General features: G+C 39.9%; 1 protein-coding gene across 1 annotated transcript; it reads right to left on the bottom strand.

Annotated features, from left to right (window-relative positions):
* Positions 1-61,352: 61,352 nt before the first annotated feature.
* On the bottom strand, positions 61,353-116,946 carry TFAP2D (transcription factor AP-2 delta). The gene is made up of 8 exons (XM_003404442.3): positions 116,635-116,946; positions 115,098-115,595; positions 111,584-111,644; positions 101,281-101,446; positions 100,997-101,115; positions 89,592-89,733; positions 82,377-82,490; positions 61,353-61,732 (listed from the first exon to the last, which is right to left on the bottom strand). Exons 1-8 carry the CDS (start codon positions 116,671-116,673, stop codon positions 61,513-61,515), a joined length of 1,359 nt encoding a protein of 452 aa, XP_003404490.1. The 5' UTR covers positions 116,674-116,946; the 3' UTR covers positions 61,353-61,512.
* Between the last annotated feature and the right edge of the window lie 8,887 nt (positions 116,947-125,833).

Raw genomic sequence — 125,833 nt, 5'->3', positions numbered from 1 at the left:
TCTAAGGAACATGTTTCTTTCAGATGTTATTGTTTAGTTTGTGGGGCTGTCTATGGTTTGGCTGAAAGGTGGTCTCCTGGAATGGCTTCAGTTCCTATTCAGAAGGGTGTCTTAGGGCGATAGTCTCTGGGTTCCTCCAGTCTGTCAGGCCGATAAGTCTGATCTTTTGTGTGAATTTGATTTTTTGTTTTACAATTTTTATCCCGCTCTGTCTGGGACCCTCTGCTGTGATCTTAGTTAGGGTGGTCAGTAGCAGTAGCTGGGCACATTTATAGTTTTTCTGCTCTCAGGGTCCTGTAGGCTGTGGTTCATGTGGTCCACCGGACTGAGTGCTTCCTTGAGTCTTCTGTTTTTTTCATTCTCCTTTACTCTGGCAGTAAGAGACCACTGGCCTTTTCTTCTGAAGAGCCTTTGGGTGGGTTCAAACCACCAACATTTGGTTAGTAGCTCAGGGTTTAACTATTTGCACCATGTTTGCACAAAAGTGTTTTTAAAAAAATTAAATGAGATTGGAAATATCTCTAGATTGACTCTTCGTAATTACATAGATTAAGGCAAACACTAAAAAGGAAACAGCATTTCTTACTTTACCCATAAGATTTAATCAGTGGTACATTTGTGAATATGTAAAGCAGTATTTACTTGAAATCATTGTGAGAATAAAAATAACCAGTTGTGAAAACTCCTATCTTTTCTTGGACTTTTGAAGACCAGTAGGAATTTTGGCTGCTAACTGAAAGGTCAGAAGTTCAAGTCTACCCACAAGCACCTGAGAAGAAAGGTCTGGCTATCTACTTCTAAAAAATCAACTACCGAAAACCCTCTGGAGCACAATTCTGCCCTGACTCACGTAGGTCACCATGAGTTGGAAACAACCTGATGGCAACTGGTAACTGGTAAGGAATTCCGTTAGGTATCTTAGATGTTCTGAAGGTCTTAACCTCTTTTGTTTAATTGTGGGGGTATGGAGTGGACAAGAGGACATAACGGTAAAATGGTTTTTCAAATTTTTATCTCCTGAACGTAAAGAGGATTAGGAATGGAAGGTGGGGAGGGGTTGCAGTAAGTGATGCACACAGCTACAGAACAATTGTTTCCAATACAATGGATATTTCTCATACGAAATGTGAGAGGTGTGTGTCTTCCCTGCCATGAGTAATGTGTGTGGGGCAGGGAGGGGGACAGGTATTTCCATCATTGTAGACATTTTCCATGCTATTGCTTTAAGAAGGAGCAATCTCAAAGAGGGAGAATACTAAACAATTTGGTTTCAAAATGTAGCCAACAGACCAATACATATCTGTGAGGAAAAATTTGCAAATAAAGAATTGGAAAGGTATAGAGCAGAAATATAACCTTTAAAGCATGAATAAACATGTACAATGTATAACATCAGAGCTGAAGTTTCTCTTAAGTACAAGGGACATTTGGGAGAAATTAGCATTACAATAGAACTATTTTCTAAAATTCATGTTTATACCTCTTAATAAAAATAGAGAATGATATTCATTTTATGGCTTTTTTTATTTCTTTAACATAGGACCATTTTTTCCTTTAGCAGCTATGTCACCATGAGCAAGTCCTTTAACTTTCCAGGTCTCAGTTTTCTCATTTATAAACAGAGGAGACTTTCCCGGGTGGTTCAAATCTGTCCCTTAAAAATGGACTTTCTGACATTTATGAAAGCATCAAATAATAATTCATGAAAAGTTTAAAATGCAAGTGTTCCTTTCTGAACAGGTTGCAGCCAAATCTCAGCTCTCTGGGGTAAGTTTTAGAGAATTGACCTCAATCCTTTGAGAGATGCTAACAATAACAACAACAACAAAAAGTTTTTAGGAATATGATCTTGGAAGAAAGCAAACGAAGAAAGGATAAGAATACAGCTTGGGGGAAGAGGATATCATATTAATTGTTAGTACCTAGTTAGTCACTTTGAAAGAGTTCAAGCATCTAAGTCTAGAAGAATTACAACCTAATATAATTATAAGTGTTTCCAGTTGTGATCTTGAAACTATGGACAGTAATCTTTGATAAAATATGCAGAATGGAATAGGGATCACAGTAGAGGGTACTGGACAGAGCTGGAGAAAAATGTAGAACAAAATTCTAACTCACAAAAAAACAACAAAAAAACAGACTTACAGGCCTGACAGAGGCTGGAGAAGAACTGAGAGTGTGGCCCCCAGATGCCCTTTTAACTCAGTAATGAAGTCACTCCTGAGGTTCACCTTTCAGCTAAAGATTAGACAGGCCCGTAAAACAAGATGGGACTAAATGAGCACGCCAGCCCAGGGACAAGGACAAGAAGGCAGGAGAGGACAGGAAAGCTGGTAATAGGGAACCCGAGGTCGAGAAGGGGAGAGTGTTGACATGTCGTGGGGTTGGTAAACAATGTCACAAAACAATGTGCATATTGACTGTTTAACGAGAAGCTTGTTTGTTCCATAAACCTTCATCTAAAGTACGATTAAAAAAAAAAAAATTCAGAATGGAAGCAATGCCTCATAGTGGAGTCTGGAAAACACTCCATTTTTCAGAAAAGGGGGAAAGATGAGTATATATATATAAACCAAGCCAAACCTGTTGTTGTGGAGTCGATGGCAACTCATTGTGACCCTATAGAATAGAGTAGCAATGTCCCTTAGGGTTTCAAAGAGTGGCTGATGGATTCCAGCTGCTGGCCTTTTGGTTTGAAGCCATAGCTCTTAAGCACTGTGCCACCAGAAGAAATCATACTATTATTTCCCCAGAAAAATGATACTTTAGGTTGTCAATGTGCAGCTTGTATTGAACTCTGGAAGGGAAAGAGAAGATCTGAGTATGAATTCAGGAAGAATGAATCTTATCAAGTGTTCTCATTTTCTTTTGCTACACATTTACTGGACCAAGTACTAGAGACATACTGTGAAGCTCATGAAGACATTTCAAAAGTTTTTCATTGGCTCTCCAGACTGGGTTGAGTAATGCCATGGTAATTGGAAGCAGTCTTTCTTTTTGATGAGGACCATGGACTTTGGAATGGGACAGACATGTGTGAATCTCAGCTTAGCCACTTACACTCTTGGGCATTGGGAAAATTACCTAACATCTCTGAGTTTCGATTTCTTCATATGTAACATTTAATGGCAATAACTATTACATACCGACAGTCACGATGATTAAATTAATATATGTAAAATGCTTAGCAAGGCTTCTAGCATAAGGAAACCACTCACTATGTTACCATCTCAGTATTGCAGTTATTTGAACAATTCTCTCCCAAAGGGGTTGATTAATTACTGAAAACCAATTTGAGTCAATAGCTTCAACGGTTTGTCACAGGACTTCTTCCTTAGTCTTAGTCTTTCTAATATTAAAAAAAAAAAAATGGTGTCTTAGATGAAGAATTAGAAGACATACTCATTATTTTTGGCTACTGAACATTGGAGAGAATGGTCAATACACTGGGTTATAGGCTGAAGATTCAAAAATATTTCTACAGGCTGGTACTCTGGAACAAATTCCAAAAGCTGTAATTTAACAAGGATGAAAGTAACAAAAACGTGAGTATGGAGGAGAAATCATAGAGTGACAGAGGAACACATGGAAAGACCTACAGTTTTCTGCCACTCATGTCATTATGGTTCCTTGGAATATGGTGAACGCATCAGGACCATTCCCCAACAACTTGTTAAAACTTATAAACCCATTTAGTGAGTGGAACCCCAGGTTGCATTAGTAAATGATACGAGTTCAGGTCCAGAGAATTGGGGTGGCCTGCTTTAAGACTGTCACTGATAAACCAAACGATCTCTACAAGACAGCCAACCAGATTAAAGAAAATCCTGGAATTCAGGTCAAGGGAGAATGAGTTGAGCCAACTGAAATGTCGCACTAGAGCAGAAAAAACTTTGGGATGTAACTGTCTTCCAATGTTTGGGGAAGAGGGAGAAGTGTAGGAAAAAGTAGACACTTGCCTTGTTTTCACTGCTGTATCACCAGCATAAAGCAAAGTGAATGGCCCAAATGTGTTCAAAACATTTTAGGTGAAATAATTCTTTTTTGCTCTACAGACATAGGATGAAGATCAATAGGGAAATGTTAGCAGGATGGTGATTGTAATTCAGTGTGAGAAAAAAATTTCTAAAAATCTAAACTATTGGACAAGGCATCTTTGATGATGATGGTCTCCCAGTCGCTGCAGGATGCAAGCAGAGCTGGATGACCTCTTTCATAGGTGGGATACCGCTGGGTCTGCCTGTGCAGCACTGGGCAGGGAGACCTTGACAATGCCATGATTCTGTGATTCTACTCCGGGTGCTCAACTTGATATTGCATTGTGAGTTTAGCAGATTAATCATCACAAAGGACTGCCATTGAGAAATTTATGTGGAAGTTCCCATTATTTCTGTATCTAAGTATGTTCTGATTGGGGAATAGAGCCTTGGTGGCACAATGGTTAAGAGCTGGGCTGCTAAACAAAAGGTCAGCAGTCTAAATCCACCAGCCACTCCTTGGAAACCCTATGGGCAGTTCTCTGTCCTCTAGGGTCGCTATGAGTCAGAATGGACACGATGGCAACGAGTTTTGTTTTTATTTTTTCAAGATTGGGAAATTGTACACATTTACTGAGCCCATGTTTCCATGCAGTGCATAAGTTATCTGTTTCTGTGAGTAGATGCAATATCACAGTAATTACACTCTATAAGAAAAGGAACTTTATTTATTGAAGGATATTTGTTTAATCCCTAAAGAAATTCTTTGCAGAAGATTTATTCAGTGATCACACCCAAAGTTAGACTTCCTTTGAGGAGTTTCAGAATTTTTTCAATGGTTAAATAATCACACAACAAATAAAGAAACAATCCTTTCCAGATCTTTCTTGAACTGCAAAGGAATGTGAAGATTCTCTGTAAAACTTTCACGAGTATTACGAAGAAAGCACAAAGTATGTTCTTTCCCTGCTGTACTGTGAAATGTTTTTATTAACCCTGGAAGCACAACGTAAACAAAGGCTGAATATATTTTAAGACCCAAGTTAGTATTGGCTGTCAATTCTTAATCCTCTCACTGGATTTCCTTGAGAACTTTGGTCAATACATAAAATTTGGCGTTTTCAACAGGAAAACTATCTGCAAACTTCTGGGGAGTTAAAATTGGAACTTGAGTTAGATGATATTTGCAGCTTCTGAAGTCACCTAATGCTTGTGAGACCCATTCTTTCAGTAAATATTTATCAAGTGCCTAATTTTTGTAATGCATCAGGCAGATACAAAGATAAAGTAGGAAATTGCTCAGAAGGAGTTGCCTGTCTTACTAAAGGGAGTGGAACACCACAGGATAAGAAGAGTTCATAGCCTTTACTATTGAATTAGATAAAATAGTATTTTAGTTCCTAAGCTAAACCTTAAGTAGCATACCACATTCTACCTTGTACTTAGATGCCCCAGTTCTAAAAAATTTTGCTTAGGAGTTTTTTTTTTTTTTTAATAAAAATTATTAATGATTAGTAAATTAAATGCATATATGTGTGGGAGAGGGGCATATTTGGTCCATATGAGGTCCTGAGATTCCAAATTCTAAGTTTCTTAATAGAGAAACTGTTCCATATTCTGCCAGTAGTGACTTTCTCCCATAAAGTCTCACCCTGCAACAGCCCCCGGAAACAAAGAATTAGCTGGTCCATTGTGTCGTGTCTTGATTTATGTACTCACTAGTGGAAGCTTTTTTTTTTTTTTTTTAGTGGAAGCTTATCTCCAGGGTCACAGTTCCTACCAACTTTTTAGCTTTTTGTCCTTGAACCAAGGAAAGCAAAACACGTTGGACTGTGAACCGATGAGGGAGCTAGTTTGGGCCTGGTCACCAGTGCCGCTTATCTGCCCTTGGCTGGTCTTTTCACCTCCCTGGGTCTCAGAACTCCAGAGCTGGATTTTGTGATTGGGTATGACTGAGTGTTTAAAGTCAGCTCTTCTAAGCCCTGCTGTGAAAATATAGCTCAGAGAGAGAGCTAGGCAGGCAGCAACTGGGCAGTTACTTCGTAATGCCAGAAGGGTTCAGTCCCAGGACTTACAGCTTTACTTGGCAGGAACTTTTCCAGTTATCACAAACCTGTAATGAAAGTGTGACTATGGCATATGCTTAACCTGCTGTCTTGGGGCAACAACTCTTTCTTATTAATCACCATGATGTTATTTGTACAAATACTTTTCATTTCAGCTCTAATTATGAGAACAGTGTTAGAAAATGAGAAACTTAATTTTAGAGAATGTGATGAAGTTGACTCCAAAGTGACCTTTTGCCCAAGCAACTCCAAAGAAAAAATAACTTTGGCTAAAAAGGCAGACTAGAGATCCAGAACGTTTTAAGTCATATTAGGTCTGACGAGAAGCAACATACCAGCTCTAGCCTTTTGAAATCAGAGTGTTATAAAAATTTTATCTAAATACTATTTGGTGAATTAAATTATTGTTTCCAACCAACATTTTATTCTTCAACAGAGGAAAGGAACTATTTTTTTTTTTCCTGGAACGATTATTACATAAAAATCTCTAGTCCCACAACTTATATTTGAGAATAAATACAACTGTTCTTACATGAATTGGTTACATTACAGACACCTCCATTAAATTAGCAGTTTGTGGGTTTAACTGGGAAGAAAGACTCACTAACTCTGCCCTTCACTCCCATGTTTATTTGGCTTAAATTGATTAGATTCCGTTTTGACAACTAACCACAATAATCCTTTAATTTTTATTATGGGCTCTTCTACTCTTAAAATCTCTTCACTGTGATTAACTGTAGCTTCTTTCTCTAGTAACCTAATATTATTAAATAATAGTTCCCTGTATGAGACTTCACCATGTATCACGTCCTGTGCTAAGCACATTAAGTAGTTTATCTCAGTTTAATCTTCACAAGGTCTTTGTGAAAGAGGCATTATTACTCTAGTTTGGTTCCAGATGCGGAAACCAAAGCACAACGACATTAAACGACTTTCCCAAATTGTCACGGACCTGGTAAATTACAGAAACAGGATTTGAGCTCAACTTTGACTCTAAAGCTGTTCGCTTAGCTCAAAAGCCACACAATGAGTGTTCATGAGTTCACAATGGCCCAGAGTACCGCTTTTCTCTGACTTGTAATGGTCAGTGGTTTGGACAGTGGCAAAACGAAATCACATGTAGTAGAGACAGAAAAAGTCAGGGAGAAGAATAAGAGGAAGAGAAAAAAAGAGATCAAATGGAGGAAAGAGATGAAGAAAGAGAGAAAGTGAGAAAATGGACAGAAAGGGAAGGAAACAAATACAATGTGTGGTGGGCAGTGGTCCTTGACAGGGAGTGATCTTGACCCGTGGAGGACATTTGGAAATGTCTGGAGACCTTTTTCAGTTGTTACAACTAGTGGAACAGGAGTTCAGGTGCTACTGGCACCTGGTAGGAAGAGGCCAGCAATGCTGCTAAATAATCAACAACACATAGGACAGCTTCCATAACAAAGACTCATCCAGTTCAAAATGTTAGTAGTACTGAGGTTGAGAAACCCTGATCTGGGGTTTGCTGCAACCTTCTCTAGCCAAGGCCAACCATCAAGATAGGACATTTTGGAATAATTTTGTAATTTCCTAAGGAACCTTAAGTCATAATCCTTAAACAAGTACACAAGAGCTTGAGAGATGCTGAGTGCTGCCAATCTCCCCACCCCCTGCCAAGGTCTGAGAGAAAAAAAAAATCTATAATGTAGTTTTAGAGTGATACATTCTATATTTTCAAAATGCAATTTATCTAAAGTCATCAACTTTAAGGAGGAAGAACTGGGTTCAACAATCAGTTCTGTCTCTTCTGTATGAGGACTTTAGAAGCTTAAGCCCCGTATTAGAACTGGGCGGACATAAGACACCATGTGCTGGGCCTCTCATTCTACAGATGGAGTTAGGGCTCAGATAGAAGTGACTTGCCTAAGGCTGGGTTAGGGCAAAAGCCAAGTAAGCTCTTCTGTGTTCTAATTTTGAGTTCTTCTCTTCCACCACTTCACTTCTGCGTTTACTGCTAGCCCCCATCATCAGAAATGACTTAGGCATCATCTTTTTCATTGATTCCTCAGGTTTACTGGTAAAAATCACACAAGGACATAGGCCCATACCCTGACTCATGTCCAGACATTAAAAATTATAGATGCTTTTAAAAGTTTTATGATAATTGAAAAAAAAATTTGCTTTTTTCTGAGGAAAGAAATACATAAAAATAATGAAGTATTGCATTTGATTGAGCCAGGTTATGATTTTGCTGTGATGACAACTTGTGAACTTTTAGAACTCACAGTAACTGATGAAAATGTGAATATTTGCTATGTCTCTTTATTTAACCTGGTTTTTAAATGTGTATAACTTCCTCATGTGTGCAGCTTAATCATAGGAGAGTGGAGCTCTACAATCAGAATCAAATATGTGGATGAATTATGCATTAATATACAAACTTTTTCTAGGTACATATTGCTTATATTTGGAGCCCTGGTGACCCAGTGGTTTAGCTCTTGGCTGCTAATCAAAAGGTTGGCAGTTCAAATCCACCAGCCACTCCTTGGAAGCCCTATAGGGCAGTTCTACTGTGTCCTGTGGGGGCTCTATGAGTTGGAATTAACAGCAACAGGTATTGCTTATATTCAACACTATAAGCTCAAAATCAAAATCCGCCAGGCGCTCTTTGGAAACTCTATGGGGCAGTTCTACTCCGTCCTATAGGGTCGCTATGAGACTTGACGGCACTGGGTTTTCGTGGTATAAGCTCAAAAACCAAACTCATTGCCATGGAGTTGATTCCAACTCACAGTGACCCTATAAGGACAGAGTAGGTCTGCCCCATAGGGTTTCCAAGGAACAGCTGGTGGATTCGAACTGCCAACCTTTCGGTGAGCAGCCATAGCTCTTAACCACTAAGCCACCAGGGCTGGCACATTGAGCACTACCGGAAATCATAATGATAAATAGCTAACATATATTAAGGGCTTCTCTGGGCCACGCAGTATTCTAAGTGTGTGTGTTACCTGTATAAACTCATATATTGTACTAGCCACTGTGGGACTTACTGATGTGATGAAATTGAAGTCAAATTCCTTTGCCATTTGGCAATATGTATTTAATTAGGGAAGCAGTGCACACAGGGCTGAAACTCACTTATACTGGAAATGCTTGAAACAGTCTAAAAGGGAAGTGGGTAGAAAGGGAAAGCCAGTACTAGTCAGAGCATGATTTTAGTCAGAGAGGTTTTCTAGGATGAGGGAAATTTATAGCTAACACCTAAAGGAAGCAGGGGAGTGGGAAAAACATAAGAAGAGAGAGGGCAGGAATGGGTGCCAAGCATTGTGAAAGCATAAATAAAACCTCTCCCAGCTGCTATTGAGAAAACATGTTAACAATTTTGGAATATGTATTTGATTGATTGATATTTTTCCATAGTTATATTAGAAGCTTGAGTTCTGAAAATAATAAAATGACTCAACCTGTTACTGTCCAGTCAATTTCAACTCATGGTGACCCCATGTGTTACAGAGTAGAACTGCTCTGTAGGGGTTTGTTGCTGCTGTGGTTGTTAGGTGCCATTGAGTCGGTTCTGACTCATAGAGACCCTGTATACAACAGAGCGCAACACTGCTGGATCCTGTGCCATCCTCACACTCATTATGCTTGAGCCTATTATTGCAGCCACTGTGTCAACCCATCTCATTGAGGGTCTTCCTTTTTTTTTTTTGGTGACCCTCTACTTTACCAAGCATTATGTCCTTCTCCAGGGACTGGCCCCTCCTGATAACATGCCCAAAATTTGTGAGATATAGTCTTGCCATCCTTGCTTCTAAGGAACATTCTGGTTTTACTTCTTCCGAGACAGATATGTTCATTCTTCTGGCAGTCCCTGGTATATTTAATATCCTTCACCAACACCACAATTCAAAGGTGTCAATTCTTCGTTGGTCTTCCTTATTCATTGTCCAGCTTTCGCATGCATGTGAGGCATTTGAAAACACCTCGGCTTGGGTCAGGCGCTCCTTAGTCTTCAAGGTGAAATCTTTGTTTTTTAACACTTTGAAGAGGTCTTTTGCAGCAGATTTCCTCGAAGCAATGTGTCTTTTGATTTCTTGATTTCTGCTTCCATGGCTGTTGATTGTGGATCCAAGTAGAATGTAATCCTTGACAACTTCAACCTTTTCTCCATTTATCATGATGTTGCTTTTTCATCTAGTTGTGAGGATTTTTGTTTTCTTTGTTTTGAGGTGTAATCCATACTGAAGGCTGTGGTCTTTGATCTTCATCAGTAAGTGCTTCCAGTCCTCTTCACTTTCAGCAAGTAAGGTTGTGTCATTTGCATAATACAGGTTGTTAATGAGTCTTCCTCCAATCCTGTTGCCTCGTTCTTCTTCATATAGTCCAGCTTCTTACATTACTTGCTCAGTGTATGGACTGAATAAGTATGATGAAAGAATACAGCCCTGACGCACACCTTTGGTGGCTTTAAACCATGCAGTATCCCCTTGTTCTGTTCAAACAACTGCCTTTTGATCTACGTGCAGGTTCCTTAGGAGCATAATGAAGTGTTCTGGAATTCTCATTCTTTTCAATGTTATCTGTAATTTGTCGTGGTCCACACAGTTGAATGCCTTTGCATAGTCAATTAAATACAGGTAAACTGTCAGCCAGGTTCCATCTGATATTAGCAGTGATATCCCTTGTTCCACATCCTCTTCAAAATCTCGCTTGAATTTCTGGCAGTTTCCTTTCGATGTACTGCTGCAACCACTTTCGAATGATCTTCAGCAAAATCCGTAGGGGTTTATTGGTTGTAATCTTTATGGAAGCAGATCACCAGGCCTTTCTTTTGAGCACTGCTGTGTGTGTTTAAGCCGCCAACCTTTAGGTTAGTAGTAGAGCTCGAACTATTTGCACTGTCCAGAAACCTTAAAATGACTCCAGGAGAATCATGTTCAGTTTGATTCACCTGAATGTAGAACCGGAAGCATTTGTGTACAAGCCTGAGGGGAAGCTAGCCAGAGCTAGAAGAGGCTTCCAGCAGAGGGGATGCAGATATTCCGGGATGTGAAAATGAATGTTTCTTTTCCTTCCCTGGTGGTGCCAAGGAATCAGTCTAAACCTTCACAGTGTACCTAATAGTTTGTTTCTTCATCCAGGCAATAACCTCATTTAGTGAGAGGAAATACTCAGTTTCCTGGGTGATCAGAAATGTGCGTAGGATGATGAGGTAATTGGCTCATAAACTCATAGTGGCCCTATAGGACAGTAGGACTGCCCCATAGGGCTTCCAACAAGCAGCTGGCGAATTCAAACTACCAACCTTTTGACTAGCACCCAAACACTTAACCACTGTGCCACCAGGGCCCCTGGAGGTAGTCAAACTTTTTTTTTCTTCAGAGGTGTAACTCACCCAAATATTATGTACAGAGTGAGGCAATGAAAAAAGCAGGAACGATACCACCTTTGTTTTTGTAATACTGTCTAATTACCTTAAAAACAATATTTTAGAGGATTTGTAACAAGATCTCAAAGCCTAGGTATGAAATTTCATTATGCAGTTTTTTTTTCAAATGTATTAAAAGTATATTTTACTGATTTGCCTGAATAATTTTTGGGGGACAGCATCAAGGTGAATTAATACAGGAAAGTCCTGGTGATGATGATCTTTTTTATGTCGGGAAATGGGAAGAGTGGCAGGGTTAAGGAACTGTCCCAGGTTCACACATTGCTCACGTGTCATTAGGCGGTAGACAAGGCGCTTTTGAAGGTAAGTCTGGCTCTGTTTTTACTTACTGATTCAAGTTTGCTTTTACCATTTTGATTTTGTTTTCCAGTGGGTCTCCTCTGTCCCCATCACTGGGTCATTACTCTCTAATCTTTAAAAGGAATTTAGTAGCAGATGTCGATGCTCCCTTTCCACAGAATTTGAAATTAGGGATAAATTATTTTTAAAAATCATATTTTAAAAGTTCCGTATACAGGGGATTTGTAATCAAAATCAGACATTTCTGATTAATCCCTGATACAAAATGAAACCAATAAAATGAATGAAATATGGTGAAGGAAGATAAAGAATAAAAGCTGGTAAAGACAGCACGTTTCTCTTCATTAACATGTAGCTTGGGTTTCATGAGAATTAAGACTTCTTATGGCTCTGAAAATTTGGATTTTGGCACAGGTTGCTATTAGTCCATGGGAGTGAAATACGGATTTCATTCTCTATGCAAATGGTAGAAATATTATACTTTCAGCATTCATGGGAAAAGAGAGGAAATTAATTTTTTTAAATACTTTAAAATCTCTGTCTCTTTTTTTTTGTTGTTGTTTTTTGAACTGAGTGAAGCATAAGCCAACTTTAGGAATTGGTTCAAAAATAACACAATGAGCATTATTATTTTTTTCAAAGGCCTAATGGGTAAGTGGTCTGACTTTGAATCAGAAGACTAAGGGTTTGAATCCCTTGGTGGTTGCTGAAAAGTTAGAACACTGGATGGGAGCTAAATTTCCCTTTTCGTTTTTTAGATTCTGATTCTACACATTTATATACAAAGAACTAGTGAGAATATAATTGGTTAAGTACAAAGGATTGAAGAAATTATGAAAGTTTAGAAACCCAGTTATGATAATGAATGGAAAAGGAGTACTTGGCATTCTCTTTCTAGTACTTACTCTTCTCTGGAAAATAAACTAGATCTTGAAGTAAATAAAGTGGGTGAACTCAGGACTTGCGATACAATCACAGATGGTTCATCATTCAATTACAACATATCGACAAAGGAAGCATGGAAAAAGTCATTTTGTTTGAATGGTTTAAGCATGTTACAAGAAATAAAAGTGTCAAATTAGATTCAGGCTATGCGTTTTTGGCAAGAAAAGCACAGAAATTATGTGGCCCGGTTGCATCATATCAGGGGCAAATGATGTCAGTTTGTGCCACTGCTTGATATTAACATTGACCACTTGGTTAAAATGGTGTTTTCCAGGTATTTCCACTGTAAAGTTACTCCTTTTCCACTACGGGGTGGAAACATTGGACATACGCAATTTGAGAGATATACTAAAAGACATAGGTTTACTAAAAAGACAACTGTCAACATCATGAAGGAAAGACTGAGAAACACTTCTGTATTAGAAGAAACTAAAGAGATGTGAAGGAGTCCCTGGGTATGCAAACAGTTAAGAGCTAGGTGGTTTGAACCCACCCAGTGATGCCCCAGAAAAAAGGCCTGGTGACCTACTTCTGAAAGGTCACAGCCTTGAAAACCCCATGGAGTGCAGTTCAACTCTGAAACACATGGGGTTGCCATGAGTCAGAGTCTACTCAACAGCAAGAGGTTGGTTAAAGAGATATGAGAGTTGAATACAATGCATGATCTCGAATTTTCTTTTACTATAAAATGTTATTGAGGTAATAGATGAAATCTAAATAAAGTTTGTAGATTATACATAGTCTTCTATCAATATGAAATTCCTAACTTTGAAAATTGTACTGTAGCTGTTTAATAGAATGTCTTTGCATTTAGGAAACACACACTGAAGTATCTGGGGGTAAAGCAAAGTTATATCTCTAATTTATTTTCAACTGGATATATAAACAAAGGAGGTAGACTGTTAACATTTGGAGAATCTGGGTAAAATGTATATTAAGACACACTTCAGCAATCTATAAGGCAGAAGGAAAGGCCTGCATCTGATACCTGGCCCTTATTTTAATTTCTTGTGTAATCTTGGGAAAAATTCTTAGACCTCCTGTTCTTAAACTGCCTCGACTATCACTTCCACCATTTTTCACCTCCTCTGTTCCCATTTGTCAAGATTATATATTCAGATTTTCATGTTCAGATGCTTTATAACCCTGGTGAACTCAGTTTTACAAGAAACACCTTGCTAAAATTTCCCAGCCTCCAATGGTTATACGGTCATATGTGATGTGTGGTGCGTGGTGTGAGACTTTAGGAAGAATGTTCAAAGGGAGAAAACTCAGCTGGGAGAGGTATTTATTAAATGAGCGAGGTGGGTAAAGAGTATTAAAAATTAATTTAGTAGGGAGTAAAGCTGTGAGGTCTAAGAGATATGGAATGGTTAATAGGGAATAAGTTAGGAAATGAGGCTTAGAACCCAAATCTTGTTTCTTAAAATTTCTTCTTCCTATTAGGTAACACCAGTTAGAATATAAGCTCCACGAGGGCAGGAACATTAGTTTGTTTTATTGGCCAATGTATTTCCAGGGATGAGAAGAGTTCCTAACACATAGTAGGTCCTCAGTAAATATTTATTGAATAACTGAATGGAGGCTTTTGACCCTATACGATAATTTGGATCTTTATTAAAATGGACCATGGACATATAAGCTAGTTTTTCCATATTAAGGAGTCAGAAAAAATTTAGTTCTATTTGACTACAATGAATGGAAATAAAAATATAATGGGTTTTCAAGACAATGAAAAACATTCATAAATATGCATAAAACACTTACCTTTTCCATGGTTTTATTTAGCCAATAAAATGAATCTTCAATAAACACGTTAGTAAAATTGCTCTGTTTGTGAAATGAAGCATGGTTTTAAAACATTAAAAGAGCTAATTTAAAAAAAAGAAAAACTCAAATTATTTTGCGAAGTGCAGAATTCTCTGTAGTGTGACTTTATCTGCCTTATAAATTTGTATATTCACATGACAAGTTCGCTTAAAGTAGGGGAAGCCGATAATGCGGGAAAGGGGACTAACTTCTTTTACTTATCAACCTTCCACAAATATTTCACAGATGTTAATAATACATGCTTATTGATGTATGGTGGGACTGTTAAACGGAAATATTTACAGGAGTAAGAATTTAGGGTTAGTTTTTTGTTTTTAATTAGCGATATCATACACAGCTGGAATATCTTGATTAGTACCAATGGAAACCCCCTCAAATTTTTCAACTTAGAGTTGGAAAAGCCTATTTCATCAGAGGGTTTATGACTACACCGTATAATTTTGTGGCTTACCAGTTATGTGTAGTAATGATGCCTTCCCATTTGTTATTTACTTATACAGGTTGGAGCAGCAGATACATGAGGAAACATCTGAAGAATAACATTTTGATCCTTTGGACGAACAACATCAAATGGTAGAGGCAACTGAGTGGTGTAAGCATTCTATACAGAAGAAGACATTACAGAGTGGTTAATGGAGTAATAGGTGTTGGAGACGTGCTGGAAGGAAATAAAAGACATTTCTCTTAAGACCATTGAATCTGCAGGGAGAACACTTGTGTTATTCAAGAATGTTCTATGAGTCAGTAATGACAACTATAATAGATATTTGCTGTGGGCTCCAGATCTTACATTTCTTCTCAATAATGACTCATGAGAATAAACTGATTTTCACCTGTTCTACCTCTTTGAAGCATGTAGATTTTTATAATATATAACACTTCAAACAGAGTAGGCGGGGCCGAAATCTAGGTAATCAGGGGATTGCCCGTTAGATAAGACGTGCTGAAGGTAGAAAAACCTTAGCATCATAACCACTTGGGTTGCATACACAATTTCACTTAGGTAGGGGAAGGGGAAGCCATCTTAAGGTTAACCAGCCTAGTCATGGAGAGGTGAGGAGAAAAGAAGAGTTGGGTAAGCCGTGGCACGTTGGAAGAGAAGGATAGTTTTCTTTTCCCTTCCCATGTTCCTTAGGGACTCCATTTTCTCCCATCTGGCCACATTCTTATGGGCCTTCACCACCCTCTCCATTAGCCTTCCCATTTCCGCTCATCCATCCTTCTACCCGTCCTTCCTGATTTATGATTTACTTCAGTAAATCAGGAGTAAGGCTTGTGGGCCTTCCTTTTAACAGTAGTTTGAGCTACTTGAGGAAGATAGGTGTGCTCTTCTGTGCCTCTTCTGTTCTCCTGAGCCCTTTTCTCATTAGGCTAGCCAGAGATAAGTCCCTGAAATTCACAAAGTCCTGAAATGACCTAACTGTGTGATTAACTCACCCCAAATGAGATATTCTTTTAGGGAGAAACTGGCTAATGATTTCCAGAGATTTTACCAGAGTCAGAAAGGAATTTTGATTCAGAATCTTAATATGCAGCACTAAATTAAGTGACTGAAACGAATGATCCTTAGAGAGCACATTTATACATATCCATAAATACTGATCTGAAACTCATAAGCATCTTTGGCCTACATAGATCTCTTTTTACCATAAAGAGAAAAGGCTAAAAGAATCCGGGGAGATGGACTATGGGGCAGGAGACAATGTGGGGTGGAGAATGGAAGCACAGAAGAAAGTCAGAGAATAAAAACAAATTCAGTCCTGAGAATTCAGGCTTCAGAGATGTACTTTGCTGCCTTCTATAGGGTCGCTTTGAGTCGGAATCGACTGCATGGCAATGGGTTTGGTTTGATTTTTTTTGTATGCTTGACCTTAGATGGCAACCTAAAGTTGGCAGTTCAAATCCACCCAGTGGCACCATGAAAAATATCATAAAGATCACAGCAAAAACACCCTATAGAGCAGTTCCGCTCGGTAACACGTGGGGTCACCACACATCAGAATCAATGCCATGGGTATGTTTATTTTTATTTTTTTATGTTTAACCTTAGTTCTCTGCCATAAGGCAGTAGTTTTCAAACTTTAAGGTGCTTTAATGGGGAGCGTAAGTTTAATACAGACTCTCAGGTTCTACCCTGAGAAACACTGATTTCATAAATCAGGAGTAGGGACTATGGATCTTCCTTTTAACAAAAACCTCAGAAAATTTGGATTCAAGTGGTCTTTTGGAACTTTGCAGGGGATGATGATGATGATGATGATGATGATGTGTGTGTGTGCGTGTGTGAAACTTTCACCAGAAAAAATGTGAGGATGCTGGAATTTCAGAGTTGATTATTTTGATAAAGCAGGAAGAAAGGATGTCTGAATCAAAAAAGGGGTTAGGAAACCTTCCTCACCTGTCAGCTCCATTAGGTCTAATAATCTAAGAGTGGAGATATACTGTAATTATTTTTCTGTAGTGATTTTTCGCTTGACATGTGTGAATTTGACTATGTTTAGGACCATCTGAGCTCACAAAAAAGAGAGTCTACAATTCCTCACAAAACCTTGAGGAGGTAGGTCTGTTCAATCTGCAAGCTATATGAGGAGAAAACAGCCTGATGGAAAAAAAAAAAAAAAAAAGATCTGACAGTGAGGAGTTCTGGGGTCCAGTGGTGGTATGAGTGTGGGCAAACCCATCAAGTTCTTTGGGTGTCATTATTCTCACCTCTAAAATGAAGGATCTAGGCAAATGGCCTTTTGGTTATCTTCTAGCTCTGAATTTTGCAGAATTTTATGAGACCTTGTTGAGGGACTCATTGCTGTTAGAAACTGAATGAATGGGAGGTAGTCCATAAGCACCAAGTGGTTAAGGGACAAAATTCTAGCAAACATATTGTTCAGCACCTACTAGGTATCAGGATCTGCACTTCACGCTTTGTATATTTTTCCCCCAATCCTCCCCCAAATCCAGCAGGCAAGGGTTCATTACCCTCATTTTATAACTGAGGAAAATATGATTCAGAGAAGAGAGACAGCATAGTGTAGGGATTAAGAGCAAGGATTCTAGAGCCTCAAACCCTGGGCTTGAAATACTTATTCTACTATTTATTAACTCCATGGCCCTAGGCAAGTTACTCAACACTCTCTGTGCTTTAGTTCCCTCATTTGTAACATAAAGATTATGATAGTCCCTCCCTCAATGGAGCTGTTATGCACGGTACATGTTATGTAAGTGCCCTAACAGTTTAAAGTGTTTTGCTAGGGCTGAAATTTGATCCAATGTGCTTGACTCCAAAGCCCATGCTAGTTCCTTGCCCAGTAACTGAAATAACATTGCTAAGCCAGCGTTCCAGCCCCAACATAGAGCTGGTGAGTCAAAGTGCATCACTGAGACTTAAAAGTGAGTGTCAACAATAACTGGCACAGAAAGTGACGACAAGCTCCCAAGCGAGGACCAATTAAGTCTTTAAGCGATTATATTTCACATCAACCTTCTGTAAACTTTGAGTTAAATCCGTGATTCAGATAAAAAGTTGAGATCAAATATAACACCCATATTGTAAGAAAAATCACACACACAATCACACACACTGCTTATACGTCACCCTCAGTGTGTTTGCAAAGGTGGTGTAAGAACTTGTACTTTATAGATGGATGAACAAGGCACAGAGCAGTGAAATTATTTACTGAATGTTGCATTAAGTAAGGGATTATAAACTACACACTAATTCACCTGTACTCTGACTTAGATCTCTTCCCTCTCCTGAGCAGCTTCAGTTTATCAATGCTCTTCACGTTGGTTAGTGTCACTCGGTCTATATTTCCTACTCCTTAAATGCTTATCACTTTTTTAACTGTTATCCTGGTTTTATTTTGCAAGTTTGTAGGAGTTTGACTTAGTTCTGTAAACAGATACAGTTGTATGGATGTCTACCCTTGTCTCTCCAAGTATCTATATCTATATATAGTTATACACACACACATACATATTCGGTGGCACATCGATAGGCTGGCAGGTGACAAATAACTAGCTGTTAAATAATCACATAGAGAACAGCATTTCCTCCCCTTGCTCCAGCAGTCTTGTTGATGAATGGTGACGGACACAATGTTCCAGCAGAGGGCAGTAGAATACGCTGTGTTGCTTACCAAGGTCTTGGGAGGGGCTGTTGATATTTTGGAAGGAAGTACTCTATCTGGTACGTTTGAAGAAAGAGCAATATGAGAGGTCCTGGCCAAAAAAAAAAAAAAAAAAAATTGTGAAGGGGGAAGGTTTTCATTAATTCCTGTTATAAACCAGAATAAAAATGTATTTCTCATTCTAACTTTTTCTTCTTCTGTTATTGATACATGACAAAAAAGCATTCCTCACCACATAATTGTATACTTCAAATTATCTTCTATATTTAAATGAATCTCTTCTATATGGCGTTTCCCTTTGAAAGGGGTTATAGGGACTGTAAACCTGCCCCCGTGGTTACTAGTTTATTTAGTAAGATAAATCTATGCCTTATATATATAAAAAAAGCCTTATATATAAAAAAAAGCCTTATAGCTACTAAATATTTGATAGATAAATCTGTGCCTTATAATTATTAGTTTACGTAGTAGTTATTCAACAAATTTTTTTAATAACTTAAAAAAATTAGTATGTGTATCCTTTCCCAGGGAACCCTGGTGGTGCAGTGGTTAATTGCTCAGCTGCTAACCAAAAGGTCGGCAGTTTGAATCCACCAGCTGCTCCTTGGAAGCCCTATGGGGCAGCTCTATTCTGTCCTGTAGGGTTGCTATGAGTTAGAATCAACCCCACAGCAACAGGTTTGGTTTATTATTATTATTATTTTCCAGAACTCAACTTCCATAGGTATTTTTTTCCAAAATTTGTTTGTTCGTGCCACACCTGTAAACGTGTTAGGATATGCAGAGTTTCCCAGTCCTCACCCTTTGATTTCACTACCTGTATGATCATGTCTCATGTTCAGCCACTCATATGTACACATCTCTATCACTCACATACATCACACCGCCCTTTCCTTCTCCCACTGTGGTTATTGTCTGTGTCATTTTTTCAACTAGGAAAATGGAAGGTAAAGGGAGGTAAGAATATCCAAATGTTCCCCAGATCACGACTCCTTGACGCACGGTATGTTAGAGACTGACATCTGGTTCAGTCTATTTGTAACTCAGCTGCTTCTTAACCATACAAAAGGCGACAGTGGAATTTGGGGAAATAGAGTGGGTGGGGAAGAAGGGTGGGCCACCATAGAAGAGGGAGGAAAGGTTTGGTGAGCAATGCCACACATACAGCAGTTTTTATTAGCTGTCCCCAGTAAGATTTAGAGGTTGTATCATCTCAGATATTGTAAATTCTTATATTTTAAATAGAACTTAGAGTCTAGATTTTATTACATCTGTAGTTTATTCCAACTTCAAATCTACAATTATCTAGATATTACCACTTCTCTGAGTGTTGATCTGAGTGATTTAATGTAATAATTTTCATCATCACTTTTTTTTTTTTTTGCTTCTCCAGGCACTGTAGGATAAGACAGACTAGGTCCCTGCTCTCATGGAACTCACAGTTTCTGGGTGGTGCAAACTGTTAAGAGCTTGGCAGCTAACAGAAAAGTTGGGGGTTTGAGTTCACTAAAAGGTGCATCCAAAGAAAGGACTAGAAATCTTATTCTGAAAGGTCATAGCTTGGAAAACCCTATAGAGCACAGTTCCACTCTTGACACACGTGGGGCACCATGAGTTGGAATAGACTTGACAGAAACTAGTGAAGCATAAGTGTGACTGTCTCCTGGTCTGAAGGAGGTATCATTTCTACCTTCCAAGGCTGTAAGCAAACCTGCTATTTGTTCCTGAAGGAGACACTATCTCTATCTTCCACAACTCTTCATGATACCAACATCCTTGGAAAGATAGTTCAAAACAGAGGTAATCGGTGCAGAAGATGAGCAGAAACATGAAAGACCTATAGAGACTTATCTCCCAACAGGTTTTGGGTTTTATTTCAGTCAGCCTAAAGAAAGCATAGGCCACAAAATTGCTGTATGACTGGATGTTCATCTGCTTATTATTTTAGAAACAGTATGCTTGTGTATATCCTCTAGTGGATTTGCATAGGTGAGCTTTTTTTAATCAGCTGGCCTCAATGCACTAAATCTCTGCAGTTTGGTCCTGTCTACAGGCATGTTCTCAAAGAGGCTGGGAGTTTTGAGGGTTTTATATACTCACTTTTGTTGCTGCCTGAGGTTTGTTAAACCTTTCAGCACACTTCAAGGCTACCTTTTCTGTTTATATCAAACTTTTATGTTTATTAAAAAAGAAAAAAAAAGGAACTAGGTAAGATAAAATAAACTCAGAAATAAATTTCTCCTCAAAAATTAATTTTTGAGATTGTCAAGGTAAGTAAAAATAGAAATTGTCATGGAGGGTTTTCTGGCCAAATTTTTAACAGATATTTAAGATTGAGGATTCTTTTCGATGGGTACCTACCAGTGCATTTAAGTGGTGTTCAACTATATACATAATATTTTCATCATTAAATTTATTCTGGAAGTCTAGGTAATTTGAAATTTAATGTTATAATATTTTTGTACAACATTTATTTAGTTCCTTAAGTAATAAGTGTGATAAATTAAAAAAAGGAAAAATGCTTTACTTGTAAAACATACAAAAACATTCAATTTTGGGGGTTGAATATATACAAGTATTTTCAAAATACTATAGCAGATAAGACGGATGGCTTATGTTTTAGAATAAAAATTTTTTAGGATAAAATCATACTTGAAAAATTCATTTTGTTTTAAACCATCAAACAATGAAAAGTAACAGTCAACTTCACATGCTAATTTTACCCAATTTCCATACACTACCTTGACTTAAATCTAAGAACAAAAGCTAAGTCCCTGGTCTTTCTTTTTTCTTTTTGGCAAATGATCCTATGGTGAACCAAGATAGTGTCAAGGATTTAAATGGGTGTAGCTTTTGCATTTTTTTTTTTTTCATTTAAGGAAGGCAAGGTTGGCATTTTGATGTGAATGTCACCAATGGTTTATATTTCTTGGTGTCCTGGGAATATTCATAGTTTCAAAAACTAACACAGCATGGGCTGGGGCTCCTTAAGCCAGCCTCAGAGTTTTCCAGCTTATTTTGTACATCAATTTTGGAAACAATCTTATTCATGTGGCAATGTTTTCGGAAAATACAGTGGTTAAGAAATTACCCCTTACTCTTTTGTGTTGGGGAAATGGCTTACTGCAAAGAATTACCCTTTCCTATTTGGAAACCCTGGTGGCGAAGTGGTTAAGTGCTACGGCTGCTAAACAAAGGGTCGGCAGTTCAAATCCTCCAGTGCTCCTTGGAAACTCTGTGGGGCAGCTCTACTCTGTCCTGTAGGGTCTCTGTGAGTCGGAATCCACTTGACGGCACTAGGTTTTTTTTTTTTTTTTTTGGTTATTTGATTTAGAGGAAACCCTGGTGGCAAATCCTCCAGTGCTCTTTGGAAACTTTATGGGGCAGTTCTACTCCATTCTGTAGGGTCACTATGAGTCAGAATTGACTTGACAGCAATGGGTTTTTATTTTACTTAGGTAAGATTTGCGATTCTTACCTTGTTTACCTCTGGCAATGCCAGACACACACCCCATTCTTTGCCTCATAAATGATTAGCTGTTTGTATTTACTAACCAATCTGTATAAAATACCTTAACCTGACCAAACATTAGTTAAGCTTCCCTCCTACTCCCAGGTCCCTCAGCCTGAGCCAACAGGCAACTCATTCTTAACAAGCCCTCCAGAGAAATGACTGACTAAAAGGAAAGAAATTCCCTGATACACTGATCACATTCCCCGCTCATCACACATGATTCTTTCTAGACTTATTTATTTCTCATTCTAAAAGAAAAAACATTTTCCTTCTGACCTTTGAGAAGCCCCAGATCTTATGTTTGGAATGCTCCCCTTATTGTAGTATATCCCTTCCCCTGTTACAATAATTCCCCTTCCCTTATTGCAATGATCCTTTCAAATAGAGTTTCTCTTTACCTAAGTCCAGAATATTTTTTATTTAACACATATTTAGCTCCAACGCCATTCTTCTTTTCACCCTGCTGCAAAGAAATTATGAGTCTTGTCTACATGGGAAATTAAGTCCTGATATTAGACATTTTCAAAACATTTGACTGTTTCCACAAATACTTGGAAAACATCTAAAATGCTAAGTTTATTTTCCAAGGAGTCTATAAACCTGTTTCATTGAGTTGATTCTGACTCATAGCGACCATATAGGTCCACTTCCAAGGAGCCGCTGGTGGATTCAAACAGCTGACCTGTAGCTCTTAACTGCTATGCCCCCATGGCTTCATATTGAAGATAAAACACAATGTAGCTGACGCCTGTAGAAAATTGGCTGTCAGATCCACTATCATCAAGCTCCTTTCCAGGGAATTCAAAACCTTGTGAAACAGGTCTGGGGTCCTGACGTAAAATTAACCCTCTTGTGAACAGAGGCTGTGGAAAATTCCAAAACAAATAAGATATGGTGTAGGCTGGGCATGAGGAAACCAGTATCTCAACCTGTGACTAAATTTTAAATGGTAAGCAACCAGGTGCAGAAACAATTTGGTTGTCCCCACCCCATAATGAGTCCTGCCTAGGAACCAAGAAACTCATGTCAGGGAACTAAAAATGCAGTAGCTGGACCCAGTTCAGAAACAAGAAGTCTGACAGGACTTCTGTGCCAAGTTTCAGCACAGCCCTTTCTAAAAAATGCACATGCTAACTCCCAGAAGTTTAATGAATATGTATGACTTCCCTTTTATTGCATAGTATAAGACTTCTCCCACCCATTTGTTCTGAGGGACAGTGCTTTCAGAGTGATCTCCCTGTCTCCTTACTAGTCACAAATAATAAACTACTACGCCTTGCTCTAAATCCACTTGACTTTTATTCTTAACAAGAGTACAGGCTGTGAACCCATTGCATTTGGTAATGCTTGGACACCAAAAGGAGAGGCTCCCTGGTGATCTGTGGTTGGGTATCTTCACTGAGGGCCCAGCTCCCTTGGATTTTGAACATGAGGATCATCTTTTTCATCTCTGTCCATGTGTCTGAGGGTAGTGATGGGTGAAGTGGGGCTTGGCAAACGCTAGAGTCTCCCTTCAGGATCTTGCCAATGCTCCTTCCTGACCCACTCCCAACAATATGCATGAGCTTTGCTAATAAGATTTTTTAAAAATTTATTTGCAAACTGCCAAAATCTTCCACTTGCTTGCTTTCCAACTGGGGGTGGGGGGGTGGTGGGAGAAAGAAGAAGAAATGGGTCAGGAAGTCTATATGGCAGGTATAGAAAGACTTCAAGCAGTGAAAGATAAATTGGATTTCATCACTTTTTGAATTAAAAGCCCTCGCAGGCTCCTGTTGACCCTATGATAAAATGCAGGATCTTCAGTGAGGTCATATAACCCTGAACACGTCTCTGGTCTCATCTCCACTCCACCTTGGCTCACCTGCTTCTGGCTTTTTATGTGGCAGACTCACTGAAATCTGATAGTTCCTACAAACCCCAAGGTCTTCTCCTCAGAAGCTTAGCACATGCTGTCCCTCCACCAGGAATGCTCTTCCCTTCCCCTTGGACTACTAAATTCCACTCATCCTTCAGGTCATTGTGTCTTTCTTTAAATAGGTCTGCCTTGCCCCTCTTTGTCTAAATTAAATTCCTGTTGTTTGTTTTTATTCATAATAGAACTTAACACAATTTGTAATTACATATTTGTGTAGTTGTTAATGAATTTTAATAGAAATAATAGCTAAATCAGTGAATATTTACTGAGAGTCAGATTTATTCTAGATTTTTTCCATGGATTATCTCCTTTAATTCTCACCATATTATTTATCCCCCTTTACGCACAATTTGGAGCGGTTACAGAACTTGCCCAGGGCACACAGCTAGGAAAACAATTGAGCTCAGCCTGACTTTAGAACTCTCCTCACTTTTAACTCTGCCTCCAAAATGGCTTACTCTGTGCTAGGCTCTCTGGTAAGCAATTTGTATGCTTTCATTGACACTCATTCAAACAGTTTTAGAAGGTAGTACTGTTATTATTATCATACTAGTTTTATAGAAGAAGTCCCTGGGTGGAACAAATGGTTAAGTGCTCCATTATTAGCTGAAAAGTTGGCAGTCCAAACTCACCCAGAAGATAGGCCTGGTGATCTGCTTCTGAAAGGTAATAGCCTTGAAAACCCTATGAGCAGTACTACTTTGTATACATGGGGTGATTATGAATCAGAATTGACTGCAGGGCAACTAACAACAACAACAATTTTACAGATAAGAAAAACAAGGCATAGAGAGTAATTTGTCTAGTGGAAACACTGGACCAACATCAGATAGAAATAAAAATAAAAATTTTATTGAAGGAATAATTTTATTCCATGGGAATGGAGAACATGTGGCCTTCAAAGAGGCTTGAGTGCATATCATGCTTTGCAGCTAGAAGAGCAAAATATTTAATAGGCAGAGTAAACAAATGCAAACAAGTTCACATCAAAGTGATTTTAGGAAGTAAAATTTACAAGTGGTGGTTAAACTTTCTTAACATCAATTTCTAGCCCAACACAAATCTGTTATTCTTGATACAATTTGACTAACGCAATATTTCTAAAGTGAAACATATAAACATTCTTGGTGTGGGGGTTTAGTGATAGTTTGCAAGCTGAGTCAAGTTTAATTGGAGCCTTTGAAATGTAAAGAGTGAAGACTGAAATGTAAAGAGTGAAGACTGAAATGTAAACATTGCTCATCCCTCTAAGGGGAAGTGAGAAAGGGCTCAGGAATTCACAGTTAAGGTAGCAAGTTTATTTACGTAAGTTAAAGCCTGAATCTCTTCACACTTTGCGATACAGTCAGGACTTTTACAGCCGTAATCTGCCTCTTTATTTTGACAAACTTTAGTTTCTACCTAGTTATCAATTTACAAAGAACTAGCAGATTGCTGTCTTCCAAATTTCTTGGCATAAATGAGTGAGCACCTCCAGTGCTACATCTGTTTGTTGAAACATCATCAATTCCTGGAGCCTTGTTTTTCACAAATGCCTTCAGGGCAGTTTGGAGCTCTTCCTTCAGTACCACTGATTCTTGATCATATGCTACCTCCTGAAATGGTTGAATGTTGAACAATTGTTTTTGGTACAGTAACCCCGTGTATTCCTTCCATCTTCTTTTGATGCTTCCTGTATCATTTAGTATTTTTCCTGTAGAATCCTTCAATATTGAAACTCTAGGCTTAATTTTTTTTTTCTTCAGTTCTTTCAGCTTGAGAAATGCCAAGCATGTTCTTCCCTTTTGATTTTCTATCTCCAGTTTTTTGCACATTTTATTATAATATTTTGTTTTCTTGAGCCACCCTTTGAAATTTCCTGTTCAGTGCTTTTACTTCATCTTTTCTTCCTTTCGCTTTAGCTGCTTTATGTTCAAAAGCAACATTCAGAGACTCTTCCAACATCCATTTTGGTCTTTTCTTTCTTTGCTGTCTTTTTTAATGACCTCTTGCTTTCTTCATGTATGAAGTTTTTGATATCATTCCACAACTCGTCTGGTCTTTGGTCATCAGTGTTCGGTGCACCAAATCTATTCTTGAGATGGTCTCTAAATTCAGGTGGGATATATTCAAGGCCATACTTTGGCTCTCTTGGATTTGTTCTAATATTTTTTCAACTTCAACTTGAGCTTGCATATGAGTAATTGATGGTTTGTTCCCCAGTAGGCCCCTGGACTTGTTCTGACTGATGATATTGAGCTTTTCCATTGTCTCTTTCCACAGATGTAGTTGATTTGATTCCTGCATATTCCATCTGGCAAGATCCATGTATATAGGTGCCATTTATGTTGTTGAAAAAAAATGTATTTGCATAGAAGTCATTGGTCTTGCAAAATTCTATCATGTGATCTCCACTGTCATTTCCAGCACCAAGGCCATATTTTCCAACTACCAATTCTTCTTTGTTTCCAACTTTTGCATTCCAATCACCAGTATTTACCAATGCACCTTGATTGCAAATCTGATCAATTTCAGACTGCAGAAGTTGGTAGAAATCTTCAATTTCTTCATCTTTGACCGTAGTAATTGGTACATAAATTTGACTAATAGTCATTTTAACTGGTCTTTCTTGTAGGCTTATGGGTATTATCCTATTACTGACAGTGTTGCACTTCAAGATAGAACTTGAAATGTTCTTTTTAACAATGAACAGTATACTATTCCTCTTCATTTTGTCATTCCTGGTACAGTAGATAGTACAATTTTCTGATTCAAAATGGCTGATACGTCCATTTTCAACTCACTTAATGCCTAGGATATCGATGTTTATGTGTTCCATTTCATTTTTGACAATTTCTAATTTTCCTAGATTCATACTTTGTACATTCCACATTCCTACTATTAATGGATGTTTGCAGCTGTTTCTCCTCATTTTGAGTCATGCCACATAAGCAGATGAAGGTTCTGAAAGCTTGACTCTAATCATGTCACTAAGGTTGACTCTATACTGAGAAGGCAGCTCTTCCCCAGTCGTATTTTGAGTGCCTTCCAATCTGAGGGGCTCATTTTCTGGCACTACATCATACAGTGTTCTGTTACTATTAATAAGGTTTTCGCTGGCTGCCTTTTTCAAAAGTAGACTGATAGGTCCTTCTTCCTAGTCTGTCTTAGTATGGAAGTTCAGCTGAAACCTGTCCACCATGGGTGACCCTGCTGGTATTTGAATACCAGTAGCATAGCTTCCAGTATCACAGCAACACTTAAGCCCTCACAGTCCAACAAATTGACAGATGCATGGGGTGGGGGGGGGGTGGGAAGAACAAAGAACAATCAATGACTTTGAATTATGGTGTTGGTGAAGGATACTGAATATACTATGGACTGCCAGAAGAATGAAAAAATCTGTCTTGGAAGAAGTACAGCCAGAATGTTTATTAGAAGCAAGGATGGCTAGACTTCATCTCACATACTTTGGACATTTGATCAGGAGGGACCAGTCCCTGGAGAAGGACATTATGCTTGGTAAAGTAGAAGGTCAGTAAAAAAGAGGAAGGCACTCAGTGAGATGGATCGACACAGTGACTGCAACAATGGGCTCAAGCATAACAAGTGTGAGGATGGTGCGGGACCGAGCAATGTTTCATTCTGTTGTACGTAGGCTCGCTATGAGTCAGAACCTACTCAACTGCACCTAACAACAACAGCAGATTATAGTGGAAAAATCATGATCAGTGAAAATTAATTTGGGAGCAGAACGGGGATAAGGCTTGATATATACCTATCCTGGTTATAAAGCTATTTATAGGTTCTAACTTCATTTAACATTATCAGTGGGGTGCCTTTTCTGAGGTCAGCTGCATAAACATTATTAACAGGCACTGGGCTTTTGTTTTTCAAGCAATAAAACTTTGACAAAAGGTTATTTGATCTGATTTCTTAGAAGAGTAGAAATGAAAATCTTAGTTTAATTCAGAATGGAATTTTTAATTGAAATCTGAAGTCACCTAATTCAGATATGCCAGCATCTCAGATTCTAAAATTCACATACACATCCCCCCTTTGATCAAGCCTCCATTAGGGAGCAACAGATCATCCATGAAGGAATTACCTGTCTTCTGCAAGGATTTGGAGTCTCTGAGACGGCTGCTCTGTGTGAGCCTTTAAATTGCTGTTTCAGGTGGCTGTTCTCTGCACAGTACTGGATTTCACCATGGTTCTCTCTGAATTCCAGACATGAGATCTTATGCTACAGATGTGCTGCTGTTCTGGCAGTTTTAAAGATCTTGGATGCTGCCTTTTAGCAGCTAGAGACCATTTGACTTTTAGCAGCTGGCTAGGTACCATCCAACTTCACCTTGCCATACATAGTTTTGGTTTGCATCTTCAGGGTGGATAAACTCTGATCAGGGTGAGTGTTGTGAACAGGGCTGAATTCGAGGAACAACTGCCATTGCAAAGATGGTTTAATTTCACAACTTAACCTCATCCTCCTTAGAAAAATCAGTTTCTTTTAAATACATAATTCATTGTGTGGCCATATGTCTTGAAGGTTGGCTGTGGCAATGAGAAACACAATGCATTTGCAAGTCCTGTATTAATAATTACAGTGATTAGAAGAAGGAGGCAGGCTAGTAGAAAGGAGCATAAGCCAGATCTGATGGTTAGGGGCAACCAGTTAAAAATTTCAAGGAAGGAAGGAACTGTCATAGAAGGAATAGAATTCAATCAAGAGGACTTTTGTTGAATTTAGAGATGTCTTCTTCTACTTCTCCAGAGGTATTTATCCATGAACAGCAAGAAGTGTTGATGATAGCACAAACCCCTCCTGACTGAGCTAAAAAAAATCCAAAGTAATTTGGTTACCCAATACAACCTTTGCCAATGTTTCTAAAGAGTCTCATTGTGAGGCCATTAGAGCAGCAACACTATCAGCAATTTAGGGCATAGTCATAGATAGATTACGAATGGACATTTCTAATTGCACAATCCCAAACCACAGTATTGTAGCACCCTGAGTATTCAGCTATGGGTTTGCCCAAAAGAATGAGGTCTCTCTTCTCTATGAATATTAATTTTAAATCACTATTTTATAGTAAACTGTCATCGTATGAATGGATACTCATGGAAACTCCTAATACTCATGAAGTACATTGGCCTATTATATCCCAACCATCTAAACATGGCAAAGCCTGAGTATAAGGTGAATCATTGGACTTTTTTGTTGCATAAGTTGATCCTTTACATAAAAAAAAAAAAAAATCCAGATGGGGCACATAACATGCCTTTTTTGGTTTGGGTATTGAGAAATGGAATGGTCTGATCTGCTCTCTTAAGCCGGGTTGCAGTTAATGAGTTATCACAAATGGACAATTCTCCAAAATGTAGGGTATCCCAGAGGCAAGCACAAACAGAGAGATTTGGATCAAATCTGATACAGTTACCTATTATTAAGTGATTATATGGAGCATTATTATCAAAAACTGCATAGCATGGACAGAGTAGAACATTCTATCTGTGTACTGGAAAAACTGAAACAGGGAGCTGATGAATAAGTGGACAATTCTGAGGGTAGCCATAGTTCGACAAGGATGGCTTGCTTAAATGGTTTTTTCAAAATCAGTAGTAATATTAGGTGTGAATTTATAATCTAAAACTGGCACAGCAAAAGAATCTGTGTGGTCTTGTGTGAATCGCAGGACAGAGTGACATACCAAACATTCTGTAAAATTGGTGGTGCAGGCAATTGATTGAGCTAACCTAATAAAAGCTTTTTTTTTTTTTCCAGGCATCAGTGGTGGTTATAACAAATGGGAAAAGAAGAGTTATTATAAAGTTCAAAATAAAAAAGGTAATTAAAACAGTATAGTAAAGAAAAAGGAAATCAAGTGTAGAACACATTTTTTTTTTTCTAGTAATTCACTAAGAGATGGATACAAGTAGGTAAAATAAAGCTATTTCAAAAGGTTATGGCAATAAACTATTTCAACTATTGGTATAACGAATAAAAAGGTTAAAATTCTGGGTTTAAAAATACTCAGTGAGTACTAGAGTTACTAAGAAGTAATTCCACAGGAGAGTAAAAATAGTCAACACTATTAAAATACCAACAGTTAAGAACTAGAATTCATAGATTTCAACAGTTTTCACATAATCTCACTCTGTGGCTTTGGACTCAGTCGCTTGGTTTTGAAGCAGCTCGCTTCCAATCATCAAGGCACTGCTTTAGTTTTAAGTTTGAAACTCAGGCTGGCTGGCAAGTCTAAATGGGCCCTTTAGCCTTCTTCAACTGTGATAAATGAATCCAAGGGTTGATTCCTTCTAGTTTAGCTGTACTAAGGTTAGTCAAAAGGACAAACTAAGACCCCTTCCAGTGGGGTTCCAAAGAATCTTTTAGTTGGTGTCTTTTCCAATAAACATAATCTCCTGAGGTAATATTAACTGATGGAGAAGTGTCAGTTTTCTGCTCCTCAAATGCCTCTTTAACTTGTGAAAAACATTTCTTAGAGTACTGCATTAAAGATTGACAATATATTAATAATTCAGGTTGTACCAAGTTAGAATCATTAGAGGCAATATAGGGAAGAATCATAGGCCTTCCAGTGACAACTTCATAAGGAGAGAGTTTGTGAGGGCCAAAACAGATGCTTCTTAAATTTAGAAGGACTAGAGGGAGAACTTTAGCCCAGGGCAAACCCAAGGATTCAGAAAATTTAGCAAATTGAGTTATTATTATACAATTAGTCCTTTCTACAAGCCCAGAGGATTGCGAGTGGTAATGGCCATGTAATCTTTGGTACACGGAGAAAAATTTGCACGATTCTTGAATAGCTTGTCCAGTAAAATGAGTTCCCTGATCATTGCAAAGAAATTGGGTGTTCCCCTAGTAGGTGTTATGTTTTCAAGGGGCTCCTTTGCCACAAAAAAAGCAGTGGCCTGTTGACAGATAAAAGATTCTACCCAGTATGAAAATCTACAAATCATTAAAAAAAAAAAAAATCCCACTTCCATTCTAGCACAGGCCCAGAAGGCAAAGAATACTGTCCAGGGGAGGTCTTAAGATGTTTCCCAGGATTACAATGAGGGCAAATAGAGTAGTGAGTGGTCACATGCTCAGCTGCTTCAGAAAATTTTCCCCACCAGTATTTCTTTAAAACTTCAATTGTTTTATCTCTTCCTAGATGAGTATTCTCATGTAGAGTCCTCATCATAGGGACGTGTAGAAATTTAAGAAGAACAGCTTTGGCATTAGGTTCTAACCATAGCTTAGTGTCAGAGTCTTGGTAACAGACTGACTTTTATGCTTCAATTTCATTACATTGAGCCAACTGATAATGTTTTAAAAATTTCACTTTGGTGGGTGCAAATGTACTAGTGGTTTCATGAGAATAGCTTTCTAGAAGTTATTGAAAAAGCCCATTGACTCATTCTTTTGCAATTACAGGGCAATAATAATTTGAGAAGCTGCTTTCTTCGGCAGCTGCATCATCAAGATTATTTCCTCTAATTTCCTCAGTTTGGGTCACTCCTTTTGGCTGGTGTACTTGTATTTAAACAGCAGTTTTAGAAGGCATCTGTAAGGCAACCAATGGTCTGCTACTAAAGCCCTGTTTTTAATAGTGTTATCAGAGAAAGTTATAAAACCTCTTTATTTCCACAATATTCCAAAATCATGTACAATCCCAAGTACATATTTTGAATCTGTAAAAACATTTACAGACTTCTCTTTAGCAAGTTTACATGCTCTGGTAAGAGCAATATGTTCAGCTTGCTGAGCCAACGTAGCTTTGGAGAGTGGTTGGCTTTCAAGTACTTTGGTAGAAGTTGTAACAGTGTAGCCAGCCTGATAACCAGAGGTAGGAGTTGATTTCAAGTTAGATCCATCTACAATTAATATCATCTCAGGATTTGTCAAAGGAGTTCCCATTAAATAACTCTGAGAATTCAGAAGCTGCTTTATTAACTCTGAACAATCATGCGAAGGATAGTCATCCTTATAAGCTGTAGGGAGGACAGCCAGGTTTAAAGTACCTATCATATATAACCTAATATTAGTGGCTGCCTGAAGAAGCACTGCATAAGAAGTGAGTCTACTGGCAGATAAATGTTGAGTTAAAGCAGGATTAAGCAATGTAGATACAGCATGGAATACACATACATTTAAAAGGTTTCCCAAAACTTTATCTGCTGTGTTTTCTTCCAATTTTGCTGTAGTGGCCAACTCCTTAAGGCATGGGGCAGGGAAGATGAGCCCTGGCCACAGGGTTCAATGGCAGGCTATAGTAACCCATAGGCCTATTTTGTCCCCCATGTTTCTGTGTAAGAACACCTAATGCATTACCAGAAACTTCATGCACAAAAAGTGCAAAGTCCAAATGACAGTTAGGAAATCCTTTTTAATTAAAGCTTATTTTAACTTAGTTATTGCCTCCTTGATCATCTGGGGCAAGATATAATAGATCAGGCTCAGAGGCTTTCAAATATTTATGTAAAGGTGTTCCATAAGAGAATAATTAGGAATCCAGGCTCAATAATAAACTCAAAGAGCCAGAAATACCCTTAATTGTTTCAGGCAGGGGAAAAGCTGTAATAGCCTCTTTTCTCCTAGGGTCAATAGAAATGCATTCTGTAGAGATTAAAAGACCTAGGTATTTCACAGAAAGATAAGCTAATTGCAAATTTTCTTTTGAAACTTGATGTACACCAGGGGGTGTTTGAGCAAGCCTGTTGAGAAGTTGAACACACTACCAAATGTAGTAACAATGTAGATTCATTTGGAAATTGCAAATCTGCAAGCAAAATTTGAGAAAAATAACTGAGATCCTCTGTAAAAACCCTGGGGCATGACATTCCAAGTAAGTCGTCGACTTTCCCAAGCAAAGTAAACAAATATCTACTTTTGGTTTTGACAGTAATGCTGAAAAATGAGCTACAAAGGTCTAAAACAGTGAAGTGTACTGCTTTGGGGGGAGCACTGGAAATTAACAGGTGTGGGTTAGGGACAATGGGGTAGTTAGGAATAATGATGCAGTATATTGCATGTAAGTCCTGAACAAAACACCAAACTCTACCATGAGGTTTAGTAACTGGGAAGATAGGTGACTACAAGAACTAGTACAGGGGACAACTAATCCTTTAGAAGAAAATCTTGAGTAATAGGAGTTTTTCTTCTTTTGCTTCTTGTTTAAGTAGATATTGTGGAATCTTTGGCAAAGGCTTAGACATGTCCATTTAAGTTTTAATTGGCTCAGCAGACAGAACCTTGCCAATGTCTATAGAAGTTGTGGACCAAAAGTTTCAGGGACCTGAGAAATAACTTCCAGGGAGAGTGAATCTATGGGAACAGAATTTGAAGAGGCTTAGTAAGAGCTTGCATGTGGAAGATACCCTCTTCCTTTTGAATGTTGTCTATTCATAAGTTTTGATTATCAAGCAAAATTAATATTTTTCTTCTTTCATTAAATTATAAATGGCAATTTCATTTAGATAAAATGTCTCTTCCTATTAAATTAACAGGTGTTTTGGGACTCAGTAGAAAAGGATTAAATCGTCTATGGAGCCAAGAGAAATTCACACGGTTTGAGAATTAAATAATGTTTGCTCCTTGTTTATAAATCCCACTATAATTGAAATCTTTTTACTCCAGGGCAGGGATTTTCAGGCACATGGCATTAATTGCAGATAAGGTAACCCCTGAATCAATTAAAAATTTATAAGGTTCTCCATTAATATACATAGTTACATCTCCTTGAGAGTTTACAGCTACCATAGGAAAAGTCCCTGTTTTGTTCCCAAAGCCCCTTCATTCTGAATCAGGGGGAGGAGGAGCAGCTGAGGTGGATCCCTTTGGTTTATTCTTTAATTTAAGGCATTCATTTATTCAATGGCAAGGCGTTTTACAATAGTTGCAAGGACAGGTTTTAGATCCACTGGAGGGTTTAAAACCCTTTTTTCTGAGTAGGCCCTTATAACAGTTGAAATTGAAGGGCAATTAATTTATTAGTTTGAGCAGTCTGCTTTGTTTCTAAAGTTTGGGCAAACTCATAAGTGAAAGTAGTTAATTCCTCAATGGAAGCTGCCTTCCAATGTAAACGATGCCTCTTAGCTAATGCTGAAATTTCAGGCTTGAGGCCAGAAATAAATACTGCATTAAAAAAAGGTCTCCTTTATTCCCTCATCTCAACGGTTCAGCCAAGAATGTCCCAAAAGTGTCTGGAATAATTGGGGTTGATAATCATACATGATTTCATCTAAGTTTTGTGTACAAGAATGGACTTTTGTCCAATCAATTTTGGGGGGAAAGGCCTTAAGGGTTGTGTCATGTAGCTTATTGGCTTTGTCTTTAGCCTCTTTGAGAGGAACCTCAGTCGTTTTGTCTGTATCTAAAGCTAAATTATCTTGGGGATTTTTCCATTCAGCACATTCTAACAATAATCATACCTCTCCAGGGCCAACTAACTTATGGGTTAATTGATATAAATCAGTCAATCCAGGCTGGTAAACATCAATAAGGACCTGGAGCTCTTTAGCAAATCTATGAGGATCCTCATGTAAATCTCGAAAAACTTTAGCAATGCTATGTAATTGTGTATGAGTCCAGGGAATGTAAGTAATAACAGTGCTCTTTGGGTTTTTTCTAGTGCCTACTCCCGGTTCTGCAGTACAAATTTTAAAAGGCATTTTAACAATAGGCTTTGGCTTTGAATTTTCTACTTTTGTGCTCCCTGCTTCTGAACTCTCTTTTGGATTCTTTAGTTTTGGTCTTTATAATTTTGGGCTTTTTGGCTTTGAATCTTTAGTAGCTTTTTCTCTTAAAACAGGCTTGAGTGCATGTTATGCTTTGCAGGCAGAACAGTGGGGTATTAACAGGAAGAGTAAACAAAGGCAAATGAGTTCACATCAAAGCAATTTTAGGGAAAGGAAGGAAAATTTATAAACCAAACCTGTTAAGTCGATTCTGACTCATAATGACTCTATAGAACAGAGTAGAACTGCCCCATAGGGTTTTCAAGGAGCAGCTGGTTGATTCAAACTGCTAAACTTTTGGTTAGCAACTGAGCTCTTAACCACTGCACCACCAGGACTCCAGGAGTGGTTAAACTACAAACTTTCTTAACATCAATTTCTAACCTAACACAAATCTCTGATTCTTGATACAGTTTGACTAAGGCAATATTTCTAAATTGAAACATATAAACATTCTTGGTGTGGGAGATTAGGGATATTGTGCAAGCTGAGTCAAGCTTAATTGGAGTCTTTGAAATGTAAAGGATGAAGATTAAATCAGCTCTAAATCTAAAGTCTTTTGAAATGTAAACATTGCCCATCTATCTAAGGGGAAGTGAGAAAGGGCCTAGGAATTCACAGTTAAGATAGCAAGTTTATTTACATAAGTTAAAACCCAATTCGCTTCATGCTGGGCGTTACCAACAGTCAGTACTTTTATAGCTGCAATTTTTCTCCTTATTTTAACAAACTTTAGTTTCTACCTAGTTATCAATTTACAAAGAACTACCAGATTACAGTGGAAAAATCCCAGCGAGTCAAAACTAATTGGAGAGACAGAATGGGGATAAGGCTTGATATATACTTATCCTGGCTGTAAAGTTATTTATAGGTTCTAACTTCATTTAATATTATCAGTAAGGTTCCTTCTCTGAGACCAGCTACATAAACATTCTTAACAGGCACTGAGCTTTGAGTTTTCAAGCAATAAATTTGGGCAAAAGTTTGAATGGTTTCTTAGAAGAGTAGAAATGAAAATCTTAGTTTAATTCAGATTAGAGTTTTTAATTTTAATTCCTTTTTGACTAGCAGAGGTTTGTTGCTGATTGTTAGAATTTTAGCTTGGCCAATTTGTGAAGAAATGTGGAATATCCAAAGTTATTGTGATGTATTCTAGAAGTTATATGTTCCTGTAACAATAAATTTATGTATGGGTAAATTTAGTCAGACAATAAGAAGAAAACTTATAAGCAATATGCTCTAAACACTACTTTTTCTTCATGTTCTAAGGAAGCTTTTTGCAATCTTCTTCAGAACCCTTCCAATAAAACCATTACAACAGTTTTCTGTCTCCAAGTCATTACGATAATTTTTAAGACCATAATTTCCAGTGGAATTCTCACACTCATGAAGAAAAAAAAAGTATTCACTATAAAATTGAAGTGACTAATTACGGAAAACATTTATGAAGCCAGAAGGAAAAGCAGCTTTTCTGTACCTTTTATACTACCTCCGGGGGAAAAAATTTAAAAACCGCCAAAAACATCTCCACTGTGCTAGTAAATAGGGTTCTAATAGTGGAACAATAAGCATATTTACACCCATTTTAGAGCTTTTGGAGGTTATAGTCCTTTGTACAAAGAAGGCTTTGCTGTAGGTAAGACAATAAGCTGTCCGTTTTATTTTCTATTATGATTTTATCTAAAATCTTGGTTTTAACAATTTTCTTACAGAATTTATACATTAGAGATTGAGATGGATAATTACCTTTTGAGTCAATTCATGAGTTAGTTTACCTACCACTTCTCAATCTGGTACTGTGAACCTGAAAACACTTCTAGGACTTCCAGCGATTTGTGCTTGTTCCTATCTCTTCCAGAGAATATTACATGTTTTCTTTATAGACCTTGGATTAGCCTTTGAGTTAACTATCCATCATTTGCCCATCATTTATGTCCTGCCAACTATGTGCCAGGTAGGCACTGGGGTAGTTGTTGGGGGTACAATAATAGGTAAGATATTTGGATTTCCTCTTCAAAACCTCAGGATATTTAATATAAAAATATCAATATTTGCAATAATATTAACAGCTAACATCAACTGAGCCCTCACTATATGTTATGCAGTGCTTTATTGTTTGACATGTAATATCTCATTTGATCTTTTCAACAATGCAATAATGGAAATATTATTATCCTTATTTTATGGTTGTAGAGACTCAGGATTGTCTGTCTAATAGGAGAGATAATTAAGCAAATGATTCTTAAAAGGCCTTTGATAAATGATATGACAGGTTGGCTCTGACTTGATGCAACCTTACATATAACAGAATGAAACATTGCTTGGTCTTTTGTCATCTTCATGATCATTGGTATATTGTGGCTACCCTTCAGGTAAAATAAGAGAAAACCACAGAGATTTGAAGCATGAAAAGGATTTGATGCACCATTTCTAGATTTCAACATGAAAGGTGCTATGTGACAAGGACCTAAGAGCACCCCCTAGAAGCTGAGAGCAATCCCTCACTGACAGCTAGCGAGTAAATAGGGACCTCAGCCCTACAACCACAAGAAATTGCATTTTGCCAACCACCTGAATGAGCTTGGAAGATCAGAGCTTCCAGATAAGATCCAGCCCAACTGATATCTTGATTTAAGGTATGATTATGTAAGGTAACATAATCATGGGTGTGGTATCATATTACAGTCTTCGGAGTCTTCTTTAGAATTATGCCTACTGTGGATGCTTTGTGAGACTCTAAGCAGAGAAAACAGTTGAGCACACCTGGACTTCTGACCTACAGAACTGTGCAATAATAAATGGATGCTGTTTTAAGCCACTAAGTTTGTGATAATTTTTTATGCAGCAATAGAAAACTAATATAGACTTTTAAACTGAGAACTGAAAGATATATAGGAGCTGGCTTGGTGAAGGGGGGTTTGGTGGAACAGAATATTTCAAAATGAGAGGACAATATAGGCAAAGCCTTGGATTTTGAAGTTTCAGGAACTCAGAGAAATGTAGTGTGGCTAGACCATGGAGCATGTCTATGGGTGGGTGATGGGGGTGGGGGGAGGAGGGAGAGGATGATGTGGTAGAAGCAGACATACAAGATAATGCTGGAGAAGGGTAGGGAAGGGAGCAGAGGGCAGGTCAGAAGAATCTTGTAAATCATGCAGAGGAGTCTAATTTTACTGTAAAGGTAACAGCAAGCTATGAAGAATTTTTTGGGGAAGTGCAAATTAGAGTTGCTGTTTAGATTGATTCTCTACAGTGTGGCAAATGGAATGAAGAAGAGCACAACTGGGGGCTAGATCAGTCAGGAGGCTATTTCAGTAATTCAGTATTGAATTTATGATGCCCTGGATGAGGGGAATGGCTACTTCCTACAGTCAACCACTAGCTCCTGACAGATTAATTCACTATAATCTTATGATATTAACTTGTCAGGAGCTAGTGAGTGACTCTATGGGGGGGTAGAACAGGAAAACATTTAAAATGACTCAGAGGTTTCAGTCTTGGAAAACTGTATGGAGGCACAATTAACAGAGAAAATTAAAGAGGAAGAGGATTTGGTTGAGGAATGCAAATTTTGATACTTGTTGAGTTTGAAGATTCTGTTTTTCATAAGGAAATAACCCTTTGGAAATTAATTACACAGTTCTGGAGTGCAGGAAAATAGCCTGGGATGAAGATGTAGATCTGGAATTCATCAGTCAGCACTGTGTTATGTTAGGCAAAGCTATGGTAACAAATAGACTCTCATTGTCTATTTATGTGGTCTAACACAATAGAGGTTTAGGTCAAGGTGGTGCTTACTATTCTTCCAAGTGACCATTCAGGGATCCAGACACCTTCTCACATCTCTTAAGACAGTGGTTCTCAACTAGGAGTGATTTAGCCCCCAGGGGACATTTGGCAATGTCTGGAGACATTTTTGGTTGTCACAACTGGAGTGGATGTTACTAGCAACTAGTGGGTAGAAGCCAAGTATACTGCTAAATATCCTATAGCACACAGGACAGCTCCCTGTATCAAATATTTATACAGTCCAAAATTTGCTTATCAATAATGCTAAGGTTGAGAAAATTTATACTGGGGCCTCATTCTCATCTCATGAAGCTGGTAGAATAGGAAAGAACATGGAGGAAAGTGTTTTTTCATTGCTAGTTTTTATGGGTAAAAGTTGGAAGCTACAAAATTCACTTCTACTTTTATCCCATTGGAAAGGACTTAATCACATGGCTATCAGCAGCAAGAAATGCTTGGAAATGTGGTCAAGTCAGGGGTCAGTGGGCTATAGCCCTCAGGATAAATCCATCCCACTGCCAACTTTCAGTTTTTTTTTTTTTTTAACCAAATAATCGCCATTTGTTTATGTATTATGTATGGCTTCTTTCACACTACAGTGGCAGCGTTGTTGAGCAGTTGCAGCAAGACTCTCTTAGGCTGGGTTAGCTAGAGAAGCAAAACCTATGAGGCCCAGTGAAGGGTATATATATACATGAGAGAGAGAGAGTTATCTCAAGGATTTATCTCGTGTGGTTGTAGAGGCTGCCAAGTTCCAAGTCTGTGGGTCAGGCATCAGGCTGGAGGCTCCTCCTGACTCGCCTAGCTGCAGGGGTTGATGAACCCAAGATCGGCAGATCAGACAGCAGACTCCTGGCTCACGGGCTGCAGAGGCTGATGAATTTCAAGATTGTCAGAGAATACAGCAGCCTGCTGGCTCAATTCTCAAAAACTGGAGGTCTAATGAACTGGATGCAGGATTCAGAGTGAGCAAAAGCCACAAGATATGTCAGAAAGTCCATGTACATTGAATGCAGGCCACTTCCCTGAAGAAAGTCCTCTTACAACTGATTGGCTGATAACATCAGATCATATCCTGGAGGAGATTACATTATGTCACAAAGTGGAGGATAACTACACCGTTACATAACTGCCAAATTGCATCATGATGTAAGTGCTAAACTATATTACATAACTGCCAAACTACTGAGAATGATGGTCCAGCCAAGTCGACACAGCCTCAACCATCACAGTCTACCCTTTGTAAACTTGGCCCCCATCCACATCTCCTTAAACATACACAATCTCCAAGTAAAGACAATTACAAAGTCATACTTGTGCCTAACATGATACAGCTAACAAGCTTACAGCTGAAAATGCACTAGCCCCGTTTACATCTTATATTTTACAAGTGAAGAAAACAAAAACATTTGATGCACACATACAAGGAAGGAATACTCATAACAATCATAATCCTAATTCCTGCAACTTGTCACATGGTCATAACTGGCATTCAAAACGGCCTTCTTCCACCATGCATTCTGTATTCCCTTTGCCCTCAGCAAGCACCTCAGGTGGTCGTGGTTCTTTGCCTGGTGGGACAAACTAAATATTCTTGAAGGGCCTAGGCCATCAGTAGTCATGTCAGAATTGGGTTGCGGTAGTTTTCCATTGACTTTAAATGCAGAGCATAGTAGCACTAAGAGATGCCCTAAGGGATCTCCTGTATTCCAGGCACTCTTCTTTACATCCATTATGTAATATCAATCCGATTTCCCCTTAGTAATAAGGATCAATCACACCCGCCAATACAGTGACTCCTTTCTTTGTTGATTCAGAGACAGAAGATCCCAAAGTGGGAGCCCAAAGAATCTGAGTGGCATTCTTAATTTCCAGTTTAATGGAATCAGTGTCTCCTGGTGGGAGCATTCCTTTCTTTGGAACTAAGACCTCTAGACCTGCAGAGCATAAAGTTGCAGGGACAGGAAGCAAAAATTTTGTGAGTGGGCCACTAGGGGTAATAGTGAGTGGTGCCACTCTCATTTCTACCCCTTGATTCCTGGACACATGGGAAAAAAGTCACTATATATTAGACGCTGGTTTAGAGTATATACAGCCTCGTGGAGAACATTGCCCCAACCCTGCAAGGTATTGCCACTTAGATGGCACTGTAATTGTGTCTTTAGAAGGCCATTCTATCGGTTCTATCTAGCCAGGTGCTTTAGGATAAGGGGGAACATGGTAATACCAGTAAATTTCATGATCACGTGCCCATTGCTACATTTCATTTGCTGTGAAGTGAGTTCCTTGATCCAAGGCGATGGTGTGTGGAATACCACGATTGTGGATAAGGCTTTCTGTAAATCTGTGGGTGATAGTTTTGGGAGAAGCACTGCATGCAGGAAAGGCAACTCCATAGCCAGAGTAAGTGTCTATCCCAGTAAGAACAAAACGCTGCTTTTTCCAAAATGCAAGTGGTCCAATGTAATTAACCTGCCCCCAGGTTGCTGGCTGCACCTCTAGGAATGGTACTATATCGGGGACTCCGCGTTGGTCTCTGCTGCTGGCAGATTGGGCACTCAGCAGTGGCTGTAGCCAAGTTGGCCTTGGTGAATGGAAGTCCATGTTGCTGAGCCCAGGCATAACCTTCATTCCTGGCACCACGACCACTTTGTTCATGAGCACATTGGGCAATTACAAGAGTGGCTGGAGAAAGAGGATGAGTAGTTTCCACAAAATGCATCATCCTATCCTCTTGATCGTTCAAATCCTCCTCTGCCAAGGTCACCTGTTTTTTTTTTTTTTTTAGTTTTTATTGAGCTTCAAGTGAACGTTTACAAATCAAGTCAGTCTGTCACATATAAGTTTATATACACCTTACTCCATACTCCCACTTGCTCTCCCCCTAATGAGTCAGCCCTTCCAGTCTCTCCTTTCGTGACAATTTTGTCAGCTTCCAACCCTCTCTACCCTCCCATCCCCCCTCCAGACAGGAGATGTCAACACAGTCTCAAATGTCCACCTGATACAAATAGCTCACTCTTCATCAGCATCTCTCTCCTACCCACTGTCCAGTCCCTTCCATGTCTGATGAGTTGTCTTCAGGAATGGTTTCTGTCCTGGGCCAACAGAAGGTTTGGGGGCCATGACCGCTGGGATTCCTCTAGTCTCAGTCAGACCGTTAAGTCTGGTCTTTTTGTGAGAATTTGGGGTCTGCATCCCACTGATCTCCTGCTCCCTCAGGGGTTCTCTGCTGTGCTCCCTGTCAGGGCAGTCATCAATTGTGGCCAGGCACCAACTAGTTCTTCTGGTCTCAGGATGATGTAAGTCTCTGGTTCATGTGGCCCTTTCTGTCTCTTGGGCTCATAGTTATCGTGTGACCTTGGTGTTCTTCATTCTCCTTTGATCCAGGTGAGTTGAGACCAATTGATGCATCTCAGATGGCCGCTTGTTAGCATTTAAGACCCCAGATGCCACATTTCAAAGTGGGATGCAGAATGTTTTCATAATAGAATTATTTTGCCAATTGACTTAGAAGTCCCCTTAAACCATGGTCCCCAAACCGCCCCCCCCCCTTACTCTGCTGACCTTTAAAGCATTCAGTTTATCCTGGAAATTTCTTTGCTTTTGGTCCAGTCCAGTTGAGCTGAAACCTTCCATGTATTGAGTATTGTCCTTCCCTTCACCTAAAGTAGTTCTTATCTACTACCTAATCAGTAAAAAACCCTCCCCCACCCTCCCTCCCTCCCCCCCTCGTAACCACAAAAGTATGTGTTCTTCTCAGTTTATACTATTTTTCAAGATCTTATAATAGTGGTGTTATACAATATTTGTCCTTTAGCCTCTGACTAATTTCGCTCAGCATAATGCCTTCCAGGTTCCTCCATGTTATGAAATGTTTCACAGATTCGTCACTGTTCTTTATCGATGCGTAGTATTCCGTTGCGTGAATATACCACAATTTATTTAACCATTCATCCGTTGATGGACACCTTGGTTGCTTCCAGCTTTTTGGTATTGTAACCAGAGCTGCAATAAACATGGGTGTGCATATATCTGTTTGTGTGAAGGCTCTTATTTCTCTAGGGTATTTCCGAGGAGTGGGATTTCTGGGTTGTATGGTAGTTCTATTTCTAACGGTTTAAGATAATGCCAGATAGATTTCCAAAGTGTTTGTACCATTTTACATTCCCACCAGCAGTGTATAAGAGTTCCAATCTCTCCACAGCCTCGCCAACATTTATTCTTTTGTGTTTTTTGGATTAATGCCAGCCTTGCTGGTGTGAGATGGAATCTCATCGTCGTTTTAATTTGCATTTCTCTAATGGCTAATGATCGAGAGCATTTTCTCATGTATCTGTTAGCTGCCTGAATATCTTCTTTAGTGAAGTGCGTGTTCATATCCTTTGCCCACTTCTTGATTGGGTTGTTTGTCTTTTTGTAGTTGAGTTTTGACAGAATCATATAGATTTTAGAGATCAGGCACTAGTTGGAGATGTCATAGCTGAAAATTTTTTCCCAGTCTGTAGGTGGTCTTTTTACTCTTTTGGTGAAGTCTTTAGATGAGCATAGGTGTTTGATTTTTAGGAGCTCCCAGTTATCTGGTTTCTCTTTGTCATTTTTGGTAATGTTTTGTATTCTGTTTATGCCTTGTATTAGGGCTCCTAACGTTGTCCCTATTTTTTCTTCCATGATCTTTATTGTTTTAGTCTTTATGTTTAGGTCTTTGATCCACTTGGAGTTAGTTTTTGTGCATGGTGTGAGGTATGGGTCCTGCTTCATTTTTTTTGCAAATGGATATCCAGTTATGCCAGCACCATTTGTAAAAAGACTATCTTTTCCCCAATTAACTGACACTGGGCCTTTGTCAAATATCAGCTGCTCATATGTGGATGGATTTATATCTGGGTTCTCAATTCTGTTCCATTGGTCTATGTGCCTGTTGTTGTACCAGTACCAGGCTGTTTTGACTACTGTGGCTGTATAATAGGTTCTGAAATCAGGTAGAGTGAGGCCTCCCACTTTCTTCTTCTTTTTCAGTAATGCTTTACTTATCCGGGGCTTCTTTCCCTTCCATATGAAGTTGGTGATTTGTTTCTCCATCACATTAAAAAATGACATTGGAATTTGGATCGGAAGTGCATTGTATGTATAGATGGCTTTTGGCAGAATGGACATTTTTACTATGTTAAGTCTTCCTATCCATGAGCAAGGTATGTTTTTCCACTTAAGTAGGTCCTTTTTAGTTTCTTGTAGTAGTACTTTGTAGTTTTCTTTGTATAGGTCTTTTACATCTTTGGTGAGATTTATTCCTGAGTATTTTATCTTCTTGGGGGTTACTGTGAAGGGTATTGATTTGGTGATTTCCTCTTCGATGTTCTTTTTGTTGATGTAGAGGAATCCAAGTGATTTTTGTATGTTTATCTTATAACCTGAGACTCTGCCAAACTCTTCTATTAGTTTCAGTAGTTTTCTGGAGGATTCCTTAGGGTCTTCTGTGTATAAGATCATGTCATCTGCAAATAGAGATAATTTTACTTCCTCCTTGCCAATCCAGATGCCCTTTATTTCTTTGTCTAACCTAATTGCTCTGGCTAGGACCTCTAGCACAATGTTGAATAAGAGTGGTGATAAAGGGCATCCTTGTCTGGTTCCGTTCTCGAGGGAAATGCTTTCAGGCTCCCTCCATTTAGAGTGATGTTGGCTGTTGGCTTTGTATAGATGCCCTTTATTATGTTGAGGAATTTTCCTTCAATTCCTATTTTGGTGAGAGTTTTTATCATAAATGGGTGTTGGACTTTGTCAAATGCCTTTTCTGCATCAATTGATAAGATCATGTGCTTTTTGTCTTTTGTTTTATTTATATGGTGGATTATGTTAATGGTTTTTCTAATATTAAACCAGCCTTGCATACCTGGTATAAATCCCACTTGGTCGTGGTGAATTATTTTTTTGATATGTTGTTGAATTCTATTGGCTAGAATTTTGTTGAGGATTTTTGCGTCTATGTTCATGAGGTATATAGGTCTGTAATTTTCTTTTTTTGTGCTGTCTTTACCTGGTTTTGGTATCAGGGAGATGGTGGCTTCATAGAATGAGTTAGGTAGTATTCTGTCATTTTCTATGCTTTGAAATGCCTTTAGTAGTGGTGGTGTTAACTCTTCTCTGAAAGTTTGGTAGAGCTCTGCAGTAAAGCCATCCGGGCCAGGGCTTTTTTTTTGTGGGGAGTTTTTTGATTACCGTTTCAATCTCTTTTTTTCTTATGGGTCTATTTAGTTGTTCTACTTCTGATCGTGTTAGTTTAGGTAGGTAGTGTTTTTCCAGGAATTTATCTATTTCTTCTAGGTTTGCAAATTTGTTAGAGTACAATTTTTCGTAATAATCTGATATGATTCTTTTAATTTCGGTTGGGTCTGTTGTGATGTGGCCCTTCTCGTTTCTTATTTGGGTTATTTGTTTCCTTTCCTATATTTCTTTAGTCAGTCTAGACAATGGTTTATCAATTTTTTCAAAGAACCAGCTTTTGGCTTGGTTAATTCTTTCAATTGTTTTTCTGTTCTCTAATTCATTTAGTTCAGCTCTAATTTTTATTGTTTGTTTTCTTCTGGTGCCTGATGGATTCTTTTGTTGCTCACTTTCTATTTGTTGAAGTTGTAGGGACAGTTCTCTGATTTTGGCTCTTTCTTCTTTTTGTACGTGTGCATTTATCGATATAAATTGGCCTCTGAGCACTGCTTTTGCTGTCCCAGAGGTTTTGATAGGAAGTATTTTCATTCTCGTTGCATTCTATGAATTTCTTTATTCCCTCCTTAATGTCTTCTATAACCCAGTCTTTTTTCTGCAGGGTATTGTTCAGTTTCCAAGTATTTGATTTCTTTTCCCTAATTTTTTTGTATTGATTTCCACTTTTATGGCCTTGTGGTCTGAGAACATGCTTTGTAATATTTCGATGTTTTGGATTCTGCAAAGGTTTGTTTTATGACCTAATATGTGGTCTATTCTAGAGAATGTTCCATGTGCACTAGAAAAAGAAGTATACTTTGCAGCAGTTGGGTGGAGAGTTCTGTATAAGTCAATGAGGTCAAGTTGGTTGATTGTAGTAATTAGGTCTTCTGTGTCTCTATTGAGCTTCTTACTTGATGTCCTGTCCTTCTCTGAAAGTGGTGTGCTGAAATCTCCTACTATAATTGTGGAGGTGTCTATCTCACTTTTTAGTTCTGTTAAAATTTTTTTTATGTATCTTGCAGCCCTGTCATTGGGTGCATAAATATTTAATATGGTTATATCTTCCTGGTGAATTGTCCCTTTTATCATTATGTTTAGCGTCCTTCTTTATCCTTTGTGGTGGATTTAACTTTAAAGTCTATTTTGTCAGAAATTAATATTGCTACTCCTGCTCTTTTTTGCTTATTTTTTGCTTGATATATTTTTTTCCATCCTTTGAGCTTTAGTTTGTTTGTGTCTCTAAGTCTAAGGTGTGTCTCTTGTAGGCAGCATATAGACGGATCGTTTTTCTTTATCCAGTCTGAGACTCTCTGTCTCTTTATTGGTGCATTTAGTCCACTTACATTCAGCGTAATTATACATAAGTATGTGTTTAGTGGTTGTCATTTTGATGCATTTTTATGTGTGTTGTTGACTATTTCATTTTTCCACTTACTTTTTTGTGCTGAGACGTTTTTCTTTGTAAATTGTGTTTTCCTCATTTTTATAGTATTTGACTTTATGTTTGCTAAGTCGTTACGTTTTTCTTGGTTTTTATTTTGAGTTATGGAGTTGTTATACCTCTTTGTAGTTACCTTAATATTTACCCCTATTTTTCTAAGTAGAAACCTAGCTTGTATTGTCCTATATCGCCTTGTATCCCTCTCCACATGGCAGTTCTATGCCGCCTGTATTTAGTCTCTCTTTTTGATTATTGTGATCTTTTACATATTGACTTCAATGATTCCCCATTTTGAGCGTTTTTTTTTTTTTTTTTAATTAATCTTAATTTGTTTTTGTGATTTCCCTATCTGAGTTGATATCAGGATGTTCTGTTCTGTGACCTTGTGTTGTGCTGGTACCTGATATTATTGGTTTTCTGACCAATTTCCTTTAGTAATTCTTGCAGCTTTGGTTTGGTTTTTGCAAATTCTCTAAGCTTGTGTTTATCTGTAAATATCTTAATTTCGCCTTCATATTTGAGAGAGAGTTTTGCTGGATATATGATCCTTGGCTGGCAGTTTTTCTCCTTCAGTGCTCCGTATATGTCATCCCATTGCCTTCTTGCCTGCATGGTTTCTGCTGAGTAGTCTGAACTTATTCTTATTGATTCTCCCTTGTAGGAGACCTTTCTTTTATCCCTGGCTGCTTTTAAAATTTTCTCTGTATCTTTGGTTTTGGCAAGTTTGATGGTAATATGTCTTGGTGTTTTTCTTTTTAGATCAATCTTAAATGGGGTTCAATGAGCATCTTGGATAGATATCCTTTCGTCTTTCATGATGTCAGGGAAGTTTTCTGTCAGCAGATCTTCAACTATTCTCTCTGTGTTTTCTGTTATCCCTCCCTGTTCTGGGACTCCAATCACATGCAAGTTATCCTTCTTCATAGAGTCCCACATGATTCTTAGAGTTTCTTCATTTTTTTAAATTCTTTTATCTGATTTTTTTTCAGCTGTATTGGTGTTAATTCCCTGGTCCTCCAGATTTCCCACTCTGCATTCTAATTGCTTGAGTCTGCTCCTCTGACTTCCTATTGCGTTGTCTAATTCTGTAATTTTATTGTTAATCTTTTGAATTTCTGAATGCTGTCTCTCTATGGATTCTTGCAACTTACTAATTTTTCCACTATGTTCTTGAATAATCTTTTTTAGTTCTTCAACTGCTTTATCAGTGTGTTCCTTGGCTTTTTCTGTAGCTTGCCTTATTTCATTTCTGAGGTCATCCCCGATGTCTTGAAGCATTCTGTAAATTAGTTTTTTATATTCTGTATCTGGTAATTCCAGAATTGTATCTTCATTTGGGAAAGATTTTGATTCCTTAGTTTGGGGGGGTTGTAGAAGCAGTCATAGTCTGCTTCTTAATGTGGTTTGATATCAGCTGCTGTCTCCAAGCCATCACTAAGATATTGTAGTGATTTTTTTCTATATTTGCTCACTGAGTCTTATCTTGTTTTGTTTTCTTTCAATTTATGTAGATGGGCTACTAGATTGCGCTGTCTTGATTGTTGTAGCCCTTGACTCACTTATGACCTATTACCAGCTGATTTGGGCTCTTACCAGATATATATGCCTGAGTCCATTCAGTATTCTTGAGTAGAATATGATTTTGGGTCATCAAGTGTGTGATGCACACTGTCACCTATCCACCTTGAGAAGTAGTGGTGATAGTTGTGTGCACCAGATTCTAGTAGCAGCTGGGGTTCACCCTCCATGGGGGGCAGGATGCTGACTGGTTTCCCCAAGTGTCAGTGAGGTAGGTGTGTCTCTACTCCTAAAGCACCTTGGTGGGTGGGCTCTGCAGCTGTACCTTAGGCCCCCAATGCAAGTACCTCTACAGATTGGTAGGTGTCACCCTCCTTAGACCCCTAAGGCAGGAGGTTAGGTGGTCTGGGGGAGCTTCAGCCCTCAGTTCCCTGTTGTGGGTCAGTGAGGGCTCTGTTGAATACGCAGAGATATCAGACCTGGGAAACTTGTCTTTCCAGTAAATCTGCTAAAACAAATGCAGTCAGATCCCTATCAGAAATACCTTTGCATTATAATAGCCACCTTGTTTTCTGTAGGGATGAAAGCCCAAGACTGTGGATCACATATGCTTGGCTGGAGCTGGTTCTGTGTTTTTAGTCCAATTAGGGAAGGATTTTTGGTCCCTGGGTTTTTTGTGGTTGCTTCTCTCAGGCCAGAAGAATGGGTTAGGAAAAGACCAAAAAAAAAAAAAAAAAAAACGAAAAGAAAAACCATGGAGCAGTTCTCCCTCTGGCTCAGGAAATTCCAATGTTAATGAAGCCACCTGGGAAGGGGAAGGGAGGGTTCAGAAAAACAGGAGAGAGTAGCACCCCGGAATATAGACAGTTACTTATCTTGCTTGGGATGGCTGTTTTATCTGAGAATGCCAAGGGACATGTCGCCTGTGTGCGCTGGCTGGGTAGAGATTGCCCCCGAGGGTCAGGCCCGCAGTCCCGCGCTTGTGCTGTCTCAGAAGCCGCGGTTAGTTCCTCCGCTCCCAGTCCAAAGCCCAGCGTCAAGGTTCCCCGGCTGGGATGCTGCGCTCCAGGCTCCAAAACCAGTCGCTGCCTCCCGGCGACTTCTCCTTCCGCCAGCTGCGTCACTGCCGCCAGCGCGGACCGGCTGGGTCCCTTCCCAAGGTCAGTTCAGGGGAGTAGCACTGTGCCCCGTGTTTGCGCCATCACAGGATGCTGTGCTCAGCTCCCCTGGACCCAGTCCAAAGTCCAGCGCCAAGGTTTCCTGACTGGGACGCTGGCTCCAGGCTCCAAAAACAGTCGCTGCTTCCCCGTAGTTGTTCGTTCTCGGTCTCTGTCACTCAGGTCAACTCTTTAAATGTGTGTTTGTTGGTCACGGTTCGTAGATTGTCATGTCTGTGATTGATTCACTTGTTTTTCCGAGTCTTTGTTGCAAGAGGGATTCGAGGTAGCGTCTATCTAGTCAGCCATCTTGGCCCCCTCCCAAGGTCACCCTTTTTTGAGCATTCACATGAGACACAAATGCCTTCAATTCTTTGGCCCATCCAGAGATGTCTATCCACATACCTCGTCCCCATAAATCCTTGTCTCCAGTTTTCCAATCGTGTTACTTCCAAGTCCTTGACTGTCCACCCAAACCATTGGCCACAGCCCATGAATCAGTATATCATCGCAGACCTGGCCATTTCTCCTTCCAAACAAAGTGAACAATCAGGTGCCGTGCTTGCGAATTGGGAGGATTTTCCTGCACCACTGCCCTTCAATAAGGTCCCAGAAAGGGGCTGTAGTGCTGCTGCTGCCCACTTTCAGTTGGTACCTCATTGTGCAAAACCATTTGTAAACCAGGCATGAGTTTTCTCTTCTTCAGTCGAATGATCATAAGCAACTCCCAACGATGCCATTGGTACAGACTGAGAGAGGGCAGGAAATGTGACAGGCATGGAGATCATGGGCATTTGGGCCACTTCCTCATGCAACTTGTGCCTTCAGGTCCTGGTTGGGCCTGATCTTGTACATACCACTTCCATTTAATGATGAAGTGCTGCTGTGCACGTTTGACTTTATGGCTCTGTGGTCAGACAACACCTAGCTCATGATGGGCAGCTCAAGCTGCATGGTGACTTGGTGGCCCATAGTTAAGTGGTCAACTTGTATTAAGGCTTGGTAAAAAGCCAAAAGTTGTTTCTCAAAAGGAGGGACATTATGTGGAGGGGATGAAAGGGTTTTGCTCCGAAATCCTAAGGGTCTGCACTGTGATTCTCCAATAGATGTCTGCCAAAGACTCCAAATAGCATCTCGTACTACCACTGATACTTCAACCACCATCAGACCAGCCGAATCATAAGGATCAAGTGGCAGAGCAGTTTGCATGGCAGCCTGAATCTATTGCAGTGCCTTCTATTGTTCTGGGCCCCACTCCAAACTAGCAGATCTTCTAGTCACTTGATAAATAGGCCAGAGTAGCACACCCAAATGAGGGATGTGTTGCCTCCAAAATCCTAAGAGGTCCACCAGTCATTGTGCCTCCTTTTCTGTTGTGGGGGTGCCCAGATGCAAAAACTCATCCTTCACTTTAGAAGAGATATCTCAACATGCCCCACACCATTGGACCACTAGAAATTTCACTGAGATAGAAGATGCTTAAATTTTTGTTGGATTAATTTTCTACCCTCTAGCACACAAGCATTTTACCAATAAGTTCAGAGTCATTGATACCTCTTCCTTACTAGGTCCGGTCAGCATAATGTCATCAATACAGTGGTTCAGTGTGACATTTTGAGGAAGGGAAGGGTGATCAAGGTCCCTGTGGACTAAATTATGACATAGGGCTGGAGAGTCGATATACGCCTGAGGTAGGATAGTGAAGGTATATTGCTGGCATTGCCAGCTGAAGGCAAACTACTTCTGGTCTTCCTTCAAAACTCTAATTGAGAAAAAGGCATTGGCTAGATCAGTAGCTGTGTACCAGGTACAAGAAAATGTATTAATTTGCTCAAGCAATGAAAACACATCTGTAACTCCCCCCCCCAAAAAAAAAACTCCCAGTGCCATCGGGTCGATTCCGAAGCATAGTGACCCTATAGGACAGAGTAGAACTGCCCCATAGAGTTTCCAAGGAGCCCCTGGCGGATTTGAACTGCTGACCCTTTGGTTAGCAGCCGTAGCACTTAATCACTATGCTACCAGGGTTTCCTACATCTGTAACAGCAGCTGCATTTATAGTCACCATCTATTAAGTTTACAATAATCCACTGTCATTCTCCAAGATCCATCTGTTTTTTGCACAGGCCAAATAGGTGAGGTGAATGGTGATGTGGTGGGAATCACCTTTTCTGCATTCTTCAAGTCCCTGATGGTGGCATTAACCTCTGCAATCCCTCTAGAAATCCAGTATTGCTTTTGGTTTACTATTTTCCTAGATATGTGTGGTCCCAATGACTTCCACTTGGCTTTTCCTACCATTATGGCCCTTACTCTACTTGTCTGGGATCCAATACGGGGGTTCTGCCAGTAGTTGATTATATCTATTCCAATTATGCATTCTGGAAAGGGAGAAATCACTACAGGATGGGTCCAGGGACCACTGGACCCACTATGAGATGAACCTGAGCCAGACTTTAATAACCTGACCTCCATATGCCTCCACTCTGACTGGTGGGCCACAGTGACATTTTTAGTCACCTGGAATTAGTGTCAGTTCAGAACCAGTATCCAGTAATCCCTGAAAAGTCTGATTATTTCCTTTTCCCCAGTAAACAGTTACTCTCCTCAAAGGCCATAGATCTTTTGGGGAAGGGTGGGAGAAAGAATTACAGTATATATTTTTGGCAGTGTAGTGGGGTCCTTCTTCAGGGGACCTGGCCTCCCCTTAAATCAAGGGGCTGTGGATCTATAAACTCACTCAAGTCTGGGAATTGATTTAGGGGCCCTGACTCTCTATTCTGGTGATTTGAGTTAGACTGCCATTCACTTGACATAAAATTCTTCTGCTTGTTCAGATACAGTAAATATTTAGCAGATTTCCCATCTATTTCACTCTTAGAGACACCATGACTAAGTAGCCAACACCATACATCCATTCTAGTCAGACTATTCTGATTATCACTTTGACTTCGCTGTCCATTAGGGTAACCACGCCACCTTGTCTTTGTCGACTGAGTGCCGACACTTGGCCCCTACCACTATAGGGGCATATCAGTTCCTTTGCAGTTAAGTGTCTTAACTCAGATAGGGCAGTTTCCACTGTCAAATCTGACTTACAGAAAATAGCAATCAAAGCAGTCTTCAAGGATGCTGGGGCTCCCTTCACAAACTTGTTCCTCACTGTTGTGGTAAAAGGTGTGTCTTCTGTGCACTTCATGTGTGAGTTTGTGGGTTGTCTTAGGCTGGCTTCTCTAGAGAAGCAATACCAGTAAAGCATACAAATATATATAAAGAGAGATTTGAGGCTGGAACATCCCAAGTCTGTGAATCAGGATAGTGGCTTCTCCTGATTCACGTAGCCACAGGGCTGATGAACTCAACATCAGCAGGTCAAAGAGCAGAGCTCTTGTCCACTGGCTGTGAAGGTCAATGAATCCCAAGATCAGCAGGTAAGCTGCTAGCTCAAGTCCCAAGAACCGGAGGTCAGATGAATAGGAGGCAGCTGCAGGATCCAGAGTGAGCAAAAAAGTCAGAATGGCTGATTATATTCAGATGCAGGCCACATGCCCAAGAAATTACTTTTCGACTGATTGCCTACTTGAAGCAGATCCCATCATGGGAGTGATCACATATGAACGCTGAGAATCATGGCCCAGCCAAGAGGACACACAGTCTTAACCATCTCATCTGTCTAACCTAATACATCCACTCTAACATGCCAATTTTCCTAAGCCTTTGGATACCTTCTTCTACAGTACACCAACGCAGGTCAGGTATTTCAGCTTGAATTAATGTGGGCCACTGCACAACCCATGCTTCAGCAATCCAACCAAATAAGCTATTAGATCCTTTGCTAACCTCTCAAGCTGAAATATTGAATGAAGAATATGTGCTTAGCAGGCCGTATCCATAAACACAGACCGATCCAATTTTATGTTCCTTGTGCCATTATCCCACACCCTTAATAGCCATTCCCACACATGTTGTCTGATTTCTGTTTGCATATATTAAAAAGTTAAGCAGTTCTTTTGGAGTGCAGTGTACCTCCTCTTGGATCATACTTTGTATGTCACCTTTTGTGGCTCACCGGGGTTAAGTCTAGTTATAGGTCTAGAAGCAAAAATGGATGTGGGGATGTGTTCTGAGATGATTCAACAATGTCTTGTAAGGCATTTATCTCAGGTGATGCTCCAGGAAATGACTCAGATGTTGCCCGTAGGCAATGGTTCTACTGGTGAGGTGGCTTAGCAGATGAAGATGGAGTAATCTCTTCAGAAGGAAGTGAGAGAGCTGGTTCCATTGGTAGGAGTGATTCAACGAAATTTAGGGGCTCAGCGTACCCAGCTTCCTGATTATCTGCTGTATGTCCCCTTCCCAATATTCAGGATCCTTTTTTAACTCAATCAATACCCTCACTTTAACTTCAAACACCATTTGAGGTTGGGAATTCAGTTGGTGTTGTAATTCAGCCACTCTTACAATAACACCCTGGATTAGTGGTGATTTTTCCATATTTCTATTGCCACCTCACACAATGGATTAGCCTTCCCCTATTGATTACTGGAAGCAGAGTCATCAACACCTTCAAGAGTAACCAGACTTGAGGACCAATTTAGATAACTCATTCTTACAAGTTTGTTTCTCAATATCCACTCTTGATACCAAATATCTTAGGCTGAGTTCTTTAGAGAAGAAAACCAATGAACCAGGTATGTATGTATATATAGATAGGTAGGTAGATAGATGATAGATAGATGATGATGATGATAGATACATAGATAGATAGATACATAGATAGATAGATGATAGACAGACAGATAGAAATTTATCTCAAGGAAATGAAGGAAATGGCTTGCCTGGTTGTAAAGGCTGGCAAAGTCCCAAGTTCATGGTTCAGGCGTCAAGCTGGAGGTTTCTTCTGACTCATGTACCTTCAATGGCTGACAAACCCAAAATCAGCAGATTGGAGAGCAGTACTGTTGCACGCTGTAGAGATTGATGAATCTCAAGATCATCAGGCAAAACCACAGGTAAGCTGCTAGCTCAAGTCCCAAGAACCAGAGGTCAGACAAACAGAAGCCAGCTGCAGGATCTAGAACAAACAAAAAGCCCCAGCAAGGAGAGCAGGAAGGACTAGGTGGCATAGGGCAGACATGAAATCTGAGGCAGTTGTGAGCCACCACAGGCCCCACTTCCTGCTGGCACCACTCACAGCAGATCCCATCAAGGGGGTGATGACATATCAAATCTCAACAGAGAAGTGATCACAACATTATACGACTGCCAAAACACCAAGAATCATGGCCTAGCCAAGTTGCCACACAATCTAAACCATTACACCAAGGGACTGAGGAACAGAAGCTGCAAAGAAACAAGGACCCCTAGAGCTGGTGCCCTAAATTCAGACTTCTAGCCTTATTGAATACATCACGGATTGCCAGAAGAACGAACAAATCTGTCTTGGAAGAAGTACAGCCAGAATGCTCCTTAGGAGTGAGGATGGTGAGACTTCTTTTCATGTACTTTAGGCGTGTTATAAGGAGGGACCAGTCCCTGGGGAAGAACTTCATGATTGATAAAGTAGAGGGTCAGTGAAAGAGAGGAAAACCCTCAACGGTGGCTGCAACGATGGGCTCAAGCATAGCAATGATTGTGAAGCTGTTACAGGGTGGTGTGGTATTTTGTTCTGTTGTACATAGGGTCACTAAGCCACCTAAAAACAACATAACAGCCTCCTAAGTTGTGAGAAAATAAATTTCTCTTCATTAAAGCCACCCACTTGAGGTGTTTCTATTATAGCAGCACTAGATAACTGGACAAGGGGTTATTGTTATTGGGTCACTGGGTAGTACAAGCAGTTAAGCACTTGGCTGCTAACCAAAAAGTTGGTGGTTTGAGTCCACCCAGAGGTGCCTGGGAAGAAAAGCTAACAACTTACTTCTGAAAAATCAGTCATTAAAAATTTTATGGAGCACAGTTCTACTCTGACACACATGGGGTTGCCATGAGTTGGAACTGACTCAGTGGGAACTGGTTTGGTTTTGGTTTTAGAGTTATTTTAGATTTTATTAAGTATCTTGGTCTTTTTGAACATTCCATGATGCAGATGGAAAATAGTCAAAATATAGTTGTACAGCATAGTAGGTATGAATGCCTGTCCGCCAATTTCAGTATATAAGAAATGTCACCTTCTTTTTCTATAACAACATAATTTGTGTTTTTGAGCCTCCATTTTGCAAGATTCCAGAGCTTTTATCTCAGTCCATTCAATTTCTCTTGTGTTGCATCTATGTCCCAGGGCTAAGGGGGGTGGGCTTACGTAGTATCAAGTTGTGTGGGGGAACATTTGACCTGGGTCCCATTTTTTTTTTTTTTGTACATGAAATAATAATAAAAAAAATCTTCAATTAAAAAAGAAAAGTAAAAGGCAGACTCCCTAACAGAGGTGTTGGTGGCAAGGAAGTTTCTCTGAACAAGTAACTTGTAAACTGAGAGATGAAGGATGAGTAAGCAAGGCCAGTAGAACCTGAAAGAGGGCCAGTGTGTCTGAAATGGAAGCACGAGAGGTGCAGGGGCTCCAAAAAGCCAGAGTGAGAGGCTGGGAACTGGTGAGCATGTTAAGGAGTTTGTATTTTATCCTCAGAGCAATGAGAGGGGAAAGAGTATATAGAATGTTTGCAGTGGTGTGACCCACGGATCTTCATGGCATTGGGACGCAGTTGGGTTTGCATTGAGCGGACACCCTTCTAAGGCTGCTTCTACAGGCTCTGATCTGGGTTAACCCCAGTGCCAATTGCTTTTTTCATTTTTTATTTTATTTTTATTTTTTATTGTGCTTTAAGTGAAAGTTTACAAATCAAGTCAGTCTCTCATACAAAAATTCATATACACCTTGGTATATACTCCTAGTTGCTCTCTCTCTAATGAGACTGCACACTCCTGGGTCCCATTTTTTGATGCTGACATCTGCAGAGATGTCTGCTCTTCTGTATTGTGTGATGCTGGTCCTGGAAGTCTGCAAACTATATTTCTCATAACCCTTTACCAGCTGGCTTCCAATTAGGTTCTGCCAATGGGAGACACTGGGGAAGGAAGGAGTGGAAAATGGTGCACCCTGTCAGCATCCCTCTAGCAGAAGAGAAGAGTTATGGCTCCTGCCTCCAGCTTGTTTTGTACTCTTAGCACAAGCCATGCTGTACCCCCTCAGCAGTGCTAGCATCAATTTTGAGGGCCCTCTCAGAGAGGTTCAAGGAATAACCATGGGGAAGAAGGTGCCTTCTTCCAAGCTCCCAGATTCAAGTAATCTCACCTCCTCCCTTTTGTTCCTGCAACCCCAGGGGTAGTAGCTGCTTTTTCAATTACTAATATTTGGGAGCTCGGTGTCTCATATTTGCTCTTTTAACTAACACCTGTTAATCTGTTCTCTTTATTATATCTTCTTTCTTTTGAAATCCCTGGAGGGTTTCTGTTGGTTGACTGGACTCTAACTGATACATATGAATTCCCACCTGGTCTTTGATTAGCCCGTGTTTCAGGTTTCTCCTGTGTGTTCCTTGTGTCCAGCCTGTGATGATTCTGCAAACTTGCCAGCTGTCTGGGTTACTCTTGGGTATACCTGAAATATCTTTTTGCCACGATATCCCTCTGGGATTCAGGAATTGCTGCTGGTTCTTTGTTTCTGCTTCTCCCCAGATCGTCCTATTCTGTCTGTGCCATGTTGAGGAATATTCTGTGGGTGAAACTTTGTGAGGCTGCCTGAGAACCACCTGCCTAGACACACCACATAGACAGTGCTTCCGAACCATGCTGGGTTTTTTTCTTCTTCCCTGGACTTTTCTCTGGGATTGGAACATAGTTCCCCTCTGTCATGAGGTTCCCACCAAAACTTCATACCCAGGGTGTAGCTCCTTCTCTGAGATGAGAGGGTAGCTAAGCTATCCTTAATTCTGCTTTTATCCTCTCCTTTCTCCAAGCAGCTGTTTTCTAGTATTTAGTATGTGAGTGTGTGTGTGTATGTGTGTGCATGAGTAGGAGGGGAACAGGTCCTGACCAATATGCTATTAAAAATCAAGTCTCCCTTGTTGTGTGCTGTCCAGTTGGTTCTGACTCATAGTGACAGAGTAGAACTACTCCCACAGGGTTTTCTTGGCTGTAATCTTTACGGGAGCAGATTGCTAGATCTTTCTCCTGCTGCACTGCTGGGTGGGTTTGAACCACCAACCTCATGGTTAGATGCTCACTCTTAATTGTTAGGCCACCAGGGCTCCTTTCAAGTCTCCCTTAAGTCCTAGGCTTTTGAAAATCAAAACACAGCAGGTTGACTTCCTTATTGCTTGCATTGTTGGGTAGCATCCATTCCGAGACAGTATAGGCAAAATGTTAGCTGCCCATAAATGTAGGAGGAAAGTAGGAATAACCAGAAATATAGGGTGTATCTGTTAGTATTCAAAATTGGATCCTGCCCCAAATGTTTTTAATTCAACCCAAACCATAAAGTCCCCCTTTTCTTGATCTCTATCTTTCCCTTTCCACGGTCACTCCCGCTTCCTTGATTTTCCACTGCCCTTTTTCCCTAGACCTGGTCTGGTTTGTGTCGGGGCATCCCAGGCATGCTCTCATCATGATACTTACCGTGTCCTCAGTGTTGTGACTATTAGTTGTCTTCGTAGGCAACTCCGAGAAACTTGACAGCAAGGAAAATTCTCTATTACGCTTTGTATCTTCAGTCCCTAAGAAAGAGCCTGGCAGACAGAAGGGGTTCAATAAACTGAGGAGAAATTCATCTCTAGATTAAAAATAGTTTGTTCCAATATTAAGTATTAGAGCTCTTGTTCACATAGTGCCAACTTTGCTCCTTTTCTCTAAGCCATTTAGGTGTATTAACTCCGATTCTGACAATAATTCAGTGAGTAAGTACCTATTATTATCCTTATTTTATAGATGGGTGAATGAAGGCACAGAAAGGTTAAACAACTTGCCTAACGTCACACAGTAGTGAGTAAAAGGTCAAGATTTCAACCTAGGCAGCTTGACTTCAGTGTCCACGCTCTTAAAAACTAGGCTATGCCACCTTCACATGTTGACTTGGCCTTTGTAAAGGAGATGGTGCACTCATGGTATAAAGGATTCTGAGAAAAATTTTAAATTGTACCAATCTAAAATGCTTCCAAGGAGGCAGGAAAGGAAGAAAACATAGGAAAATGAGATTCTTTTGTTTTACTCATTATTAATATTTTTTTGATACCTGTACCTTAAAAAGGCCAGGTGATAGAAGGTCAGATTCTTACCACTGTCATACTCTGGACAATGCTCATAGTGGCTAAATAGTCAAGTACGCCATCCTGGACATTGAAGAAAACAGCTCCCCCCATCCGCTAAAGCGGCAAATGGAAAAAGGAGCTGCCATGCCAGGAAGAGCTTTCCCTATTTTTAAGGCATCTGAAGAGAGGAGGAGAATAGACTAGACATCTTTCCAGTGCTCTTACCTTTCCAGAGAAGAAAAATATTGAGTAATTCAGAATTTTCATTTATTCTTCTGGAGTCAGCAAACTCTAGTCGAATGGTAACTCTAATAGCCGTCTTAGTGGCATTTGAATTAATCATTGAAGCAATCTCAAAACAAACATTTCTTCACATTGAAATTTGACTTAAACTTTCATAAGTTTAAGTATAAAAGTTAATTGTCATTATTAATTTTGGATGAATATGAGACATTTGGGCCTTTTTCTGAACAAATAATCTGAAAACTTTTTTCTTTGCTTTTATATAACACTAAAAACAGATATTTGTGAGCTATCTTCCTTTACTGTGAAATATAATATTGACAATAATTATAACTTAAATTTTGTTGAAATTCTGATATATAACTTGTTTTCTTTAGTATTCTATATTGAAATATATCTACTCATAATTACGGTGCTATAGTGGGAATATTTCCTTATTCAAATACAAGTAATTATCCATAAACTACCCTGGACTAAGCAAACCAGATTAAAGCACTGAGTACCAAAAAGAAAATCAAAATTAAAAGGTCCTTTGGCCCTTTTTGGACAAAGAACACACACACATTCATTTATTCATTTATTTAAAAATGTTGAGTACCTACTATATACAAGGCAAAAGATGGTATGTTAACAATGTCTATTAGCATAAGATAATAAGTAATGACTATAAACATGAACAGTCTATCAGTTCATTTATGTCCTAATGTCTGGTTTAGTTAAATGATGGGTGCAGTCCTTTTAAGGCTCTTAAGACACCCCAAATCCTGGTAAATAATATGCACTGTAGTTATACTTTTTTTCCAAAGCCAATAAATAATAACACCCCAGTGAGGTATTAAGAGCCCCAACTAGTTACAATTATGGGTAGACTGAGCTGCTAATATAAGCTGGGCCTAATTTTTTGTCTGATTATTGGTGAACATATTTGACATGGCATATTACTATATAAAGTACTTAGCATATATGCATATCAAAATGCCGTATTAAATACACATGTATTATTAAATAGTAAAAGGAATAAAATAAAATTAATGTGGAGAAATTTAATTATAGAAATATTAGTAGCCCACATAATCTGTATATAATTTTCCTACTACTTATCAAACTAAAATATTTATCGTTTTTGTTTCATGTGTATTTTTTACAATAAGGAACATTTCATATAAAATGAAATTATTTATTTTGCGATGAATTTTGGAACTGCAGCAAAATCTTGGTTTTCCTCTATTTCAAAAAATTTAAAAGCCATGGATTATGGTAATTAAAAAATGGAACTGGATAAACACATGAAATCATAATTCATTACTTTAACATTTGCTTATCTTAGGGTCTTCTGTTATATAATTATAAAACCCTTTATTATGGAATTCCTTAGTGGTGTCTTCTTTTAATTAAGTTCAGACTAGAAAATTTAGATTTTTATTGGTTATGATTCCTCTTTTCTGTACAAGATTGAATGTGAAGGTCAGTATGATTTTAAGAATTATTATTAGGTAAAAATAGTTTTTGTGATCTCTACGTGAAAACTCTTGAGCTATTTATCCCAATTAAAAATAATACTAACAATCCCCCATGGGGTTATAATATAGCAGGGACTTTTTGAAAGTAACTAAATCTGTCGAGAGAAGAATATTTTTGTGCTAAACTAAGCATTGGGAGTCCACATATTATCAAAATAATTTTTAAAAACATAGACAGTGACCCACATCTTTATTTGCCTAGGCGTCTGAAAACTGTTAACAGTAGAAAAGTCAGCACACTGTGCTACCAACCAAATTTCTTGACACATTCAGATTATATGGACCAAACTCCCATTCAATTAGCCCCTGGCCATTGTAGCCAGGAACCTCGTGTCTTCTCTCTTTACTAAAGGACAATGAAGCTCTAAGAACAAGCTGAAAAAAGGAAGTATCTTAAAAGCAAAAAGCTTCTCTGATCGTTGAGGCTTTGTTTTCTTCATTGGACACAGATCTGAATACTTTTCTGCCTCTATAGGTTTGGAACACAGCTATCAGGTAGGTAGAGGAAACACAAAGGTAGAAGAAGAAGGGCTTTCACTTTAACCATACAATTATCGGCCACTGAGGCTTTCAGGGGCCTATGTTAGTTCCCCGGTCTCTTCAATTGTCTCTGAGGAGCGAGGCTTTCTGGACACATCGCTGTTCCTACCGTCAAGTTTTTCCAGGCAAGATAGTGTCACTGTTTTCCAATGGGAGAGCAATAGTGGCAAAGCCACACTTTCCTGTACCTACCCTGCCCCTTCCACTAAATGCAGTCTGTTTTCTTGGTGGTGTGAGGAGTGCGAATAGAAGAGTTCATGTCTCACCCCGTCAGTATTGTGCTTTCTGAGTCTCTTCTTAGCTATTGAAAAATCAATCAAACAAACCAACAAAAAAAGACACAGGATAGGATGAGAGGAGTCATAGGTAGAGGAGAGAGAATTTTCTGGAATTCTGAAATACCACCAAGGCACTGGCAATTAAGTGGGCTAGGGGTAACCACAATTTTAGAAGATATGTTTTCAGTTCCCAGGACAAAGATTCATGACTGCCCTTTTCAGTTCCCAAAACATTTATTGATGGATTGATGGTTGAATTGTTCTATTTAGTGGAAAGAGGCACTCTTTTGTTACAGGGAGTTATGTCAAGAAAGACTGGAGCTGTAAGCAGTGGTGGTCGATTCCAGTTTGATCTTGCTTTCTGAACCCTAACTACGTAGTTGGATAAGAAAGTGCATCAATTAGCTGTGAAAAAGCATATGCTGCCTCTCCAAAGTTCAGGAGTGCTGAAAAACTGTGATGTATATAATCCGGAACAATAAATTACGTGCACAAAAAGAGTTTATCATAACATAAAATTTAAAAAGTGACAATTTCATCACACGGTTACACTGCTCTTTTCCTTTTTTTTTTTTTTTTCTTTTTTTGGGGGGAGGGGGTTTGTCCTTTTTTGTTTCATTTTTCATTTCCATTTTTTTTTTTTTAAATGGAGGGTTGGGAAGGGAAGAGATTTGGTCCACTGAAGATTAATCACCCTCAATGATATATATATTAGAAAAAATATCAGCAGCAAGACTCTCTGGAAATAGATTCTGTTTGATGTAGCTAGTCTGTCTTTTCTGTTTTGCCTTCTTTCACGGCAGCCTCTGAAGTTTTCCGCAGGGGGGCTTTCTCCGAGTTGGCATGTCCTTGGCCGGAATCCGCAGCTCCACTGTTTTTGTGAGTAGTGTGCTTTTCCAAGTAGTTCAGCATTTCACTGAGGACTGTTTGGAAAGTGCTTAGGGCTGCACATATTGCTGGAGTCCCAAAGCCATGAGTGATCAAACTGGAAATGAGAAGTGGTAGGGAAAAGGAGATGAATAATTTTTGGTATGATGTAGGATAGCAAATCCCCCCATTTAATCCAGAACCTTCAATTAAACAGGCATTCATTGTATTCTGAAATGGTGCCAAACATTGTGGAAGATACAAAAATTTAGTGAGTGCTCAATGTATTGCCCTCAATCATAAGAAATTCATGCTCAATTTGGAAGAAACTTGCCAATGATAGACTTGGTAAGCACTAAAGATCAGCAAAGTGGGAGTTTAACACATGACTTGATTCTCCATCTCATTAGGAAGTAGCTAGAAAATGCAAATTTCCATTATGGAATCATCTGGCTTTCAAGAATAGTGTATATATTTGTATGGGCATAGATAACACAAGAAGAAACCATACTTGGTTTAGTGTGCTAGATTGCTAGCTGTTCCTCTAATGTCATTCTTTTCTTCTTCCACAGTAATGGAGTTTTATCTGGGCACATGCCATCCAGCTTGGGACTACATTTCCCAGCTTCCACTGCAGCTAGCTTTGAACGTGGGACTAGCCTTCCAACACTAGAACATAAGGGAAGTGATGCCTGTAATTCCCACATCATTTGCTTAAAAGGAAATTGATTGCCCTCTATTTCCTCTACACACAGCAGTGACCCAGTATTTGCTATGTAGATTAGGATAATCATATTGGTATTGGGCTCACATCAAGACGTAAGAAACCTGCTCTTCAGCCTCTTAAATGAGAGAGAAATAAAATTCTATTTTATGTAAGCCACTCAACCTTTGGATATCAGAAATTAACTAACAAACTAATAATTGCAACTTTAAGCAAATGTAGAAGTGTTGTGGCAACCTCAGCATAGGTAGCCCTTCCAGCTCTGACAAATATCGTCTCTAGTTGAACAAAATGGGGAACCCTGGTGGAGTAGTGGTTAAGTGCTAGAGCTGCTAACCAAGAGTTCAGCAGTTCAAATCTGCCAGGCGCTCCTTGGAAACTCTATGGGGCAGTTCTACTCTGTTCTATAGGGTCGCTATGAGTCAGAATCGACTTGACGGCGGTGGGTAGTTGAAGAAATATCTAAGTGTAGATTCACTCTAATAGTGAATAGACCCAACCAAGAATGTTCATTTGTGTCAACTGTTCTAAAGTGACACTCCACCAGTTTTGTCTCCATGCTTGGTACATGCTCTGTATTCAATAAATGACAGTCCGTTAACTGCTTACACATCCTAGGTTGTTACACTTGTTATTACATTAACAATTTAAATCAGCACCATCCTCCGTAATATGTTAACTAGCTAGTTACTCCTCTTAGGATGTGAATATTTAGAAGCAAAAAGAATGAGATTTTAAAACAATGTAAGAGAAGGATTTGAGATCAAAAGCAGCCTCTGATATGCTCCAAACCAAAAAACAAACCTGTTGCCGTCAAGTTGATTCTGACTCATAGTGACCCTACAGGACAGAGTAGAGCTGCCCCCTAGGGTTTTCAAGGCTGTAATCTTTACGGAAGCAGGCTGCCACATCTTTCTCCCACAGAGTGACTGGTGGGTTCAAACTGCCAACCTTTTGGTTAGCAGCTGAGTGCTTAACCACTGAGCAACCAGGGCTCCTTGATATGCCTCGGTGGAGAAAATAACAGGATTTACCAATAGGATTGCTGTTTGTGTTCAATAAGCTTCCATGCAAAGGGCTCAGGAGGATACTAGTGGTCAATAAATGGTAGATATTTTTAGCTCTGGGATATTAATAGGGTAAAATTTTCTGCATATCCCTCATTATACTCCACAAGTTGCTACCATCTTCCCTCTGGATATTTTATAAAGCTTGCCCTATGACTAGTAAGCAAGGCGTCCTGGTGGTGCAATAGTTAAGTGATTAGCTGCTAACCAAGAAAGGTCAGTGGTTCCAATCCACAGGTTGCTCTGTGGGAGAAAAGATGTGTGGATCTGCTTCTGTAAAGATTTGTCCTGGGAAACCCTATGGGGCAGTTCTATTCTGTCCTATAGGGTCACTATAAGTCAGAACTGACTCGAGGGCACACAACAACAACATGACTAGTAATAATTTCCCTTAAAAGGAAACCGATTACCTCATTCTCTGATTATTTAGAAAGCAAGAATGGCTAATGCTTGGACAACTAGGTGTACCAAAACGTGTAATATAAGACATCATCACAGCTCAAGCATATTCATATCTTTGTTGAAGTGTCTGGCATTTCTGAGCAGGAGGACTAATTTCAGCTCCATTCTACAAGGAAATGACTAAAGGGGAAGCCATGTGATTTGGGATCTATCAGGGAGTCTGGACAACAAATGGAATTGAGGAAGGATTCATCACCGTGGCACCCACAAGGAGAACCAAGTGGGGCCATCCATTAATATCTAGATGCTTGGTGATGAAGGCAAACTGCTTTTTTCTCATACTTTATTGCTTTTTGTACCATTAGATGAATTTTATTCTCCTCTATATTGTCATGTCCTCTCAGTTGTTACTCGCCTTTTCATCTACAGCTGAGTATATAGAATTTGGTCCGTTGGGGTTAAAATTAATATTAATAACCCACATTTATTGAGTTGTGACCATATGCCAGGCCCTGCTTTAAGTACTTTATTTGTATTATCTAATATAATCTTTGTAACAGCTTAAGAAGTAGACGTTATTATCTCCATTTTACAGATGAAGAAATTGAGGCCCAGAGAAGTTAAATAATGTGTCCAAGGAACCTGATGTTCTGTATGCCTTTGTGTTTCCATTCCTCTCCAGCTGAGAGTGTGTTTTACTCTTTTTCTCTAAGAATCCCATCTCTATTCGCAGTTTTTCCTCAGTTTCTCTGACTTAACTTAGCTATGTGCAAAGCCTATAGGTTTGGAAGATGATGACTTTTTTTTTTTTTTTTTTTTTACTTTTTCATTTAACAGCACGGCTTTTAAGAATCAAGTACAAAGTGAATTGGTCACTTAAATTCTCCATGCTGAGAAGAGGGTTGTCACCGTAATGAAAGATTCTTTTTAAGCTGGTATCCCTCTTGACTGATGGGTTTTCTTTCATCTCAACTATGTATCCAATCATTAGCTGGTTGTATTATTATGCTTGGCCTGGGTGGAGAACCAGGAGTGCCCAGTCCTTGTATTGGCTCTGACCTTAAGGAACTTTGTGATTTGGAGGAAGCTATTTTTTATCTATAGGGTTGCCATGAGTCAGAATCACTTGATGGCAGTGGGTTTGGTTTGTTTTGGCTTTGTCACAAAATAACTATCAATGGTTGCAGCAGGCCATCTGCAAGGTTCTATCCAACTTAAGTTTCAGTTCACTGGTACTAAGGCTTATGGTGCTCTTCTGAAAGCCAAGGGCACAGACAGGAAAGTATGAAAGCTGAAAAACCAGTTAGCTCCACAGAGAAGCCTAAAATTGATTGTGGAATAGTCAACATAAGGAAAATTACCTGAAGTGTCATCTTTCAACATGGAAGACATTGTTAACGTAAATTTTGTTAATTTTAGTTTTATTAATGCAACATTATCTGCACATCAGGAGGCATGCAGGGGGCACTGCATAGAGTGATACTAAATGTAAGACACAGCCTCTGTTCTAGCAGTTTCCAGTGAAATTTATAAATCCTAATAACTAAAGCAAATTTAATATTGCACTATGGGAACAATAACACAGAATAAAGTGTGAAATCACAGAATGCTTAGAAGGAATTTCTGGGAAGATATACTATACCCTTAGCCCTCCCCAAAATAGAAAAGTAGGCATATATCTCATTCGTGGTGATATACCAGAAAATAAATAAACAACTAAACAAACAAACGAATAAGGAGGCGAACTAATCAGAGTTTAAAAAAAAAAAAAAGAAAGAAAAACCAGAATTTTTTTGGTTCGTTGAATTTCAGTCCTAGACAGAAAATAAACTCATATATCTCATTCACGGTGACATACCAAAAAATAAACAAACAACTAAACAAACAAACAAATAAGGAGGAGAACTAATCAGAGTTTACCAAAAAAAATTAAAGGAAAACCAGAAATGGTAGGGTTGAATTTCAGTCCTAGACAGAAAGTAAACTAAAGGCATCTGAAAACTATAGTCAAATCTTCAAAATCTTTGCTGATGGAAATTATTTATATTTGCCTTTAGAAAATATTATTTTTCAGTCATATTTTTAATATATAAGTTATACTTGGTATTTGTACATATAGTAAAACCTATGAAAGCTGAGGTAACTGTGTAAGGCGGAAACCTACCAGGGAAGGAAGACTAACATATTTTCCATTAATAGAGAATGACAGAAAAGTGCTCAGACCGCTGCACCCTGTTAACAGTGGAAAACTTGTGAGACTCGGAAAAACACGGCAGTCCCACTGAGTGAGTTCCTGATTTCACAGGTTTCACTGTCCTTCCATTAGAGTAACATCAGGAAGCATTTCATCAGCAGGTACCATCTGGGTTAAATAGTAGTCACAGTAGTTGGAAGTAGGTGGTCAAAATATAGAAGTTCTTCTAAAATCAGATTTACCTAATACTTTATCTTCCGTGAGACAAGTAAAAGAGACAACTAGCATCATGCTAGGCATGTCATCTTCATGACATCTTTTTGAAAGGCTTTGCTGAACAATGGCAGAGGATACAAACGTTGTATCAGATTTCTCAATGAATCTGAATTTCCTAAGTCTCCTTCCTTCACTCTCTATAATCATGTTTTCTATTTATTTTTGTAGGGTTTATCTTCTCTCTATCCCCAAACCTATGATAAAAAACAAACCCAGTGCCGTCAAGTTGATTCTGACTCATACCAACCCCATAGGACAGAGTTGATCTGCCCCATGGACTTCCAAGGAGCAGCTGGTGGATTCAAACTGCCAACCTTTTGGCTAGAATCCAATCTCTTAACCACTGCACCTCCAGGGCTCCTAGGACTGAGATAGGGAACTATTCCTCTCCACCCAAACTTTACCTGGTGTTACCTTCTGATTGGAATTAGTTTGTGCTTGGGTATTTTTTTTGGGGGGGGGTATTAGTCACCTCCATTGAGTCGATTCTGACTCACAGTGACCCAACTGCCTCATAGTGTTTCAAGGAGCAGCTGATCTTCTGGTTAGCAGCCAGGCTCTTAACAACTGTGCCACTAGGGCTCCTAGTCACCTCTAGAAGAAAGTAAGCAACCTGGTGGTGCAGTGGTTAAATGCTCCACCACTAACCTAAATGTTGGTGGTTCAAACCCACCAGCTACTCCACGGGAGAAAGATATAAAGATTTACAGCCTTGGAAAAACCCCATGGGGCAGTTCTACTCTGTCCTATAGGATTGCTATGAGTTGGAATTGACTTCTTGACGACAGCGTTTTTTGGTTTTGTTTTTTTTTAAAGTGCAAATAACCTCAGAGGATAAGGGGAGGGGACTCCGGTGTATGGAATAACTGAATTACCAAAACAAAAGCCTGGGTTTCATTTGCGAGTCCCTGATGCCCAGGCTGGTGGAGTATAGTTTTAAAGTTATGTCCCAAGAATGAGGAAGAATGCAATGATAGGCCCAATGGCTGAGGGAGATGGCACTATGTTAGCATATGAGAGATTATTGTTGTTAGTTGTCGGCAATTTCGGTAGTAATTAAGGTACTTTGCTTTATTTTCAAAGAGTTTAGTATTTAAAACTTGTAGTGATATTTTTAATTTTTTTTTTTTTAAAGTCCGGGAAACTCCTATTTCAGGATAGACAAAACACACTGCACATGTTATTGAAACACCAAAGTTGTTAGGTAGGTAATCTTTGAGAAATCATGGAAGATGGGAGAGGAAGCAGTAAAATGGAACAGGGGAAAATGCAAAGAAAATTCCAATTGGGGAGAAAAAAAAAAAAGACAGAATTTAGAAACTCTAGTTTATTAAATTACCTTTAGTTAGATGACTAACAAATTCCTGTAGTGGGTTATTTTTCTAAAGTCCTATTTATCAATTTTAAGTTACATATGATAAAATTCACCCTACTTAGGTATACACTTTGTTGAATTTTGACAAAATATGCAGTCACATGGAAACCCTGGTGGTGTAGTGGTTAAGTGCTACGGCTGCTAACAAAAGGGTCGGAAGTTCGAATCCACCAGGCGCCCCTTGGAAACTCTGTGGCACAGTTCGACTCTGTCCTATAGGGTTGCTACGAGTCAGAATCGACTTGACGGTGCTGGGTTTGGTTTTTTTTTTTTTTTTATGCAGTCACATGACTCCATCATTACTCCAAAATGTCCCTCATGCCCCCTTTTAGTCAAATGACTCTTGCCCCCCTCCCAGCTCCTGGTAGCCGTGATCTAACTTCTGTCTCTATAGTTTTTACTTTTTTCCCAGAATGTCACATGAAGAGCACCATATTATATATAGCCTTCTGTGCCTGGCTTCTTCCACTTAGCATAACAACGATGAGATTCACCCATGTTGTTGCATTTATCAATAATTTTTTTTCTTTTTATTGCAGGAAAGTAGTCCATGGTGTGGGTTTAGCACAATTTATTCACGTAATGGGTTATTAAAAATCCGAACTGTTAGCATTTAAAAAAATAGAAGTGATCTCTAAAATGCTGCATGTATTCAGTGAGGAGTCCCAATAAAGTCACCTTACTCCCTTTTGCAAAAGAGTTTTTAGAGCAGTAGCAAGGCATTGTACTATAGGATTTTAGCAACCCATCTGGCAAATTTCCCATAATGCCAAGTGGTAAGTTGGGGAAAAAATGAGTGAGGTAAGAGCAGAGAAGGGTAAATTCATAGCTGGTTGACCCAAACTGTGTATTTAAGGGTAGTTGTCAACCTCGAGGGACGTTCCTAGCTGAGTGCTGGGGGACTCTCTCATTAACCTCACTCTGCTGGCCATGGTAATTAACAATATGATTGAAGGTATAGAGAAAGCATCATGGATTAACTTAATGACTAGGATTAAAATGGAGAGGAAAATTCCTGTGCTGGATAATGGAAACAATGATCTGAAATACCTTAATGTGGTGGACAGTTTAATTGGTAGGCCAAAATCAGTGACATGAAATTTAGGGGAGATTAAGGAAAATGTGTCCAGTTGGGTAAAAAGCAAATTTAGTGTTGCAGAGTTGAAGGAGAGAACTGACTTAACAGCAACTCATAGGGAAAAAGGCTTACAAAATCAGTGAGTTTTAAACTAAAAAAGCAAGGGTCAAAAGTTGGGATTTGGATCGTAGGTAGTTTGGTTTAAATGCTACATTTACCTTGGGCTACTCTTTCTAAGTAGATTCCAGTTCATTGGTTTCACTTTCCTATTACTAATTTCACACAGAGGAACAGGAAGGTTCTGACTGTGAGCAATACAATCACCTGCTGAGAAAATCCAGACTGCTGTAGTTTATGGCACCTGACATTAGAGGAAATGTAACTTATATTTAATAGTCATCTTCTTAATTTTATTCATAGTTTTAAAAACCTCTATTTTGCTAGACCTCCCAATTAACATTCTCTAAAGCATCTTTTTGCAACATATAAACAAACCAAACCAAACCAGTTGCCATGGAGTTGATTTTGACTCATGGCGACCCCCGTGTGTGTCAGAGTAGAACTGTACTCCACAAGGTTTTCAACGGCTGTGGTCTTTCAGTAGGCCTTTCTTCTAGGTGCCTCTCAATGGATTTGAACTGCCAACCTTTGGGTTAGTAAAACCAAAACCCACTACCATCGAGTCGATTCCAACTCATAGCAACCCTATAGGACAGAGTAGAACTGCCCCATAGAGTTTCCAAGGAGTGCCTGGTGGATTTGAACTGCCGACATCTTGCTTAGCAGCTGTAGCACTTAACCACTACGCCACCAGGGTTTTTTCTTTTGGGTTAGTAGCTGAGTGCTTAATCATTTACACCACTCAGGGTTCCTCTGCAACATACTAAAAAAAGCCCACTGCCATCAAGTTGATTCTGACTCATAGCAACCCCATAGGGTTTCCAAGGCTGTAAATCTCTATGGAAGCAGATTGCCACATCTTTCTTCTGCAGAGCTGCTGGTGGTTTCGAACTGGTTGGTTAGCAGTCAATCACTTTAACCACTTCAGTACAAGAGCTCCTTAATGTATATTATCTCCAAACTGGCTCATTTTACGAAGGTGGTGACTCTTTTCTGGGTCCTGAGGTTAATATCTACTTTTTTTCTTAAATAATATTTTATTGTGTTTTAGGTGAAAGTTCACACAACAAATTAGGTTCCCATTTAACAATTTTTATACAAATTGTTCAGTGCCATCAGTTACAATTTTCACAACATGTCAGCATTCTCACATTATTTCCATTATGTTTGATTTGTTTCCATTGATCTAGCTTCCCTTCCCCTCTGAGTCTTCTCATCTTTGCTTTTGGGTAAATGTTGACCGTTTGGTATTATATAGTTGATTGTTTAAGACAGCACATTACTCATCGTTGTTATAAGCCAATTTATTATATGGCTGACTGGTGACCTCCAGAAATAGCTTCAGTTCCAAGTTCAAAGGGTATCTTAGGGTGATAGTCTTGGGGGTTTCTCTAGTATCTATTGGTCCAGTAGGTCTGGCCTTTTTTAGGAATTTGAATTTTGTTCTACATTTTTCTCCCAGTCTATCTGGGACCTCTATTGTGTCCCTGGTCAGAATGGTCGGTAGTGGTAGCTGGGCACCATCTGGTTCTTCTGATCTCAGGTTAGAAGAGGTCGTGGTTTGTGTGAGCTATTAGTCCTGTGGACTAGTTTCTTCTTTGAGCCTTGGATTTCATTCACTCTCTTTTGCTTCCTACAAGTAGAAACCAGTAGTTGTATCTTAGATGGCCACTCTTAAGTTGTTAAGACTCCAGACGCTATTCACCAAAGTAGGATGTAGAACATTATCTTTATGAACTATGTTATGCCAATTGACTAAGTTGTCCCCTGTGACCGAATCTCTACTTTTTCACTTTTCCTGTTAGTGTTAAGGCATGTTCACATTTCAGTGATTGGAAAGACATCACAGGGTAGAGCAACCTTTCTTGAGAAATTGTGTGTGTGTATACGTGTATGCACTGTGAACTTGCACTGTTTTTGCCTCTTTTATAAAGTGCCATCTTAATCTCTTTTTGATCAATGGACTTGACCTGATTAAGTTCTACTGATACAGCCTTTGACTTTTTAAAGGGAAATGTAACAGCTCAAACTGTATTCTTATTATTGTTATTGGGTGTTGTCGAGTTGATTTCAACTTATAATGAACCCATGTGACAGAGTAGAACTGCCCCATGGAGTTTTCTTTGGCTCTAATCTTTACAGAAGGAGATGATCAGCTGTCTCTCCCATAGAGGATTTGAACTGCCAACCTTTCAGTTAGCAGCTGAGCTAACTGTTGTACCACCAGGGCTCCCTTCAAGTCTCTATTACCCATTGCCATTGAGTTGATTTCAACTTATAGTGACCCTATAGGACAGAATAGAACTGCCCCATAGGGTTTCTAAGGAGTGCCTGATGGATTCGAAACACCAACCTTTTGGCTAGCAGCCAAGCTCTTAGCTACTGTGCCACCAGGGTTCCAGTCTGTATTAAAAAAGTCTGTATTAGCAGGTGTTAAAAATGAAGAATTTGAGACTCAGAAACGAAAGAGGTTATAGAGGACAGAAGAGAAGAGATTGCTATTTGAAAGAAAATAAATTATGGGCCTTTCCTCCTTTTCCCTACATGGTTTTGCTAATAACCGTGGATTTGCTAATAGGTTAAAGACTCATCTTCAACTCAGTGTCAATACTTACACACTACTTGCCATTAATGATGAGGCCCTAATAGGAAACTTCCACAAAATAGAATTTTCACAAACATCTTTTCACATTTTGTGATCCTTGGTTAAGTGTATTTCTTGCTTGTGGCCAAGACCTTCCCATGTTTAACTTTAAAACTCCCAAAGCTTCTGTGCCTACTCAGAATATCAGCTACATAGGTTTCTGAATGGACATTTACCAGGGAACGAGGGCTATTTTACTTTCCATAAGCTAAGATGGTTTGCATTTCTCTAGCTTTGTCATATGCCAAAGGAATGTTGTTACAAAGCTGTTTTCATATTGCTCTAATTATCCTTCAGAAATGCTTTACCAATATTTTAATTGATTTGTCTAGGCTAATTTAAATTGAACTCCTAAAATAATTTTCTAAAACAAGCTCCTCTGGAAACTTCCCCTGATTTATACTCATCTTGGCAAAAGAGTTTGCCTGGGATTTAGTACAACCTTTCTACCTACTAAGGGAACCCTGGTGCCGTAGTGGTTAAGAGTTCGGCTGCTAACCAAAAGGTCGGCAATTCGAATCCACGAGGCACTCCTTGAAAACTCTATGGGGGCAGTTCTACTTTGTCCTGTAGGGTTGCTATGAGTTGAAACCGACTCAACGACAATGGGTTTGATTTGGTATGAGTTTGCTACCTACTAAACAAACACTGATTTAAATCTGCACTGAAAAGAAAATGCAAGTATCTTTAGCCAGTCAACACTGGGCTACTCGGTGGTATCCACCAACCATGGATAGATTCTTCTAGTTTTTTGGGGGGTGCAAAAAGCTAAAAGTAATAGATTCTATTATGCTGCAAAGTAGAAGACTGAAAATAGGCTGCTATCACCTTTTAAGTAATTAGAGTAGAAACCAAACCCATTGTCATTGAGTCAATTCCGACTCATAGTGACCCTATAGGACAGAATAGAACTGCCCCATAAAGTTTCCAAGGAGCGCCTGGTGGATCCAAACTGCTTTATTTTTTAAAACGTCAACTTTCTATCTGGAAAATTTGACCAACAAACTTCTATCTTTTGCTTTTTGTGTGTATGAAGGTTGAAATAGGGTTTGGGACTATTATTCCTATTATTTTGTTACTTTCCATCATCCTAATGGGTGCTTGCGATCATGTATCTTTTGATTTCCAGAATGGCATACAGATGCCACTGTCACCAGCTCCAGTTCTTATTTGGCCTCTGGGAGACATGCAGGCAGCAAGATTTAAAGAGAAGACAAACCCCAGTTTCCTTCCCTCCTGGATTATTCAGCTACTGCCAGATTTAGGTCCAGCTGTAGCCTGAGGCTCAGTCTTTACTCCCCACTACAGTTTTAGGTGACCAACAGAAAAATGCCTACTTCCACTCATAAGAAGGCCATGGGGGCAAAAGACTGGGGAGTGGAACTTAGAGAGCACCAGCAAAGGGTGGAGCTTCTCTGCAGGAATTTGTTTTTTTCAGAGCTATGAGTATAAGGCAGTTGACCTCTCTAAAGAAGCAAAACCCTGAATATAGGCGGAGGAACCAGGCTCAACCTGGGGAAAGTAACTGGAGGCTTATCCTCCCAGAACTTTCTGGCACCTATTCTTTCTAGCCTAACTGGTTGAAAGGACAGAGGAAAAATGAACTGATTTAGTTTCTCATGGCCCTAAGTGCTTCTAAAATGGAATTTAATTAAGGTGCATAATTAAGGGGTGTAGTCTCTAGTGGTGAGGAATCATTGAAGTCTGCTCATTGGCAAGGCCTTGACAACACTCACAAATGTTCCATGGTTCCTTCAGCTAGTGGTTCTCAACTCTAGATGCAAAACCAGAGCCACCTGGGAAGCTTATTAAAAAAATCCAATGTTTGGGTCCTCCGTCAGAGATTCTGATTTAATTGGTTTGGGATGGGTCTAAAGCCTCAGTACTTTTTACATGGTCCCCATTTTGTTTCAGTGCAGCCAGGGAGTTGGGTGTGTTCCCTTAGAGTCAAGAAATGGTACCGTACTACAGTGTCTGCTTTTCCTCCCCAGGAAAATGAGAGGGATAGATTTCCTTTAGTATTTCTCCAAGAGCTTCTGCAGAACATTAGTTCCATTCTATTCTGAACATTGTATTCTGATATTCTGAGAAAAAGCAGTTTCTGTGATCAAGTTTTCAAAACATGGGACTAAGCATTCCTTCCATTTAAAAAGGGTTCTGGAAGTCTTTGATATGCTAATATGCATTGTCATACTTCAGAAAAAAAAGTTGCTGTTGCAAGAAAGTCCTGGCGCTCTACTACTGAAAAAGCAGCCATTGAAAACCCTTTGGAGCACAGTCCTCTGACACACATGGGGTCGCCATGAGTCAGAATCAACTAGGAGGCAACAGGTTTATTGAGAAATAAACGGGATACAGCATAAAGTCCCAAACCAAAATCAAACCAGTTGCTCTCAAGTCAATTCCAGCTCATGGAGACCTCACGTGTATCAGAGTAGAACTGTGCTCCATGAGATTTTCAATGGCTGCTTCTGCAGCAGTAGATTGTCAGGCTTTTCTTCTGAAACACCTCTCGGTGGACTCGAACCTTCAACCTTTCAGTTAGCAGCTCAGTGTGTTTCATTTGTACCACGCAGGCACTCTGTCATACTTCAAGAAGGGTAAAATAGGCAGAGTTTATTGAACTGAAAAACACTTTGACCACAAAACGCTATCAGGGAGCATCTCATAGAACTAGTGCTCTGTGGAACTCACTTTGAGGAAGAGCAGTTCTGATTCCTCTGAAACTCTGCCATACCAGGAGATGTGTGCCCATCCATGGCCTTAAGGTCACATTCCTCCCGCTCTGAAGTTCCAAAGGGGAATGAGTTCTCGTGCTTTGGTTTTACTTTGATCTACCTCATTAGCAAAGCACACTAAGGGTACAATCACTGCACACACATTTGGAGAGACCAAAGTCAATTGCATCCAGGTTGAATTTTTGGAGGGAAAGACTTTTTTGGGGCGGGTGTGGGATACATATGTACTCTACGTTTTTACACATGAGAATGGAGTTTCAGGAATAAATTAACCATCTCCTAAATTTAGGTTCTTCTCAGGTTTTACTCTCCCTCCATTTTGCCCTATCGGACACTCATGTTTCCTATTTGGAATAAAAAAAAACCAAACCCAGTGCCGTCGAGTCAATTTTGACTCATAGTAACCCTTTAGGACAGAGTAGAACTGCCCCATAGAGTTTCCAAGGAGCCTCTGGCAGATTTGAACTGCCGACCCTTTGGTTAGCAGCCATAGCACTTAACCACTATACCACCAGGGTTTCCATATTTGGAACTGGGGAATGGAAATGCTAAACTTAGGACACTTGTGCTTTAAAAAAAAAAAAAAACAATTTATTGAATTGCACACTTCTATAATGAACAGGTCGGTAGACTATAAAGTGAAGAAATGAGATCATTTGAAAATATAGTGTAAGTGATGATTTAAAATGAAGCAGTAAATCAAGACTGGGGTAAAATATCACTGGTTTAGAAGGTGTCTTAGAGTCCCTGCAAATGGTTAAGTGCTTGACTACTAACTGAAATTTTGTTGGTTCGAATTCACCAAGAGGCACCATGGAAGATAGACTTGGCAATGTACTTCTGAAAGGTCATAGCCTTGAAAACCTTATGGAACACAGTTCTGTTCTGCACACATGGGGTTGCCATGAGTTGGAATCGACTTGATGATAACTGGTTAGAAGGGGCCTTAGGGATCATCTAGGCTAAGTGCCATCGTATAGATGAATATACAAAGGCCAGAGAGGTTAAGTGTCTGCTCTAAATCCACACATCCAGTTGGTAGCAAAGAGGACACTAAGCTAGGCCTCCTGACATTCACCTGAGTGCTTCTTGTGGACCTCTGCTCTCTCCCTGTGGACTCTTCCTCAACCCATAGCTCAACAAAGACAGAAATTATTTTTAAATAAAAACTTACCATGTTTCTTCCCCAATGCACGCATTCCCCAAAGCCAATTATTTACACATGTAGTGATTTGGGGCCATGTTTGAAACTTTTTATTAGAAACAGTTGCCTCTGGTTTCTGTTGTTTAAATGGGTTTCCTACATGGTAAATTTGAAAATCCATAAAAGTGTCACCAAATGACCTGCAGTGGTTGCTTTTATTTGGATGTAGCTCCTGTAGCATTTAGTTTGATGCCTTGCAACTTGTGAAGTAGAATATATACTGGCAACTGATTCAATTATTTTTCTGCTTGATGTTAAGTGAATGTAAGAAGTTTAATGTAGATTGATGTAAGAAGAGCATGGTTAGTTACTCTTGCCTGCTAAAGAAGTGAAAACTGTTGCTTGTTTTATTTTTAGCCTATATTTTTGCCAGTGAAGAATTTACCTCAAGGGAGGCTGTTTTAAAATCCTATTTAGAGACAGATGTCCTTTCTTATTTAACAAGTGAAAAATACTACCCACTTACAGTTAATGTTTTTCTTTGCACCTGGGTGTTCCTCTCATTTTTGGAATTTAAGTTACATTTTTTAAAATTTATTTTAAACTTATGTAAAAGAGTTCAACTCATAGGATTTTTTTTTTTTCTTCACAATTCAGGCCCACTAATTACAGTATCCTGAAATAAAATGGTCTTAAAGGTACTCTTTGAGCTGGTAGAACCTCCTGAAAGAGGTTAAATAATTTTATTTCTTACACGCTAAGCCTATTTGTGTAATTTATTTGTTTTCTTTTGGGATTAAAGATTTAACTGAAATTTCTTCATTTGTCTTCTGACAAAAAGAATGCTTTCACAAGATTAAGAACACTTTTTGCTGACTGATTATCTTTCCCAGTCACTATTTGTCCCAGGAAAATGGAAAACCAAAAACAAACTTTCCACACTGTAGGCTCCTTGGAGAAGACCAAATATATTCAAGTGTAAGTAGAGACAAACATTCTCTCTTCAGCATATTGCCAAGCACATAGCACTCAGAAGATACCAGTGAAGTTGACTGAAATTCATGTCATACGCTGAACACTAAAGGAAATGGGGATGAATAGCCCAGGAAAAGAAAACTCAGGGGGACATGAGAGCTGCCTTTAGAACTTGGGAGGGAAACAGGATTAAACTGACTTTGTAAGGTCCCCAAGGAGTGGGAAGTTAGGGAGACAGGAGTTGCCTCAGTTGAAAGAAGGCATTTATAATAGAGTTGTCGGAAGATAGAAGGGACGCCTAGGCAAGAACAGAGCTATATATCACTGAAAGCTTTCAAGCCTGGGCTGGGTGACAACTTGACAGGGATGTTGGAGAGAAGATCCAAATGTTGAAGGAGAGCAGGAAATGTAAGGGGCCTTTCAACAGTGAGCATCAATGAAGACAATGTAATCACCTTGTGACTACAGGTAGATATCTGGGACTGTCTATGTATTTCTTACTTCCAAAGGGTTATGAGAGTGGACGGAGATTCTATTTGTTGGGAGGATGATCTGCCTCTGTGTTTCTCATCTAGGCCGCCTAAGCAGAGGCCTGGGGCCCAGAATATTCTCTGACAAGGAGGATGGGAATTGGGTCTCTCTCTCTCTCCTGATCTCTTCTCCTTATCAAAGAAATCTTTATTCCTGTTTGGGGCACACAGTAACTTTCTCTGTCTCTTGCTCATGCACAGGTACTATATTGCACCTGGCCAAGCCCACTTCTAGATCTGTTCCTAGCAAGGGAATGGGGTCTCCTTCAGCTGTGGCACAAGAGTGTGTGGAATATTTGCCCTACACTTGCTGGCCATGGGAGACTGGTGCCCATAAGTGAAGCTGATCTACCTCTGTCTCTTTTCTTGTGAGTAAAGCATTATCCCATGCATTAGCAGAGTGTGTAGTTTGTCTTTTGTTGGTGACATTGAACCTTGGCACAATGGTATTTCTAAGAAGGTACCATGTCAGCATGCTTTTTAACTCAAATGGGAGAATTAAGCCCATTGATCATTTCTCCTCCAATGTCCAATGGTCCACGGTCCAATTAAAATACCATGACCCTGGAAATAAACCCATGCAGAATACATCCAAGACCCAACTGAGATATTATCATAATCTGCATTTATTAACATTGTTGGACACATATGATGTGCTAAGTACTACAGATAGAAAGATGAAAGCCTTTCCTGGCTGCCCCAGGTAATTAGCGGTTGTCTGCACAATTCTCTTTTGTAGAATCACTCTCATGTATTATAGTTCTTTATTTTAAATTACCTTCCACTTTAAAAGTTCCTAAAGAGTGGGACAATGGCTTAACCATCTTTGCACTTCCTGCTATCACTACACTTAAATAAAAGAAACAATAAAACTTTAGCCTCCTAAGGTAGTTGAGAGAAAGAAAATTTCTGCATTTTTCTGATAAGCTTTCTCTCTGAAGTGAACATTAAAGATAGTCTAACTTCTCCCCTTTATCAGACTGGCTTTTGTCTGACTCCAGAATCAAGGAGATTATGAGAACATACGAGACAAAGAAAGGAAAAATTGTTAAGATTTCCAAAAATTTCAAGGAGGGAAGTTCCTAACATTTCAGAAAACGAGGGCTCCGGGTTCCCATCTGAGCTGAGCTGTTCTACCCAGGACACCCCATGCCACATGTGTCTGATTGCCATCAATATTGTCAGGAACTTTGGGTCTGCAGGGTCTTCTGCAGATTTCAATCAAATCTCTTCCCTCCCCAGGTAGGTGCGGTAGCATCTGCTGTGTTCTGTATACCAGTATGCACTTGCGATGATACTTAATAAATTATAAACAATAAATAAATCCGCCTGCTGTCATTTTGTGGAAACAGGCAGCTTTCCAGGCTGTGAATCATGAGGAGGCTCACTGCCCTGTAAGCAGTTTCTCAGAGTACCTGGTATGGCAGCTGCCACCAAAAACTGAAAGCAGTCATCTCTGCTTTACAAGGCCAGCTCATTCTCCAGCTTTCTCTGGACATATTCAATCTGCTCAAAGTAAGCCATAGTTCTCAAGGTACCATATTAGCCACCACACAAGGAGTAATTCAAGTGGCCTGCATTGGGGAGCAGATTAGGATGAAATAAAATATTAGCTAGCACAAGTGGATGTTACTAATCAGAACATCCTCTACACCTATCCAATCACACCCTCTCTCTTACTTCCTTCCCAGATGCACTCAGCGAAAACAATGGAAAATCAGGCTCTGCCAATTGCCTGCTTCAAAGTCAGATGTGATCTTCTGCCTTTTTAACTCATCTGTCTTTTGAGTTTATTCTTCTACCAAAATTAGTTACTGCTGTCAGTAGGAAATTTTGAACAGGACATGCTTTATGCTAATACATTTTTACCCAGATTATTAGCAGAATAATGGATGCAGACTCTTTTTTAATATGTCAGGGTAGGAGAGAACTTTACATAATTCTTGGTGCCACTTTAAAATGAATTAGAAATGTTTTTCTTCTGAGGGAAAAACAGAAGCTAATGATCTAGGGATATCTTAGGACCAGGATCTTTAAACATGCCTAACTATCAGAATGAACTTCAAGGCTCTGAAAATCACCCAGATGTTGTATCCCTCCCACCTCCAGTCCCTGAGAATTTAAAAAAGCTCCCAAAGTAATTCTGATGTGAAGCCAGGCTTGAGAGCTACCCTTGTAAAGTGTAGTCTATACCAAGGTCAGGAAAGCTGACTTCTCTTACCCTATTGTTGACTTTTATTATCCTACTGTTAGCATATTCAAATGATACCCCTTTTAATAAATGAACATTTAAAAAATGCACACATTTAAACTTTGTCTTCATCAGGAGCCTTCAATTCAGGTTTTAATTGGAAATGTCAGTCATATATCTTTTATTTAAAGAATATAGTTTAAGAAATTTCGACTTAAGGTGAATTTTGGCAAAGTGATTTCTTTCATCCTGTTACTTTCCTTTATGAAATCAGAAGATTTCTTCCCAATAATTTGGGACATAGCTAAAGCCAAAGAACTGAAAAAATTGGGAAACGTTTAAAAAGCAAAATAAAGGGGAAGTCCTGACTTTCTGATACTCAAAATGATATGTAAATAATAATACTCAAAACTTTGTAGATGATAATATTACAGCCAAAAAATCCCTACAGGCACTTCTACCCATGGGGTCACTATGAATAGGAATCGAATAGGTGGTACCCAACGACAACAACAAGTATTATGATTGAATATAACATGTAGAATTAGAACATTTTAAGGTGTGGTTATGTATTTCAATTTGTTGTGTTTGTGAATCAGGAGCCATATATAATCTTGATTGTTTTCTACTAAAAATATAATCTCCTTCTCTTTTTACTGGTTTTATGGGAAGGAGCAATTTACCCTATATTCAATTCTTCTCTGCCTGGGGAGGTAAATAAAAAAAAAGAAATCAAGTCCACACCCTAAACCTTCAGCTCTAGTTTCAAAGTGGAAATTTTCTCTGGAGTTCTAGGGTATTAAGTTGGCAACTAACGTTTAAACAAATTCCCAGATTGTGCCCATGCTGAGCAAAGAAATGGTTTGTCTATTTCACTCAGCAGCTGATTCAGCTTAAACATCTTTGCTGTATTTTGTTTTAAGCCTGAAAAAGGACAGCTTACTTTCTGATGATGGCTATAGCACCTATTATTGTAAATAACCTAGTAGATGTGACATGTGTTGTTAGGTACTGTCAAGATAATTTTCAACTCATGGTGACCCTATGTGACAGACCAGAACTGCCCCATAGGGTTTCCTAGGCTGTAATCTTGACTGGAGCAGATGGGCAGGGTTTTTTTCTCCCTCAGAGTCACTAGGTGGGTTCGAACTGCCAACTTTTGTTTCACAGCTGAGGGCTTAATCATTGTGCCACCAGAGCTTCTTAGATATGACACAGGAGTCTCAATTCTCTGTAATTTTAACAGGAGCCACCATTAGAGTAACTTTGTAACTTAACAGACTTCCTTAAGTTCAGAATTGAATTTGTGTAAAAATTACTAAGCTCTGAATTGAACTTCTGTAAAAATTATAAGTTCTTTTAACGTATACCAGAAGCCCTGGTGGCACAGTGGTTAAGAGCTCGGCTTCTAACCGAAAGGTCATTGGTTTCTTCTCTGCAGGAAAAGATGCGGCAGTTCGCTTCTGTAAAGATTACAGCCTTGGAAGCTCTAGGTGGCAGTTCTTCTCCATTCTGTAGGGTCGTTATGAGTTGGAATCAACTCAAAGGCACTGGGTTTAATGTATAAACAAACAAAAATATGGAAAATATTTGTATAGATATGACAGTGGAGCCACCCATTCCCTTTAAACTTGGATCAGTCTAGGAGGTAAACAGTGCACCATTTATTGAATGCTGATTTCATATTCTTTATGTCCTTTTAGTTCACCACCCAACCCACTGCCATCAAGTGGATTCTGACTCATAGCGACCCTATAGGACAGAGTAGAACTGCCCCATAGAGTTTCCAAGCAGCGCCTGGTGGATTTGAACTGCTGACCTTTTGGTTAACAGCCGTGGCACTTAACCACTACGCCACCAGGGCTTCCATTTTAGTTCTCACCACCGTAAAATGAAAGGGTTCGTATTCCATTTCCCGGAAGCCTGGAAAGATTGCATAATTTGCAAAAAAAACTAGCTTGCATGTATAAGGGCCTGATCTGAAAATGGTTTTATTGACTCCAAAGCCTTTTGCTCTTAACTTCTGGGCATTATACTTGCTCACAGTTTTCATATGTTTGCCTCTACTAACCCAGGTGAATGGTAGGAATAAAGTCTCATGAAATATATCCTATATTTGATGCATTTTAAAAATTAAATTTGGTCTCCAGAGATGTGTCTGTTACCTCTTGAGCAGCGTTGTGACATACTAGAAGATAAAACATCCTATGTAAGTCTCTGACTTTGCAGACTAAATTCCAATTTTAACATTCATTATTTTATATAATGGAGTACTGTACTTGACAGTCTTAAAGTCATTGAGAGGAATTGAAAGCATTTCTAAGAAACCTAACATATATTAGTCTTTCTTTTGCACTTTTTACCCAAATGATATAATTAAAAGAGGATAAAATATTTTTCTACTGGTGAGAAATATCATGTGAGCATCAGACTTCCAGAATTTTAAAACTGGAAGGTACCTGAGAAATTATGATGTTCTTTCCCACATTGCAACTAGGACATCAATTAACTAGAAAAAAAAAAAAATTCTATTCTCTTCTAAAGTCCCTCAAAAACTGAAACCTAAAATCAGCTTTCAATAATACATTTTAGACTCTTCCAAAGGAGCCCTGGTAGCGCAGTGGTTCAGCACTTGGCTGCTAACTGAAGGTCGATGGTTTGAATCCACCAGTGACAGTCTGCTCCTGTAAAGATCACAGCCTTGGAAACCCTGTGGGGCAGTTCTGCTCTGTCCTCTGGGGTCAGTATGAGTTGGAATTGACTCAACGGCAATGGGTTTTTTTTGGGGGGGGGAGGTTTAGGCTCTTCAAAATAAATAGTTTTGGTCTAATTTAAGAAACTTGTAAGATAAGCCCATTTGTAGCCTCTATTTTTTTTTTTTTTTAATTGAATGGGAATTGTTAACATATTTCTGGAAAATCAGTTTATATGATATCCCATTAATTTCTGTCATATCATCTGTCCTTTTGACAAATTTACCTCACCAAAATAAGGAACTGTTAAAGGATTTCAGAATTGGGATCCAAAGGCGTTAAGTATTATCTGAAATAATAGTGTTTGCTTTTACGAAGTCACAGTTTCCTGATAACCATACAAAGCTTTTAAATTTTCTGACCTAAATTGATTTGTACATTATTTTCTCAATTTGATCTCAGATATTTCGAATTTTAAAGAGTTCAGTCACCATAAGAATGTAAGTGATGTCTCTATATTGAAACACGACAGGGACACAAAAACTTCTGGATTAGCAAAACAATTTAACAATTGAAAAGAGAATCTGTTCAAATTGGAAAACCACTCATACCTGAAATGTGTCAAGTGTCTCTGGATGTCAAGGTCTAGAATTGGCGTGGGTCTGGAGGATCCCAGCGGTGATCTATCTTGGCTCAAGAGGTCCTGGAATTCTTTACAAATTTGTCTAAAAACAAAAGATTCAGAATTGAAATTGAACCCTTGAAATGGAGCTTAAATTTCATTAACCAAAAGTTCTCTCTTTTAAATGAGGGCTAGATAAAATTTTATAAACCAGCCTCCATAGTTCCATCCACAACTTACGGATGAGGTGCACAATGGCAACTTTGCTCTCAAGTTCTACAGGATGATCATAAAGCTTCTTAAAATAAATAACAGTCTGTGGATACTGACAAAAGCAATGTTCATTTTTAAGGTGAATACTTAAAGATTAACTTGAAAATAAAGGAATAACTATTCTAGAAGATCAAAATTAGGAATCGCTTTTTAAAAAATGGAAATGCACTTAATTAAAGTTAAAAGTTTACTTCAGAGCCATGATTCAAATAAACTTCAGAAAATCCTTTTGCCCAATGTTGCATTATAATTCAAGTTTCTGTGGAACTAACTTCTATTTTTAATATTTGAAAGAGATAATAATTTATCTACAACTGAGTCTGCCAATCTCACAAAGGTGACCGTATTTCCTGCTGCCTTTCTTGCTTCGAATGATTATGATTTATGGTCATTGGTTGCATTTTAATTACAACATTACTGTGTATGTTGGTAAGAGTCAAATCCCTGTGATAATTATTACGTATTGCTGAAGTCCAGAATAATCAAAAAGATATACTTCAAAAGTTGCAGAACATATAAGAAAAACAATTTTTAAAAAGGCTGAATTAACATCTAAAACTGTTGCCATGAGATAATCTTTAAACCTTAAACCTCAAATCAAAACTTTTCCCAAAGTTCACTTTGAACCAAAACAGTTTAACTTAATTAGTAAAGCATGTTTGCCTTGACTATTGTACTCTCCAAAGAACTGACAACAGAATCTTGAAAGGTTAGATGAAAAGCTTAGGGGGCGGTGACTTTACATTAATGGTGGTGGAGTAAGTTGGAAAAGGATAGCGAGACTGATTACACAACTTGAAGAATGTAAACAATGTCACTAAATTGTACATGTAGAATTTGTTGAAAAGATGTATCCTTTGCTGTGTATATTTTCATACACACACACATCCACACACCCAAAACCAAAAAATAACAAACACTAGATTAATGCAGTAGCTGGAGAGAAGTAAAAGTCAGCCAAGGAATTGCTCAAAAGCATCGATCACCTAAAGTGAGGTCAGACTATATTCAAGGGATAATATGATAGTGACTAGATGTTTTTATCTGATTTTACAATGAATGGCCCGTCCCAGAAGGTAGTTATGTAGACATGACTATGATTATCAAAGTAGCCAAAATCAAAGAACAGAAGAGTCATATTACCCCAAGAGAATGGGGTACCCTACAACTACTAAGCTCCAAATTATTTGTGTCATTAACAAGTAAATAAAAAGTGAGAAAACATCTTGAAGCACAAATAATTTATCACTTAGCTAAAATCAGTGGAGCCTTCCTTATTAGTAGGTGTCTAGAATTTATAAAATTCTGCCAAAGATCATTCGTCATCTTTTTTTTTTAAAAGGACAATGAACCTCTGATTTATTGCCCAGGTTCAAATATTGTGTCATTTCACAGAATTTCCTTATTCATTTGTACAGAAAGCAGGTAAAAAGGTAAGAAGGATGCAAGGAGAGGGAAAATAAGCAAACAAACAACAGAGATAAGTCCTTATCTGCTCTAAATAAAAGAGGATCCTCCATCTCCCTAGGTAAAATCTTAGTTGAATCTCTAAGAAAAAGCATCTCGATGCATGCTTTAAAGAACGACATGTATGTACTTTCATTAAGAACATTCACTCTGCAAAGGAGAGTGAAGGAAACCAAAGATTCAAGGAAGCCATTAGTCCATAGGACTAATGGCTTACTTGAATCACAGCCTCTTGTAGTCTGAGACCAGGAGAACTAGATGGTTCCTGACTACCACTGCTGACCTTTCTAATCAGGAACACAATAGAATGTCCCAGTTAGGATAAGAGAAAAATGTAGAATAAAACTCAAATTCATGAGAAAGACCAAACTTACCGGACTGATAGAGACTAGAGGAACCCCCCAGACTATCGCCCTAAGATACCATTTTAACCTGGAATTGAAGCCACTCCCAGAGGTCACCTTTCGGTCAAATAATAGATTGACCTATAAAATAACCAATAACACCTGTGAGGAATGTGTTCCTTTCAACAATCAACTATATGAGCCCAGTCAACGTTTACCCAAAAGCAAAGATGAGAAGGCAAGGAGGGGCAGAGAAACTGGATGAATGAATGGAAACGGGGTAGGGACGGTGGAAATGGTTAGAGTGCTGGCACATTGTGAGGCCTGTAACCAATGTCATGGGACAATTTGTATACGAATTTTTGAAAAGAAAATTTATTTGCTGTGTAAACTTTCACCTAAAACACAATAAAATATTTTTTTTTAAAAGAGAGTATTTGTTCTGAATGCCCCCACTTTTTCTGTTCTGATCAAGACTCAGTTGAGTGACTCTCAGCTGTATTGCCTATATTTTACAGATAAGATGGCAACTTAGATTGTTTGATGTCATTCTACAGGTGCATTGCCGTCTGTTATGGGTGCTTTGTAATATTTCATTTAGTTAGATATTATTCTCTTCGTTTTTAAGAAATATCTAACTAAAATTTTAAATATAGCCTCATACTATCATTCTTCAGAGTGGCAAAACGAATTACCATGTGATAGGCCATCACTATGACCCAGTGTTAGACGGAAAGATTAGAGTGATTTTAAGACCAGTCTTTTAATTTTCCATCAGATTAAAATAAATTTAAAAAATAAATAAATAAAAATTGAACCACTGCTTTAGTTCTTGCTATATGAATAAACTAATTTGTAAGGTGACAAAACAGCTTTCCACTTGAATATACAATACAACAAGTTAGAATAAATCTAAAGCTGATGAAGAAATGAGAAAAAGAGAATGCGTGGAAAAATTTAACTGATGTGAAGCAAGTCAATTACACCACACATGAAGCTGTATCAGGACAAGAAATAGAATTCTCAACCTTCGCTATTTACTTCTGCTGCTTAATTCACAGACCTATACTTAAAAACAGATAACGATCCTGTAGATTCCCCTTAGGCAATTACCATCACCTCATTATCACAGAGAATTATTATTTTTATGGCTATTTTTATTATTTAAAATTTTATTTGTGAAACTATAATAAGAAACTTCTATTTCTCAAAACGTCATATGATGAATTATATAACTCAAGATGATCCTTGATGAGTCATAAATTCTAACTTTATCACTTACATCATTGTCCTTAAGGGCATAATTTTTTAGCTGATGACTGAATTTAAATTTCTGTATCTCTTGTGACGATTAAAATTATCATAACACTTAGCGAAAATCAATTTAAAATTGTTAACTATTTTGCGTTACGCTAGTGCAGGCTAAATATTAAGCATAATCAGCTTTTAATTCAATGAAGAAGTCTGTTTTCGATGAATTGAGTAAACAAATGTTTTGTCCTGTACATTTTTAGAATTCAAAAATTGTCTAATTCCATTTCTATTCCTCCTCTTAAATGTCTTAATTACACCAAAATATTTGGTTAATCAACAAAACACTGAAAACAAAGAGGAATTAGGAAAATAACAGCACTAATCAATGGGTCCTTCATACAATTGTATACTTGGCAATATAATTAAATACAACTGAATCTGTATTCATAGAGGCAAAAAAGAAATATATAATCCAACCTGCCAATGCAGATCAACAATAGGATCTTTCATTCAAAGAATTTTGGATTCTGTATATATTTTGGATACAATTGTCATAGTCTGAGCTGACTAGAACAAATAAATATCCATGTAGGATCCTTAGTTTCAATTTTGAGCATTTTAATTGATGAAAATATTCAATGCTTTTACCACTGGAGGAAAACTGAAAACTGCTCAGAGCATATGATCAGTCAATTCATGTTGCATTCATAGCCCTTTCATGAATGATTTTTTTCCTTTGAATTTTTTGTTGATACTATGTGTTTTCAGCAATGAAAGGCATGCTGAATTAAGGATTCTTTCTGAATTTTTGTTATGAAATATGAATTTTGATACATATTATGTGGGTCCCATATGCCCCACTGAACTCTGGTGTTGATTACCAGTTGTATTGTGTATGTTTGCTATGACTTCACAGTCTCTGATTCTTTAATTCCTGTTTTCACATTGTCTAATAAGAAATGGAGCTGATATAAAGAATAAAAACAAAAATGAAACAAAATATATATAAAGGCCATCTTCTAATTTATACACATTTATGGAGAGTTTTTTTTTTTTTAACCAGGCTTATTCACTCTTCTGTAAAATAAGGTAATTGGAACCAGAGAACTCAATTCTTGCTTACATTTAATGGCCTGCAAATTTCCAGCTATGTACAGAGGTATCAAAGGAAATAACATGTTCTTGCAATGTTTAATGAAATCAAAATATCACCCAAAATAATATGCATTATTTAGATCCCAGTTAAAAGGAAAATGGTACTCCCTGGTAGAATTCACTACTACAAAATAAATGTCTCAGTATAGTGTTGCCAAATCTGTGGGACTAATTCTCTTTCTTCCCTCAAGTTCTGCCAGCATTTACTTCTGTAAAAAGTAAATCTGAGCATCTATCTGATTGCACTCAGACTCCTGAACACTTCAACAGAGTGTTCAATTAAAAAATTGTTTAACTCAAAGCCACCAAAAGAAGCGACTTGTCTGGAATGTTGACGGTTGCATTGCTATGGGTGTTGTGGTGGAGAGCTATAAACCAACTGGAGGGAGATGGGGAAAGAAGAAGGGTTTCTACAGATTTGGAGATGCATGCTGAAGCCACAACCAAGTATTTTCAAGGCAAATTTATGCAGATGTTTTCCCTTGGATAATGTGTACCTAGGGATAATAGTGTCATTCGGAGGCATCACAGATATATTAAAAAAAAAAAAAGCATCTGTGAAATCTGCTTGATCCTGCCAGCTAGATTGACACATGCTTTGGACACAGCTCCGGGATACTACCTAACTTCTAAAACTTTGTATTTCTCTTGAGCTAGAACAAGCCTTTATTTTTTTCCTGAGATTATATTAAAAATTCAAACTAACTAGCTACATGTACTTTCAGTTCCTCTGGAGAAACTGAACCATGACCGATGAAGACCCCTGTGGGTCAAGAAACTTTTTGGAAAAGGGAAAGAGTACTGGCAAAGTAGAAACAAAGGTTCCCAGGAGATAAACCACGCAAAAAGTCCAGGTTCAGGTCTTCTCACTAGCAAGCTTTCAGGTGCTCCCACAGCAACAAATTCATCCCCAAATTGTAAGTCCAAATTTTATACCTGTGTCATAATTTTTTTTCCTGTCTCCTGGTTTTCATTCTCTTTTTCTGCCATCCCTCTCCCCTTTATCTCCTTTCTTTGCCTACTTCCTTTTGCCACCACCTTTTCTTTATCACTTCTTTAGGGCAAGGAGAGAGAATCGTTTACTACCCTCTGAAAAACAATCATAAATGTAATCCTAGGTCCAAACGATGACCACCACAGCAGTACAAGCCTGAATTAAGGGACTCAAGTATCTCAGGCAAGCTTGTTGGACTGTAGGTGTTCCATATAAAAAAATATAAGCCCTTAAATGTCTAAAAATGCCTATGTAACAATGCAAACTGTTGGAAGAAGAAATGTTCCAATCTGGTTTTATCATTTTGAGTCGGTTTAAGTTTTAGCCAGAATGCTGTAAATTCATTAGATAATTTTTTTTATCAGTTTCTAAGATGCAATGCTTGTCACACTACCTTATGCTTTCTCTTAAAATTTTCTCCAAGTAAGAACCTAATTTATAAACGATAAATTTAACCACCTGTGGCTAGCAGTTCAAAAATCAGTATAGAGTTAGAATATTAAAATAATATTATTAGTGGCCTATATGTAGCCCTGGTGGCACAGTGGTGAAGAGCTCAGCTGCTAACCAAAAGATCAGCAGTTTGAATTCATCAGCTGCTCATTAGAAACCCTATTGGGCAGTTTTATTCTGTCTTGTAGAGGGGCTATGAGTCAGAATCAACTCGACAGCAATGGGTTTGGTTTTTTGGATTTGGTTTATATGTAGCAATGCCTCATTTTAAGAAAGAGAAAATGGCAAGGATTTTTCTCTAAAAAAAAAAAATTTAACATGGCTTGAAGTGGAACATATGGGTCTTTTAGGTTTTTACACAGTAAATGGTGCTTCTCCTATTAATTATTGAAGAACTTTCAAGTTTGAGAGAATTTAGAAATTATTTTACCCACCTTCTTCACCTTTTCTCTATCGTACCTTTACCTACATTATTTCCCCCATTATTTTAACCCACATTTTACAATTTTTAGACCCTTTCGCATACATTATATCTTTTCTTTTTTGACAGTATCACCATGGGGAGGGGATGGAGTACAGAAATTTTCTGCTACATTATACAGAAAAGAAGGCATGGGCCCTGTTGGTGATCCTTGGCGCCAGAGGTCTCCTGTTAACTTTTACGCATCTGGGTCTTCGTCTTTTGTCATTCCCAAACATTCATAATTTATCAAAGCAAAGTGACACAGAACAAATTACATAGCAATCAAGGGCTTACTTTGGACACATCATTACAAGGAACCAGTCACTGGAGCCTGGTTATCCTGCTCGGTAATGTAGAGGGTCAGCGAAAAAGAGGGAGACTCTCAATGAGATGAACTGACATAGTGGCTGCAACGCTGGGCTCAAACACAGCAACGATTGTGAGGATAGCGCAGGACTGGGCAACGTCAAGTTGCTATGAGTCAGAGTTGACTCTATGGCGTCCAACAACAAGAGCGTGTTTGCCTGCAATCTACATCTCCTAAACATGTTTTTCCCTTTATGAATGTCTGCGTATTCTAAAGAGGTCTTCTAAGAACTTTCATCATTGCCAATCATACCCCATCACTAGTCAAGGGCAGTTTGTAAACCTTGGGCAGAGTGTGACCCTAGCTTGTCCTCACAGCGGTTAGATGAGACTCCATGTTTTAGAGAAATTGTGCTTTATATGCAGTTTCTCTCATTCAAAGAAAACAGAAAAACGGAGGATGAAGGCACACAGAGGATTCCCCATCTTGCTTACTTGGTCGCCAGAATCATCTTTTTCCTGGCTGTCTGTTCTTTCTGTTCCATATGTTGTCTGGCAAGATGTTCACCTACTGCTTTGGCTGGAAACTCTGTTTCACAAGTGTAGCCAAAATCCCGAGCCAAGTGTAAAGCCTCCCCTGTTGGAAGACAACATGAGTCAGTTTCTCAGGAATGTCCAACCTCAGTGATAGTCATACCTTACATTTTCCTTTAGTCTTGCTGCTGGTTAGGGTCAGATGGATCATTTTTCCTATTCATTTTAACCAATCCAAGGGAAAGGATTTTTTTTTTATTTAGATGAGGAGGAATAGAGAAGTTACTTGCCTGGCCAGAGCATGAGTGAAGAAACTGGAAACAGAATTCAGGAATTTTGATTCCCCTCTCAGTTCTGATCGCTAGACTAGACTGACTTCTGAGATTCTACATATCAATGCCCGAGGGGAAAAGCCCCATGGATGGACCATATTGTTGTTGCTTAACCTATAACATATCCTCAGTATATCTGAGATATTCAGATGCATTTTCCGTGCAATGTATCACAATATCTGCCAAAGGATCCAAATAACATTCAAAGAGGTTGGAGTATTTTAAAAAGTGAAATAAATGAATTATACCAATTCCTTTGCTAAAGCCAGTATATTATGTAATTATAGAACTAGCATTATCGGGTGTTATGGAAGGCTTCAGCATATTATACCACCATGTAAAATGCTTCTTAAGAATAATCAAATCACAATTTACTTTTGATGTTTCACAAAATCAGTGGTCTTAAACTCAAGTAAAAAAAAAAAAAAATTAAGATTGGTGATGAAAATCTGCCCGAAAACAGAGGATAAGTATTTTAAAAACTCAAGTCAAATCTTAATTGATTATTAAAACTTTAGAAATCATGCTTTCAATGCGTAGAGATTGAACACCTTTTTTTTTGTTCAAGGCACAGTGCTAGGTAGAAATAATGGGAATATAAAGGAATACCAAAGACTGTTCTAGACTCTAGGAAGATGGTAGTCTTACCAATAACAGAAACAATTAAAAAGTAATACTTAGTAACACTTCATAATTTATGCTGCACCTATGTAAACACTGTCTATAACCCATACATGTTTGTTGACATTATATTGACATTATATATAATAAGGATAGTATATTACAAGTATCAAATGAGCGTTAGAGACAAAACATTTTACAGAAGTTCAAAGAAGGAGAGGCTGGTAACCAGGAAGAGGTGATCCAACAGCCACATGGTTCACCAGATTTTGCCATGAAGAAATAATAAATAAGAAATGATGACCAAATCATATGAAGTTTGTTTGGTGGCTGGCCAAAGTAACAGTGTAAAAAATAATGGATTTGTTCCTGCTTTAAATTTACAGAATAACAGATTATTCCATGAGTTACTACCTCAAAGAAATAAAAATGATTATCGGTCAAAGTATTGAGGAGAAGGAAAGGTTTATAGACTTATAAAATATACAAAATAGGTTAGTTAATACCAATGGAAGTATCCGTAGTAAATGTTCTTTCTTTTTCTTGAGAAAAAAAAAAATGTTAGTCTTTCAGAACGGGATAGGTAAATACTCATATTTACAAAGAAAGGCAGAAAACTACCAACAGTAAAAAATGGAAATATTTTTGATACTACAGAGCTGAAAGAACATAATTCTGTGAGCAATTTTCCCTTAAACCATCCTTAAATACCTTGCCTTTCTGAAAACTAGAAATCTTAAAAAAAAAAAAAAAAAGGAAACCAATTCCTGAGGCTTTCTAAAATATTTTATTATGAAAAATTTCTAACATATAGCAGAGTTGAAAGACTTTTATGGTGAGCACCCATATGTTCACCCTTAATATTTCAATAAATGTATTTTATCACATATCTGTCTTTCTGTACCTCTATGCAGCCATCAATTCATACTATTTTTATACATTTCAGAGTGAATTGTAAACCTGAGTACACATCTCCTAAAACTTTTAGTATGCACATCATTAACTAGGGTTTAATATTTTTATAGTTTTTTTTCCTTCTTAAGATAAAAGGCCTTGATCTTAAAAGTTTTTCTTGACCTATATTAGGAAGAAATAAAGCTAACAACTCTTTAATGATGGTTTAATTGCATGATTTATGCTTAATAACTAAACAGGAACTGGTGGGGTCCTTGCCCTTGTTGATTTTACAGAAAAGCACATTTGACAATAGACAGGTCCACTGTGACTAATATACAGATACTACTTAATGTCCCAATTTGAAGTTTCAATGTGTACAGATATTAACCAGGCATCAAAATTAGTCTTTTTCATTTATGCAGGTCTGTTTCAGTTTTTTGGTACCGACAAACATGAATGATGTCATTCATTTCTTCATTCACCTACTCAGTCTATCACTACTTATTCCACCCCCACAGTGTGAACAGTCTTGTTCTAGACCTTGACAGAAGAGTCTAATTTGATATAAAAATATTACAGTGAAGTAAACACACTATTGTATATATTGCAGACAATAGTTTTTGAACTACCTGATCATGGCTTTGATTTTTTCTCTCTGTTTCAAATAAGCAGTGGCATGTCAATTAAAGAACTGAGATTTTTATATTTATGTGGAGAACATTTTTTTTTTCTTCCCCATTTTAAATAGAAGTACGACATAACTAAATGGAAAGCATCTTTATATTGATTACTCTTAGTAGGACCACTTATTAGAGCGTCACACTTTTGGATAAAGCTATAATGTACAAGCAATATTATTACTAGCAGTTTATCACCATAACCAATAGGAAATAAAATGTGCGCATATCTGGGAAAAGAAACGGCACAAAGATTTTACATTTGTAAAACCATGTAGGATGGTCACTGTTACTAAAAATGACAGAAGGAAGGTTATTTGAGGAATTTCAAACTTGGAAGTAAAAAGTCTTACAGCTTGATCCATCAAATAGCAGCTACAGCATCTCACCAGAGGATGAGCTATCCTTACCTGAAATGGACTTTAGGACTGACATTTGTCTTGCAACTAACACGGTAATGCCATCCATAGTGTCTTCTCTGCACAGCAAGTCAAATTCTATATATAGGTATGTCTGCTTATTGCATTATTCACACAGAAACAGATATTTAATATTTTAACAGAGACTATTATATATATATATATATTTTTTCCCTCTATTGTTTGCGCAATAGTGAGAGAAGTGAAAAAGTGTGAACAGGAGGATGGCAGCATGCCTCTAGAATTTTATGCTAAAACCTGCTTCTTGAGGATCTGGCCCATTTTATGCAAAGCTCTCACCGGGCAGTAGTTTTAAAAACAGTTTGAATGGAACAGCTGCTATTTACATTTACACTGACAGCCAGATCCTTCCTTCCCTCAGTTCTGTTTACTGCTTTCTCTTGCTTGCGATGTAACATTGTTACAGGATGTAGAGCGATGCTACATCAAAAGAAGTGGCAAGTGAAGACACTCTGATAGGTAGCTAAAATGTGTGTATCATGCCACAAAAGCTTTGTGTGTGAAGACCCAGGAAATGAATGAATGAATCCATGAATTAAAATACACATGATAATCGGAGACGATGACACATCTGTGGTGAATTCCTTTGCAGCAGATGTGTTAGAGTCAATAGGTTTAAGAAAAATAGAAATTTTAAGATCAGAAAAGCATATGACTAAGACCCTGGGAGAAGTGACTGGTTTGTGAAAATTAAGACCTATTGAAAATTTTTATTTGTATGGGCGATTTAGCATAATATGAAGGTTGCTTTTTGAATTAGTAGGGAAAAGATAGATTCTCAATAAAAGATATCGGGATAACTGGGTAGCCACCTGGAAAAATGAATAAAATTGAATACATACGATACATCTAATAAGAAATCCAGATGGATAAAAGATTTAAAAATAAAAAATAAAACCACAAAGTAATTATATGATACCATGGGAGAATCCTTGTACAGTCTTGGAATAAAGAAGGATTTTCTAAGAATTATGATCAAACTAAAAGCCACACACACACACACACAAAATACAACTATGTCAACTTGAGAAAAAAAAAAAAGTTCTGCATGGAAACAAAGAACAAATAAACAAGCAAACAAAAAACCCATAACATTAAGCAGAAAAACCAAAGCTGGGGGGCGCAGGGTTTTGTAACACATATCAGAGATACATAGCTAATTTTCCTAACATATAATGATCACTTACAAATCAATGGAAAACAAAACAAAACAAAAATCCCCCATAAATATTAAGTAAATGAATAGACAGAAAGCTCCTAAGAGTCTCCTGAGCATATGCTCGACTTCACGTATAATAGAAATAGCATTTTTCTTTCTTAACCTGTCAACTTAGCAAAGGTCAAAAAGTTGATAAAACTGTGCTTGGACTAGAACACAGAAGTACTCTTATATTAATGTCTCTTATTCCCATTGCTGATGGGATTAAAAATTTATAACCACTATGGAGAACAATCTGACAATGCCTATCAATATTACAAATGCAAGTGTCATTTGACCCTGCAAACCATTCCCGGGAATTTGAGTAGATATATTTGCGTATTTGAAGAAACTGTTAAGTTACTCTTTGCCCCAAAGATTGAAAACACCTAAATGATATTTAGTAGGTAACTTCATTGTTAAGTGCCATCAAGTTGATTCTGACTCAAAAATGAATTATGACACACTCATTCAGTAGGATAGAATGCAGCTGTTTAAAAGCATGAACAACCTGTAAGCACTGAGTAAAGAATGAATGCTAAGAGAAAGTCTGAAAAAAAAGTACAGAATAGTGTTCATACTAAAAAAATGGTATTTATTTTTTTAAAAAGGAAAAATAATACACATATGCACACATATATATTTCTTGTAAGGAAACCAATAACATTTGATTTCTTCTGGGGGGGCAGGAACTGAATGACCAGGTGATGGAGTGAAAAGGAGATATTTCACTGCATATTTACTTGTGACTTTTGAATTTTGTACCATTTGTATGAGTTACTATTAAAAATTAATTTAAAAATAAAATTACTGTCTGCCCCAATGTTAAAAAAAAAATCATTAATTATGAATTCACATATTTGTTGCAAAATTAAACACGGACAATTGCAGGACTCCATTGTGCTCCAGTAGAAGTTAGATATCAGTAGGAATAATTATAGTCTACTATTTTATTGAAAACCTTAGAATTTTGATAAGTGGAAGCAATGTAGAAAAACAGAAGCTGAGAGTTTGGAAAGCACATTAGATGAGGCATAAACTTTGAAAGGAAGAAGAGTTGAAGAAAGAAAAGCCATTGAGAATAGAATTCACATATGTTCCTTTAAGGGAGCATTACTGTTTGCAAGAATAAGTAATAAGCTGGACCAGTAGGGACAAAGAAAAGACTGAGCCAAATATACTTGGATACATTCACCTATTTATGCCACAGTGACCATGAATAGGAGCAGGGTTTTAAGGACATCCCAAGTCACACACAGTCAGACGCAAAAGCATATGAGTAGTATCCCATCTCCCCTGCCTCTATGCAAATATGGCACAATGGTTAAGTCCTTGGCTGCTAACCAAAAGGTCAGTGGTCACACCCACTAGCCACTCTATGGGAGAAAAGACATGGCAATCTGCTCCTATAAAAAAAAAAAAAAAAAAGATTAATAAATAGATACTGCCTAGAAAACCTATTGGGCAGTTCTACTGTGTTCCATAGGGTCACCATGAGTCAGAATTGACTCGACGGCACACAACAACAACATGCAAACATCTCCCACTAAAAATGAATGAAATCATAACATACAGGTCAGAGGAATGATATCAGGAAGTGAGCAAATGATTTAATAAGATAGCCTCTAAGATGGTATCTATTTATCTGAAATATTGTAGGATACAATCTCTCATGTCCACTGATACCAACTATAGAAAATCCTAATAAACACCAGTTCTTAGGTATTAGATCACAACTAGTTTACTAAAGCAGATTGTCCCAGGTAAAAACTATTCCATGTCTAGAGTAAGAAATTTTTAGATAAAGTGATAGGATTCCTTTCTCCTCCTTTGGGTGGTTTAAGAGAGGTGGAAAGGGAAGTTTGTAAAGGGGCTTTATAGATAAGGACACTGATGCTCAGAGAGGTTATGTGTCTTCCCCTATTGCACATAGCTAGCAAGAGATAGAAGTGAGTTCAGACCTAAGTTATTTGACTCCAGAAGCCACACTTTTTAATTGCTATGTTCTAGTTCCTTTTTTTTTTTTAATTCCTTAGGATCAATCTTCCAGTTTCCTTCAAGGCTAAAGTTTTATGATTCTGAGTAAATTGTGTTATTAAGTAACGCTATTGTTTACAGGGAAGGAACCAGAGGACAGGCACTAATTTTTATAGAGTGCCTCTATGCCATATGGGAAACCCTGATGGCATAGTGGGTAAGTGCTGCGGCTGCTAACCAAAAGGTCGGCAGTTAGAATCTGCCAGGCGCTCCTTGGAAACTCTATGGGGCAGTTCTACTCTGTCTGTAGGGTTGCTAGGAGTTGGAATCGACTCCACGGCAGTGGGTTTGGGTTCTATGCCACATGGTGGCAGGTGTTTAATCTATATGAATGTATTTAATTCTATAAAAGACACAGCAGGCAGATATGGTTGCTAGAACATTATAGGAAAATACTGTATCCTTTTGTTACCTATTATGGAGCCGTTGAGAAGACTCTGCTTAGTTCGAGACTACTTTTTATGGTGCCCCATTCCACTCTGTATTTAAGTGTGGGCATGTGACTAGTTCTTACCGAACGTGAACAATAGTGGTTCACTCTCTGGCTGAGGGAGCAAGGAGCTGTGTATCTTCCCCCCAGTGTCTTTTCTTATCTGTGAGTTGAATGAAAGGACTCTAGGACTCAGAGGAGGGCAGAATTTGGAAGATACAGAAGAAATGGAAATTTAGGTCCTTGGATAAGGATCCAAGGAGGAACACATACATTGAACTGGGATGAGTAAGAAATAGCTTTTGTGTTAAGCCACTGTTATATCAACTAGTATTACCCTATTACAGATATTATGGTTCTTATTTATAAATTAAGAAAACAAAGCTCAGTCAGCTTAAGACGGAGTATTTCAGAAATGATATTATCAGAAGTAGGGGGAGGTGGGTGTACCAGGCCAAGGGATTTTTCAAATGGCACAACTAGTTCACAACTAGGTAATAGTTAAGGGGAAAGCCTGGGAATTATATTTTTTTGAAGCTAAAGAAGGGAGCAACAGTGACAAAGGGCTTAAACTAAAACAGAACGGAGATTTTACACAATACTTGAAAATAGTTCCCTTTATTTTGCTGGTTTTATATTTAGACCTTACCCTGACTCATACCATTTTTTTTTAATATATAAACACAATTTGACCTCTTATGATGATAAACTACAACCCAAAGCGTTTAAATAAACTGTGCTGTCAGAACCCTAAGAATTGCCTGTGACTGTTACACGAGCGTCTGAAACGCAGCAGAACTCTAACACAAAAGCAACCCCATCAGAACATCCCTCTAGCAATACGCGGCAACGTCAGCCATTTTGGGAAACCACAGGTGAGGAGAAAGTAATGGGAAGCAGTGACTAGATCACTAACCAGATGATTGGGTCCTCATACTTTTTTTCTAAAATCCACCAACTCTGCAAAGATTGTTCTGCAGTGAAATATAGGGATGATAGATACAGAAGTTGCCAATTTGTAAGTAATAAATATATAAACAAACAAACAAAAAAACCATTGGCAGTTGATTCTGACTCATAGTGACCCTATGGGACAGAGTAGAACTACCCCAACAGGGTTTCCAAAGAGCGGCTGGTGACTCAGAACCACCTACCTTTTGGTTAGCAGCAGGACCTCTTAACCCAGGTGTATTAGAACTAGAACAATGGTATTAGTCAAATTCTTTAATTTTGTTTTTCCAGATATAGAATTATTTTCACTATAAAAGAGCCTAGGATTTACCCAAGATCTCCTCAGAAGATCAGGGCATTGGGTTAAGAAAACCTAAGCAAATCTATCTGCCAGAATGGAAAAAGAGAAACCAAAAGAATGTGATTAACAAGGGGAAATGAAAATAATTTCAGACTTACAATAAAGAAGCTTGCGCTTAACCATTAGTTACATATTTAAGGCCCATTAAATGAAGACATATGGAAGAAAAGGAGATAAGATCTAATATTTCATTCAGAGAACTCTGGATTCAAATATTCTTATCTCATTATAGGTTGACTATATCTATGTTATGTTGATCAAAAAAAAGAAATCCTCAAATATATGTCTGACTAAAATATGTTCATTTTTCAAACAACTTCAGTAGGTGACAAAATGTCAGTCAGTCTCCCAGTTCTTCATCTTGTTTATTAGGTAACAATGAAATTTATAACAGAGATGGTAGAAATTACTGAAATAAATTATAAAATTGCATTAAAATACTCCTCTCTTGTAAATTACTAAAATAATCCCTAAGAGTATTGACTCTATTATGTCAACTTGATGACAATTCTAGGATGGAACAATTAGTAGAGTGATTTTATTTAAAAGGAATACAGACTAAAATGATTATAGAATAATTAAAAACCAAATTATTAAAAACCTAAGGCAAGCGTGGAAACCTAGGAATATCAAAATGAAGTCTGCTGTTATATCAGTGATGGGTCATTTTGGAAAAACAAATGTTCATTTGTTAATTTGAATCCCCATCATAAAGTACCTTACTGTTCATTGACTGGATCTTTACAAGGGTTCTAGTTTTGCACAGAGAGCCTGGCATGCTTCCCAAGCACTATTCCTTCATTGGGGTTCCTATCAAAATAGCAACAATGGCAAGACTGTATTCAAATCTTACCCAGAATTGGGAAGAGGTGAGTACTATAAAGCCATTGAAGGTTGACCTTCATGAGATTTCAAAGTCTGGCCTGTGAGAAATAAAGTCAATTGGATATTATCTCTCCTGTGCTTAAGAACTATACCAAAACTGTGAGGGGAGATTGAACTGAAGAAACATATTGAACCATCAGAAAGTTTGAAAAACAGCTAATCTAGTCAAGGCTTACTTACTCCGTAAGACTTTTAAGCCACAGTTTTAAGAGACATGTAAGAGAAGCTAAATTAGTAGCTATTGATGCTTAAAATGTACATATGGGTTTATGTTGAAAATCCAGGTGATAAAGGGGAGGTGTTACTTTTAAAAATGGTGGAAAGAATAATAATATTATTTCCTATAAGACCGTATGTTTATGAGAAAGTTGATGGACCATTTTGGGCTACTAGAAATCTGGTTTTAGAATTTCGGGGAAAAAAAAAAAACAAAATGTTGCTGGCTCTTTCAAAATTGTTTATTGAAGAAGAAGACTATCACCTGAAGACCTGGTCGATTCAAGGGTTTATGAACAGCAACTGGTAAGCATGGTACATTTTTTACAGCCTAAAACGGTACAAACAGAACAAACTTGAAAGACCTGAATCAGACACATGTTAGCTTAAAAACGATCAAGGCCCCAAAGTGCTGAAGAGAAGCATCACTGATGTCAATTTCCTAGGAGATTGATAAATCACAGTTGGGTCACTTATATTCTGTTTAAGTCCAGCATCACCTGCAGAATTCCAAAGACCTTGAGCCTAATGTGGACATGAGAGCTTGCTGGCTGGAAAGGCGTTAGCAACTGTGACCACCAACCCAACTGAAATATGGGAACAAAAAGATATGGAGAAGTCCTATATCTAGAGTCCTAACAATGAAGTTGCTCTTCTTGTCAGCTCAGGGCTAGAATGAAGCTTATTTTAATTTAAACGGAATGTCCTTGTTCTTCAAATATTAGGCTCTCCTCATGTCCTAAGATAACTTGTATTTTTTCCAACTGTGGATTATGACTCATTAGTGACTCATGACACAAATTTTGTGGGTTTACAATCAGTGTTTAAAATGAACAAAAAAGTATGAAGTAGAGTAAAAATATCAGAGTATATCGCATATGGCAATGAAACAGTTTCAAGTTGTGCGTGTGTGTGTATGAGAGCAAGAGAGAGGACATGGGAGTGATGACATATGTAGTAAGTTGAGGGATGCAAAAAGTCCCTTTGCTCCTAAATCTCTTTTCCAAAGTGCCTGAAATTCAACAATAAAGATTTATTTCTCTAGCATTTAGGAAAGTAGAATTGAATATTTTATAGTTTCTTTAATAAAATCAAAAGTATTTACACTTCAGTTGAAAAATTCTTGCACGGATATTAAGGAGGGTAGCATTACAAAGTTTTCTTTTCACTTAAACTTTTAAAAGAGAAAACAAATAAGTAAATTGTCTCCTGTAACATTGCTGTATTGAAGATAGTCTTTAAATAGCTTAATGCTAGTTCAGATGTTGTCATGCAGTACAAAAGATATTGTTATCAAAATGTTAACTTCTATTATTAAAAGAAAAAAAAAAGATTCCTATCTCTAGATCATGAAGTTTTGGGAGATTGTAAGAGCGCCCAATTAAAGTAAGATGCACCTGGGAAAAATGACATCTTCAGTTTCATCAGCCAAGGCTGATAGTTATTTGTGAGCAGAGGCCAAACGAACAGAGCTCACGATGAGCACTTGGGTGATAGCAGAGAGTGCTGAAAGAGAAAAGGGCAAGACCACAGAGATCCTGCACCCTATAAGCTCCTCATAAAGGGATTCTTACTTATCCTGTAGATCATAGTTTACTGAATTATAATGAGCTTAACCAGACTTACCTGAACTTTAAAATAAACAATGATAAAAATGACAATACCGTGACCAGTTTTTTGTTGCTGTTATTTAGGGAAAACTTTATCAAGTACATAAATCTTCCACTGCCATCTCCTTCCCTACTATTGTTAAGATTAGTAAATTATGGGACATTTTATCAATTATCTAAGCCTTACATTGTCTAATTTAATCACTATACCAAACAAAACCATACCGATGGCCAAAAAGTTGATTCCAACTTATAGTGACCCTCTAGGGCAGAGTAGAACCGCCCCATAGGGTTTCTAAGGAGTGCCTGGTGGATTCAAACTGCTGACCTTTTGGTTAGCAGCCATAGCTCTTAACCACTACGCCACCAGGGTTTCAAATTTAATCACTATAAAAACCAAACCAAACCCAGTGCCATCGAGTTGATTCTGACTCATAGCAACCCCATAGGACAGAGTAGAACTGCCCCACAGATTTTCCAAGGAGCGCCTGGTGGATTCGAAATGCCGACCCTTTGGTTAGCAGCTGTAGCACTTAACCACTATGCCACCAGGGTTTCCTTAATCGCTATAGTTAATTGATAAATCCCGCAGTACTTCCTAACTGACCTGCTTAATAGCATAGACAAAAATAAAACAGCATAATCTCACAAACCTGAGCTTCAAAGAATTGCCAACCCTTAGTTATTACTTTGCAGAGCTGAAAGTCATACCTTCGACTAAGGAAGTGAGGAGGGTCACGTTAGCTGCTTTCCGTCTTCCAGCTGGCAAGTTCAAGCCCAACCTATCCAGTTTTTCTCTCAGGCATCGGCCCCCATTCTTGGATTTTGCTCTGTCCAAAAACAAATAAAAACTGTGATTTGAAAGTTCACATTCTGAAGAAAATCATGAGAACACTTAACCACACAGGGAATTCCACATAGCATGGAACAAACACATAAGGGCTGTGTACTGATACAGTCAGAAGACCCACAGTGCCAGAAAACAACTTTCTTACCGTCTCAAAATGCCTCCCAAGAGTGAAGCATTGAGGCATTCAGGTGGTGAGAGACGTCTCTTTACCTCAGCAATGGTCACCTTGTATTTGGAAGTAGAACTGAGAAGGGACAAACGACCAGGGACAGAGCAAAACAAGTCTGTGGGGTTGACCACACAGGTGCCACCTTGGAAGGAAAAAGCATAAACGTATTAGTGACAATGAGAGAAGATAAATTCATGAGACATAGTTAATATCAAGGTGCCTCCCAGATTTGGGGACACATGACAACAGCAGCACTTATACATGACTGGATCTGCTCAGAAAGCTGCTCTTAAGATGATCCTTTCAAATAACACACAGGGTTTTGTCTTTCCAATATCACACAGAAAATGTTTATGAGGAGATAATTGTAATTTTACAGAAAATTGGCATTCCATAGAGTGTTTAAAAAAAAAAAAAGTTGCCATCTAGTCGATTCCACCTGATAGCAACCCTATAGGACAGAGCAGAACTGCCTTATTGGATTTCCAAGGAGTGGCTGGTGGATTCAAACTGCCAACCTTTTGGTTAGCAGCCGTAGCTCACTGTAGCTCTTAACCACTTTGCCACCAAGGCTACTCAGAGTGTTAGCAGGCCCCAAAACCCAAACAAAAACAAAACCTATTGTATTCAAGCCAGTCCTGACTTATAGTGATCCTGTAGGACAGAGTAGAACTGTCCCAAAGGATTTTCCAAAACTGTAATCTTTACGGAAGCAGACTGCCACGTCTTTCTTGTGCGGAGCGACTCGTGGGCTCAAACCACTGACCTTTCGGTTATCAGCCTAGCGCTTCACCACTGTGCCATCAGGGCTCCTTTAGGAGGCTCGCCAATGTCAATTTCTACATCATCCACATCAAGAAATACTTTAATTAAAAACCCCAAACTTCCCCAGTTAACACAACAAAGGTTAGATATGATGGATAGATACCCATACCCACACAACAGGTAAATATTTTTTACCCACAATTTACTAAATAGATCAAAGTTTTAAGGGCCCTTTACCAAAATGTTTGAGAACTGCCATCCCTTTTCCCTTAATCATCTATCAACTAAAGGCACCACACTCACACAATCAATACCCAGACACCACTAAACATCATTTTCCCATTACCAGAAGCTTCTGGAAGTTCAGGCAAGTAGTCCTTGCTGGGACTCCTAGAGTGGAAGCCTTCTGTCTCTGAGGTCCAGAAAGCCCCTTGAGCTTTTATATTGCCCAGGAACAATGGAGTGTAATCCCTACCCTGAGGTAGCCAATGACTGAAGTGAACAAGAAGATCTAAGGGTGATCACTGGGAGGGAGAATGTCCTGCTGCCCAATTCCTCCCTCACCGCAAAAACCCTGAGCCCATGTGCCTGCTGCTAACTTGGTGGCCATGGAACCCTGAGATCCAAGGCTGCTTCAACAGGCATCAAGAAATATGAGGACAGAGTTTTTGTGGGTCCAGTGGCAAGTTCAAATGCAAAGTTTGCTCTTCTATTCATACATTTGATTTTATAAGTTAAGGGTGATCTGAAGACCTACCTTCAGAAAAGGGTGAAGTTACGTGAGGGAAAAGAGAAAATAAGTAGGTGGGGGAAGACAAATGGGCAAGAGAGTGTTATCTAAAACCTTTCTCCCTTAAAGTATGGTCTTCAACTGGCAGCATCTGCATCTCCTAGGAACTTGTTAGAAATATAAGATCTCCCAGCCAAACCTCAAACCTTCAGAGTTAGAATTTGCATTTTTAAGAAGACCCTCAGGTGATTCATGTGCACATTAAAGTTTGAGACGTTCTGGTCTAGGACTCACCACTGGCCTCCCAGGTAGCTCCTTCCCTCCTTTGCTGACAGGTTCAGATGGAATGATATGTCAGTGGGACCTCTGCCATTCCTTTGAGTGTGTTCTCTGGGCACAGTAGCTAAGAAATCTTGGAAGATGTTTTAAATGGCAAAGGGGTCCTGGGCCTGGGCAGAGAGAACATGTTAACCTTGCCTCATTCTTAAAGTGTTTCTACCCCTGGATTTTCTGGAATTCCTCCTGGCGTCACCCAAGTTTCCCATGGAAGTGCTGGGAACCCAGGTCTTCCTCCCTAAACATTCTGAAGCCCAGGATGACCCCAAGTGCCTGAAAAACAGGAGAGAGAATAGAGGGAATATCAGAGCAGTCAGCTCTCTCTAGGTTAGAAGATGGGTCCTGCATACTTTAGCCAGATTCCTGATGCTAGTGCCTGGAAACATGCCCTGACTTTGAAATCTGAGAGGTCATAATCTCAATTGTCAGATTGAAACCGTTTTCTTGGCTTGAAACTTGTAGCCAACATTATCATGCATGGACAACCGTGCAAATGTCTGCCTGGGGAGCTGGAAACACAAAGTTACCTGTGCTTCCCCACCTCGCATTCCCAGAGAGAATTTTAAACAGCCAACAAAAAAGTGTTCCAAGATCCCTGTGCCTGAGGCGACCATTCCACTTTTGCTGATAACCTCAGTCAGGATCTATAGGTGAGAAGTGAATTTTAAAAAATAACTGTTAAGTAACTTCTTAGAAGATAGATGAGCAGGAAAGCATGCTAGATGTCAATGAATCTGGGTTTTAAAGTGAGACTGTTGGATCATGACCCTGATTATTTTAGGATTTAGGTCACTGTTAGGTCAGCCTGTAGCAAGAATATTAGACAAGAAAATCATAAGGTCTACATCCAAAAATCACACAGCTTTCTCCTGAAATGGGGCTTCTACCCACATTTTCTATGAGTCATAGCAAACTTATATTCTTACATAATGCACTCCTCACCCCCCACACACTAGCAAGTACATAATCGGGGACACTAGGAATCTTACCCAATGGGTCTTAGGTTCATTAGGAGTGAGAGAAGAACTCTTTTGAGTACTTATATGTATTATTTTTCTGGCTGGTAAAGGAAAGCTGGCCCCGGGTGGTGTAAACCATTAAGAACTCTGCTGCTAACAGAAAGGTTGGTGGTTCAGGTTGGAGGTTCGAGTTCACTCAAAGGTACCTCAGAAGAAAGACGTGTTGATCTAATTCTGAAAAATCAACCACTGAAAACCCTACAGAGCACAGTTCTACTCTGAGACTCATGGGTTGCCGTGAGTCAGAATCGACTTGTCAGCAACTGCTTTGGTTTTGAAAGGAAAGGCAGGACACAATTTTATACCTTTCCTACATGTATTAATCTTCAGCAGGTTAAAAACCTAATTTAGAGAGATGCAGATTATTATTTTTGTAAAATAAGGAGCTAAATCAGTCTCTCCCTGTTTCCATTGGAAAACTGCTCCTTTTTGGCAGACTGAACCCCATCTGCCAAAAGCCAGCTGCTCCCAGGGAAACCATGGAGTCTGCTACCTCACCACTTGCAACTCCCTGGGCCCTTGGCCTTTCTTTCCTGTGTCCAGGTTGGGCTTCTGGCTAATGCTCAAATGGGTATTTACCAGGTAAGTTACACAGGCTGCATATTAAGAGTATACTTTATGCACATACAAATTGCCGGGAGGATTTATTTTGTATTCAGAATTAGCCATCAACTCTAGAGGCTTTTATTTTTTTATGTCACAGCATCTTTAAAGGGAATTTCTGTTGCTTTGATACTTGGCATTGCTGCAGCCTTGGGGAACTCTCTCATCCTGGCTAAAGATTTGGCAACTTGTAGAGTACACAGCAACATGGGGGAACCTGGTATCTCTCTTCCCAGTGGCTTATTTTTGGGGGGAGATAAAAGGGTAATAGGTCAACATAACCAGAATTTTGCATTTGGAATAAAGGGGGCAGGACTTCTTTAAGGGGCTCTAGATCACAGATGGCAATGAAGAGATCTCAAAGATAGTTATAAAACAGCCAGCCACACTGGCCTGTTACAGTATTCATCCCTGTGTTTCTAGTTGCAGTTCCTCATGGCTCCTGTGAGGCATTTCAGCTCTCAGTGAGAGTGTGATACTCATTCTTGACTCAGCATTCCAGTTAGGGGTGTGTCTGGTTGCACAGCCAGCGGCCTTATGCAGAACTGTTTTAGAGTTTATCTGTTTCCCATTCCTAGTATTTCCCATGCCATGGAGGTCACTATTTTAAAGTTAGAATTTGGAGATATTTCCAGTGATGCTGCAAACCCAGGTGGGTAGCTACGGTAACAATGAAAAATATGAGGGCTAGCTTCCCAAGGCCACTTGCGTAGGACATAAAAACGCGTTGCCGTGGAGTCTTCAACTCACAGCGACTCTAGAGGACAGATTAAAACTGCCCCATAGGGTTTACAAGGCAGTAATCTTTACGGAGGTCAACTGCCACATCTTTCTCCCGCTGAGCTTTGCGTTAGCAGCCTAGCGCTTAAACACCGCGCAACAGGGACTCTTACTGTATAGGAGATAGCGATAATAGAGGCAAGTTTGTTGTAGCTGCAGGAAGAAGTCAGCCAAAGACTTATAGTGGGCGTGACACATCTAGGCGCAAATGCATAGATGCAGATCCTCCAGCTGCCAGATCTTGTTAGATCCTATGCGGGAAGAAGCAGCAAGGGTTGGGGCTGCTCTCTTCTTGGTGTAGCTGGGGATTTCTAGTTCTATGTCTGCAGGCACCGTATGGGTAGTGGAAATAGTTTTGGGCCACAGATAAGAACTTGACCCACTAGCGACCTTGGCGAATCTCTTCACTCCTTTGGGCCTCAGCCTGTACATCTGAAAAATGGGCATGCTCAGACCTGCTCTACTTATTTTCCCAGCTTGTGAGGAAGCGCAACGGCGAATGGACGCATGCGTGCTCAGCCACCTGGAAAAGGCCACCCAACCCCGCCATTGTGTCGAACAAGTACTACGTCGCCGGGTGCGAGCTGTGGGGCGCGGCAAGATCCCCACCAACCATTTGCACTGCATGAGATCGGAAAGCCCAGCACGGACTCTGAGCGCGCTTTTCCTCCTCTCATCCCGGGCAGTTAGGGCAGAGGAAAGGACCGGGGTTGTTTCGGAGGAGCCGATGCTCCGCCGACGCCCTTAAAGCTGCCTCAGAGTCAGTCGCCCCCTCTCCACGCCTCCCCCCCTTCTAACAACAGTCCCTGGCCTAGCAGGAGGCCTGGCGTGCGCTCCAGGAGCGATCAATACTTCCTGGCCGGCTTCCGGGCGCGCTGGGCCTGTGCGCGCAGCCTCTCCAAAGCCTCAGAGCCTCCCCACTCGCCGCGGCATCGGTGTTGACATAATTAGACGAAATCTTGAGAGCAAAATAAATGTTCTGTTCGCCTTACAGCCAAACAGATGTTTACAATTCAAATGAAAGAAATACAAACGGCAGGGATTTTTTTTCTCCTCTTCTTCATCTCCAGTGATCGCTCGTTTTTCCTGACACATTAAAAATGTGTAAGCGATTACGAGAGCTTCCTGTCCCTGTTAGTTCTGCGGTTGCGTTTCTGCGAGATGAGATTGTGGGGTACGATCATTGTCGGCTGCTTCCCCTCTAGCCTCCCAGTCTTCCTCCCCTCCCCCGCGCCGCCACCCGCCTTCCCCCGACGGCAGCAGATAGTCATTGTAATCAAACAGGAACGGGGGAAAAGTGGTGGGGACTTAATTGCAATCTGATGATGTGTCAGCAATGAATTGCGCTGTTTGGGAAAGGATATACCATTACAGGTATAACTGGATTACCAAGGCGGAATGCACTCCTCCAGGCGCCGATTCCAGGCAGAACAAAAGAAAGGGAGGTCCGCATAGGGAGACCGGCTGGTTTAATGTGGCGGTGGGTCTGTAATGTGTGTGTTTGGGGGGGAGGGGGCGGTTAATCTCCATTCCCTAATGTAGAGAGTACTTAGGCCTTTGGTGATTTTTCAAAGCAATAAAGAAATGAGAGAGAAGGCTGTAGGCATGGAAAAGCAGCAACGGGCTTCACCCTCCTGTCCCCCACTCAAGATGTGCAATAAACCATGCCTCTAGAGCCTTTGGCGTACGCATTTTAGGCTTCATATACTGGAGACCGAATTTCTAATCTACAGCATCTGCAGCTGGAAACCAGTGAAGGAGAGCCTCCAGGTAGATTTCTGGCTCTAGTTTATTCACAATGGATGCACTGTAGAGAAGAGTTTTGGAGAGCTGGAGTAGACAGAGGTTTCCTGCAGTCTCTCTCTAATCCCGGGGCACTGACAAAGGAAGAGGAACGAGACTTCCCACTTCCCTCAACTCTTGCTCCTCCCTAGAGCGGCTAAAAGAGGAAAAGCTTTCTCTAACCCGGATTCCAAGGCTCAGGGCCCTCGGGAAACCCGATGGAGCAGGGGGGAGGCCACCGTCTGCCTAAGCAGCCATCAGGGCCGCAGAAAGAAAGAGCGCCCAGCTCCGTCCACCCTGTTATTGGTGGACTTTGGAAGGCTGACGCTAAACTGCGTTTCGTAGAAACTTAAAAATAAATAAATCAGACCTGACAATGTTTGTACCGGAGCGTTAATGTCTTCGCTTTGGCGTGCCATTCACCTCTAAGCGATCTGACAAACTCCAGCTCTCTTAAAACGTGCAGAGTTCAGATCATATTAATTCTCCAAAAATGTTTTGATCCAAAGTAGTTTGTATTTTGTGTAGCCACGGGCAATCAGGAAAGGGCTCCTGCCTGCCGGTGGCCGGGTCTGCTCCCTCTCCGCGTGGCCCAGAGGCTAGGGCGGTATTTAAGCTTCTGAAATTAGCCTGGGGCTGGAAGGCAGAGTGATCACAAAGCGAAACAAGGGCGCTTCCCCGCTTCACTTTTTTTTCATTCTTCCTTTTTTTTTTTTTTGAGTTTGCTATCCTGATTTCACAAAAAAGACCAGGGCCAAAATGTCACTTTCCACCCAAATATGAAAGGACCGGATCTTTTCTTCTCACCTCTGTCCTCTTCTGAAGGCCACAACCCCCTGCGATTTGAATCTGGATTCATTCATTATGAGCTTCATCACCATCATCATCATCATCATCATCATTATTCTCCTCTTATTAGATACTCAGCCAAAAATGAAAGAGACCGGCATCTGACAAAGGGGATGGGGCCATGAGGGAGCCCCAGAAGATTGATAGGGAAAAAAAGAGTGGGTTTTCCTTTCTTTTTTCTTTTTTTAATGATTAAAAACACAGACGACTCCTGTAAATAGAAGCCTCATTTCTTCAAGAGATGCCTTTTGAAACCCGGTATCTGAATATTCAACGAAGGCAAAGCTCCACTCTGTACGTACAACATTAATATGATCTCTGCAGAATTTGCTACTCAGAGATATTAACATATCAAAGCTGACGCCCGAGGCGAGAGAAGCTATCGATACGCCAGCTCAGGGTAAAGTAAAGATTATTGGTTCTGATGGTTGGAGTGGCGGAGCTGCGGGCGCAATCGCGCACACCATTAACCGACCGTGAGCGCGCAGGGAGCCGAGCCTCCGAGGCGGAGGCAAATATTTTATCTAGGTAGTAATTACCTCTCCGCTACCCCCTCTTCGGCTCATTCTACGGCGATTCTGCTTCCATAAAAAGCAAAAACACTATAATTACCACTTACCAAAATGAGTCAAGGAAATGACATTTTGTACATAGCAAGTAGAAGTGACCAAAGTTAAGAACAACGCTGACTCCAGTTCCCTACCCCACTGAAAACCAGAACAGCCTCGCCCTAGTGAACTAAAGCGGGGCGTTTAGGGATCTTTCTCTAAGAAGAACGTTCACGGGGTCTTCAAAAGTGAAATCAGTCCCCTACCCCCCACTATAAACTCTGGACATTATTAGAAATGTAAGCTGATCCAGGAGCTAACTAGGGATGGGAAACTGGTGAAAAGTTGTGTTTTATAAGAAACCCTGTTTCATGTGGAGAGTCACCTGTGAAACGTGGACTAGAGGAGAAACACAGTCCCATCTCAGCTATTACACAGTATTGGGTTGTGTGAAAGATGGTGGTAGGGAAAAGCACTTGGGTTGATGTCCCCCTTCAGGTTTTTGACGAACAAAGGTGATCTGAGCTATTGATATTAAGAGTCCTGCGCACTACGGTGACCATAGAAAGAAGGTGCTTCAAAAAACAGGGAATCCTGAGATGAGGGCTGAGCAGATTAATAGGCTATACCCTCGTTTTAATGCAAGATTTCCTTGCAATCCTTGCTAACCATTTGTAAATTGTCATGAACATGAATCTTTTTCAGAGTAAGCAGACACCCTACTCCTTCCAGCTCAAACGGGTTAATTAGCCTTTCTCTGCGGCAGGTGAAAATGGAATAAACTTTGAACAGCTAAAGTCCGAATTCTTTTTCCGTTGGTGGATGAGGGTCTAGTCAAACAATACAGACATAAATCCCAGGTTACACCCCCTTTCTCTTTGGAGCCATGCCGTTTCCTAAAACATTAATACTTAGTTCAAAAAGAGCAGACTCAATGACGCTTTTTAGGTGAAGCGAATAGATACCGAATTCCACGGGAACAATATACGTTATCTAAAGTGGATCATTTCAGTAGCTCTAGTGGGGTGGGGTCGCAGCGCCCACCTTGTAGAGACCAAGAGCACTGGCCTTTCTCAGGAGAGTGATGAGGCCTTAAATCTGTCTTCGGAAATTCAACTGGTTCTGCAGCGGCCTCCCCTCCAGCTCCCGCCTTCCGCCTCGCATAATTCCCACCCTTTGTCAGCTATTGTGTGAACGAACGCAATTTGCAAACATTCGAGAAGGTGATCTTCCATCCAGTAGAGAACTGAACGTAAAGACTGCAGTAGCAGGAGCGGAATTGTGGGAGGAGCGGGCTTAGGGCGCTAATTAGTGGCGCTGTCCTTCAGCACCACCAGCATCTTCTCGATGCGCCCTGAAGTGCTCTGCCTAACCTTTTGTGTTATCGCCATTATAGACCCGGATCAGCAAGCCTCACCCAACCCCTCTTTCATTGTATATTTTTCTACTCCTCACCAGCAGTGCGTTAGTTTTATTTCCATTTTCACCAGCCTTGGGCCTATTTCATGTCATTTCAATATGGTTGAGTATTGGCCTTGCAGAAAAGTTTAAAATTGCTGCCTCTTCCTCCTTTTAACACTTGAAAAGTAATACCAGTATTTTTGTTTTGTTTTTTTAATAGTTATCAAAAGTCTGTGGGGGAGAACAACAGAATTGAAGAGCTATTTTAAATTTAGTGGAAGTTCCAAATATCCACTATGAGAGTAGCCACACTATTTGTGTTCTTTCCCCTTCAATTCAAATGGAATTTAATATTGGACATTAGCTTGTGAAACCTGCAGTTTAAACATGAGGATCCACTACTTTGTACCAATACATTTCTCTCTGTGGAAAAATATTGGAATCCTTCAAGAAGCTTGATAGGTTTGGAGAGGGATGGAAGGATATTTATTTGGTGCCATCGCAAGTGACTCAGTCTTCAGTGGCCTGGTTACTAAAGACAACTGTGGCCCTGGAGCTGCAATTAGTCTTGGTGAATAAGGCACATCTTATTAATTCATATGAAGTTGGAATAACGGCTGGTCCGCCTTGCCTTGTGTGTTCCTCAGGTTACCCAAATTGCTAGGAAAATAAGCTTCAGAGACTCTGAGTACAGTCAAGAGAGGAAGCAAGCAAAATCTTCACTGGCTTGAGGCCCTGAGGACGTCAGAGTTCAAAAACCCTTTGTCAAAATGGAACATCTGAAATGTAGCCTTCTTCAGTGTTTAAGCCAAAATCAACAGCTCTCTACTCTCCTCTTGCCCTCCCCCCCCATTCCATATTCCATGGGTAACTCTGGATTCAGATGTTTTCCTCAACAGATGGGAACAAGAAAGCTTTATCTGGTACAGTTAACACCACCTCCTCCTCCCACCCTCCTTTAAAGAAAGAAATGTTCTGGACACTTAGAAAAATAAGGGCAGCTACAATATTGGTGTTTCATTAGCCTCCCCCGAAACCTCGATGAATTCAGTCTTTCACAGAATCCCTCTAAGCCTCAAGCTAAAACCATCACCTCAAACACCCAGGCTGTGGCTGGCACATTTAGCGCTCAATGAGAACTGAAATTCTGCTTCAGGATGTGGTATTGGGGGAAGGGGGTGTGAGAAGTTCTCCCCCCCCAACTTTGATTCTGTCACAGTGCTGTGAGGACAAGAAACCTTTCCTGTCAGGAATCTTTTGAGCACAGGGTGGGTTCAAGCCTCAACAGAGGAATAGGGGTTTTCAAAATGTGAGTATCCCTTAAGGGACAAGAATGTCACAGACCAAGAGTCATTGTTTTCTTAATCATCATACGTGGGATATGAAGTTTAAAAGCATCAACGGATCCTCAAAATTAAGCAACAGATGAAAAAAGAATATTTAGGGTAATGCATTTTGTTACTTACCTCTTCTTATCACCCCACCTTGGCCATTGAGAACAAGCCCACACTGGGCTTCCACAGAGCCCTTAAATAAAAGAAAAAGAAATACAATCACTCATATAGATACTAACAGGTCTACCCACTTGAGTAAAGACTTTGAATCTGCCCCATCCCCGAAACCCATCTCAGTAGACATTTAAAAGCAACCATGGAGCAGCAGCAAGGTTGTCAGCAAACATGATCTTAAGAAAAAAATTGTGAGAAAAACCACAACCTAAAAGTTGTATAAATCTTAAGGTGTACATTTTACAGCACCATGCAATATTACACTTCAAAGAGCCTGAGTGCCTTTCATCTTGGCACAGAGAAGTGAGAAACCTTTGAGTCCCCATCAAGGTATATAACATATACACAGACGGTATATACTCTGCAGTTGCTGTGCGGACCAAATTACACCTTGAGTGTTATGTTCTGGGAATGTGGGCTTCTTGGGAGCTCAGAGGAGCCATTTCATGTGCAGGGTTCAATATATCTTATGGAGGTTCTCTTTTACCCCAGATGTGTGAAAACCCTATAATGCTACCCAAAATGGGCCTTGTAGAGGAAACACCCTTAGGTTCATTCACTGCAGGTCTTCAGGCTTCTAATGGATTGATGAATCATTTGAGCTGGAAAGGAGGAAAAGGTTTGCTGATTTTTGATTAAGAAAAATAAAAATTTCTTTTTCTGTCTTTTTTTTTTTTTTTTTTTTTTTGCCAAATGAAAATGTGTTAAAGGCTCATTTTCCTTTACAAACAAACGAGGTATTGGACTTGAAAGAGGCCTTGAAGGGTGTTAACCTACCCAACAGCCCGTGAAGAGTTAAGTAAATGCGGAGAGAGTCGGTGCATAATAAAAACCCACTTTACAAAACAACCTTTACAGCCCTGGCTCCTTTTTTGCCTCCCCATTTTCACCATATTGAGGCAGGCCTGTAAGACCCCCCTTTTCAACCTACTCACGAGTTCTTTCTTATTTTAAATGTTCTGCCTTAAAGTGATTATCAAATCAATATGAAAAAAGAAAAAAAACTTGGAGACTAAGCATAAATTAAAGCAGTGATGGGAAAAGGTGTGACAGTTTCCTTTGTTGGCCATAGCAAATCTTTTTAGGGGACTCAAAGATGGAACTGAAGCCACAAGACTGTTTGCATCTGTTAGGCAGACTTAGACCGCCCTCCAAACCATTGGACTTTCACTTAAAATTCTGTGCAGGGAAAAGTATATTTACATTTGTTGCATTTGAAATGAGGCATATGCTGATGAATGTTTTAAAAAGGAAGAAATAAAAGGAGAGAGACTGGTTTCTCCCACACAACCCCTCCCCATTTTTCTTTTTAAAAGTCGCTATGACTCCTTCACTTTCTTTTGCATTCTGCCAACTAAGTCCAAGAAGAGTGGAAGAAAATAACGTCCCTGGTTTTCAAATATATCTGTGGGTAAATTTACAAATATAGATATATATATATCCACACTCTAGCTCTTCTAGTATCTTGGAGTAGTCCCCTCAGTATGAGTATTAAATGGAAGAAAAGGAGGTTAAGAATATAAAGAGGAAATAGACTGGAGAAAAGGCTTCAATATATCTGAAATGTACAAGGTAAAGAGCCTTAAGGCTCTCCAAGGCAGTGCAGCGCTTTCCCTCCCACTCTTGGGCGCACCGTTAAGATGTTTATTTTCTCAGAAGAAACGAATCTGGCTCTCTTCACTTAACAAACTTTTCCTCCTCATAAGTAAAACATGTTGTTTGGTTGGATGACATTGCATAAATGACCAGTTGAATGGCACTAAGTCGAAAATTGGATAAACTATGGTGTCCTTTTGCACAGGATTCGCTCTTTGTCTGGTGCTTGCAAATGTTCTAATCCCCTCTTTTGAAAAATGCCCGGCTTTGTCCTTAGCACAGAAAAAAAATTTGTACAGATACAAAAAAATCAGCAGCAGACGCGGCTATAAAAAGGAGTAAATAGGTTTTAGTTGAGCTAAACATTGAATGGCAGATTTTTTCGCCTTTGAGACATAAGGGGATCCTTGAGAAAAATGTAAAAACGCCCTGAGCGTATAAAATTATTTTGTGAATAGAAATGTAGAAAGTCAAGGTTTATGAAGCCAAATATTTTTTCTACTGTGCCGATCATTCAGCTATGGCTCTTTGTTGGGACTCTAAGGGCTTTCACTTTAATTTAAAACTAATTCCTTGTTCAGAGGTAGACGAGGGAAAAAGATTTTCTGTGCGCAATAAGGGATCTCTCACGTCTCCAACTTGTGCTCTTCAAATAACTCTCCCTTCGTCTTCAGGAGTGTGCAGAAGGTAGCCAGCTTTGTGTGGACTGAAAAAGTAGAGACCCCCTCAGAGAGATGCAATTTCGGCCAAAAGAAGTTTGCACTCTGTGTCTTTTGGGTTCCTTCTTGAACACTTGTGGGCTTACTTGTTTGAAATGTGGCTATGACAATATGTCTGCATAATTATAGATTCTATTGTTGGCAACGAACATGCAAAAATGCGTTAAAAAAGAAAGTAGGAAGGATCACTTGATTTAATGGTGATCTTCACAGCATGAGTCTCATTTTCTTTTCTTTCCTTCCTTGCTTTCTTTCTCCCTTCCTCCCTTCCTTCTTCCTCCCTTCCTTATTTTCTCCCTCCTACCTTCCTTTTCTCCTTTTTCCTTCTCTTTCTCTTTTATTTCCCTCTCCTTTTTTCTAATTTCCCTCTTTAAGCAGTTGCATATTATGTAAAAGTAGTGCTCGGAGAGAAAATAAAGTGGCGAATTATCCAACTGGGTGTCAAATTTGGAGGAACTTCAATAGGCACAACCTCACACCCTGGCGAAATGCATTGTGCAGATTTTTCACTGAGGTTAATTTTTGAGGCTCTCCTTTGTGATCCTTGATGCTCCACAGCAATTTAGTACATTTGGTGAAAATTTTGGTAGCGTTCCGGTTCCCTACAATTTTCTTACCCGCACTTCCCCAAGAGCAAGCCACCCCCCAATTCATACTAAGATCCTCGTAAATTCAGTCTGGGACGCACGCCTGAAACACGCCCGCAGACTCAGTAAAGCGCGAGGACTGAGGGCGCGATTGGTCATCAACTCATCGGGTCTTAACTCTGGGTCCAGGTGGATCAACCCCAGCCTCCTTGACCTCCCCACCCCATCCCCTCAGGGACAGAAATGGGGGTTCACAAAAGGCTTCTGTGCAGACAGACCGAAGGTGGGGGCCGCAGCTAGACGACTCCCGCGCATCCAGGTGAAATGCTTCGATCCAATGAGAGGGGCAGAATGGGCTCACGCCTTCTCTAATTGTTTTGATAACTTTCCATAAGTGAGGAGTGTGCGTGTGTGTGTGTGTGTGTGCGTGTGTGTGTGTGTGTGAGAGAGAGAGAGAGAGAATGAGTGAGTGAGAGAGAGAGAGACGGTTTACAGTCAGAGCATTAATGTAGAGGGAGGGGGAGAGCGAACAGGGGAGGGGGCAGACAAATTCGCCGCATGCTTATTTACCTGCAAGTCGTCTGCTCCCGCGGCGGCCAGCCCCAGGCTGGGCCCTGGCAGGAGTCTTTGATCTGGGTGCATTCCATACTGAGAGCCATGGCTCATGAGGGACAGGTCGTGGCGGCGGTAGGCATCGAGGCAGCCCAGTTCCCGCCTCTGCTCGTCCAGGCAGGACGACTTGAGCGCCCGCGCATTGTGCAGGTTAATAAAGTCGGTGGGCTCCCCGTGGTGGATTTGCTGGTAGTACTGTTGCGAATGGTGGAGCGAGTTCAGAGAGTAGGCGTCGGGGGTGACGGCCGGGTGGCTGTGCTGAAACTCGTAATGGAAGGACTGGTGGTGGAGCGGGGTGTACTGGTGGTTAGTGGAGAAGTAGGGGGACGCAAACTCGGTGCCGGTGGTGGAGTAAGTTAAAGGAGAGGAGGAGGAATAGGCGACAGTGGAATTGGCTACGGACTCCAGACAGCCAAGCTGCATCAAACGGTAGCTGTTTGATCCGTCGTGACGTATCTGCAAGGAAGAGGGGGAAAAGGGAGAGCAGAAAAACTTGAGGTTTGTCATTTTGCAACCAAGGCGCCGCTCTCCCTGAGCCAGTAGCTTTCTCTGACTCTCCAACAAGAGCTAGCGGACAGGGTTCGGGCCGAGCAGCGGCCCCTGCGCAGCGCCTTTGCCAGAGAACCTTTGCAAGCAGGCGAACTGGGGGTAGGCGGCCGCGTCCTCACAGTTGAGAGAGAGGGGGAAAAAAAAATCCCCCACCCTATATAGGTGCGGGTGACACCACTCACACACACACAGATACACACACACACGGATACACACACAGAGATACACACACACACACTAACACACACAGCCCCTACCCAACTTGCGCAAGGAGCTGGGCGTTGGTAGTCAGGTTTGCAACTGGCTGTGGGACGGCGGGGAGAAGAACCAGAGCGTTCACACGCACCTAGCGCCCGCCAGCGCCTCGCCACTCCCAACCAGATCCCCACCCGAAGATTCCGCGACTGTCAATGCCGAGGTGCCGGCCCGAGCTGCTCAAAAATCCCTGTCCATGTATATATAAAATATCAGTTTGTACAAATCGCTCAACTTGCTCATTTCCTTGGCCACGTAGGGGAGGAGGCCACCCCCCCCCGCTTCCCTTTTCTTGAATAAGCCCATTCCAAAAGGGGTGCGTTGTTCCCCACCCCCCTTGTCCACCTACCGCCCCCCATCCTTTCCTTTCCTTTGCCTTCCTGAGTATCTTTTCCCCGTCTCTATCTCTTCTTTCTCCTCACCCCCCTCCCTTTCTTTATTATTAGGATTATGTTTTTCCCCCCTCATTATGGCAAATGTTTCTTAGCGCGGCAGAGAGTTGTCCTTCCTGGCGACAGATGTCATAACGAACTTTCTCCCCTTTCCTTCCTTAACTTCCCCTGAAAGCCAGATTATAATTAAACGTAACGGTCCAATATAGATTAGAGACGGGGGAAGCTGCCACCGCCGCCACTACCGCCGCCGCCACACTCACGCGCGCTCAAAAAAAAAAAAAAAAAAGTAATAATACCTCGGCATCGTGGACTAGTCCCGGAAAGGTAGTTGACATGTTGGGTTTCTCCGAAAGCTTACGATGCAATTTCCCCCTCCAAAAAAAGAATCGGGAAAAAAATCCAAACTTCTTGTATTTTCCAATTTTTTTAAGGAAAAAAAAATGTTCTACAGATAGAGATCTAAATTGTAATGGCTCTGCCCGGATCAGATAGCTCCTTGCCTCGTACCCACTTAAAAACCTGTAGGAACAAAATTTTCCCTCTGCACAAAAGCAGCTCCCTGGAACAGATTTTGTACTTGCTGAGTATTTCTTTGGCTGATGTCGTAGGTCCCTTGGTAATATAGAAGTTTTGAAAATTAAGCATCAGCACTGAGAACTGGGAGGACAATAGGCAGAAGAGATTTATCCCAGGAGACAAGGAATAAATATTGTATCTTCGCCTAATAAGGAACTGGAGGTTCTTTCAACATTTTTATCCATTTTTTCCAACCTTTATCACGCTTTTCTATACCGACTGAGGTGGAGACTCCTCTCCGCAGAGAGCATTTGCACACATTTTATTGTGAAGATAGAGATCTAGCCCAGATATGTGTATATTAGAGAGAAAAATATATATTAATTAAAGCTTCCTTTTACATGGGTAAGTGTTCATTCCTATTGGTTCCACTTCCTGAATGCTGAAAGCTGCTTTTTCCAACAAGGACCTAAACCAATTTTGCCCAGATTGGGGTATCTGCCTTCACCCAAGTGGAAACAATGTTGCTATTTCCATATTTACATCGAATTAGGGTTCTTTCCCCCTTTTTGAAAGGCAACACCCGGCAGTGGCTTACACTTTTCGGCAGCTTTTGAAATAAATAACTGTGATGGACAGTCCCAAGTTTCCATCATAAAGGAATAGTGTAACTGGCAATATATTAAAAAAAAAAAAAATACAAGGGAGTAAAGACGTGTGACAAGATTCTGCATTTAGGTAAAACGTTGCCTTCCACTCTCCAATCCAACCCAATTTCCCACTCTTTGGTGTTTTCCTCCTTCCCTTTTGGAAACAAGGCTGGATCGGGGATGTGTGTGTAGACCATTTAGCAGCTACTCCAGGCATTTGAACACCATTACCCCCCAGATAACCCTTCAATGCTTGGAAGTTATGTTTTACAAAGAGAGGGCAAGAAAGAGGCAGCGCACATCCATCCCCGTCTCTTCCAAGGGTTTCTCAACTTGCAAACAGTTTTTGAGCTTTTACTTTGTTCAAAATTTGGCTTCTCCCATTAATTCATCTAGTGCCTAGAGGGGGTGGTGGTGGCTACACGCCGGCAATACTGAGGCTCTGCAAGGTCCACTCTCCAACCCTGCTCATCTCATAAGAACTGACCGGCCCCACAGACTCATCATCTCAGAGATAGAAGGGGTAATTGAGTCTTAATTGCCATTTCATTTGGTTAGCTTTTAAATGTTTAAGCTGAGAAGGTGTCTTAATAATAAGCCGCAGGCGAACAGACATGTGGCTCCTTTTTTTTTTTTTTTTTTAGGTTGGGGTTTGGGAGGGTTTATGAGGATCTGCTCATGCAGGCTAACTGGGGCTGTCACTCATTGCTCTTTGCTTTATACAAATGGACAAAGGCACACGACGAGAATTGAAATGCATTGTATGAAATGGAGATTCGTGATGCTCCAGCCCCACACAGGGGTCAGCAGTCAATACTTGCTTTCTTTTTCAAGGTGTACTAGCCCGCCCCCTCCCCAACTTCTTGAAACTCCATATTTTGGTCTAATGAAGTCAGAGACCAATGAAGATGAAAAGGAAGAATGTCCAACTTGATCTTTAATTAGGAGGGGTGAAGGGTACTGGAAACCCTGGTGGCATAGTGGTTAAGTGCTACAGCTGCTAACCAAAGGGTTAGCAGTTCGAATTCACCAGGCATTCCTTGGAAACTCTGTGGGGCAGTTCTACTCTGTCCTATAGGGTCGCTATGAGTCGGAATCGGCTTGATGGCACTGGGTTTTGTTTTTTTTTTTTTTTTGGTAAGAAGGGCACTTAGGGGTTGAATCCCCAAATGCCTGCAGAGAAGTCTTTGTTTGCCAGCCTGAGTGGGGCTTCCACAGATTACCTACAGAGGAAATAAATAATCATCTGTGGTTACACCATGATCTTACCCCAAGAACACCTGTCGCTGCCTAGGTCCAAACCTACCCCCAAGAGAAGAAAGTTACCCCTACACAAGAACCCCAACTTGGTCATGGCCAAATGTCTCCTTTTCCTTGTAGGTAATGGCTCCACAGTAAGTCTAAGCCCATATGGAAAAGGATGGCCCCTTCTGAGGCACCCCCCCCCCAGCATAGAGTCAGATACATTTTCACTGAAGATGAAGAGACCTTCTCTCTCCAACATAGGTCAAGGTAGCAGGTGCATAAGCCCCTCCCTTGGAACAACCAGGAATCTCTAGATGACATGTGCCTGCTCTGCCTGCTGTGTTGACCAGTCCAGAAGATACACCCTTAGCCTGCACATTCGGAAGATGTGGCTTTGTGAGACTCTCAGTAGTGAGCTCTTGCCTCGAGCTGAATCCATCCCAAGTAATGACCTGCAGGCTCCTCACTAGTCTGGTACTTCAGGATATCACAGAAGAACTGGCAACTGCACCTTCCCATTCCATCTCCCAGTCCCCACCCCACTTTCCCGGATGTCTTTTAGCTACCGAGGTAAAGGGAATCCAGGGCTTGATTTACTGTGTTGCCTGAACTTTCGTGGACCTAGAGGAAACTAAAGATCACAGAGAAGAAGAAAAACTTGTATTTGTACTTTAGAGAGATGGAATGGAAGGATAAGTGCCTCTCTTTTAGCTTAGGGATCTGCCTTGTCAAGGTGTCATGTCTCCCTTGGAAAGCCCTCTTCCCGCCCCCGTGTCCCAGCTTCCCACACCAGAGTCTGAACTGAAGGGAAACTCCATTTGGCCAACTGCTCCCTCCCACTTCTTCTCCACTTAAAAAAAAAAAAATCTGTTTCTCTCTGAAAGAAAAGTTGGGGAAATCATCCGTGCCATATGCACATACTGGTCAGCGCTCCCTTCCATCTGCTCTGGGGTTGCTCAGTGAGCCCCTTTTCTAAAGAAATGCATAGAGGCAGGTGTGTGGGGTGTTTGTTGTCCATGTGTGTGTGATATGTGTGCGCTGGATTGTTTCTGTCAGACAGCCCCCCCTTCTTTCCCCATCCAATTAATAGTCTTGAGCAATTAATAATTGCTTGACTCAAAGGCTGAGCTTTGCAGCAAAGTTAATTCCTCTTTCTCTGTTTTGCTCCTTTCCCCAAGAGCTTCTGGCCACACATTCTCCAGTGGGCGGTGTAATTGAATTAACTGGCCACAGCATGTTGGAGACGCTGTGACAATCGTGGGGGGGTGGAGGGGGGAGCCCCTTCCCTCAGGGACCTGTGGTGCACATCCCAGTCTGAGCCCTAGGCCCGGCTCACTCTGGCTCTCTAAAGATAGTGCCTAAATGCGAGGGAGAAACCCTGCCAGCCTGGCACCCGAGAATCTGGGAGAAGGTCTCTCCTAGCACCAAACGCTTCTGTTCTTCCTGCTGGGTCCACACCGCACACTGCAGGAGAGGCTGTCCTACCTCAGTCGCTTTAGGAATTTGCAGGGAAATCGTTATACATATCATTATCATTTTGGTTAGGATCCAGCACTGAAAGGGAGTTTCTGAGGGTTGCAGATTCCGTCCTGAGCTTCTAGGCCAGTCCGATCCAAATCATCCCAGTTTTCAGCCAATCCCAAACATCTCTACTGAAAGGGTCTGCCACCCTCTGTGTGTCTGAGGTTGGTAGACAATTAACAAGCAACACATGCCTCCCCCTAGCTTTATTAAATATGTATTTCTTTTAGATACTTGAGGTTTCCCTTCCTCCTCCAAAGTGATTGTATTTGTTTCTTTTTGTATTAATAAATGTCTCCCACAAACATCTTCCACTATATATGCTAAGTGAAATAGTTAATGACTGCAATTATTTGGGCAATTACAACCAAAAATATTTCCTTGTGCCTATTCGTACACAAGAATCAACCAGGATATCTTCCTTTTTTGCTTGCTTCCTTTTTTCATCATTCCTTCCTTCTTTTCTTTAAATCCAATGATGGGGTTAAATCCAATAAAGTTGTGCCTTAATCTAGCATGTGTATACATTGTCTAAGAGTGGAATTTAGTGTGTTCTTCTCCAGTGGGGCGTGCAGCTTCATAACTCAGACATAAGTTTGAACATTAGGAGACAATTTTCGTGGTCACAAAACTCTGACTTTGAAAGGGAACTTGTATAGGAGAACAATGGAGCACTGAAGATCCAATATAGCAAATGAAGAAATGTTCTCTCCACAAGCAAAATAAAAGGTGTAGATCTGAATATTCCCACCCCTCCCCCTTACCACTTCCAGCCTCTTTCCTTTTGCTCCTTATTTTGGATAAAGAGCAGATGTGCCTTTAGAGAACCCAGAGCAAGCCAAGGACTTCTCCTGTGTCCTTTCCAGTGGTGCTCTTGTTCTACCTGCCCTCAGGCCTGTTTCCTTTAAGCACTCTTCCACCACTTTGCGAATCCCCTGTCTTCTGAGCACTTCCACCCTGGTTAGCCTTTCAAAAAGGCCCTCAGCACCAGGTTTCCAAGAGCCAGTCACAGACGAAACTCTCAGGGTCATATCCAAGGGGACCCAGGTTTCACAGTCATTCAGGATTTTCATGAATTAGAAAGGTCTTCTGGTTGAAAGATCCATTCTGGTGTGATTATCCTAACCTTTCCTAATTACTGCTAGGGTAGGAGCGCAAACTTTTAGGTGATAAGAAGGCAAACATGTTGGGTCCAACACGCTGCATCCCAGCTTGTGGTTCATTCATTTTTCCTCAGCAGGCAAGGTGAAGACAGAAAAGCTCTCCAAGTCTCTGGGAAAATCTGGGTAGGAACCAGGAATTTAAAACTTGACCCAGTTACGTGGACCAGGGTATCTGGAGAGAAATGGCATGGCAGCCTGGGTATTCCTGCGCAGGCCGGCAAAGTCAGATCAGGCAAAAATGAATTGCTTGCGGCTGTTACTGGCCTGAACTGAAGGTGACTCTGGGTCTGACTGAAAGGTTTCTCCCCTTCCCTTTCCGATTATGAATTCAGTAACCCCTTCGCCTCCTCTAGGCATTATTCCCCACCGCCTTGCCACCTGCAGCAGCAGAATGGCCACTTAGCCTAAGTTACCTAATTGCAATCCAGAGAAGCCAGCCCCCTCCCCCCCCTAAGAAATCTGGGCTATTTGGGGGAAATTAACATTTCTGACAGACTCTCCAGTCATTTCAGTTTAAAGGTTGTCATTGATTTTTTTGAACTCCTTTTCTTTCTTTTAAAAAAAACACCTTCTTCCGCACGACACTATCCCGCCTTCTGGGCTGTTTGTCAAAAGCCTAACGCGGATCTGTATTCCGCTTTAGTCTCGCAGCCGACGGGCAACACGAACTCCACAATCGTACAGAGAAAATGCATTTGCAAGCAATTAAAAAAGCCTTGCGAACGTATTAGTCTAAAATTAAATGGGAGAACTCTCTCGTCTGAAGTCTTTTTTTTGATAACAGTGAAATTTGGAGCCGAGGTCCTCATCTAAGACAGCTGACTCCTCGCCATTCTGCAACAGCTGCCAGGCTGGGTCTAGGCAGGGCGCCGACTCGCCGATCCTCTTGGCGCAGACGGGCGCAGCGCAGAGCCTACCTCGTCTGCCTTGCCCGGTCAGAGGGCGCTCAACTCCATAGAGACAGGCAGGAGACCCGTAGTGCGTGGAGCCCCGGAGGCCTCCCTGCTAGCGGCGCTCGGGGACGCAGGAAGCCGGCTCTTCAGCTTGGCCTTTGCTCTCCCTCGGGAAACGTGCCCCTTTTAGCTAAGAAATGCTCGAGTTCGGAAGGAAGCTGCACTCTCTCCTCACTCTTCTTTTTCACTTGTTTAACCTTCCATTGCGCTAGGGGGTTTGGAAAGGCCGTCTGCCTGCCTTCCGATCCGTGCGTGGAGCCTGGTTTTACGAAGCGCTTGTACAAGTATTGACTTACTTAATCCTCAGAACACTACCCGCCCCCACAACTCAGGTAAGGAGGGCATATAAAATTATCACTCTCTTTTTATGGAGGCCAGAACAACAGCAACAAAATACCAGCTAAAAAGACATTTATTGAGCACGTACTATACTTTCCAAGTCCATTACAAGCATTCTGTCAGTCAACAGTTACAACAATCCTACCAGATGTGCACAGACCAAGAAGCAGGAGCACAGGAGATTGCTCAAGACACTCCCCCCCCCCAGCAGACTGGGGAGACTGGAAAATGAGGTTCCAAGAGATGTGAGTGGTCCCCAAGGAGCTTGAAGTCACTGATTTCAGTCCCAAACGCTAAGTTTTTTTCTACTATGATCTCCTGGCCTCTATTGCACCAGAGCTCTTCCAAGCGTTATTTCCTACTTTTATCGCACTTCTCTATTGCTTTCCAGACACCTAAAAGAAAGAAAGAAAGAAAAAAGCACCTGGAGGCCAGGTTTCTTTTGCAGCAAGGGGTGTGGGACCTTTGAGGAGATGGTCATTTAGGCTTCCGCGGGTGCAAATCCAGCCCCCCGGATCTTGCCTGCTTTTTACCTGGCGCTGGACTGGGGCGCAGGGCTCCGATGTTCCCTCCCTCGGTGGACCGGTCTCCGACTCTGTCCCCAGATGTCAGCAGCTCTGGTCCCGCAAGGATCTTCTGAGGCTAGGGTGGGCACCCGGAGCCGGGCCTCACAGTGCAGGCAAGCTGTAGCCACCAGTGTCCTCCGCACCTGCTGGCCATTCGGGTGGCAGCTGCGGCTTTGTGGATCCAGCGCTGACCTCCTGGAAGCTCTCATCATCGGCGGTTGAGAATTGAGTGGCAACACCAGCGCTGGCTCTGGAGCCACAGTGCCTGAGCTTCAGTCCAGATTCTACTTTTGAGTTGTCACCTTGGGCAAGTTATTTAGCCTCTCTCTGCTCATCGGTTGGTTTTCTCACCTGTAAAATGGAGATAATCTTAAAACCTCATCTGGCTTTTGTAAGGGTTCAGTACACACACACACGCACACAACACTTAGATCAGCCTGGACTGTGGGAAGTCCTTAGTAAATTTTGACTGGGTTTTTGGGGTTTTATTATTTGGAAGGAGGAGGGAGACGCTAATAGTTGGGCACCCTTGTTTATTTAGGATCAGATCCTGGCCCTTGGACAGATGGCACCAAAGAAAATCCGGCTGCGGAAGACTTCCGAGGCCATCAAATTCTACTCTCTGTCCTATCAGAGAAGCGCGCTGAGGTATAAGGCTACGCAGCCAACTAAGCGCCAAGTGTGGAGCTGGAATTCAGATTTTGGCGCCCATTTGGCCCAAAGCCTCTTAGTTAGCTTCTAGGAAATGGACAGCTTAGTGTGGTCTCACCTCACCCTCCATACCTGTTTTTTGAAGACTACCATTTTCTCTTGGTTTAGTTAATATTTTGATGTTTTAAGTTTTAAAAATAATTCTGCTCTTTTCTCTCTCTTCCTCCTCTTTCCTATCTCCCTCCACTTCTGCCCTCAACCTGTCCTTCATTCCCAATTTCAGTTAATGGATTGATTTCTGGGGTTCTGCTCTGACTCAGTCCCCTTCCTTCTCATCTCCAAACTTCCTGTGTCACCTTTGCCTCAATATCCTGGGGGTCTTCTTGGAGACATGGGGGAAAGGTGCTTCTCCATCTGCAGTCTAGTCACCCTAGTACACATCACATCTGCCCCATTGTAAATAACTCCTGTGAATCTCTCTGCTTGCTGACCCCAAGCCCCTGCTACCTCTCCCTCCCAGTAGCCTTGGGGAGTTTTGAGACAACCTAGGCCTCCAGTTACTTTCTTTTTTCCCCCTAAAAGAACTTTGCCTACTTCTTCTGCCAATTACACTAGCAGCTTCTCAGAGGCCCCATTTATTTTCCCACTGACCTTTTCTTCCTTATGTACGGGAACAATGCCTTATTATTTTATTTATCTTAATCTCTGGTGCAATTGCCCTTTTATTCTTCAACTTGGCTGTGCTAGTGTTTGCCTTTACACTTCCTTGACTTCATTATGTAATCTTGCCGAATCTCCACGCTCTGTGCATGCTGTTTAGACCTCACGTCTGTCTTTTACTTATCCTTGAATAGTTTTGTTTTGAAACTTCCTGGGCCATCCATATTTACCTTATTCCTCAGTCTTCTATTACTCTGTCTGCTGCCCTGAATGCCCATGGATATTTCTGGAAATTTGTACCAGTTCTAGTTTTTAAACATTTTACCCAACAAGATATTCCATTTAAAAAATAACTTCCTACCTTGGCCCTGCCTTTGGTGGCCTGTAATAATGCCACCTTGCTCCCAGGTCAGTTCTGGTTGTAATTTAGGCATTAAACTCATTGGATGGGCATTAGACTCTTGCTAGAATGAATTTTCTCTTCCAATTTCCCTTTGTGCAAGTGGAGAAAGGTGAAGAATGTATTGGCTCTGTGGCCGATTTGCTCTGTGACTTTAGATAATTCACTTGATCATTGTGCTCTCTCTCACAGTCTGATTGTATTAAATAGGGGCAAACCATTTGAAAAAACTTTCTAATTTTTAATGTGCTTTAAAGTTATTAGGTATTATTTCTTCCCACAACTCACCTTTCTACTGGTAGCCTAAGCCTCCTCATTAGATTAATATCAACCCCAATAGCAATTAAAAGTGTTGCCTCTTTTCCATGCCCTAATCTTTCAAACATCCAGTTTTATGGTCTCTGTCTCTTCATCATGGACGTGTCTACTGATTTCCACGTCAGAGAACCATGTTCCGAACATCTAGATTCATAAGGAGACAATTTTTCTCAGGCCTCTTTACCACTTTGGTGTCATGAAAAGCCTTGAGATAACCATTGACTCCCTCCTAAACCCCCTGTCTCTTAATGTTCTCTGTAAAAGATGGAGGCTGCAATCCCCGAGAGAGTCCTATGGCCATTTCTGCCCTTTGGTAATCCTCCCTTGATCAATTTCCTCTCTCATTCTCAAACACCTACCCCCTTTCTTTGTCTTTGTCTATTGGGTATAGAGTTTTTACTGAAGAAAAAATTACCGCAGTAAAGAAGACAACCCGCTCTAGTGTTTCCTGGAGTCTCTCCCTCTTAGGGGCATACTGGCAATCTGTCTGGGAACAGGTCACATCATGGAAAG

This window comes from Loxodonta africana, chromosome 1, assembly GCF_030014295.1.
Source record: "Loxodonta africana isolate mLoxAfr1 chromosome 1, mLoxAfr1.hap2, whole genome shotgun sequence".
Taxonomy (NCBI): domain Eukaryota; kingdom Metazoa; phylum Chordata; class Mammalia; order Proboscidea; family Elephantidae; genus Loxodonta; species Loxodonta africana.
Note: the sequence above shows the minus strand (reverse complement) of the source record. Positions and strands in the feature narration are given on the sequence as shown.

Excerpts from the sequence above, each read along its gene's own strand:
- TFAP2D (XM_003404442.3), bottom strand. The coding sequence starts at position 116,673 with ATGTCAACTACCTTTCCGGGACTAGTCCACGATGCCGAG. Across the intron at positions 101,116-101,280 it reads TTGGGAGGCATTTTGAGACG|AGCAAAATCCAAGAATGGGG; the intron begins GTAAGAAAGTTG and ends GTTTTTGGACAG. Across the intron at positions 89,734-100,996 it reads CCTCACTTCCTTAGTCGAAG|GGGAGGCTTTACACTTGGCT; the intron begins GTATGACTTTCA and ends GTCTTCCAACAG.